This window comes from Aythya marila, assembly GCF_965140915.1.
Source record: "Aythya marila genome assembly, chromosome: 15".
Taxonomy (NCBI): domain Eukaryota; kingdom Metazoa; phylum Chordata; class Aves; order Anseriformes; family Anatidae; genus Aythya; species Aythya marila.
The window spans coordinates 13757892-13859667 of NC_139056.1; the positions used below are offsets into that span (position 1 = coordinate 13757892).

Here is a 101776-nt window from a genome sequence, read left to right on the forward strand (position 1 = left end):
CCTTATAAATACCAACAGCATGCTGACAAGGTGCGTGCTTTCATCTACAGCAGCAAACTCCAGTACAAGCAGGGCATTTTCATAGATGTGATCTTGGACCGAGAAACATAGAGAAAAATCAGCCGCTTGGTCCCTTTGAAATGCAAACTATTCCCATGTTGCAACATCATGCCCAAATTTGCTAGCGGATTTTGAGCACCTGCGTGCTCTCTTAGAAGCAGCAGTTGCTTTGCAGAGAGCTTCCTTCATGCTTTTGCCTGTGATGACACAACGGAGTCACAGTAAATTCTGGGGGTGACAGTTGTATTGTCATTAAATAACTGGGTAAAAACCCAACAGATTTCAGACAGATCTGCAGAAAGTCCCATCCCCTGCCCTGGGACGAGCTGCAGGCGAGGTTGCATCGCGGGGCGGTGATCGCAGCGAGTGGGTGTGCAAGCTCCATCCTGCACTGCCATCTATAGCGCGGCGCTGAGCACAGCAAATGGCACAAAGCATACCTGAATGCCCCCAGATCCTTTGTGCAATTAATTAAAGTGGGCATGTAGGAAGCAGGAGGGCACCTCTGCCTCTGTGGCCTGTGCCATGTTGGACAGGATGCGAGCAGCACGCTCGGGGTGTAAGTCCCATCTGCCCTCCTCTCTGCCTGCCCCTCGTCTTCTCTTTTTGTTTGCAAAACAATTTCATCCCCTCCAAATCAATATAGAAATGGCCAGCTTTCTCCAGAGGGCAGCTCCAGATACACCAAATCAGAGGCATGAAACCAAAACCCATTTTGACTCTGATGAGCAAAGGGAATTTCTTTTATTTTTGATTTTTAAACCAGATGTTGCTTTCATGCTCTGAAACCTCTGAAACAGCTGAATGGATTTTCTTCAAACTCCTCACACGCACAAAAATTCACCTTTGGGCTGCGAACAAGCTTAAGAAATCGCAGCGCGATGGAGATTTTTTTATTCCTCCCCTTGTCCTTTTTTGATTTGGAAAGTTAAAAGCATCTTAAAATAGAAGCTGAGAATTGGATTAAACGTCCCTTTGTTAACTCTAGCACTGCTTCCAAGTCTGCAATTATCCTTTCTTAAGGTCCCTGGTTCCCATCCCTCTTACACTTCCAGCTGCCACATTTTTTATTAAAATAACTACCATGGCTACAACGAGGACCAGCTCCTCCCTGATGCCAACCAAAGAGGGAGCTTTCTGAGATGGATGAGATAAAACCCAGGTCTGGCCTTATTTCATCTGTCTCCACAACTCACCCATGATGCTGGGGACAGAGAGCAGGGTGGCAGGAGCTGGGGAGCCCTAAACAGCTTCCAACAAAATGGTCTTGTGGGATGCCTGACCCCAACAACAGCCTCACCCTAGCACTCATTACTGGTCTTGAGAGATGTGTATGTGGCTGACTGCAGTCCCTTTTGGTACCATATAGGAATATCCAGGAGCCTTGGACTCTCAGAAAACATCTTCATTGACAGGAGATGGACCAAAACCATCAGGTCCTGCTCTCATCATTGATTTTCAGCAACCCTCATCTGTGCTGATGAAATGTCTTGCATGAGTAAGTACTCCCAGCCTGAATACAGAGCAGATGAAGCCTGGTGTTGGTATGGGAGTAAAGCAGGGGAGGCTCTGCAGGTGCCTGAATGATGGATTTCAGACACCCCAGGAACTTGGAGATTGAGGGAAAGCTGTTCACAGCATCCAAAATCGACTTGGTGAGAGCAGGCCGTGATGCTAACAGCCTGGACAGGCTCCACGCAGACCAATGTGATGGTCAGCTTGGGCACTGGCTGCTTTAGCAGAAAACAAAATGCTAAATGAAGCCCTGGGAAGCAAACCTCACAATGAGCCTGGGCTGTGGGTGAGCAACTCACAGGGAAGGAGACAGGAGGGGTAAAGCAGAGACAGGTTTTTATCATTTTAGCTAATGAAACTAGCCGTAAATGTCACCTGTTTACACCTCCCGTAATTCCTCTCCTTGTTCTTGCAAGCCCAATTCAATTTTCTTTTTATCCTTGCGTATGTATCGGTAAATAGCCAATTACTAGTGTTGGCCCCTGCCAATAAATCGCTTGCTTTTTATTTGTTCCCCTTCCTTCCAGAGCCCGTTGGCATTAAGCACTTGCTGCGGTGTGCAGAAGGGGTGGAGGGCACATAAAGCAAGTCATTACTGAGCGTGGCCTCTCTTCTTGCACAAGGAGCATTTGGAGGATGCAAACAGCTGGAATATGGGTAATTTCATGACTATAAAAACTTCATTTTACTTTTATTGCTATCAAAAAGCTCTGGATAGGTGCATCTCTCATCCGGCTGATTAACCTGAGGTTAGAGCAGATGTGCACCTCTGTGCACCGGCAGCGTCGTACCTCAGCCTCCCTCCGAAAGAAAACCAAAGGCAAAGCATTGCTGGCGTGAAGAGACAAAGAATAGCCTCCCTTTTTCATCTGGCACGCCGGCGCAGCCTCGCTACGCCCACTTCGGCTGCTTTCAGCTCCCACCGTGCTTCCCGGTTGCCTAGCAATCCTAACAATATTTTATGAGGCTTTATTCCAGGGGCACAGAGTATTAATGCCGAATTTTAGTGAGGCGTTCCAGGAGAAGCAAGGAGGAGGCCTGAGATAACATCACATCGATTTATTACAGGCAGGCTAGGGGGAGAAAAAGAAAATGCCAAGTGGCGATGATGGGGATTTAGCAGTGAGGGCTGAAGAGCTGCTGGGAGCAGCGTTTTGGGGGATGATGTCTTGTACCAGCACTGTCTGAGCAGGAAACCCCTGCTGAAATTATCCCGTCTGGCTATCCAGATTGCTTCTCTGCAAGTTTGGGGATGCTGAGCCAGGGTTTTCCAGCAGTAGCTCTGGGGAGGATGATGCCCGCGGGCAGGTGGAAGGAGGCTGGAGGGGATGAGACCCACCAGGTGCTGGTGAGGATCCACCAAACTTCCTTCCACCCTGGGCAAAATGAGAACGAAGGCACCAAAATGCATGAATCTGTTTCAAAGCGCATTCCCTTGGTTTCTCCCTTCCTATCCCCAATCAAACATATAACCTGGGGTTATATTTTATACCATTAATTAACCCCTTGGGGTTAGGTTCACATTTTCTGAAGGCTACAGAGTTCCTATTTTCTGTTTTAGTTTGGCTGGCACAAACTTCATCTAAGACCCAAACTTGCTATAATGGCTACTCTTAATGTTCGGTGTTGTTTTTATTTTAAGCCTGCCTTTAAAAAAGAAAAACAGGACTCTTAATTTTAGCAAAGATTACTCCATAATAGTAATCTCTTGCTAACATAAACTGAATTAGATTCAGCCATTAAACTGTTACATAATTATTATTTTGTTGATGAAGAATGACCTTCGGTTACGTTCTGCAACTGTTTCATTTCTGCAAAACATGTATTTATAAAAAAATCAATAGAAATATTTTCGTGCCTTCTTATGTCTTTCACCCTATTTTTGGAGGTTTTTTTCTTTTAAATTCCAGGGTACACGGTTTTTGTCTAGGCAAATAAACATGTCCCCTCCTGCTTGTAAAGCAAGCACATTAGCATGAGGGTGCTGGTAAGTGAAAATTACTCTAAACAAAAGTGAAACCTATTTCATTGATTTTTTTCAGTGGCCAGGCTGAAGGACAAGTAAATTGGATTTTTAAAATCCTTTCACTTTTAATACTGTATGGTATTATTAGTAATGTGAGTAAGTAAAACAGTTTATAGCAGATGTTTTTCTAAAGTTGACAGTGTGCCCTTAGAGTGACACGCAGTGATTGTAAATCTGGCGTTTTCCAGCACGTAGAGCAAATGCCTGTATCACACTAACATATCCAGCCAATGCAACCAGCTGCAAGGGGGAGAGCAGAGCGGGAAATAGGACGGAGTTTCACACTTCATCCAGGATTTTACTGGGAAGCAGGGTTAGTGCTGGAAATATAATTGAAGGTTAGGTTTGCTCAGTGCTTTGGAGGGCACTGCAAAGCAGCAGGATGTTTACAGGGGACTCTCCCCAGTGTCTGCTCCAGCAATCCCAAAGGATGCTTGGAGGCCACAGAAAATAAATATATTTTACAGGTGCCTTTGCTGGCCCCTGCTTAATAACCCAGAGAGCGCCAGACCTCTGAACAGGTCCCAATGACTTCAAATCTCCTCTGCAGGGTGCAGCACAGTGGCTGGAAACAAGGGCAGTTCCCATGCGGGCCCCTGCTCACCTCAGCAGCTCAGCAATAGGATGCTGTACTCTTCACTTCTGTCCTTGGTTTTCTGGCCATTATTGGAGAGGAAGCAAAGCCACATGAAGAACGGCCACCACGTTCTTCCTCTAGGTCCAACCCAGCTGTTTTGTTTGTGTTTTAAGGATGTTTGGAGCCAGCTGCCTGGGTGAGAATGGCTGAATCCACACCTTTTCCTTTTTTCTTGGCATGGTTTGCCCAGTGTTGATTTTATTATTTTTTTTTTATTTTTTCCTTTTGAAGGGCATCTTTTGGTGTGTCACTCTTCACCAGCAGCCTGATGGCTGATTAAATCAAATTAAAAAGGAGGAAGCTGATTAAAAAGAAGGTTATCCATTGCTGGAAGGGGGATCTGCTCAAGAAATGCTTGAATGCAACCGCTCCAAATGCCTGGGATAACACAGGGTGGAGGCTGCTGGGTTGTTCACAGCACAGAGGTCGTGAATGCCTTCCATGCCCATGCTGTGGGTCATGGATCTGATTCCAGATCACCCAGACCTTCCATGTGGGCTCTGTGCCTGTAAAAACGCAGGAAGGAAGCTGGGATCAGGTGTGGCCACTGTGGTTTGGGCAGCACGTGGCACCCGCTTTACAGAGCTGCAAATCACGAGGGACATTGGGACAGCAAACATGCAGGTCCTGGCCTTACTCTTTAAATGTTTTGTAATAATACAGGGTAAATTCTGTAGCTTTACTGGCTTCTCCAGCTTCTTGGGCAGGTTGTAAAGCAAGATACTTCAGATCAGCTGCTTCCAGCCCTCCAGACACTGCACAGAGCTTGTTTTCAGCAGCAGACAGGCAGTATATGCTACAGTTGATCATAAAAGTCCAAAAACATATTCCTTTCAGGCTGAAATGTTTCATGTTTGATATCAGATTTTATATTTATTGGTTCAGTTGTTTTTAGCTGTTGAGAAGTTTGTGTTTTATTTTTCTTTCTCTGTTCACATTGATGGAAAGCGAGAAAATGAGATCACTCAAAAACGGACCAAAGCAAATAATTCAGAGCTGGCTTGTGTTATATATTTCGCTGAGGCCTGAGTTTCAAGCCAAACTGAAAGAAAGTTAGCGGAGTGGGTTTAAAGCTCAAAACACACACGACAGTGCAAAGTTAATGAATTATTTTAACTGCAACCTGTGAAATGGGATTGCTTTTGTAAAATTATCTCGACAACAAATGGTCTCGTTCAAGGCTTTCCAAAATGGGTGATTGTACATCAGGCAGTCCCTGGCATGGATTCTAGAACAGCGACAGCATATCTGCATTGGGAACGAGCAGATCATATAATATTTTAGGCAACGGCAGAGTCTGGGCATCAGATGTTCCTGGGTCTTTATTGTGTTTCGAAGAACTTGCTGTGAAAATACATTTCTGATAAGTGTGATTTGAAAAAAAAAATCCCTTTCTGAAAACTAAATAAGCTGTGAGGGAAATATTTCCAGCATCGTGGAGCTTACAGTAAACAGGATGGCAGCTGATTCAGAAAAGAAACAAATTGATTGCAATAGAAAGAACAACCTCCCTGGGTGGTGCTGCTCCCAGGAGGGAGCTGTGGGATGCAGCATCTCATCGAGCCCCATCTTGCAAGTGCTGAGCCCTGCTCAGCCCCCAGCCCCTTGCAGGGGGCAGCCCTGGCTGTTGGGGTCTGTGCTGTTCAAGGGGCAGGTCCCACAGTCTGCCCACCTTTTTCTGTCTCTGATGTTTCTCCCTTCAGCCTAGCAGCCTGCTGGCATCAGGAGAAATGGTGTTTGGTACCCCTTGTGAGCTTTTGGGAGCGTGAGTGTTCCCAGCACATCGCTGAATCACCAGTGTTGTTTTCCTCAGCCTTCTGCTGATTAAAAGCTGTGCAGGAAAAGAAAGAGCCCCTGTATCAATGTATCACCTCCTCCACAGGCCGGCCCTTTCTTATCAGCCCATCTGGATCAAACCCCGGCTCAGAGCTGCTGTGAAGGATTTGTAAAGCTGTTCTGGTTGAGGAGGGGTATCTGTGGCTGTCCCTGAGGAGATCAGGGCTCTGCTGCGCTCCCCAGACCCTCAGCAGCAGGTTGCATCCTCGCTGCTGCAGGCTTCACAGGTCAGGCACCCACACTGTGGCTGAAGTTTCTGTAGATATATGAGGGTTGTCCCAGGTCAGGGCCGAAGGACATCACTGGGGAGGCACACGGATCAGGGTTAAAAGCACAGAGCACTCAACAGGATCGAGAAAACAGGTACAAATCCCATGGGAGGCTGGGGCAGGCACCGTGCCTGTGTGCGGGACAGATAGCCTCGTGTGTTTCAAAACAAACCTGGCAGCCCAAATTCGATTTGACTTCTTGCAACAGCTTGGTTAAGAAGAAAATCCTAACAAAGGAGCGTGAGAGCAAACCCCCTTTCGCTCCCATGTCACAGTGTTGTGATTTCAGAGACAGAAAAGGGAATTAAAACCCATCCAAGTGGAGAAAGAAGTGAGGCTGCTCCCGCACACAGGTGTGTAAGGGAAAGCAGCTCCCCACTTACAGGGCATGGTGCTCATCACTCGCATCTGCTTCCAATCAGCTTGGACAGAAGCCATAAAAGTGTTTAAAAGCTGCCTTTATGGCTGAGAGAAGGGAAAGAGGTTGTGGGGAGCCGTGCAGGAGCAGTCGAATTGGAGGGAATGCTGCCCTCTTCTTTATTTCATCTAGGTATGTGTGATGGACCCAAAGCGTCTGCTTGCTCGCTAACGATGCATGCTTTACATCCCCCTTAACCCGATCAGGCTGAGAAATGCTGGACTAGGCTTGCACAGAGACAGCAGAGCCTCTTTTACTTGGAGTAATTGCTTTCCTTCGCTCCTCTCCTCCTCCTTCCCTGGGTCAGGGCTGCGCGCATTAGGCTGGCTTTCATTGTTAGCATCAATGTGTTGTCTAGCTGCTGGGTAAATACATCAAGCGGCTCATGCCCAGCATGCAGTTCACTTCTTTCCTCTCTGCCGAGGCTGCTTTTCAATTACGCTTTGGTCTGGGGGTAGAACAGATTTCCTGCGGTGTTGAAGCTGGGCAGATTCTTTGCTGAATTGGGGCTTGATAAATATGTATTCTGTCTCGTGCATCAGGATGGAGAGAAACAGCCCCACGAACTGCTTGAGAAACGCAGCATTTAACTTACAGAAATTAAGTGTTTTTAAGCAGATGCCACCCAGCAGATAGACCTAGAAACATAGCCTTTTATCGCCATTTTTATGAGATTTGTTTGCCCATTGCAGTGATATCTGGGTGACCAGAACAACCCGTTGCATTCATTTGACCACAACTGATAGCACAAAACAGATTCCTGCTGTATGGTGCTACATGAAGACAGTCAGCAATGACACGCTGCCAAGCAAATGTTTGACAAAGGAAAGTCGGGTTCTGCGCCTTTCTCTGCATGATGCTGGGTCTGTCCTCGCTGCTTGCTGTTCCTGTCCCTTTCCCAGCTGCTTTGAGCATTTAATTTCCCCTCCCAGCTCAGGCTGGCCTATTGGCACAGGGGTGGTGGCACAGGGCAATGCCTCAAAAGGGCGCAGGGTGTCACTGCAAAGGGTTTTGCCTGCAGCAGGTTATTTCTGCCTGTGCACAGGCTGTGTAGGCAGGGTGTGGGCATCCCACATCTGGCCGGTCTGGAGCACAGAGAAATAGCTGGAGATGGCACTTTTTTGCACAGCTCCAGTTCCTAGGTATATTGAAGGGGTGGCACAGGTACCGTGGTGTCGTCCCCCCCACCCTGTCCCATCCCCAGGGGCTGCGGCTGTTCCCATTTTGTGGTATCCATCTGGTGGCTCCCAGCCACCTGAATGTTTTGGTATGCAACTTGTAGAGTCAGGAAGTTTGGCCACACCTGCAGACGCATCCGTCCAAAACCTGCCGAGGAAAATGAACCACTTTAAAGTCAATCCAGCCATATGGAATGAGATTAATTCAAACAATTTGGAGCGCATTTACATCAGGTGTTTACACTGGGATAGCCGGCTTGACTTTAAGCAGGATTAGGCGATTGGAGGAGTGCAGCGCGTTTCCTTCTCTGAAGGGCCCTCGGTTTGATGCTGTTGCGGGGTGGATTAGAGCCGAGCAGAGCGTCAGAGGCTGCCGAGCACAGCGTGCTGCTGCTCGCCACGCACCGAGCTCAGGGAACGGATGCCGCAGGCAAGCGGGCTGGTGAGACACAATGCGAAGCATAACCCGCCAGGCAGCCAAGAGGAACCCCGTTTCTTTCTGCCACCTGATCGCATTTTGTGTGAAGTTGGGATTTATCTCAGCGGCGCTTCCAGCGTAAGCAGCAAATTCCTCTCGGAAGAAATTTTCCGGCAGAAAGAAAAAGATTTGTCGGAAGAAACGCAGATGCACGCTGGCTGATTCATGCAGTGAGAGTGTCTCGGTGGTGGGGGGTGGCTGTGACATGTGTGAACGAGCCCTTCGGCATCCCCAGCTCCGCTCTCCTGGTGCACAGATGCTGTGTGCGAGTTATTCTCCGACTGGAGCTGCAGTAATCTGTAGCCTATACCCAGTGTGGGACAGGTAATGGGATGCAGCCCTTGCAGCGACACGTCTCTTGGCTGTACATCAGTTGTCCACGTGGGTCCCCAGGGCTGCTGGTACCTCCTGTGTGTGGAACGACTGCATCACAGCCCATTTTCCTATGCAGCTTTGGAAATATTTACTGACGCTGTCTGGGAACTGCCTCACCCTAGTTCTGATATTTTTGGGGCCCTGCTGAATGGATGGCACAGTGCTGGGTTCTGGAAGAGCCTTAGACACGAACTAAAATCCACACCCCTCCAGTGCTGCTTTCCCTTTCTTTGGGCAGCTCAACAGTTGCTCCAATATAGCGCCTGGTTTCACTTTGCCTGTCTGCACATGCACGCCTACCAGCTTGGGGCCATTTTAAAGCATGCTTAGCAGTACTCTCACCCCGGTGTGAACAGACAAAAGGCATGAGCCAGCTCTGATGTCAGGCAGCGTGTGACACTGGCTCTCACCTAACAGATGGCTACGTTACTTGGTGGCCACAAGCATTTGCTGATGCTGAGCAATCTGGGGCAGGACAGGAGCTTGCATGCCTGAGAGGAGCAGCTGCCTGCTGGAGCCCAGGTTACGCAGCGCATGCCACTGCTGTGAGCCATGGCCCCATTTATTTGTTCCTCGATGTCTGAGAGTGCTATTTTAGCAGTAATTTAATTCCAGGCCTCCAGGGAGGCCACTTCTGTCCACCTCCCTCCTTCCCAAGTCCCCTCCGGGGATGCCTTTACTTCATCTCCTGCCCTGGAGACCACAACCCTTTGCTGTGCCAGGCTCAGTCCCACTGAGAGTAAACACTGCTGCATAGGAAGTGATATTGGTGGTGTGTTTTTTTTTAAGTGGCACTGGTCTTTCTTCCTTTCCACTGGTATTGAACTGTAGTGGCAAAGAGCACTCTAACCGAAGACAATGTCTCGGGTGAGATGTCTAACTCAGGTCCCAACTGCTCAGCAGTCATTAAACATCTCAGGGAAGACGTTCCAGGAACAGGGATGTTAACCTTGTGGTCTTGGACCAATTCCAGCTCGTTTAATTACAGTCTTCATATCTGAAATTTGCTCTGCACTTTTGACCGGTTATGGGATTATTTTTTTCCCATCTCCTCTAAGCTGTTGAGCAGCCTTGCTAAGAGCTGTCACACTCCCCACGTGAGCCAAAGCAATAAGCAATTATGGCTGGTCCCTCTCTCAAGATTTTCAAATTTATTGTATTTTCTGGTTACTTAACAATTTGGGATTCTGCATAGTGTCAGTGGCTTGCCTATGCAGAAAAGTTTTACCTTTTCAATCTGGATATCCTAACCAGTAGAGTATACATGATCCACAGATGCGGTGGTGTTGCAAAGAACATGACCTTTATTAAGTAGGTAATATAAATAACTTCAGGAAAAATAAAAAATAAAAGGTAATTTTAATTAGTACAGTAATGTAAGCTAAACAACCCCCCCCCACACACACTTTCTTACACTGGAGAACTGTGCGTGTATAAAGCCTACTTTTTAAACTCCCACCTCGGTGTACCAGGGATGTTTTCCCCTTGGCAGACAGTTCAGGGGATTACGGTCGTGTTGGAATTAAATCCCCGTGTAGTTGTATAATGGTTAGGGGTGATGCCGGGTGGTCTCACCAGGTGTAAGCCAGCCTGAAGCATGGCAGCCCTGCTTCTCTGTGGGGCCCCAGGGCCACACCAGGCGGGGAAGGCCAGGGGGGACCTCTGTAGGAAATGGGGGGCTACAAAATGAACTTGGGCAGCCCCTTGGGGTGCTGCTTCAACGCGTGGAGCCCACTGTTGTGGGCTTTTCCCTCTCATCCTCTCCAGGGGGAAGAAATAGGGGGATGAGCCACCTGAGGGGGGGGTCTGAGCCCCTTTGGGGGTGTCTGGGCCACCTTGGAGAAGGACTGAGCCCCCTTGGGGGGTGTTTGAGCTACCTGAGGGGGTGTTTGAGTCTCTTTGAGTGTGTCTGGGCCACTTTGGAGGGGGATCTGAGCCCCCCTGTGGGGTGTGTGAGCCACCTGAGGGGGTGTCTGAGCCCCTTTGGGGGTGCCTGGGCCACCTTTGAAGAGCACTGAGCCCCCTTGGGGGGTGTCTGAGCCCCTTCGGCGATGTCTGGACCATCTTGGAAGGGGACTGAGCCGCCTGAGGAGGGACCTGAGCCCCCTTGAGGGGCGGCTGAGCCACTTTGGGGGTGCTCTGCGCCCTCGCACCCTGCACCCCCCAGCCCCTAAAAGCGGTCCGCGGGCCACCTGCCCCGCCTAACGGCGCTTCAAGGCCCTCTCCCCGGAGCAGCAGCACCCGAGGCCGGGCAGCGATCGCTCCGCAGCCCTGCAGGCGGCGCTGCGAGCCCCCACCACCTCCGGACCTCCACTTAAAGCCCTGCCTGGGCCGGGCCCTGCCCGGCGGAGCTGGCTGGGAGGCGGCAGGCAGGGGGAAGAAGAAGGCAGCGGGGCTCGGCTCCTGCTCCGCCCCGCTTCTCCTCCCCTCCCGACCGCCCCGCCGGCTCCGCCCCGGAGGCCGGCACGCTGGCTCGCTCGGTGCCTGGGAACATGGCCGAAGTCGGGGAGGACAGCAGCGGGGCGCGGGCTCTGCTGGCGCTGCGCTCGGCGCCCTGCAGCCCCGCCGCGGCGCCCCCTCCCGGGCCGCCGCCGCCCCCGGCCGGGCCGCCCGGTGCTGCTGCTGCCGCCTCCTCCGCTGCTGCTGCTGCTTCCTCCTCCTCCTCCTCCTCTTCTTCTTCCACCACCACCACCACCTCTTCCACCGCCGCCTCCAACTCCGGGCCGGTGCTGGCTCGGCTGCAGGGCCGCGAGTTCGAGTTCCTCATGCGGCAGCCGGCCGTCACCATCGGGCGCAACTCGTCGCAGGGCTCGGTGGACGTCAACATGGGGCACTCCAGCTTCATCTCGCGGCGGCACCTGCAGCTCAGCTTCCAGGAGCCGCACTTCTACCTGCGCTGCCTCGGCAAGAACGGCGTCTTCGTGGACGGAGCCTTCCAGCGCCGAGGCGGCCCGGCCCTGCTGCTCCCGCCGCAGTGAGTGGGGCTGGGCCGGGGGCGGCGCCCCCCTGCGGGAAGCCCGAGGGGGAGAAGGGGGGAAGGGGTCGGGTTTTTGGGGGGTGAACCCCCCGCTGGAGGGTCCTGAGGGGGTCCCGCTGGGGAAAAGAGGTCGGGGGGGTGGTGAAAAGGGTGGCCTGTGGTTGAGGTGGGGGTCTTGCTGCCCGCCGGGGGGCTGCTGTTGAAGGAGGTGGGGTTACAGAGTCACAGAATCACAGAATTTCTAGGTTGGAAGAGACCTCAAGATCATCGAGTCCAACCTCTGACCTAACCCTAACAGTCCCCACTAAACCATATCCCTAAGCTCTACATCTAAACGTCTTTTAAAGACCTCCAGGGATGGTGACTCCACCACTTCCCTGGGCAGCCCGTTCCAATGTCTAACAACCCTTTCAGTAAAGAAGTTCTTCCTAAGATCCAACCTAAAACTCCCCTGAAAGGGTTGGGGGCCGGCCACAGGTTGTGAGGGGGTGGTGAGGGACCCCTGGTGTCAAAAAGGCCTCAGTGGGTGAGGGGTGTGCTCAGGGTGCCCCATGGGGGGCACAGGGTGGTGGTGGGGGATGTCCACCCGGTGAAGAGCCAGCTAACAGGGCGTTAGTTCCTGCTCTGGCTCTGCAAGGGGTGTCCTCGCCTTCCTGGGCATCTGCAAGTGTAAAGGGGGACGTGCATCAGGCCTGGATCACTCAGAAGAACCACGTTTGGGGATGAAGCATGACCCCGTTGTTGTAGGGTGCCTCTCCGCCAGCTGTCCCCGTGGTGGTTCTGCCTGCCACCAGGCTCACGTTCAACCGGTGGCCCTTAGGGGTCTCCCAGAAGATAAATGAGAAAGGCTCTTACCAGTGGGACGAAACTTGCTACGCCCAGGGTTTGTCTTCCCTGGAAAAGTTCTGGTGGAAAAAGTTGGAAAACCACTTCGCCTGAGTGCTTATTTTAGGGTTGGCAAGTTGCGTGTTGTTCTTCGTGTCTCTACGGGGCAACAGAGAAACAGGGAGTGGTGGCCAGTCCCACGGGGATGGTGGCCAAGGGTGGTGCTGCCCACCGGGACCCCCGCAGAGCAGCTACCTCGGGTACATTCCTCTTACAGAGAAGGCTGCAGGAGTGGCTTTGGTGCTAGCAGCAGGGCGGCTGTTGTCTGTGTTATGCTTTAGATAAGCTTTCTTGTTTGGGGAAAGCACAGAAAGAAGGATGAGGTCGACGCCGATCTATTTCTTCCTCCGAAAACGCTGTTTACGGTTGCTGAGCACTGTCCAACTACTGCAGCACTTCACCCCGGAGGTGGCAGCGTGGCGGCGGTGGGTGATGTAATTCCTGCGTGCATCTCTTCAGGTCCCGCTGGGCAGGCTGTGTCTGCTGTGATCCCCGAGAGAACCCCCCCTCAAGGGCAGGGAGCGATATTTCTCTGCCTCTCGGTGCTTGTGTAAAACATCTGTTTTCAGCTGGCAGCGTTTGGCTTTGGTACCGCTCACCTCCAGCACAAGGGTCCCGGAGTTATCCCTCTCTCGCCAGCCTGTTGCTCAGGGGAGGGTTTTTTAATTACTCATTTCCTCTGCAGGCTGCTTCATTTTGTACTTAGTAATTTAGTTATAACTCCCTAGCTGCTCGCTCTCTGAGGCGTTTTGGTTTGTAACGTGTTTCATTTTCTAAAAGAGATGTCCTTTAGTGTCTGTTTAATTAATCTTGCTTTGTAAAACAAGACCACCCAAAGCCCAGGGCAGTTCTGGTGTTTTGCTCCCTCTGGTCCTGGGTTTGTTTGTGCAAGCTCTCTTCTCCCTGTCGCTCTGTTTCTTCGTTTGGTTAATCATAAGCATTGTGCTCGAAAACTCTCTCAGGCAGCAAATTGGTTGCTTATTCCCCCCACTTCCATTTGCTCACGACTTCTGGTGTGGGAATGGCAATTTTCCTTCTTCATCAGTTCAAAGGGAGGAGTTCAATGTGCAGTTAGGAACACTGTTCGGTAAGCCATCCTTTGCTTGGTCACTGTTTGAGCTACATAAATAAACGCCATGCTCCTCCCTTTCTGAGTTCTGGAGTAGGAAAATGTTTTGCATCAATCTAAAGGAATTTGCCCCCTTGCTTCTAGCAGGTAAACAACTCCTTTTCTTTTCCTGGCAGGGCAAGGGTTTTTGTAATCAAGACCAGGGGGAAAAAAAAAATCCTATCAAATCTTATAATACACAGCTTCTATTGAGGCTTAAACCTATTCTCCTGTTCACTGCTATCCCGGACAACTCCCTCCCAGTCCCACCCTTGCTCCCCCCATAAACACACCCCCACCACATAAGCAAAACAAAGCGCTGGTCGCTGCCATTTCTTCTCTGCGGAGAAGTCTGTATGCCTGTTGCTAGCCAACTAATATTGTCAAAGACAGGAGGAATAAAAATGAAGATAGGTCTGAGTACACAGACTTTACAACTCAAACTACACTTTTTTCTGAGTATCATTTTCTGGTAACATTACAGTCCTGTTTGGTACAGCCACATCATCTCCATCTGCCACTAAAATGTACAGTTTATATTAAATTTTATGAATTAGTGGCTGCTCCACACAGTGATTTAGATGGAAGCCCCTTGTGATATGGGGAATGCTTGCTGGTAAACTTCGAAGAACTGCTTGTGTGAATAGCTGTCCCCTTTCTTTTTTTCCCCTTCTAGTAAAGGATAGCAAAAAATATACAAAGTCCAATTTCTTCTCTAGGAGTACAGTCATTGCTTTGATATTACAAGCAAAGGAGATGATTGTGGGTCATGAGATCATGAATGGAAGCAGAGGATTCCATGGAAAAAATGTCTTTCAGATGTAATTCATACTATAAAAAATAAATCCTGGACTTGCACATTCTGTTTCTGAGGTTTCTTCCCGTTTCACTCGCTCTACATAAACATTTCTGTGTTGTCAGCCCTCTCCTGAGTCCAGAAGTAATTCCTAAAATTTACAGAAGATTTTGCAGGGAGGAGTAGGGAAGGGAAGAAAGAGGAAGAGTTCGGAGATGTTTCTTTCTGAAGACTCTCAGCACCTCCTAAAACAATAGACCCGTTCAAAATCGAGGGCCTTGGAAAAGTTTCGTATCACTTCCTCCATCCCCTCGGTGTGTACGTGTAATAATCCGCTGTGAGCAGGATTTCACTGCCGGGCAGGAGTGTCGTGTTGCACAGCTGTGTTGTTACGGACGATTATATTTCACAGATGTGATGACATAACTGTGAAGTGTAATTAAACAGTAACGACCAACAAGAAGGGCATTTCCTAGAGGTTAATGACAGATAGAAACAAAGTGGGTAGGAGAGCGGAGGGCCGGCAGTCCGGCCAAAGCCCCCTTAATCTGTTTAATTAACATGAGTGTCGCACTACAGCAGGCATTACAAATAAATCAAGATGAAATCATGGAAGTACTTACATTGAGCATAAGTGCTTTAAGGAAAATTAAGGATCGCTAGAAACTCCTTTTAGCTATGCTAGTAGAGGCTGGAAATCCGTAGAGAAATGTTGCTGAGTTTTATATTAAAAAAAAAAAAATCAAGGCTGTTGGTTAGGGTAAGCACTGGATTTTTAAACTGTTGATACAAGCAAAAACTTGAGATACAGCTGGAATCACTGGCTGGAGTAATTTTTCCTGCTGAGGACGATAATATTGTCAAAAAATAGGAGGGGAAAAAATAAAGATAGGTCTTGGTACACAGACTTTACGATTCAAACTATAATTTTTCTCTGAATATTATTTAATGGTAACACTACAGTCCTGTTTGGTACAGCTTCAAATTTACCGTGCAATCAGGTGTTTGCAGGATCAGGGCGACATTGGATTATTAAATTTTTCTTTGCAATCTTCAGAAATGACTCAATTTTTAAAAGAAGTGACAGTAACAAGTTAGAGACTTCCAATAACTAAAATAAGCGTTTTCCGCCCCTAGAAGCGAAGGAACTGAAACAGAAGTTGAAAGTTTAAGCTTGCTAACCTGAATTTTAAGCAGCTATGGGTCAGGTTTTCAAATGCTCCGAAGTACAAAAGTCCTATTGACTAAAAACTGCAAATGTTGATCGAGCGTAGCCCGATAATGGCACTTGAGCTTTCTGAACTGGGAGCTCAATAGATTGGAAAATGGTGCTTGTCTGCGAGCATTTCATGGGATATTTGCTTATTGCTTTTGTGCCCGTTCTGTAGCTTTGCAGTAGAGCTGTTAATGGAGCTGAAAGTTGGTGTTTTTCAGTGTAAGCTGATATTTTCAGCGTGAGACTTATAAGCATAAAAAAAGTTTTAAAACCTGAAGTTCGTACAGCATTTTGGAAGGGGTGAATGGAGTATTTTTTTTACTTTTTTTTTTTAGTTGGAGAGTAAATATGTGGATGTGTAAAATTAAACCGTGGAGTTAAAAATAAAATCTATTATGTGTACGAGCCCCATTATAAATTGAAAACTTGCTCTGCATGCGAAGAGCATGCTGCTTTATTTATAATGGCATCTTGCTAGGCACTTAATAAACTTGACAAAAATAAACAGCGCAATGCTCCGAGCAGCTATCGGGGTGCTGAGCCCACAAAATGCTGTGGGCAGCGGCGGTTGTCGCTGCATTTGGGGTCTGGGAACCCAAAACTGAGAGCTGGATCCAGCAGTCTTCCCATTCCCTAAGGGAGATGGGGCAGGCTGTTAGCCAGGAACCCGAGGCTCCGTTTCAAGTAAAAATTGACCTGCTCTCAAAAAATGGAGATGTGCACGGCGTGTCAGTGTTTTGATGACCTCACTAACCACTCGGCCTCCATTCTTGTGGTTAGGACGATGCCATCACGGTGGGTGCGAGTGTGGGTATCCTTACAGCTCGGAGGGAACTGCGAGCCCTGCGTACGCGTGCTAAGGAAGTGCTTTGACCACAGAACCACGACTGCAGAGCTGCTCGTTGCTGAAATGCTGCGTGTGTCTGTTGACTCTGTTAACTCCTCGTGCAGTTTTAGCCCTTAAAGATTGCGTAATCGGCATTTACAACAGTTTTTTTCCTTTGTTCGAAATGCATCGCTCGCTTTGCTACAGCTAGTGGATGGTGGTTTTGCTCTTGCTAGAAATTCTTTCAAGCTTTGCTGTCTTAGTTCTTTATCTGACGTTTCTCCTGCTCTGATTTCAAAGACCGAACAGGTTTTTTTTGTTGCGCAGCGAGGCTGTGATAAAGGGCTGCTTCATTTTAATTACGGAATTTATGTCGAGTAATAATTCCTAGCTACGCGCCTCAATTTGTCATGGGTTACATTAAATGTTTAAGGCGAGTTTCTCATTAAGTGAGACTGGTGCTCGATCTGTTGATTCAAAAATAGCTGTGCTGGAAGTCAGGCTGCGAATGTAAACTAATGCCATGCAAAACTCGGTGTCTGCTCTCTTAGGGATTCCTTTCAACCAAGCTGGGTTCAGTTTAGCTGATGTGTTGATGATGAAAAGATTAATGTAACCAGAACACGCCGCGCTTGTCCTGTGCATTCTTGTGCAGATCTCAGCTGTAAAGGCTGAGGCTGTAACGTGGGTTCAAGTTGTGCTGGTGTAACTTCTCTGTTCACAAACTCTCAACCCTGACATGAACGCTCAGCTGACTCGGGGATGCTTCCAGTTGCTGTCTGTGTACAGAAGTCTAGGGGATGAATGAGTGTGAGAGGTTTTGCTCTTACAAACACAGGAATAAAAATCATGAGACCTTCAGTAATTCGCATCTTAGTTATTTTGGTGCCAGTTGCGTGAGCATCCCCGCTGCAGGGTTCCTGTTTTGACTTCAGGCAACAGATCAGAAGAACCTTTTTTTTTTTTTTTTTTTTTTAATTTCAGAAAATGGGACTCAGCCTTCCACCGACGAACTGAAAGTGTAGATGAGGACCAGCCTGAAGTGGTTGTTTTCTTTGTAAGCAAGCTCCTAGTAACTGCGCTCCGATAGCCATTTGGCGTCCGAGCTGCTGTGTGCGATGCCAAATGCTCTTGCTCGGTGTTGCAGTTTCCTGGAGGAGTAGATGTGGCAACAGGATGTTGGTAAAGAACAGGAAACTACTTGAATTTACTACTCATGAGACACAAATAAACTCTTATTGCTGGCCCACGTGTAGTCCTTGGTGTCTGCCATCGACCCGGGGTTCTGCAGGCCCTGGAGGCTGGAGCTGGGCGAGCTGCGGTGTGCTTTGGGGGAGCAAGGACACAGGCTGCTTGGTGCCTGGTAAGGGATTTGGTGCCTGGTAAGGGATTTGGTGCCTGTCTGAGATCTGACAGTTACCTCCAGCTGCTTTTGCTCCAAGCATCAACCCCTGAAGGGTTTCCCAAGGCTGCAGAATTACAGCTGGGCTATCCTACTTCTGGATTCCTGCTTAAAGGGGGGAGCAGCACCAAACAAACAAGAAAGAAAGCTAAATATGCTTTCCAGAGTTTATTAAGTGGTTAAGGCCTTTGTCATCTGACAATTTTATATGTCTGGGACAGGTGATAAATGCTCTAAGAGCTGGTTCAGTGCTTTCTGGCTGGTTAGCTTGGGTAACTTTTCAATGTTGGTTTAAAACATTTGAAACAGAAGCGACTGGCAGGCCCCGATGTAGCAGACTGAAAAATACGGGGAGCTGCAGGTGTGGGGAATTACAGGTTTGTTTTGTGGCTGGGATCCGAAGGAATCGGTAAGGTGACGAGGTTCAAGCAGTTCTTTTGTCTCCTTGAATGCGTGGGCTATGACAGACACCTTAACGTACTTCCAGGTTATTTGGTTAATTGATTAATTGTGAGTACAAATGATTTTATGGTCTTGATGCATTTGTTCACCTCAGTGCCTAGTCCCATATTAGTCACTGAATAGCTTTTTTTTCGAGTATTTTCAAGTTTCCCCACTCCAGCTGACTGCAGGCTGCCTGCAATTAGGCAGAGCACTGATCTCCTGCTTAGGTAAATGCGTGAAGATTTCTTTGCAGCAGTATATTCTTTGTTTTCGTAATACAGATGCAGTTTTACTGTCTGTTCACTCTTGTCCATAAATGTTTTTTGCGAGTGATTTACGTCTTCGGTTCCTTCAGAACAGCTCAATAAAATGCATGCGTGCATTACTTTTGCATGGCACTTAATTTTTATGAAATACATATTTTATTGGACATTTAAGGGTCTTAATGGCCTAATTAATACTCTGTATCCACTTCTGGCTTGTGTGTTTTGCTCTTCATTAGGCTGCTGCGCCTTTTCTCTCATCCTGGTACATTTCTTATCATAAAAATTTCAAGCAGCCTTTGGAGAGCACTCTGTCAGAAGCCTGTTCTTTGAATATTCAGCAACTCTCGGGAAGATGTGATTGATAGTCCCTTCCCTCCCTTACCCACTCTATTTTTAGTGATTCGAAAAGGAGTTTAATTTCTCGGGCTGTCGTTTGCTGGGTGTGCATGCACGCTCCGATTTGTGTCGGTGTTTTTCTCCCGCCTTTCAGCGCAGCAGCTCGGCAATTTGCCTCTTGTTTGATGACACCTTGACAGTTACCGAGAAATAAGGCAGAAGTGAATTGGGAATTCCACCTTAGACCAGGGAGCAAAGCTGAACGGTCTTCGGTTCTGTTAATAGACGCTGCGTGATTAGTAGAGGAGGGTGAGTGGAAGGAAACTTCGAGCACGTTTTTATCACTTAGCCTGCGTTCAGGGCTGTCGAGCAGAAGTGCCTGCGACTCTCCACGTGCACCTACAGCGCACTTCATCCTCTGGGGTGGATCAGGGAGACACAAAACCCGTGGCATAAGCAGAGTGGAAGAAGCATCCCTCCCCTTCCCTGAAACGCAATGTTACAGCCATGCCCCTTTTTTTCTGCTTCGTGCCACTTTAAAGAGAGCCTTGGGAAGGCTTCCCACACAAACTGTTTTAATCTTCTGTCTCCCTTAAGGCCACGGACGGAAGCCACCAGCATTTTGGCTAAGCAAGACCGGACTCCCTGCAGAGCCAGTTTGTGCACTTGCTAAAGGATTTGTTCTTGAGCAACTGAAGGCCTTTCCTCTCTCCAGGGCACAAGAACTCTGGACTCTTGAAACACTCACAATCCTGATGCTGTGGGAGGAGAAAAGAACCGGACACAGAAAGCAAATTTTGTTTCCACCTGATGGGTAGGCCAGAAGTGGTTTTGCATTTCGTACTCAGTTTGAGTGCAGTCCAAACCAGCGAGGGCAGGCTCTCGGTGTCGGAGATGTGCCAACTGCTGTTTACTTATTGATCTTTTTTTTTTTTTTTTTTTTTTTAATTGTTTCACAACTTGCGTAAGGTGGCATATCTTGGCTTGGCTGCCAGCCCATCATGTGTAAAGGGGTGTTGACTGTCAACAAGCCTGGCAATTGGGTGGCTTTGCCTCCTTCTGTCTTGGCCGTTTGGCTGTACAATTATTATCTCAGTTCTTCCACCACGTCTCCCTTAGACACTGGCTAATGAGACAAGCCGTAATGAAACTGTTTTGTGCCCTGGTTAAGACCTGCGAAGGAAGACAAAGACTGACACATGCTTTGTGGCTGATGCCTTTATTTATGGAGTATTAAGGCGAGCACTGATGTTTTCTTCAGGCACAGGAGGTCTTAGGAGAATATTCCTGATGTGCACTGGTTCAGTAAACGCGTTGCTAGCACGGTTATTTTTTGTGTGTGTGTGTTTTGTGTAAACAAGGCGTAAGCAAACTGGCTGCTAGAAATCGGTGCAGTCACATAGTTCAGACTTACACGTGGTCTGTTTACAACCGAGTGGCCCAGATCAGCGCTCTGCTGCAAACTGAGCCTCAAATGAACTCGGGAGACAAATTTTTTTGATGAACGGCGATACTAAATCTGAGGTCTCTGGGTGACATGTGGGTGCATCCTCTTTTCCACATGATTCGGTTTCTTCTCGCTTTCATCTTGCTTTGTGCTTCACCAGAAAGCATTACAAGTGTGAGAATTGACAAAATTGTAGCAGAAAGGGGCTAGAGTCCTCTTCCTCAAAAAGCTGGTATTACAAACTGTGAAGTTTGTGTGAAGCTTCCAGGTAAGATACGTGCACCAAAGTAAAATGTTTCCCTAGCTCTGTATACTATAAGGAGGCAGGGGTGTAGTTGAATATGCTGGTAATAGGACAAGTGAACTCTTTAAAATGTCCTGCTTTAAGGTAATGAAACCATTGTGGAGGCAGCATACAAGTGTCCTGTCTTTTTGCACAAGTCTGTCACTTTAGTAGGTTAAATTCTTTTCAAGGAAGAAACTCCTCAGTACAGTCATACATGCTGTCAGGATTTAGGATACATGAACAGTCTTAGGATTATTTTTTGCTGTTTGCCATCTTAGCCGTGTCCTGCTACGTCGTCTTTCCCAAGCCAGTCTCCAGTATGCCTTTGCCTTAAAACAAACCACAGTAGGATGAATTTCTTTTCTGCTTCTTTAGTGGGAAGGCTTTGTCTCACCAAGCTGTGCCTGGGATCCTCTTCTAACCTTCATTTCCAATGTCAGTATTTCGGAGGCTGCAGGTGGGTGTCACTTTGTAGACATATGTGTGAGGGATGCTCTCTGATGCCCCAAATGCTTATTTGGCTCCGAGTCCAAAAGATGCCAGCTTTTAAAACATCTAAATTACCCTCGGAGCAGCCTTTAACACTAATCCTGGCTTCCTCTACTGGGCATTGAATGGGTTGTGAAATGTCTTCGGAGGGAGCGGAATGGACTTGAGTGAACATTTTGCAAAGTCTGAGTCCATATGGATCGTTTTTTATAATGTACATAAATAGTACATTAGCTCCTTCCAAATCACTTTCTAAATGAACTGAACCAGCCTCAAAGGAAAATACATCATAGTCATGCTCTGTGTGTTAGAGCCCTCTTTGAGAGTCTGACTGCATGCAAAGGTTAGCAACATCCCACACACAAGTTTTTTCTGGCATATGGATGTGGGAATTAAGATCTTTTCCTGAGCTTTACTGAGGTTACTTTGTTTTGCACAGCCTTCGCTAATGTGTTTATAGGTAGGTCTTAGCTTTGGAAATACGTCTCCTAGGTGGCTGCTGAGACCTTTCAAGGAGACCAGCTGGCTCCTTGAAAGCCAGCCCTAGGATGATGAATGGCCCATTAGAAGGAAGTTGATGGCATTGCAAATGAGATTTACATGAGAATCAAACTGCTCGAGTGCGTCCAGCAGAGATGCTGAAACAAGTGCCCCTCTCCGGGATGGTTATTGAGAGATTTTTATGAACTGATCTTTTCAAATGGGGAGTTTCTCCTCCTTCTCCGGGATATAAAAATACTCAAAAACCTGTAGTAATAAGGGAAGGGTCTTCCCAGGAAGCTGGAAAGGGGCATGAAAAGGGGGATAGGACACATGCTGCGTGCTGTGCGTGGCCAGATTTCTGTGGTGGAAGGGGCAGGAGCTGTGGCAAGCTGGAAATTCCCCAGCAGTTGAGCAAAGCTTGAAAAATCTTGGTGTTGAGTTCGGTATGGAAATGAATAACCAGCACGGCTTGTCGAGGCCAGCGCTGGCACTGCCACTCGTTCCATGCTGTCACTACGTATTTAATTCTCGGTGCACTGCTTAATTTCTTATTGAAAACAGAACTCTTTGTAGGAGCTGTTACGGGGAAGTTCCCCAGAGCGTGGGTGCAGGTGGGGCTTTTTTTGGCACTGAGGTAGGTGTTAATTGTGGTTTATGATTGAGGGAGAAACGTACTTAGCCGAACGGTTCTGCCAAGATGAGCAAAGAGGGAAAATAGTTAATATTGACCTTTTTAATTTTAACCGAGGTCGGTGTGAGCGGCAGAGGCTTGGAAAGCTGCTCAGAACGGCTCTCAAGTTTCGCAGAAGCAGGGAAGAAATGAGAGGTGCTGGTCGTGGCCAGGCTGTGCTGAGTCACCCCTTGTGGTCTGCGCTGCGGTGCAATTGAAGCCAGGCTCCTGCTCTTATCTCGAGGGCTGTCTTGGAGGGGGGAAAAACTCAGCCCGTGATGAATGAATGGGGAATGGGCAGTCCTTTCTGTGCAGAAACTCCCTGCAGGCAGGCGTGTGTGTGTGTGTTAGAGAACTGGTGCTCGCCGTTGCTGCAACACCTCCGAAAAGAAACCAGGTGCTCGGTGCTGCCCCAATTTTGTGCTCGGGGGTGCCAAAGCAGCTGGGTGCAATGTGTTAGAGCTCCTCAGCCTGAGAGCTGTGGTTTGCCCATACGTCCCCAGGACTGGGGTGGTACCAGGACCTGCAAATTCCTGCAGGAATGGCTCTGAGACCTCGGTGAACGCTGAGCCAAACATGCTCACGATCCAAGGCTTGTTATAGGGTCTGCCATTAAGTCTGAAGGCGCAGGGCTTGCCACTGACTCGTGGAGGATGAGGGTGGTGGTAGCAGAACATGGACAGAGCCATTTGTGCACTTGAATTTACTTTGTAGAGCAGCAAGTTAGCATGGGGAAGGGTGGAATAACCTCGTTTGCTGTCGTGGTGTGTATTGGTTTTTCTTTTTGTTGCATAAAGCCTTGGCTGCTCTCAGGCACACGGTTGAGAATATTTGTTTTCACAGTGTGGTGTGTTTTTTTTGTTTTTGTTTTTGTTTTTTTTTGCTTCTGTTATGTTTTTCTGCCAATTTGACCTGTTCTTTAATTTTATTTAGTGGTTATCTGATAGGGTTGGGATTTTATTTTTGATTTGGATTTTTTTCCCCATTTGAGGAATCACACCAGGCTCTAAAATGGATCAATTTTAAAAGTGAACACTAGGACAAGATATTTACTGCTGATGCTGTCAGAGAGAAACCCCTATAAAGTGAATTTCTGTGTCCTAAGGATGCCCCAAACTTCACTAAGTGCCATGCCAATGAAAAGACCTCCGAGGCTTTGCAGAAATCCTGTCTTAAGGCAGATGTCCGCTCTTCAGAGTCAAAGCAGGAGTGACAAGCGTGGTGTTGATTCTTCTGAACTGGACCCTGGCTTAGCAGGATAGGAGCCACCGCTTCCACATGGCCATCAGAAGAGGCCAATATTGACTCGAAGGTATTCAGAAATATTTGAACTAGAGCTGTGCAGCCCCTCAAAGTGGTGCAGTTAAAATCTCAGGAGAGGTTCTGCAAATCCCAAGCACTTCTTGTTCCCTAAAGCAAGGTGCAATTCCTGCCCCGTGCTGCTGTCGCCGGCGCTAGCACGTGCGGTGAGCAGGAGGAGAGGAGTTAATTTTAGCTTGATTGGCAACACAGAAGGGAACCGAGCTGACTGCGCTGGAGATGGCAGTGGGATGAGATCAACGAGGGGAGTTTATTTTCATGCATCTAAGTGGGTGTTCTAAGCAATTTCATTATTTTTCTTAAGGGAACCGAGGCCGTTAACGCATTTAATCCTTGAAATGCTCGTGTGGTAGCAGTCCTGCATGCCTAGCGTTGTTGCACAAGGCTGGCTGAGATAACACCAGGTGCGTGTCCCATTCCTCTGCAGGTCCCAGGCTCTGCGCCCTGCTGCCTGGCTCCTCCGCAGCGTCTCGGGACTGGGCTCCCCGCTTTGCTCCTACTCCCCTTTGTTTATGTTCTGGAGCCCGTTCCGAGCTGTTTATGATTAAACATTGCTCAAACAGCCAGGTTAAGATTTATTGACATAAAGGAGGCTGGGAGGAGGGAGCGGCTGGCTGGACATCTGCGTCTATTTCCAGCCGCGGGCGATGTTATTGGAATCGCACACGTGTCTGAGGCCGCGGCGTATCAGACAGGCTTCTGTTCAAAGGCACGGTGGCGAGGGACTGATCCCTGCCGGCACAGCACGGCGTGCTGAGAGCTCAGCTAGGGCCGTGTGCTCCTTCCTCTTGAGCTCGGGGCGCGGAAATCACCCCGCTGCTCTCGAGCAGGGGGCCACGAGCTTTCTCGAGGTGATGAGAGAGATCCGGCTTTCAAACATGCCAATGGGGTGAAGGCCAGGCTGGGCACAAACCCTTTAAGAGGCAGTGCTGCTGTACAGGTGGCAAGGAGGTTGAAAAAGGAAGGCTGGTAGGCGAGCACTCTTTTTAGGAAAATAAATGAAAATAGAGAAACATCAGAGCTAGAAAGGGGTAGGTTCGTAAGAAGCCATCCATCTTTTCTGAGCTAAAGCAGCGTTTCCTAGCCTCTTTGTTACGTGCAAACAGTGGGGTTAAATGGCTGTTTAGCTTTTGAGGAACGCTGTATGTAGCATGTTGGAGTTTTGTTCTTTTTTTATTAAAAAAAAAAAAATGATTGATAACTTTCAGGCTTTAAACTTAAAAAAATAAAATTAAAAAAAAAAAGGTAATACAGTAAGAAATTTAATAGACTGCTCAGCCCAACGTGGAAAGGGACTTTTGCAGTTATGAGACTGGATGATGAAAGAGAGAGGTGCCCCTCCAATATTGCACATAATTTACATTTTCTCTGAAGATCAGATATTTAGTGTTTGGTAAAGAAATTGCTGAGATACGATCTAGACCTCTACAGGCTAAAATACCTGATTACGGCTGCAGTGGGCACACGGGGGCCCGTGCGTGTTGCACGGAGCTTCTTACCTATGGTTATTTTTATGTATACAACCACACACACAACAAAACAACATAATGGGTGTGCTGTGTGTTGCAGATCGTATCAGCCATCTGCAGCGTTGATAGCGAAACTTTCTGGGGCCGGCAGCCAGCCTTGTTTAAACAGAGGCATCGCCTGCACCTCGTGCCAGCCCACTTCTTCGGTGGCGAGCTTTCACACCAGGTTCTGAGGTTTCATCAGGCTGCTCTTTCTGACACTTAAACCAGCTCCTTATTGCCAGCCTTCAAAATAAACAGCAGCTTTACGGTTAATTTTAGACCTGAAAGGCAGTCACCTAGATGCTGTCCGCAGGTAACTGTTTGCACACCAACACAGAGGTTGTTTTCTCCCCTGCCTTTGTACCGAGAGGCCCGGTAAAGGAGAGAGGCTCGAATTGACACGCGGGGCGGTGGTGGGTTGAGCCGTGGCTTCCCATCTGACACACACAGGAAAAAAGTGCACTGTATCTTAGCAGTTTGCTCAGAAACACCGAGTTGTTTACAGTAAGGAGAACCGAGGGGAACAGAGCAGCCTCTGTAGCTGCTAGAAGCGGGGCCGGAGCTCACCTTCAGAGACCTTACAAATAATACAAATAAAACCCTCCAATCCCCGTGGCTGTTGATGCTGCAGATTAATTGAGATGGATGTAAAATCACAGCTGAGTTAGACCTTTAAATGCTGCAGGCTGGCCATGCTCCGTGCCATCCTCCCCGTGTGGCACCGAGCTGCAGCTTGCTGGTTTCTAAAGGAATGGGAGTGCTTGGGAGGGGAAGAGGAATTCGTCTTCTGATAGCGAGTCCTGTGCCCGGCGCTCCTCGTTTGGAGTGAATGGCATATTTTGAAGCTGACTCCAATGTTTTGAAATGCGAAACTGACTGAGGTACAATTATAGCATCACCTCTTTGTTTCTCCATTCCTCGCGGACAGGCATCAAGTAACTTCCATCTTTTATTGACGTACCTATTTAACAAGGTTGGCTTGGTAGTGGGCTCTAGCAGAGTCACTGACCCAAGCACCAAAAATAATCTGCCTTAATGGTATTTGTTAAAAAAGCCTGCTAAGGATATTCTTTTGACTACAGCAGGGCTTGATTTCTGACATCATCCTGCATGTTTATAATCAGTCTGGAGATATTTGTCAGACCCAAGTTTGGATTAATTTTAACATAAGTGTTTGTAGATTTTTTAAAATTATTTTATTTTTTTATGTATAGATGAATTCAGATCCAGTCAGGTGTGGGTTGACCCAGTCAGATGCTCCACTGAGTTCAGAAACAAGTGGTAATTATGTTTTTTCAAGGATATCTTTCAGCTTTTTTTTTGCAGGCATAAAGAAACACAACGAGCTGACTTAGAGTGGCTTCTGGAGAAGTTTCAGGAAGGTTATTTTTCAGAAACTGCAGATTCTTGTCCCTTTGCACTCTAGTAGCTTTCTGGAGCAGCTCCTGGTAGATTTTTTTTTTTCAGTATTGGACCGAGCAGCTCTGCTGTAAGACCTGTCCAGCAGTGCTGGGGATATAGGATCTGGACAGGACCCATCCATAACGTGGGCAGGGTGGTGACTCCAGGGGGAACCTCCTACCGCTCCTGCTGGCTCTCCACCACCTCCTTGAAACACCCTTTTCAGCAATTTTGATGATATTCTTCCTTGCTCTTCTACGAGATTCTGTTTTCATACTCACAGAATTTATTCCCTGACCTTGCTGTGGTATTTCATTACACAGAAAAAAAAAAAAAGCAACTGCAATATCTTGTGTTTTGTGTTTTGTTTTGTTTTGTTTTGTTTTTTTCCCTTTCCTGTACTGTGCTTTATTCTTGAAAGGGGAGGATGTTGAAGTAAAGCTGTGCCTGACATCTCAAATAATTTTCAAAGAATAAAATCAGAACATCATTAAAGAGCTGTGAGGGATGTACAAATAAAAATACAGCCCTTGGTTCTTCGCTATTAATTCTCCAGTGTGGAAGAACCTAGCACGTTCTCGCTTGAAAAATTAACTGCCATTGTTCCTGGCGGTGTTGTTGCTCGTTTTATCAGTTTGCTCTCTGACAGCAATTAAAAGGTTTGCTAGAGAGCCTATCAGAAATTGTAGGGAAGCTGTGTAGAATAAAACGATTGTTTTTTAAGTCGCCCAGCATGGTGTTTCAGTGCAAACCCTCCTGAAGGTTTTGCTTTCAACATCTAGTCGTCAGAGCCTCAAAAAGAAAAAAAAAAAAAAAAAAGCAGCCTATTTTCTGTGTGCTCTTAAGGAAGATATATGTGAACCAGAACAGCATTTTGATGTTCATGGGGTTGGGTTTCTGGTATCTCTTTTCCTTTTTAGCCTTCCTGATCTGCCTGGGGGTGTTTACCCTTTCCCCCTCCGCCACCTGCCTGGCTCCGTTTCCCTGGGATGGGCAGCAGCCACCTGGGATGTCTGCAGCGGCCGGAGAGGGCTGAAAATTGAAAAAAAAAATTCTGTTCGTGTCCTTCTGCGTGCGTGGTGCTGGCCAGGAGGGGAATCCCAGAGTTTGCCCAAACTTTCCTGCGAACGTGACTTTCTTCAGAGGGGCTCGCTGAAGGTTTCAAAATGAGCCTGCGTGGGGAAGCGTTTCTTGGTGCGTTTGCGAGCCTTGATGAAACGACATAAAGGGAAGCCCAGTGCAACTGAGCTCAATAGAAACAGTCATTATAGCTAATTTACTTGGTGCTTTTAAGAGGCATAGCTATTCATAAGTTGTGGTTTTGCCTGATGCTGCTGGTAGTATTTGTTTTAAATAGATACACTTGCCCGCACACGCTCTTTGCCCATTTGAAATCTTGTCTGGCTGTGTTGGAAACCTCATTTTAGACATGGCAATATGCAGTGTTAGGCAAATCCCGGTGTAACCTGTGGTGCCTTCTCATTAAGGAAAAAATCCCTTAACCCGTGTACGGTGCCAAGCAAGCGGTAGCGTGAAGTCCAAGGAAAAGGTCACGTCTGTGACCAAGTGGCAGTTTTATTTTATTCTGTTTTTTCTGACGTGCTGTCCTTGTTCAGCCATTTAATGTGCTTGCTTCCCTCAAGGACAACAGGTGAATAAATTCTGGAAGCGTGAAGATGCTGAAAAGCACGTGTTGTGCATTGTGTGAAGCCCCTTCGAGGTGACAAAACCCACTCCGGGAGCCCTGACCTTGCTGCCTTGCGAGGATTGCTGTGGGTACGGGACATGGGAAGGCTTGTTGGGATGCAGAAAACACTTCCCGGCTCTGTTCATGCCGCTGGTGTCTTGCCCCAGCTGGTTGACTTTGGGTTTGGAATAATTAAGCTGAACTTAAAATAAAATCGACTTTTCAGTTTCAGGAACTTTTGAAAATTTCCAGCCTGAAAGCATCGGCGTGGTAGCTGATGGGACGTACCTGATAGAGAGCGGAGCTTCTCTCAAAATGAATGAGCTGCATTTCGTCCTCTGAGAGGAGAAGGCGCTGTTTGGATCATGTGATGCTCAAATCTGAGTCTGTGGTTACGTACTCTGTTTTTTAATTATCTGCCAGAAATCTGCAGCACTGCTGCTGGTACCTCCTTCCTCCCCTTGAGTCTCGTCCCCTCCGCCTCCTTCGTGTCGGAGGGCAAGGCCAGGGGGCTGCTCTGCCTGGCAGTTCCCTCCAACAAAAAAGAGAATGAATATCACCTCCACAGGTATTTGGAAGGACAGAAAATCCTTCCAGTAATGCAGAGCTATAGGCTAGTTGCTGCTAGTGCCACTGGACTGGGCGTGAGGAATGCTCACTGCTTCCCGGTGAGTTTCCCTTTACTAAACACCGTTTGGTGCTAGTTCTGGGGCAGACAGGACAGCCAGGAGGCAGCTAATGCAGGGACCAGGACAGTGAGGTTGAGTTATACATCTGCTGTCACAGGGCAATGGAAGTGGTTGCTGGCATTGTTCTGGAAAAAAGTTCCCAACAGAAGAGAACTGACATTTGTGAAGTAGAATTAAGATCGCTGTCTCTTGAATTCAACTCCTTATTTCAAGCCTGGACTCACTCATCCCAGTTCCATCCCAGCTGGCATTACCTCCTCTGTGTATCTGCAGTGTTGAGCAGGACAGCATGGACAACATACAGTGACTGCGTTACAAAGCATCCAAGGCAAGCGATTTGTAAACTTGTGGTGACTTTAAAGTTAGAAACCAGTCCTCCTGGATCTAAACTCCTATCGTGCCCTACACAATAACCATAACCAAACTTTTCAATGGGTTGCTCAGTCTTTGTGGTGGTTACAGAGATCGCTGCACTCCTTTATCTGCAGTTAAGCTCCATGCTTTCTGATCCCAGTTTTCCTTCAGTTACGTTAGAAACACGGTGACTTCTGTAGCTTTTCTTCTAACTAAACAGCAGTGGATGACAGTAGAGGTGTGTTTACAGGGAGCTCCACAGTTTATTTCCTTATCCTGCTGCTGTCTGACAACATGCTCGTTTTGCCTTGTCTTGGCTTGAGTTGGTCCATCTTGGGAAGAACAAATGTACTGAAGCATCCCCGTGGCCTTTGTCAAGGAGCAGTGGGTTCGGGGCTTCACCATTTACCTACAGGCCCCTCGGTTCTCTCTTTGTAGAAGCAGCAGGTTATTTTACTGACAATCACGTTACAGATACTTCTCTGGACTCTGTGGGTTAGCCTTCAGTAGGATTTCTGTGTTAAATCTGGTCAGACCAGTGGTGCAATTGAAAGGGAAATAGCAAACGCTGAAAACCTCATTGCTTTAAGACTGTGGTAACCTCCAAAATGGACGAGGCGGTCTTAAAAACCTGGTAGTTATGCTGCCCGTGTCCCCTAGCCTAAAGAGATGTGAAGAAAACAAACAGAACGACTTCTAAATTGCCATGGTGATAGGTGCATGCCTATCTTGTAATGTGGATTTAGACTTAGGAGAATAAAACCTATTTGTCTTCACTCCTCCAGAACTCCTCCTGTAGTCTTGGTGCAATTAACTTTTTCATTTGGGATCCAGATAGCACCAGCCAAGTAGACAATAAAGCAGGTTTCTTACTGGCGTTGGCTACAAAATGTTATTTAAAAAAAATAAATAAATCCCTGCGGTGGGGAGGGGAACAGGAAATGTTGGCTGATGATATTATTAGTTTGTTGTAAAGGAGGGGTGAGTAGTACATAATCTCCTGTGACAGCTAAGACAGCTGTACAGAGCTTGTTGTATGGTTTCATGACATCCCTTCAAAATAATATTCACTATAATTCACTCGCGATTGAAAGGTGGTTTTGTTACTCATGCTTTTGCTTACCTCGCTGCTTCAGACAGCTGCAGTTCCAGCAAAATAATCATCGTGAGCACAATGCTGCTGATGATTATTGCCATCAGGGAGCAAGGGGCTACCTTCCTTTTGGAGAAGATGGAGAAAATTGATTTGGCTGTTTCCCTTACTGAAGGGGGTTGGGTGGGGGAGGAACCCTTCTAAGCATTTTGCAGTTGAATTTTTTGTGTTTTACGGTTTTTTGTTGTTTTGAAACGTGTTGTCTGTCTGTGGTCAGGCTCCCCACGGTCAGAGCAAAGCATCACAGAGCAACAGATCTTGTCGTGCAGTGGTCGCAGCAATGATTTGCACCTTATTTTGGAAGAAATGGGAATCTGAGGTAGCTGCTCCTGTGTCAGGTAGTTTTGCTTATCTGTCCACGGGCAGGCCTTCAGGGCTTAGATCCGTGTTTAGGTAAGTGAAGCAAACTCTCATCTCCTCCTAACCAAATGTAGTTTGATCTTGGGTAAACTTTCCCAGTGAGTCTTTCATGTTGGCCAAGGCACCTCCTCTCAGGCTGCTTCAAAGTATGGCAGGAACAGGGAGTGGATTTATGACTTAATGGGAACGTGATTTTCATAGATGCTAGCGCGTTGTTCTTCCCTTAGCTGATTACGGAATACCAGGAAAATTAGCTGCAGGAGGTAATTGGGGCACTTCTTTCTCTGTGAAGGCAGCTGCATGCACTACCTGCACGCTGAAATTTTGGTGTTTACCCTACACCTTGCATTAAAGGGTGAGAAGGATCCATCTTGCCCTCTGGTGAAATCAGGTACCTTGAAATAACTGGAAATGGTAATGGCTTAACAAAGGTGAACGAAGGCAAATTCTCAGTCGAGCTGAGAAACCCAGCGTGGTTTTGGAGCTTTGTGCATAGGAATAATACGGTGTTCTTCTGGGTGAATGGCACGGGACTGGTGAGGAGTTGGAGGGGACAGAATAAAGGCTGGTGTGTGCGGTTTGGTTGGGGATTTTAATACCTCTTACAAAGGCTTTTGTGGGGCTCCTCAGTCAAATTTTAGCGGGTGATGGCTCTGTTTCGCCATGGCACTTGGTGCTGTGGTGAGAGCTCTGCCTGTCAGCGTTGGCTGGGTCTGAGCAGGGCACTGACTGGGGAGGTGACTGCCACCTCGTAGGGTGTGCTGTGGCTGCTGTCCCCTGGCGTGGTGTGCCAGAGGGAAGGGTGTCAGGGTCAGGGGGTGCTACCGGTAGCCGTGAGCTTAAAAAGAAAAGGTGGCAGTTGCAGCAGAGGGACACCATCATGCCTAACTAATTTTTCTGAATGGAGCCACAGCCCCGTGTTTCAGTTCTGATTCAGATGGCGAAAAGCGTTACTCTCAATGAAGCATCTCACGAAACGTTTCTTGCTCAGCCTGCGCCCTGGCACTGCTCCTAGCACGGGTGCTCGGGGCGTGTTCGCAGGAGCAGCGGCTTCCAGAAACTGCAGCACGATGGAGGAGGCAGAGGTAGTGCTGGCTCAGTGATGGCAACGCGAGTGACAGCTCTTCTGGTTACTCCCCTTTGCATTTACCAGAATGATGTTTAATATATATAATAAATACATGCGTATGTACATAAGCTTCTTTATTTTACTTGGCTTCTTCACGATCTTTGTCTTCTCTGTTTTTACACCGTGCTTTTCTGCGGTGTAAATGCACAGCCCTGAATCCAGCTCCATTTCCTGTCTCCTTTCTAAGTCTCTCTGAGCAGCCTTTTCTTGCCCTTGTGAAACAGATTTTAGCAGAAGCCATTTGGTGTGGAGCAGCACACAGGGTGCTCTAACAAAGAAATCAGTGAATAGCCTCCATTTCTACCAAGTCTGGCACTACCTTTTGGCAAATGCACCTCAATCTCCTTTGCATCTGTGAGTAAAAGGCACTTGGAGGAGGGGGGGAGAACATTTCTGGTTTTTATGGTGTCACGCAGGGTATGGAGTTGTCATGTTGCCTTTTTTTTTTCCCCTAACCATTTTCCCCGAAGCATGCATTAGGGGTGAATGTTTATGTAAAGTCTAGTGTTCCCTAGCGTTTTATTTTCAGGCCTTACGTAGATGAAATGCTTGTGGTCACTGTCGCTGGTTCACCACATGAAGGAAGCCTAATAGCACGGGTGCTGTGTTGTCAGCGTGAGGAGCTTGTCCAGGAAACTTTTGAAATTCTGTCGTACTTAAAGCAAACAAGCATTTCTAGCAACATTTTGTTGTTGTTGTTTATTACGTCGCTGTAGCAATGTGTGGCATGTGCACTCCTCCTCCTGCCCTTGGTCTCCAATGTATATATAGCGTGCGTTCAGGGAGCTCAGGCATGCAGCAGGGAGCCAGCAATCCGTTTGCTTTGACTTTCTCCTGCCTGCAATCTCACAAGGCAAGAATTGTTTCCATGCAATTTCTGGAGCCTGCTGCATGCATGTGTTGTTGGTTTTAAGACAGATATTCTCCCCGCCTCGCAAGGATCCTGGAGAAATGAGAATCCTTTTCCCAGAAGGACTTCAGATGTACTCACACACAGTTACATCATGTTTTATACAATAGGTGAGGTTTATATGGCCTGGGACTGCAGGTTGGACCTGTCTGGAGCAGGTTATCGAGGACAGCTCTGCACTTCTGCAATCGAGGCAGGCTGCCTCCTGCCTGCAGGTGACCGAGAGCTTTTTGTGGACCGTTAATTCATTGCTCTGTAATCAGCTGGGAATTTCTGAGGTGCTTAAAAGAGTTGCATCTTAGACACCTTTGGAAATAGCTGTTGTCTTCGTTATGCTTTATATGCTGAGTCTAACTTCCAGATTGATCTTTTTCTCATGATGGAAACATTAAGCCGTGGTGGTAATTGCTGTGCATCTTTGATAGGAACCATGCAACATGGATCAAATAGTCTAATTCAGCTTAAATAACGTCAATTATATACAGTAATCTTAGTGAATGCGTGCTCAGTTCTGCTTGGGCTGCCTGTCTTGTCCAGCTTATCTTCTGGGGAAGTACAATTCTCATAGGCTTAAATCCTGCACTAATGTGCCTCGGTTTCTAAATAGCACTACCTGATACAATTTGCATTTATCCTTCTTGCTAGGAAAGAGGTTAATTAAGGGAACAATTAGAAAAGCTCATTAAAACTGCATCCAGCTTTAGTGTAATGAAAAGCGAGCTGGCTGTGACATGGTTCATGGTGAGGCTGTCCCGAGTTCCCGGTGACACAGCTCCCCGGTGTCAGTGCATGTCGGCTGACCTGGGGCAGTGTCTCTGGGCTGCACCGAGGCTGTCCCTGCTGGTATTTCTGCGGTTGTTGGAACAGGGACTGCAACAATAACGCTAATCCCAGGCACCTTCCCCCTGAGGGAGGGGAGGAGTTGTGCAGGAATCTGTGCTCTGCGTTTCGCATTGCGCTTCCATTTCTTGCGTCCCCAGTTTTTACAGCACTGAAAGCATGCAGGCACTTTGGACTAGCTGCCCCCACTCTGCCAGGCAGCAGGAACTAGCACAGCCCAAGCTTCAGAAGCCTTCTGAAACCATGCCCACCCTCCCAGATTTCCACCCTCTGCTTTTTGTGGGACTGGTTCTTACAAAAGGGCCACGTACGTGCTGGCTAGCGAGATGTTAAAGCTAGCTGCACGGCCTGGGTTCTGCTCCAGTGGGCTGGGAGGGCTGTCTTTCTAAAAATGAAATCCCAGCAGCCAACAAATTGTTTGCCTGTGGAGCCAGCCCAGCCCAGCCCAGCCTCCCCGTTTCTCTCCCTTGTTCCAGTGCGGGTAAATCACGTGGCTGAACCCGATAGCTCCGGGGAGGGCTCCCAAGGAGACGCTGTGCGAGACAGGCCTCTTAGGCACACGGCTGCTGGGTCGCCTTAAACTTCACAGTTAGCTTGATTTAGGATTTAGGAAAACCAAAAGTTGGCTTTGTGAAGATTGTCCTTGCTCCTGGACTGCTGGCACCAGCCTGGGTGCAGTTAGCACCTTCTTATCTAACGTTACAGCATCAGGAAATAAAATGGAGTTGAGGAGCTGGATGCATGACCTGGAGGCAGCGACAGGAGGAGATGCTGGTCTCACATTATTGGGTTCCTCTGAAAAGCAAAATGTGGTGGTGGTGGGACAGGGCTCCTTGCTGCTGTGCACCACGGTGCGGGGCTGGCCTCGGCCGTGCTGCAGAGCTGCTGCAGGGCAGCCAGACCTGTTGGGATCACACTGAGCACTGTTAAACGAGGGCTGGACTGTCCTGGGCTCGGTTAGAAGGGCTAGGTATGCATGGCCAGGCTGCATGGGCAGCAGTGGTGGTCTTATTTAATGCAGTAACAAGCACAGGACCTCTGAAGGGAATGAAAAGCTGGACTATCTCCTACTGTACGTAGCAGCACCACGGCGATTCCGTGCTGCCGGATGCTGAGCCAGCTCACTCGAGATGAGATGGGAAATGAGAAGGAGCTTCCCATGCCAGAATGATAATTTTGCTCTTTTCACAGCAGGTTTCTGAACGTTACCTTACAGCAGAACTAGATTGTGAGACACCAAGAGCAGGAAAGTATGTTTTTAGAGCAGCAACAAAACGTTTCCCTGTATTTCTCTCACTAGCAGAGGTGAGATGAGGCAGTCACAAACGCTGATTTACTTGCCTACCACCTGGCTCTGTTACCTACAGGATTCAATAATACCCTGGTTAAAGGGATTATGTTCAGCCGTGCTCGTGGTGCTAGAACAACGCTGCCCACGTCCCCTCATTTCCTTCTGTAGGCGAGGTGCTGGAAGCCAGCACAATCGCTGTGCTCTGCTGGCCTTTCCCACGGTGAAACCTGGTTTTTATTTCCTGCTTCTTTAACCTTAGTATCAGTGAAATGATCCCTGGAAAGCTTGTATTGATTGCACATTATTGTCTAATTAAAGCGCAATAAGTAGAACTGCAGAACACTCGCTTTTACAGCCCCGTGCCTATTGTAGACGCTATAAATTAGAAAGCTTTCTGTTCAAATACAGAAAATGTCAGTGCTTATTTCCTTTTGAATTTCACAGCATCTCTTGAAGGCTACACATGTAGATGTGTGATCATTTGCTTTTTCTAAGTAACAATTGGAAAGAAATGTTTTTATAAAAGAAATGAAACCCTGTAGACTTGTAGCGGCCCTGTTCTGACCCTCTTAGCTATAAGCCACGCCGTCCAAAGGAGTCACTTGTAAATAAAGGTATTTTTTTTAATAGGAAACCTGCTAGATTATCTTTTAGTGTCATGTGCAGAGATATAAATGGGTATTAGTTTTACAGTGTGTAGAGGCCGGTCTCTAAATGGTGCTCTCTGGTCTTCCTGGGGGCTGTTTGGGCTGTCTGGTCTTTATGGCTTTTTTTGTTGAGTGTTACTCGTGGCCTGATACTTTCTAGTAACTCGTACCTTCCTGAGTTATGTGCAAGGAGCCAATAAAAGATAAATTCTAGACCTTGATAAAGCAGGAACCCAACGGTTTGTCTTTGTAGTTCTATGTCACGCTTAGTCATTGATGGAATACATGGCCTTGGGGAAATCATTTAGCCTACCCAAGCCTTCAGCTTGCATTTGAAATCCCTGTGATGTATATGCAGTGATTTGTGAATGATGAACAATTCCTGCCTAGGAGTCTGGGCAGAAAGATGCTGTAGTGGGTGGTGGATTTTTATGCTGTTAATTTATTAATGATTCAATAGTTACATATAAAAACATTCAAACTGTTTAGCATCATGTGTGACAGTGACTTTCCCTTTCTTTCCCGTACAGGTGTACTTTTCGATTCCCTAGCACGGTTATAAAGATCCAGTTCACATCTTTATACCATAAAGAGGAAGTAAAAGAAGAAGCCTCATCGCCTCCCCTTCGGCCACTTTACCCTCAAATATCGCCTCTGAAGATCCACATCCCGGAGCCGGATCTCCGGAGCGTGGTCAGTCCCCTCCCGTCCCCCACAGGCACTATCAGGTAAGATGTTACCCATCCCCTGCCACCCTCCTGAGGTTCTTCTCATCTTTCTGTGTGTGTTCTGGAAACTCCATCTCTGTTCTGACGCCGGCCTTTATCAGCCTTGTGCTCTTTATCTGCTATACTTGATGCATGAAATGCCCCATTAAAAATAACCTGTGAAATATCTGATGTTCAGAATGATGGAGCACAGTCTAAAATTTTGTTGCCTAAATGCAGGGCTCAGGGTTTTTGTTTAAGAGCTCTAAAGGGCGGGGGCTGGCCTCAGCATGGAGCTGTTTATCTTTGGCAGAGGAATTAGAGAGATCTGTCAAGACCCACCTATATACGCGGAGAAAAGAAAGCAGGCAAATATTGTTAGGACGGCCTATTTTATTTTTATCTCAATAACATTCTGTTGTTGCTGGGTGGTGCCGGTGCTATCTGGAGCTAGGGATGAGGGTGGCCACTGGCATGTGGTTTCCTGGGAATAGAAGGAAACGGGGAGGATGCTGACCATGCACAGAGGGGCTGTAGCGATTTGAATGGGCGTCTGTGCGAGTATCCTGTTTTGTAAGCTATCCGATTCAAGAATGTGCAGTAGACACAACCTGAACATCAAGTTACTGTCTCGACTGTTTTCTCTCCTTTCTCAGCAAAGACCTGATGTTACAGCTTTGCACTGATCTCTTTTAACATTGAAGCTGTTACTTAAAGTATAATAAAGTAGTAGTAATTAGTTAATAAAGTAATAAGCAGTAGCTGATGGTATAGGATGATGTATTACAGCTTTAAAAAGTGTAGACCCCAGAATAATGAGAGTGTACCCGGTAACAGTAATAGCTGCTGGTTTGTTTTCTTGTCCATAGATTTGTAAAATGTTGTAATAAACAAACACATTCTGTCAGTTAGTGCTAATTCGGTGAGTAGTATTCAAATCGACATGGCTGAGAATGACTTCAGGGTCACAATGGAGCCCGTTTGGTTTTGCATAGGGCTGGAGGCCCTTGCTTGTTTGGGTTTTTCCCCCCTCTTGCAGAGCTGCACAGATGTGCAGTGCAGATATTCTAGAAAGAGGGGGCTGGAGGGAGCTGTGGTTTCAGCCCTCTGTTCAGGCACTGCTTTTAGTTTATATTTAACCTTCTCTTTTTAGATGAAGCTTGTTGCTGGGAGGGGAGGGGGATGGTTTCTTTGCCAACATATGGTATTTAGTTTCCATTCAGTCATCCTGTGCAGAGCAGCGCAGTGTGGTTTGTGTTACTAACGGAGGCTGTATCTTTTGGCTCTGGCATATGCCTGCAACTGATATTTGACTCCCCGAGAATGTTTCTTTTGCATAAGGAGAAAGTGGAAATAGTGGTGTTGAATTGTGCTCAGCCCCTAACGGGGTGTTTACTAAAGATGATTAATGAGTGCATCCGTTTGTCTCGAGCAGAAGCGAACCCAGCAGAGTCTTCAGAAAACCTCAAAAGACATCTGAGGTTTCACTTGCCAAATCCCTTTCGTTTCTGAGTTCCTCTTCCAGAGGAGGGGCTGACACGTTTGTAAACATCCCTGCTCAGCCCCTTCGACCTCCCTCTCTGCCTCCGTGGGGTCTTGCAGCTCTTGCCTCTTGCGGGGCCGTGATCTGGGACACGATTTGGGTGTTTTGCTCTGAGAAGGGGAACGTTGCCCTTCGGGAGCGTGTCAGTGTGCACTCTTGCTGTCTTTTTTGGTGTCTTTCTATCAGCACTCGAGGCTGACACGGTGTCCTCAGCCCCTTCCCCAGAGCAGGGCTGCAGGGGGCTCAGGCTGGGACCCTCACCCCGTTCCCCAGCTGCCTCGGGAGGCGTTTTCACAGGCTCTGCTCTCCTCCTCCTCCCTCTCCCCCTTTCCAGTATTTACTTTCCTAATTTGGTTCGTTTGCCTCGCTCCTCCCTGATTGGCCCATGGAAAATTAGTGCACTTTGGAAATCCTTGGCCGGGTGAAATTTCCTTTTTGGAAAGCGGCTCCCGGCCTCCTCTTCCTGCCTCCACCCCACAGCAGGCCGCAGGCCGGGGCCTTACCTGTGTTCCTGCACCCAAACACCCCTTGGTCCCACAACCATTCCTGCCCCCAGCCCTGCTCTGCCTCCCCGTTCCCATTGCAGCTCGCTTCCCTGCAGGTTCCCCCCCCCCGCAAGCTGCTGGGTTTCTTTCCAGCCTATTTATTTTCCCTCCGCGAAGTGCACCGCCTAGAGAAGGAATGAGCTTTAGTTAAACAAAAGCAAACCTGCCACCCTCAGCAGCTTTGCAAAGCAAGATTCCTGCTTGCTCCCAGGGAGAAGCGTTTCTACTGTTTTCTTAGCTAGGTGTTTTATCTCCAGGAGGGGCTGTTTTGCAGATGTTTTCAGTGCTGTTGTACGGCTTTAAGGGAAAATGTTGGCTGGCAGCATGCTTTGTGAGGCTTACACACAGGCAATAACTTATTTCTTCCTGCTTTGAGTTCAAAAATCCTTCAAAAAAAATATCAGGCTTCCACAGTCTGAAACAAAAAGGCTGCTGTGGTTGCAGGAAACTAGTAGAAGCAGCCTGTCCATATTGTACGTCATAAGAAAGGGCAGTATATCGCCTGGATTCAAGCAGAAATCTCTTTTCAGTAGACTCAGGGCACTGCAAAGCTGTCTGAAAGCCATGTGCAGTTTGGCTAAATTCAGCTCTGCCCATTGGGAGACATCTGATGCTCACAATCAATTTCAGAAGTTAGGGGACTGGCTTTCAGTATGTGGCTTTAGGGTTCTCCACTTGCATCTGGAGCATCCTCTTTTGGTGAGGATGAGTTCTTCACCTGTGTTGCCAACCCCGTTAACTTTGCCTGGTTTTGCTGTAAATCCATAATACCTACGTGGATGTACCTCCATGTGTGTTGTAATCCAGTCTTCAGAGCAGCTTGTGCTTGGATTACAAACAGATCCACAGAGGCAAGGTATGATGCTGGAGCGAAAAGATGCTGAGTTGGAGTTCAGATTTATAGTGTTTAGTTACGTTTTTTTTTTTATATATAATCTTCCAGTTGGTGTTAGTGACCCCGTAGTGGTAGCTTAACTCTGAAGTAGAGCTTACACTCTGAAGTTGCCTCCAAAGCAGCAGCATCTCTCTAAAGTACTGCCCTTCAGGGTTATTGCTTTGTTTCTTTGGGGTATTTCTAAAAACTAATTTCTCTGCATGTTCTTCCCTATTCTAAATAGTAGTAACGTTCTCACTCGTAAAATAAATGCTACAGTAAAGCAATTCAGAGTGCTGCACTGTGGAGTCAGTATCAGTGTTCACATTTTCCAGCAGTTACTTCTGACTTATCTGTGTACCGGAATGACTGTGGGTTTGAACACTGTCTTGTACTTTTTCACTGAAAGGGGATGGATATGTAGCTCACGTATGCAGACTTTATCAGTAAATAAAAATAACAAGTCTTTGACATACAGGAGGAAGAGCCCTTAGAGCTCTGTGAGAACCTCTTGGGAAGCACCTGGTGAGGTGCTAATAGTTAAAGTGGTCCATGTGTGTGTGGGGGCCTAAACTTACATTTTAGAGAATTTTTAGCACTTAATGTGCCTGTCCACGTTCAGTCATTGCTAGAATAGTCAATACCTAGTTTGCAGTGAAATTAATTAGATGAATAAATGAAAGATCAGCTGACATCCTTCTTCACTCTTGTTTTATAGTTTTGATTAGCAAAACAGAAGACGTGAGCTGAACTCTTATAGTTCCAGAAGCTATAAATTTTTCAACCTTATTTGCTTCCCTGCCCCCCTACACACACACTCCCTTTATTTTCACGAGGCCAAATGAGCTCAGTAACATGCTGCATGCCCTGATTGTGGGTTATTCAGAGGCCTGCATTTCAGGAACTGCAGTTATGTTGGTTAAGTCACCAATGTGTTTTGTGGCCTTTTACAGGTCATTTAAATTCATTGGTTGTTTTTTATGCATGTAGAGCGTAATAACTACTTTCCAAGACTGTGTAGTAGATAAATTATGGATTGGGCTTTTATTCTGTAAAGCATCATGGAAGTGTAAGTTGGCAGGGGGTGGTGTGTATGTATGTATTCTTACGAGCCATGTTATATTAGATGTGTAAGTGCTGGATGTGCTTTGCTTCAGACTTGGCTTGCTAACGAGGGCGTGCTTTTTTCTAGGCTCTAGGACAGCCTTACAACACCATTTCAGAATTCTTGGGTCTTAAAATGAACTTGCATGTTTCTTGAAAGGTATGCAATGGGAGTTTGAGTGAACCCTGACTTCAGTGGTTGCATGCACTCAGTGGGACAGGATGCATAAATATTGCATGTTCCAATTCATTCAGGCTTTCCTTCTTCCTATAACACTGTTAGCCACTTAACTGAAAAGCCAGTGAAGAGCTCGAAGGCAGGATTTTTGCAGGCTCTTTTGCATTGTCTCGTTTATCCATTACTTCCTGCATTCGGGCAGAATATACAGCCCTGGTAACTCCCACAATCGGACAGAATGGTGATTGTTCTTAATCGCCCTTGTCTCCAAACCACAAGCCAAGTAGTGCGATGCACATACATCCCATCAGAACTGCAGCGATCTATACCGGGCTCGGGAGTTCCTACGCATGTTTATGTCAGATAATGGGCCATGTGCTAGTGGAGAAGCGCCAAGCCATGTGCTGGAGGAAGGGTTGCAGAAGTCACCAGCTACACGAGCACTTCCTCTTCCCTTCACTTCCCCTGATCAGCGCTGGTGTAAAACGCTCGCTGAATCCACAGCCAGAGTGAGCTCACTTCCTTTCTAAGAGGGGAACTGCTGGAGTGGAGACAAGTAAAAACAATTTGAACTTTTGTGGATAGCTAACTTTCTCTCGCTGTGGCTTGTTCAACAGCTCTGCGTTTTTTTTTCAGCATTAAGCAGGCAGAGTAGCTCTCATGTTTCCCTTTTCACATCAAAATCCAGCGTGGTTTGGCAATCTCGCCACTTGTGATTGTTTCTGAAACCTGTCTGAAACGTGCAACGTGCAAGGGCTTGCCTTTCTTTCTTTGAGTTATGTTTTTGGGGCTAGGCTAAGGAAGGAGACAGTGGCAGAGGATTCGCACCCATTACTTCTGATTGGTGTATCGTGGAAATGCTTGTTTCGCAAGCTGAAGTGCTGTACTTTGACCTGGTTCTTGCTTGTTGCACATGGAGAGGAAAAAAAAGTCCCTATATCTTTCAGTATACCATGTGAAGGCACTTGGAGTACAGGAGTAGTCTGAGATTTGTGGTATTTCTCTAATACAGTCCTTGTGTGCAGGGAAGCATACCTCCAGTTAGAAAAGATCCTGTTAAGAAATGAGGATTCTCCCTTTGTACTGAATTGGGGCTTTAAAAAAAAAAAAAAAAAAGCCTGCTCAGACAGGAATCTTTGTATTGGCAGTGTTGCCAAGGTGGTTTCTTATCACTGCTGTGTCTTTGTACCTGCCTCAGAAATGTGCATTTAGGCATTTTTCAAAGGCACTGCTCATGTGAATACCGTATCCCAAACCACAAGAGTTTTTTTTTTATATTCTTTTCAGCAATGCAGGTTCCAAGTCAGGTGAACAATTTTATGTGGAATCCCAGGTAATCTTTCCTCTTTGCCATTAGGGAGGGAAAGTGCTTTATCCATACACCTGGCTTAAATTAAGCTTCCATGGCTTGAGCCCTACAGATATCTTTCTTGCAGAAAAGAATGGAATTAAGTAACAGCAGTTTTCCTGCATTCCCCTACTGCCTGTCCTTCTGGGGAAATTGGCACTGGAATTTGGGAGTGTTCCTGTTCCCAGCTTGCTCACAGACTTGTAATATGACCGTAAATAAATCATTTAAGCACTTGTTGCTCCCCCGCCCCAAGTCTGTAAAATGTGGTTAGATGGAGAGAGTCTGGAGATCTTTACATACGAACCACTACGTGTGTTCAGGCAGCGGATCCATCTAGCCCGGTATTCTGCCTCAGACAGGTGTCTTTGGGGTAATTTAAGAACATAGAAAATACCCAGTAATGCTTACTGGTGTTCAGTCTGCCTCCACCATTGTCATGGTTCAAGGACTGCCTTGGAGCAGTGACTTTTTAACTTTCTGTCTCATAAAACCCCTGACGATTCCCTGTCTTCCTCCTTTTCCCACAAACTCTTATAATGGCCTTTTGTGTTCACATAAACTTAACATCAGCCCTGTCTTATAGCATGTTGTTCAACGGTTTGACTACAAACATAGAAGGACTTCCTCTTGGTTTGGACCCGCTGTTAGTTTCATTTCATGTTCACCAGCACTTCACTTAGAAGAAGACAGGAGTTGTGCGCCTTCTGTTGGCTCTGTTTTTATAGGCTGTCACCTCGCACCTCAGCTTTCTGTCTTCAACTATTTGTCTTCTGTATGGAATCCATTCCGTACCTCTGATCAGCCCAGTTATCCCAGTCAGTACCTTCTCTGAGCCTAGCTGTGGTGATTGTGATGTGATATTTATGTTTATTTTTTAATGAAGTAAGACAGAACAGCATCCAGCATCCTGGGAGTGGATGCAGCATGCACACAGTGGTGCATCCTATTTTTGCACTCTGATTCTGCAGTTAAAACAAAGTGACTTGAAGCATTCCAGCAGAAATGCAGTAAATTGCACATCTTCTCCAATAGTTGGTATTTAAAGATTTTCTAGTTGTTAAAAAGTGCTGTGAACTTAAGAGGCTGGATTCTTGTTGGCAGTAGTCAAAAGTAAATCATGCTATGAGATCTGTTATGTTCTTAATAGCCAGAAGTAAGCCCTGTGATTATGATATTCTGCCTGTTACACAGGTGAGTGTATTGCAGACACTGCTTTCAGCCCTCAGCTTGTTGGCCCTACAACAAGGGTTAAGTATTAAATGGAAAACATGCAGCAAAGGGCTGTTGTGATTCAGCACGTGGTCACGGTCTGGTTCTGAAGCTGAGTCTCGGCGTGATGTTTGAGGAACTGTGTCTCAGTGGCTGCCTGCAGTAAGTGCTTCAAGTCGAGATGCTGAATCCTCTTGGTGGATATTGAAGATCTCTGGGGCTTGGGGCATTAACCATGGTGTCGTGGGGTTAAGGCTGTGGCCAACTGCAGCTGGTTTGCTTACATGCTGGGTGTCTTTCAGTGGCATAAAATGCATGCTTCCTCTCCACAGCCTGCCCTCTTCCGAACAGACAAGTTTAATGCAAATTAGCTTAGATTGCTTGTAAGCTAACGAGTGTTCTCATGGACAGTTAGCATAGATCACAGCAGTACGCTTGGGTGGCTGAGGGCTGGGTGAAATTGCATATCTGGCCGTAGCTTTGCTCAGTAAATGTTTGTAGTCTTAAAATGGGTCACATTATCCCTTCAAGCACTGAGGGGATGTCAATATCCAGCAAGTTGTAGTCACTATCCCCATATTTAATTGTGTTATTATAGCACAGGCAGGTGTTTGGAGGAAAAAGTCTTTGTTTCTTAGTATTTCTTAATAAGGGGGGGAGTGCATGCAGCGTCCCTGGCCAGCCCCTGCTCTGGGTGGCGAGGAGAATTCCAGGAACTCCAGGAAACTGATGTCACTGCATTGTGTTTGCTTGTTTTCTTTAAACCCCACTAGTGTTTAATTTTAACTTAACCCTCAGGAGGGTATTTTTAGTAAAACCGTTTCTTCACTCCTTCTGTCCTGTGTTTGGGGGGGAACAGATTGTGTCACCTTGTTTTTTCCCCATGTCAGCTCTCTCTCCCTTCCTCTTAAGAGCTCTCCGATGATTGACGGAGAGCTTGAGCACTCAGCAGCGTGTTACCCTGGCTCTTTGCATGGAGTGGCTATAAGATTGTGTTGTATGTTCTCTACCAGGGTCTCTTGATCTGATGATTGATCCAGGCTGAAAGGAGGCAGGTCCACCTGGATGGACGCGCACCATCCTGGTGAAAGCCCAGTACTTCTCCCAAATCTTCAGATACTGCTGTGGCTGTCCCAAGGGGCAGCTCCTTCCTTCAGGGACTATCAGGCTCTTCAGCAGCTATCTGCTGGGAGAGACGGGCTTTTCAAAGAGTTAACAGCTCTTTAGGTTGGAGGGGATTTGTCAGCACTCTTAACAGAATCACAGCCCTGCAAGGGGAGGGGGTTTGTTTGTTTGTTTGATTGATTGATTATTTATTTAAAGCAAGAAGTTATACTTAAAGCTCATGATCAGCTCCAACAGTTCAAATCTGAACAGTAAAAATGGGGCTACTTCATTTTCCTCCTCAAAGAATGAATCAATTCCTGTGTCTGAACTGCATGGGACGATTTTTGAAGCCATAAAGAGCAGAGGTGAGGAGGATAGAAATATAGCTCTGAAGTGTGTTTTTACTGGAAAACTGCTGTTTTCAATATCCGTGAACTTAGTTTTGGGTGCTGTTTATAGGGATTGTTTTTCATGTATTTCTGCAAATGAAGAATCAGCAAACTGTTTCATGCTCTTCCATTCCTAGTCTGTGCGTTACAATAGTTGCTCACGTGCCAAATTCTAAGATAAAAAGAATTGCCACGTTTTTGATTTGTCATTGTTTCATGTATGAAAATTACTTTAATTTGTAATTATCTACACGTTATAAGAAGTGTGTATAGGGAAAAGCTGTTGAAAAATGACAGCAGAATAATTAAATTCACACCAGCTCTGCGTGTGAGTACTAAGACATCAAGAGCGTCTTCTGTGGTGTGGTGTTACCGCTTCCAAAGTGGGCTCAAAGCATGGAATAGCAAACTTGGATTAATTTTTCAGCACAAACAGGTCTCAGCTTTTTGAAAGACTAGGTAAGAAACACTTTTATCTCTTGCAAAGACAGATTTATGTATGGGCTCATTGAGGCTATTTGCCTTACACCTCCTGAAAGCTTCACCTCCTGCCATGCTTCTGAACAGCATCACCCACTAACACAAAGGACCATCAGCGGGTGCTGGAAATGTTACCAAGCCCTGTGCAGTGGTTTGTATGGCTCACCCCATATGCCAGACGGATGAGCTGGGGTTTCCTATTGCAGGGGTTTGTTGTGGCTGGATTATTTTTGTTGCCTTTTTTTTTTTCTCACCCAGCCTCTACCTTTAATCCTGTAATTCCCTTTTAAAAGAAAACAGCCTTGGGTGGTGCTGAGCTCAGCACCACAGCCATTTGCAGAGGTGTCACAGAGGCAGGAGAAGCTGCGCTTCTCAGTTGACGGGGTGGACTGCTAGGAAACGGTCATTCTTTACCCTGTCACATTGCTCGTGCACAGGAGGTGTTACCCACTGAGCAAACAAGGGTTGTCTCACCGTTTCCTCTCCTCTGTGTGTATGGGGAAGGCTGTTTGGCCAGCCACCTTAGTGAGGAAGGGACCGTGTTTTGTGTTTCCCGTGCAGCACTTTGCACAGTGTGGGTATCACTGCCTTTATTTGCATCAGGGTTAGCACTGCTGTTGGGCATTTTACTGCTAAGAGGATTTTTTATACCGGTTTTCCTGACTGCTGGTTCCAGCTGTGGGCTTCATTTTGCATCTTGTCATACAATTTGAACCGCTTGTTTTGCTGCGTTAATCTTCTGTGTATTGTTTTGCTTTCTTGCTCATTGTTTCTCAGCTCTTAGGCGGAAGACGTATGTAATCCTGGGATTTGGCTCTATGTCGTGCCACTCTGGCTTTGCACCCCTCCCTGCAGAATGGAGGAGAGATGGAAGAGGGGAACTTCAGGTCTTAAATTTCCCAGCCTCATCCCTCTCCTCCTGTCCTTTGTACCCTGCCAATCAAGGATGTGTGATCCCTAGACAAGTCTTTCTGATTAGTTCTCATCTTGTAGCACTCACTTCTGTGTGCCTGAGTGGTGCTGCAAATTACAACGACCTTTTATTTGTTTGTAGGTTTTCGTCAGCTTTAGCGTGCCTTTCCTGCTCTGTAGTTGTTCCTGTAATGCCATCTCGTGGTCGTCCCAGGACTCAGATGTCTCTTCCCCACGCTAACCAAAGCTGATGAGACGAGCTGCCTTCTGTAGCAGTGACTGCAGCTCCCTTCTTAGCTGCATTTTGTGTGCTTGGTGAAACAAGGCAATACCTGTCTCTAGCTATGTAGTTAGTTATTCATCCCAATTTCAGTGTATATTTGTCTAAGTCCCTTGCATAGAGAAGCTGTTCAGTGCTTTGAGACTGTTTTCTTGTGATCGTGGGAAGGGGGCGGTGGTGTCAGGATTTGTAGGAATTCCACGTTATTCTCTGATTGTTTCTGATTATTTGTATTTATTTCCCATCTTTCTGTGCTTTGGATAAGCCACGAAGGCAAAAATAAATTCAGGGCATGTATGCTTCTCAGCAACTTGGGAGCTTTCCTGTACCTTAGGAAATAAGAACCATGTGTCTTGTTACTAAATAAGGTAAATTTTTTTTTCCTTTTTGTCTTTCCAGTGTTCCCAACTCTTGCCCAGCCAGTCCACGTGGTGCTGGATCCTCAGGATATCGTTTTGTTCACAACATTACCTCGGATCTGCAGCTGGCAGCGGAGTATGCTGCAAAAGCAGCATCAGAACAGCAGGCAGATGCATCTGGCGGGGACAGCCCAAAGGTTCAGAGAAACATTACTTACCCAACAGGGCTCATTGGGAGGCTTATTAAGACCTGGCAGTTTATTACCAGTGCTGAATGCAGTTAAATGAGTCTAAGAATACCCTGGCCATAAGGGCGCTGTGTGCAATATCCTCCAGGGTTTTAAGACCATGCCTTCAAACCAGCTTCTTGTTTGTGGTAGATGATGAATCTGCTTTGCTTAGCTGCCCAAAATATATTCAAGTCATTCACTAACAGGGTTAAGCAAGAATAATTTGTCTTGCTTGTTTGATAAATCAAGAACCCATAAAGAAACGGAGCATTATAATTCAGTCTTGTTTTCTCCTTTTAATTAATGGTATTTTGCAAAACGCAGTTGAGGAAAAGGGAAACAGGAAGAAACTAGATCCTTGTCATGAGAAATCTGTAGTCAGACTTTAAAACAAACACCTGCCAAGCAAGCGTTAAATGAGGAGAGTCACAATGGAATTTAGATTAAAAAATAACTGAGTTACTATGATAAAACTTAATTTTGGTGAGCTGATCTTCAGATCAAAGTTAAAGGTCTAGGTTCAAAACCACCTGATTTGAGATTGGGTGGAGAAGCACAACACTAGATGACTTCTTTTTGTAGGTTGAATTCTCCCTTGAGACAAGAAGGGCTGTTCTTGACGGAGTAGTGTGAAGGGCTGGGAATATGAGATCTGTAAAACAAATTGAAGTTCCTAGAATGAAACGAGTCTTGCTGGAGACTGAAGGGACAGGATCAAGTTTCATGTTGGGCTTGTGGCTGGAAGAGAGCTGGTAGCATCTTGCATGAAACTTTCTGACAAAGTTTTAGTTGTAATTGGGCAGAATTCAAGGCTTTAGTTTCATGAACCCTGAAAGCACTGAATGTGCACCATGCCCTGTAACTCTTTGCTTCCAATTGCTTGTCCTTGTTCTGTCCCTTGTACTGATAGAAGCACATGTGGCAAATTCACTGGAGAATGGAAGCAGATTAAAGTTACCATTTTTGTCTGTGTTTGATAGTGGGGATGTTGGAAGGGAGAAGATAATTTAATCTGTTTTAAGTTCTGTTTGTGCACACGTTTGCCCTAAACTGGGAGGTGACAGTGTAAAGAGTGTAAAGCAGGAGTGAAAGGGATGAGGAGGGCTTTTTTAATTGGGGTTGCTGGTGAACTTTAGCATAGGAAATAACTAAACTTTTTTTTTTCCTTAGGACGAGTCCAAGCCACCCTACTCTTATGCTCAGCTAATTGTGCAGGCTATCTCTTCAGCACAGGACAGGCAATTAACACTAAGTGGGATCTATGCCCACATTACCAAGCATTACCCATATTACAGAACTGCTGACAAAGGCTGGCAGGTAAGTTTTTGATATGACAAGCTTTTAAACTACTTTGTCAGGTCTTATCTACTTTATAATACATTTATTAAAGATTTGGAGCACTGAGAATAGAGCTGCTTTGACTATTCCCAGAATTAATTTGTTTAACATAAGCTAACTAGTTTGTTTGTGGGTGATTAGTTTTTTGAAATATTTTATAGGGCAATGTAGTGTTACCATTGGGCTGTTTTCTGAAACTCTTCTAGTTCCATAGTCAGCTGTCTTTCATATTTGTTTATTTTTTTTATTCTTCCACGTCCTTCCTATGGGTAACTCCCCTGCCCAGATACTTGCCTGAATTTTGCATAATCCTGCACATTGTCTTTCTTGGGAGTAGTCTGTCCAAGCAGATATCCAACCTAAAACTGAGATCATATTTTGAAATCCTAATATTGCCTTAAATCATCACAGGTGTATTCTTTTCCCCATTTCTCTACTGCGTTGCCTAAGTCAGTTTCTGAGTTTTGAATCTCAGAATGGGAACTTGAGGAAACTTGAATCTGTGCCCTCCATGTGGTATTAAAGGAAATCTGACCAGCTTCACTGGAGGGTTTGGATGTAGCTAACACATGCTAAATCAGACTAGAGTGATCACTTGAGGGCTGTTTTCAAAGTCTCAGAAATTTCAGCTCCACCTGCTTTCAGACTTTCTTGGCATCACACCTCTGAAATGGGTGTTGTCATTTGAATATAATACACCAATGCAGCTGAAGAGCCCCTTGCAACTGCTGATTTCATTGTGTTCAACTGGCAGGAGCAGTATGGCTTGGTGCACTTTGAGTACAATTGGAATAAATACATTCTGCCTCCCTGGCTTTTCCCTGCAGTTCTAATTAACTGTGGAATTCATTTCCTGCCGTAACCTGCTCAGCAGAGTTGTGCTTTGTGAACCAGTTGCTGCATCCTGCTTCAAAGATAGCTGCGTTTCAGTGGAGGGTGAAGTTGCCTCTTTTTATTTTCCCCAACACAGTGTATAGGCTTTACTTCTGAAGAGCTTGTTTAAGGCTGCTACAAAAGCTCTTCTTTTGTTTTGAAAGTGGAAGAGGAATGAGTTGGTGCATACCTGGGCTTGCTGAGCCTTTCCCCTGGCCCTACAGACAGTGCTACGCCCAGTCAGAGGTGGGCTTTCTCAATGGAGAGGCTGATTAGTCGTGTCAACACCTGGAGAGCCTTACGGTGCTAGACTAGTGCCACATAAATAATGGATTCTTCTCGGAGCTAGATGTTTGAGGGCATGTTGGCTGGCTTGCTTTATGATTACCACGAGATGCAGTGTCCTTTAGGGCATGTTTGGGCACCCCAGTGATCGTTTGCAGGTAAGCAGTTAGCACAGGCTCAGACAGCTTTTTCCGCTTGCCTAGAACAAAGCCTGTCTTGAGAGAGTTCTGATGTGGTTTGCACTGCTTTCCCCCTGCCTCAGAAAAAAGCTCTGCTTTCATTTTTTTTCCATAGAAAAGCTACCATATTCCAAGACTCCAGATGTATTTAAGTGATTGTACAGTACCAAGTAAACACATCTTTCTGCGTGGTTAGTAGAAGCTCTGTCTCACTAATTTCCCCAGATTTTCTCTCATGTTTCTCCCGTGACTGTGGAGCTCTGTGAGTTGAGTGACTTGTTTCTGTCTTCAACACTGATTCTGGCAGTATGGATTTTATTTTTCCAAGCTGTGCAGCAAAACCCGTCCGTCTTTGTTACATGTTTCCTCATGGCAAAATAATCATCTCGTTCCTCTGCTTCCTGCAGAATTCCATTCGGCACAACCTCTCCTTGAACCGTTACTTTATTAAAGTCCCACGCTCCCAGGAGGAGCCTGGAAAGGGCTCCTTTTGGCGAATTGACCCTGCCTCTGAAGCCAAGCTAGTAGAGCAAGCATTTAGAAAACGAAGGCAAAGAGGAGTGTCCTGCTTCCGAACACCTTTTGGGCCTCTCTCCTCCAGGTAACTTCACCTTCCTCTAATCTCTGTGCCAAACTCCTTGCAAAAAAAACAAACAAAAACTTCATCTGAAGTACAGTGAGCATGCTTCTGTTTATAGTTTTTGAGTGGTTATATAGGTTAGGTAGTCCCAAGGCATAATCTGAAAATTGTTCCGACTTCTTAAGTGTTTACAAAAAAAAGAAAAGCCAGAACCAAACTAAAAATGCATCAAATACCATATCTGTTTTGGCATCATTTCAAAGAAATTCAAAACGTTTATCAGTGAAGTAAATGTTTTCAGATGCCAGCCTTTCATTTCAGGAAAGCTGTGTTTATATGTGGATTAGATCACAGTGGGAATACTTTTTGTGTTATTTAAAGCACTCTCCTATAGGGAACATCACATTGATCGTCAGCGTGAGCAGCGAAACACTGGGGGGGGAGGATGTTCTGTGTAACTGCTGCAGTCAGCAGCACAACTGCAAAGAGGAGCTGCACGCAGTGACAGCCTTCTCTGAGCCCTGTAGCTGTGGAACCAGGACTTGCCATGTACACCCCTAGCTGGAGCAGGTTCATGTAGCATTCCTCCCACACCTCGCTTCCTTTCTGTCTTTTAAAATGGGGGAAAAGCAGAAGGAGAGATTTTTTGGCTGATCAGCTTTTTTGTTTGTCACTAAAGAACTGCTGGATTCCGTACAGATTTAGTGGCCACGTGGGACAAGAGATGGGAACCAAGTGGTTGGGTGAGGGAGGCAACAGGGGTAGGAACTGCTTTGCAAGCATATGTGAGGCCAGACCTTTCATCTACACTGTGTCTTTCTTCCTCAAACACTGACAAACATCCTTAGAGAATGCCCTGAAATTATTTAAAAATAAAAATAAAATCTAAACATAAGGCACTTTCAATTTCTCCATGTGAGTCTTCAAATGAAACGCTAACTGTGCTCTGAAGGGTCCAGTTTCCTTCAGCAGGGATTAATGTGACTGCATGTGGTGCTAGAGGGTTTTTGGGATCACTGTGTACTCTTCTCAGCAAGACTACAGTGGGTAATGTGGAAGAATGGCTCTCCTTCTCCCTAGAGGATCCTCTGCTGAAGATAATGCTCGGTCTCTGCTGCTGTCTTGTGTTTGAAACACATCTACACCTGCCAATTCTATGTTCTGGTGTTTCAGGAGCGCTCCTGCCTCCCCTACTCACCCTGGCCTGCTGTCCCCTCACTCTAGTGGCCTACAGACTCCAGAGTGCCTGTCACGGGAGGGCTCGCCCATTCCACATGATCACGACTTTGGGTCAAAGTTAGCCTCAGTTCCAGAGTATCGGTATTCACAGAGTGCACCTGGTGAGTAGCTCTCCTTTCACAGCAAGTGACTGTTCCGTTGCACTGAGTGCAGTGCTGGGGACGCTGCAGGGATGCTCCTACCAGTCTGCTACAGGAGGATCTAAGGCTCTTTTTTGGCTTTTTGTTACAGACTGATGATGCATGTGCAACTTCAGATCATTTTTCTAACTAGTCTATGTATTAAAGGGCAGGAGGTAAAGGAATGTGTGGACACACACGAGCTAGCCTTAAACTAGGTGTCTCTAAGGAACTGGCAGCAGAGTAGCCTTGGTAGTGTGTAGCTCACTCATTAATTTGCCAGGCTTTTTGATAAGATCATCTTGTCTATGCAGAGCTCCGTGGTTCTGTGGCCTTGGTAATTGGTTAAGCCTTGGTAAGTACCTGCTTGTCAGCTGTACTGTAACTGGCCTGATGTATAGGGTGTTCCTGTGGAAGTGGGAAGGCAAAGCTCCTAGTGTAGAACCTCATGTTTTGGGGCATATCATGGTGTTTGTTCACAAAAATGTGCTCAGATGGCAAGTACTTTTTTATATTAGTACACAGAAGATTGAAGGTGACATTTTTGAAGCCTTACTTTATTTTTTAACCTACCCCCACACCTTGCTGATGTTGAAGGATTGAGTACTGAAGATTTAGAAGTGTATAAGCAAAATGAGTGGAGGCCTTTTTTGCCTCTCCTATTAACGTGTGCTTCTCTTTTCTGTTTAGGATCTCCAGTCAGTGCCCAGCCAGTGATCATGGCTGTTCCTCCCCGGCCATCTACTCTGGTGGCAAAACCAGTTGCGTACATGCCCGCATCAATAGTGACTTCTCAGCAGCCTTCATGTCACGCAATTCACGTAGTTCAGCAAGCTCCCACTGTTACAATGGTCCGAGTGGTGACCTCCTCTGCAAACTCTGCAAATGGATACATCCTCACAAATCAGGGCACAGCAGGAGGAGCTCATGAAGCTGCAGGAGCGGTGTTGGACTTAGCCGGTGACCACCGAGGTAGCTTTTCACCTCCCTTGCTACTTCGTTGATAAGTCTTGAGCTCGCTTGGAGTGGGGGGGAGTCAGACAGCTGTTTCACTCTGTGGGTGCTTAGCCCTTTATAAAAGATCTTCTCTTGATAAAACTTAACAAATAAGAGTTCATCCAGTTGTGTTGCACCAGCAGCAAGACTGGCTACTCTGACTGATGATATGTGAGCAGTGGTGTAAAGGTTCTCAGGTTGATTTACAAGGTCTAAGGGAAAGAAGAAATGACAAAAACCTTCCTCTACAGCAGTGGCAGGACCATTGGCATTTTTAGTTCTTCACTGGTTATCCTGCTTGAATTTCATTCACATTCTCTAGAAATTCCTGTCTGGATCCCATTCACGTTGTTGAAGCACTAACAGTTGCAGCTGCCTGTCACCTGCTCCTTTCTCTCACTCACCAGTTCTTGCTGTCTGTCATTTGTTCTTTCCCTACTTGTCCATTTTATTTCCACTTTTAGTTCCCTGTTTTTTCTTCCTACTCTCTGAGCTTTCCTTGCTTCTTTCCCTCTTGCTTTCAATCATCCTGCCTGCAAGTCTCAGTTCAATGCTCATGTTCCATCCAACTCCACTCCCATTGTCTTCTGATGTTAGCATGGAAGAAGTCTTCCCTCCCTACAGGGTTAATGAATTTGTGCTTCCTGCCTACCTTGTCTGCTTTAAGACCGCAGAGCCCCTGGAAAATGAGAGTGGCTCTCTGCTCACGCATGTCCAGCAGGAGGCTGTCCTGCAGCCATTCCATACCTGCTGAATTGAACCTTTTTACTTGTCCTGGGAAGTGAGATAGGCAGCCAAATGCTCCAAGTTATTTCTCTGCAGGATTTCAGCCCTATTTATTTATTCATTATTTTTTAGTTAGTTTGTCCTTTATTATTTATTCCCTTCTGGTTTCTTCCCATACTCCATAGCTGGCGAAAGCTTGTGACTGTGCGGAGACCTCGTAAATCAACCTACGCACAGGCCTGACAGCAAGCTGTTGCAGACAATGCCTGGGGCATTGTTTGGGATCTTAAATGGCTTCTGCTGCTGTGTGGTGTCAGAGTCAGGCCAATTGGCTTGCAATTGTGAATATCTCATAGCTTACTTTTGTAGTGGCTGCTGTCCATATCACAGCTGTAATGTACAAATAAGGGAGTCGGTGTCCGTTTAGGACAAAGGGTCAAATTTATGGTCTTTATTTTCAGCTGGGTGGCTTATGCTCTAAAAAAAAAGTTCTTAATATGCATAGAGTATATATACAGAATTTAGTGTTTTCAAAAATACATCCCTAGACTTTTGATGTGCTTCAGAATAAGCATTTCAGAGGGACTAATATTCTCTATTCTTATGTCCCCGGTTGCAGTGTTCTTCCTCTAATGAGCAGGGTGAGTGAATTGTTACCTTCTCAGAGCTGACTATGCTGTATGAATCAGCCCACAGAAAACTGTGTGTTTAGAGCCTGATCCTGCCTAAAGTGTTCTGCGCAGTTTTCACAGGGCTCTAGGAACCCTCTGAGCTCCTTGGAGCCCAAATATGTTACTTTTGTGACTAAGCTGCCTTAGCCTGAGAAGCAGTGCTTTCCACTCCCACTCTGTAAACCTTGTAAGACACATCAAAGACAAGTGACTTTGTGGTACTGAGGTACTCACACATCTGTAAGCCTGGGGTAGGTATTAGTACTAAAACGTTAATGAGAAGAAAGCCTGCTCCTAAACCAGCAGGGTGGTAATGGTGGTTGTCTGTTCTTCTCTCCAAGCAGGCATGGATGAAAAGCCAACAATCGCGTTTGCCACAATACCCACAGCCAGCCGTGTTATTCAGACAGTTGCCAGTCAAATGGCACAGGGTGTTCCGGGACAGACAGTCACAATCCTTCAGCAGGCAGCTCCAGTGGCCATCGGGCAGCACCAACTCCCCGTGCGGGCAGTCACCCAGAACGGGAAACATGCTGTCCCCACCAACAGCATCACGGGCAGTGCTTACGGTAGGCTCTGTTTTGATTGCTCTCTGAGCTTTCCAGTTCAGTTGTAAATTTGTGTCTTTATCTTCTTAGCTATGCAAGTTATTCTGCGTGTTCAATTCCACAGGTTATATAAATTGTGCAACTTCTGTGGCTGTAAACATCAGTGGTAGATACTCTTCTGCCCACTGGTTTGCTCAGTTCTCCTTGATGGGAAAGTTCTGCTATCTACCATTGTTGCTGAAAAGTCTCGTCTCTCTCCTTGTCCTTGGCTCTGCATGTATTACTGCTTATACCTTTGGGAGTTACTTGTTGAAAGCATTCTTGATTCTTGCATTGAGTCTGCTTTATCATTTGTTTTCCTCTGACAAAGAGCATTTGCTTTCAGCATGCTAAATAATAAAATTTCAGTGGTGCTCTTTAGATCTTGTGAAATATGACTCCATAGAGTATTAAGAAAATAACATACTTTCCCATCTTAAGGTCTTAGAGCCTGAGAAATAAGATCTATTTCATCAGGTGAATGAATGTAGGATTGTTTATATACAGGATGTGTTGTAGTCATTTGTCAACCCTGATTTTTAAAATCTCATACTAGCTATGTCTTGGCAGCCTCTTCTTGTGCTTGCTCAGCACCTCAGGTTTGTGCAGTTAAGGATGATGACTTAGGGTGGTAATATCCCAGCTTCTTACTGCCCTCCTCAAGAGATGCTAAGTACCTCTACTGTCCCAGGCTGGTGCTTACAGGGAGTTTGAAATGAAGGACATTGAGGTTTTGATGGCATTCTTAAAGCAAAGTAGGAGCCTTTCTACCGAATTTTCTGATATTTGTATTTGCATTATCACCTGGCTTGCACTTTGAATTGCAAGAATCTTATTGAAGCGATGAAAAAATGTCAGTGATAAGTTTTTTTTATGCATCAAAGATATTTAATAAATCAAATAGGTGCAGTTGCTATTACCCTACAGTAGTGTTTGTCTAATGTAATGTTTTTTTTGTTTTTTTTTTTCATGAAGATACTCTGATCTTACCAATTTTTGTAGCTCTCTCTTAACATTGAAAGTATTCCAGGTGCATCCAAGATGGGTGGTTTTCTTTCTTTTTCTTTTTTTTTTTTTTTTTTTTTTGTGTGTGTGATAAGTAGTGAATTTTCTAGTTGACAAAATGGAGCCTGACTCTCTTGACTCTTCTGTATGAAGTTAACTTCTATTCAACTGCAAGGTTTAGGTTCTTTATCAGTAATTAAATAGTAATTGATGTCTGCCCTCATCCTTACTCTGTTTCTTTCCTTCATCCCCTTGATACTGCATAGCCTCCTTCCCATGCCTTGGTAGAAGTTGCTGGGCTTTGAGGGCCTTTGTTCTGTTTCCACTGTTTGTTTATCTTAGGACTTCTTTTTTGATGCAGTTAGCAGCGAGCACACATTAATGTTTTGTCATTCCATCCTCTGCAAATCAGTCTGGAGGGCAGAGGATGTACTGTCTCCTGAGTCCCCTTTGGCTGCTTCTCCTATTGATGCAGAGTCCAAAAACTGCATGTGTTTTGTTTTTCAAGCGGTGGTGTGTGCCAAAGCCAGTGTGTAAGCACATTCTTTGTCTGGAACAAGGAATTGTAGACATTTTTACTCAGGGTTGCTACTTAAACCTTCTTTATTTTCTCACAACGTCTATTAATGGGAGGGTGAGAGATTTTTGTCAGTACTAAAATACAAGACTGGGAGCCAGAAATTCTTAAATTTGGATTCCAGTTCTGATGGAAACCCATTTGATTGTCTGGGGTAAGCTGTTAAACCTTTCTGCCCCTTTTACAAGTGAGATGTCAATACAGTCAATATTTGCATTGTAATCTAGTGTCCCAACAGGCTGGCTGTTCCTACTGTGCAAGCTTTGCCCCAGGTTGTGTTTTTCTTTTTTGGCAGTCTCAGAGGGGCTGAAGAGGGCCCTCTAAAACAAAGGTGCAGCACAGAGATGCAGCTTGCAAAAAGCTAATTGTAGGTGGTGTGAGGGCTACCTCTCCAAGAGGCGTGCTGTAGTTTTAGCAGAGGATTGGTTCTCCTCATCTGGAGAAGAATGCTTAGCTGGCAATGCCTTGTTTCGCAGTGGATAGAAAGGATGAAGTTCTCCTTTGAAAGAGAACAGTTTCCCAGTTTGGTAAATTTGGACAGAGCTAAGATTGCTGTGGGCTTTACAAAATGGATTTGGACACTACAGTTGAGTCCGTGCCCAGGTGTTGCATTTGATTGTGGTGTTTTCTTGTTTCCTGGAATGGCAAACACATGTGTTACTTGTCACATTAATTCTCTTTTCTTTCTTTTGTCCTTCTTGCCAGCTCTTACAAATCCATTGCAGCTTCTTGCAGCCCAGGCCAGCTCGTCCACTCCTGTTGTAGTCAGCCGGGTATGTGAGACAGGGACCGAAGAACCAGCAGCAGCTTCCCGAAGTCAAGACAGCAGTGAACCCGAAGTCAAAAGACCCCGGATAGAAGAGTCCAGTGGAGCAGTCCCAGCCCAAACTGGAGTCATCACATCCACAGTGCCACAAGGACAGGCAACCAGTGAATGAAGAACCGGTGGGAGGAGCTGGAGTGGTGCGGGGTGGGCATGGGATGGCAGCAGCCCCTAAAGCAGCTTTCAGAGAAAACAAACCACAACTGTAACAGCTCTAAACATAGCAAATAAAGAGCTCTTTTTAAAGTCAGATTTTTATAAATGGGAGGCCAACAGTTGTTAGAATCACAAGGTGCCAAAAAGAAAAGAATGGAAAACCCCTCCCAAGAACCCATACCTGGAACTCTGTTCTGTCTTTACATATGGGATACTTTTCCTTTTTTCTTCTTTTTTTTTTTTTAAAGATTCAAAAAAATACAGACAACTGATTGTATGACTGCTGGGATTTTTTTAAACTGTCTTTTCCCCTTTTGGCTCCAAGGGGATGGTATTTGCAGTTCAGCATCTAGAGGAATGTAACACAAATACAGTCTGCTCCCTGGAAAGAAAACTCCTCATTTTCTATGCCTTAATACTGCGCTTCTCAGAGCTTTGAAACATAGGACCATTTTTAAAAGGCCAGCTAAGGCAATCAAATACTGAAAGATGGGTGCAGTATCTCACAATAACAGCATTAAAGAAACATGGTACCAAGCTTAAAGAAAAAGGCAAATGATCTTTTTTTTTTCCTAAAACAGAAAAATTCTGAGTATGAATGAATGTTTATTTATGTGGGGATTCAGGAGGAAGAGTTAAAGGGCTCAACCACCTGGATTTCCAGATGCAATTTCTCTCCATTCCCTCTGAGGGAGAATAAGATGACAGAGGAACTGTGTTAATTTGGTTCCTGTAAAGATATTAAAGGGTTTTGTACCTTCAGTGATTTCTTACAATGATTCATCACTTGTTCTGGACAACAGCCGAAGTATCTCGATGTCTGAGGATTGCGTGGGGAAGGGTGTCTCCAAAAGGTTGCGTGTGTATTTTTATTTTTTCTGTAATCACATACTGAGCTGGAGCAGCAGGGTTTGTTCCAAATAGCACTGCAGATCAGAGGCATTCCCACTGTCTCAGTAAACCTGAGAAAATGTCAGTTGGTTAACTGCATTAACGTGGTCTGCTTTCACCCTCTGTTGGTAGTGTGGTCCTCAACGAGATGGATGATGTCCAGGAGGCCAGAGGTGGGTTAGAAATCTGTCCCTGACCCTCTCCCGTGGCTGGAAGAGGCTAACAGCAAGGCTCCTGTGTTATTCTTCCGAGAGGGAGGTTAAGGGCTATCATGAGAGGCAGCAGAGTTCATACGGTATTTAATACCAATTCTGTGAGTGTGTGGAGACCAAGGCAAAAAGACCTTTTATTTTCCATGTGGCAAAAGTCATTGGAGGTCTTAAACAGGTTTTCCAAAAGGAATTCAGAGGTTTCCTTTCATTCCTCAGCTCTCTCTCCTGTCTCTCCTACCCTGAGGACTGTTTGGGTTGGCCAGTGGAAGGAGGCTTTTACTTAAAGTGTGTTCCAGGCTCTTCATGTCATACAAGTACATCTCATGGGTAAAGCAGACTCGGGTCACTTTCACCGCAGGGAGGAGTTGAGTGCGTGTAATACTTCGGGACTGGCAAATAAATCAACTTCTGCATAGCTGCAGCTAACCCCTGTGGGTTTACACCTGCGTGTGACTCCTTTGGCTGGCTTGTCTTTGGCAACACAGCAGAGATCTTAGAAAATGTTCCAGCTTTGTTAATGGCAAAAGTGACAACAGGGCTGGGATGTGTCTTCAGTAGGTTATCCCTCTACCTGTGCTGATACGTGGTCGGGTTACTGTCTTGTAGAATCGGACAATGCTGTCACAGAGCAGAGAGACTGCATAAACATTTGGCAAGATTTCCCCAATGTGCAGTAAATTATACTTCCAGTTTGTCCTTAGGGATTAAGGGGTAAAGCACAACACGTTAATGTCTTCTAAAATTTGGGGAGGGGGAGAAAGTCCACAAGGTAACAGCTGGCATCACTTCAGGGTTTCCTTTCTGTTTGCCAAATCCTACTCAATAGTTAAGTCCTAGCACTGGAATAAAACCCAAGTGTGTTTTATTCTCAAGCCAATTGTTTTGTGAGAAATATTTCCGAAAGAAGGAAAGAATTTCTTGGTCTTGTGATTCGCGGTTACAGTCTATGGTTATAGGCACACAAAGCATTCAGGACAGTTCATTCATCTACAGCTAGGCCTTCATAATTTAGGCGTGTGCCTTTAGTGACACGTTATTAGATTGGATTTTAGTACCTTGAAATCATTTCTGTGAAGGAGGATTGTTACAGACCACAAAGTAATTGAAGCAGGCCGGTTTCCAGCTGTCACGTTTCCCGCTAGGAAAGCGAGGTGCAGCACAGTGGAAAAAGCACATGGATGTGTCCTGTGCTTTCTGAAGCTTTCTCAAAGCCAGAATTCAATAAAACAGACTTCAAGGAAGAACAAACAAGTGAGAGTGCAGCATAGCTTATCTGTGATTAATCGTTACTTTTGGATGAATGCTGTTTTAGATCCAGGCACGCCTCTGAAACCGCCCCGAGGCGAGGGAGCTTTCCTGCAGCAGTCTTTGGTTTTCCAGGACGTTAGGTGAGTCAGCACAGGATGAGCAACCAGCAGAATGCTGTTCAGGGTGTGAAGCTGCCAAAGTTTGGGGGGATATCTTTACTGCTTCTCTTCTTTTGGAAAGTCTAAGTAATTAGGACCTAAACTAGTCTAGCACCAGAGGAATACATCAGCTGAACCATGGTGTTTCCATAAACCAGCTGCTGCTTTATAGATACCTCTCAAGTCCATCCTCAGGTTGACTGTATAGATTTGCCTCCTCAGTATTTCAGAACAGAATAATGCTTCCTCAGTCTTCCTTCTGTGGCTTAGTGCCTGGTGGCTAAAATGTAGGTTTGTGATAAGCAAATAGCTCTGATCTGCTCGCCTATTCTTCTTGAGGTGCCTGGAACCCATCAGTTCATCCTATCGGGATTTTTCTCTTTATCAGTCTGGTGCATTCCACTGCTACTGTAGAAAGCAGTCATGCCACTTGATTATTTTTTCTTCTTTTTTTTTTTTTTTTGTAGGCTTGCCTATACGTTGTCTTATATCACTGCCTGATACTAGATAAAATATCAGTTCTTACAAAAATCCTACTGAGAGCTGTGGGAAAAATGTTTGTTCTCATCTGCAGCACAGGAGGGATGGCACATCGTATTTCAGGCTTGCAGATGAATTGTTTCAACACACTGCTCAGTCTGGATAGCAGCGTGCTTAGAAAAACAGACCAGACAAGAAGAGCCTCAGAAAGTGGCAAATCATAAAAATGAGTTTGAATCTTTGGGCTTGTTCTTGAATCACAGAATAGTTTGGGATCTCTGGAGATCATTTTGAGTAGATAACTTTTTGGCCTCTTTTAAAATGCCTTTGCAGTCCTTTAAAATACAGGGTAACATATGTACACACCAATTACACGTTTGCTGATATTTTTAAAAACTTTTTTGAGCTCATAGTTGAAAATAAAAATGTTAGCTGGAACAGGCGGACATCGAAATGCACTGTATCAGCAAATCTTAGCAGTTTGTGGATGGAAGTATGAGGTGACAGAAGTTCCCAGAAGTTTGTTGCCGTTCCAGGAGCAGCTGTCATTTAAATAATCCTCCCTCGCCCTGAGGATTGCATTCGGTATCATGACCAAAAGACTAGATAAGCCCTACTTAACGGGGTGGGGGCATGGGGGTGGAATTGCTCTCAGTGTCTAGGATTCAAGCAGGAGGTTTTGGGCTACTCCCCTCCCTTCTCCAAGCCATCTCTCTTCAGCTGGCTATCATTCCTGCTTCACTTTTACTTGACTTGGTTCTTCTCTGATTAAATCCAGCACAATTTGAAGGTTATCTTGAAAAACAAGTGACTTTTTCTGCGCTACTGTGTTTGCATGCAGCTCCATCCCAGTGTGCTGTCGCCTGATTTCCCTCCTCATCAGCGCTCAGTTCACAGAACTGTGATGCTGCAGGGATGGGTTCTCCTTGCAAGAAAGACAGTGTTGTCTCCCCAGGGAAACCATTAGAAACTTCTTAAGAAAAGTTGAATTGAAAAATTTTCATCTTCTGTTTCTAATTGATTATTGGTACCATCAAATGCTGTGCTGAGGTGAAAATCCTAAACAGAGTCTCTGGTTTGAAATTTCTGTTTCCATTTTGCTTCTTTTTAATGGCACTGCTCTTCCTCATATATCCTGATTCCCCAGGCTTTCAACTCTGAGCACTGCAGAGGAATGAAAATTAATGTGATGGTAGAGTTCGGCTTTCAGCTACAGAGAAAATGCTGCCTTAATGGTTATATGCAGTAGTGGGGTCGTATTAAATCAATTCTCTAACTTTTTTGTCTAAGGAGTTGCATCTCGTGTCCTCAATTAATTGACTGAGGGAGGTTTGATGGGGAGAGGAGTAGGAGGTTTTAGTGCATCTTCTGCTATCTGTATAACAAAGGTCAAGGCATGTGGAATATTTAACCTGCCATAACTTGGACATGGGAAGACCTTAAAATTGGGTTCACAAAATGTGAATTCTCTGTTCACCGTGCCTTTTTTTTTTTTTTCCAAGGCAATGACAGAGAGTTTTACTTTGATTGTGATCAGTTTATAGCAAGTTTTGTTGCCTCAGTTAGCAGAAGCTGAATGCAGTTGTTCTTGGTTTTATTCGACTGAATTCCTTAGTCATTGTTTTGTCTTGCCTTTGTCTCTTGTGATACAGGAAGTTTTCTACAGTGATAACACAGTGCTGGACCCAGAAATGAGTTTTTATAGTGATAACACAGCACAGTGCTGAACACAGAAATTAAGTTCTTGATTAGCTCATATATTCTTTTCTACTCCTCCTTCTTCCCATATCCCTCCTTCCCCCTTACAATTAATGCTGTCGCCTGTAGCATACACAGTCATTTTTATCCACTAGCAGGAGCAGCACCTTGCATTAAATTCTGCCCAAGGACTTGTGGATGAAAATACCTTTGGGGATACATAGGGCTTGAATTGAATAAGGTCACCCTAACTTAATTTTCATGATGTATTTTAGAAATATTACTGTTGGAGACAGCCAAGGAGAGGAGTGTTGGGCACTCTCCACTGCTCAGGAGAGTGTTTTTGGAACTATGTTAAAGCTTTGTAAGAGAGGAGAAATAGTTAAATAACACCTGATGCCTTCACAGTGTTTCTGCAGTCAATGCCATGGTCTGGCTCCAGGTTTTTTGAGGGGAGTAAACTTGGTTTTGCACATGTCTCAGACATCTGTCTTGTGTACTTAGAACTGTCATTCAGAGTTTACTTCCACATTTTTCCTTTTTTTTTTTTTTTTAATAGGGAAATACCTGCAGTAAAATAAAACTGGAAGCACTGAAGGCTAGGGAACTGTGTGTAAGCAAGTGAGGGTGGCTGACCTGAGCTTTCGTGCAGTGATGTATGAAGGATGCTCGTTGCATCCCTGCATGTCCACTGCCTCTGTATCACTGCACACCTCTGAGAAGAGCCTGGCTCTGCCTTCTCAGCATCTTCCAAATAGGCAATTGACATCAGTAAGGTTCCCTTCTCTCTTGCTTTCTCCTCCAAAGGCTGAACCAACCTGGTCGGTTCATAATAATATAATTCTATTCATAATAAGATAATTCTATTCCAACGTGGATCTTACCTTGAGCTTCTACACTGATGCACAATTTCACAGGTTTGCTAATCCTGCTGCTAGTAAGTTGTACTTGGGCATTAAGAAGTAATTTCTAAAGGAACACGACTTGGTTTCATGACTTTGTCCTTGCCTCACACTGAGCTTTTGAGGTTGCAAATGCCATCCTGCAGCAAATGATCTGTCTTCCCTTGTCAGCCACTCTCTTGGGCAAGCTCCTGCTTCTGCTCCCTATCCCAGTTTTCCCTCTGTACTTGTAGCTGTTTCTATCAACTCTGGAGTCCTTTAAAGTTAATGCAATTGCTTGAAGGTCTGCATCTGGCGAGAATCTGCATGTTGGGTTGCAGTTACACAACAGATTGTTCAGTCGTGTAACTTCTTGTTTCCTTCTGGGTAAAAATTATGCCAAAGCTGCTATTACTGTAGCATACACTACTGCCATAAAGCGTAGCTTACCATGGAGCCAGCTGTGCTGCGGAAAACAGTCGTACTACAATGTCATTGGGGTTTGTGGAACTGATGAGGCTGGGAAGTGATGCTTTCTTGCAGTTTGGTCGGGACCTGATCAAAATGTAGCTGTGGCTTTGTGCTGGAGCATCCCCTCGCTGTGGCTGCCTAGCAGCTGCTGGGCTGTGATTAGTTAGCTCAGCAAACTCTCTCTCTGCCGGGTGGGTTATTTGCAGGACAGTGCATGTGTTTGGGCACACACGTGGGTATATGCACATATAGTAATATGATGTGGTGGAAAATAGCCAGCTGTGATGGTGGGCTTTCTCTGGTAGCTTGTTTTCCATGGGGAAGTAATAAAGCAGTGAGCATTTCGCTTTGGACTGAGCAAGACATTTGGAAAAAATACTAGGTTTTCTTGGAGCACTATTGGTTAGATTCCAAATTTTTAATCAACTTGATATTTAACCTTTTGATACCTTTTAAATTCACAAACACTGAATTAAATCCTTCAGAATGTATGGCTGGTCCTCTCCTTACGTGTCACTTTAAGCTGCAGTGGGCTGTTGTGCCACATCTACCCCTTCACTCTCGAGGTAGAAAAACCATTGGCAATTAATTAATGGGTGGCAGCTAAGGTAGAAACCCTTTAAATATTTTTTTCAGAGAATATTAAATTAGATCTGTGTAAACATAAAATTTATATTTATTAATGTGTGTGTGTGAGTGTGTAAATATAGATATATAAATGGTCCATGACTATTTCTTTCTCTTAAATGGTACTTTACACAGACTTTTTATACAATATGTTAGTAAATTCCCGCACCAGACACTGATTCTAAAAGAATGATGTTCCTATTTTTGTAACAGATGTGGGCAGCCTGTAGAAGCAGCTTTACTTCAGCGGTTGCTTTCATTCCTCTCACAGAGCAGAAGAGATGATGTGGTACTTGCATCTTCCTCGTGCAGGAGCCCTGCTTCTGGCTTTGTCGTGCTTTCAGCAACCCCAGTCTGTGCTGCTTTTCTGGCAAGAAAATCCCCAAAATGGCACTAATGAAAGCTGGAAGCCTTTCTAGTCTCATATTATCTCTAGATGCGGTATCAGGGAGCTCTTTACAGATTCTGCTCTGTAAGTAATGGGACCTTATTGCAACAGAGGAAATTGATGGAGGGTCCGTGGGGATGCTGTGAGGTTGAGGAATTCCTCCCTGTCTGTCCGTCTGTCAGGTGGATAAGCTAGCACTGGTGCACTGAGAAAGAGTTTCTTTTCCTCCATGGTGAGATTATTCTCCTTTTGCAATACTTTTCTCTCTTTATGTGGTGCATGAGGTGTGTGTATACCCTTAAAAGCAAATATGTAAGGTTTTTCTAATGTTCACATTCACAGAGAGTGAATTTTACCTTACCGGTCAAATTTCAGTCCTGGTTTAACTCCCTGCATTTTGACCTACTTGGGCCTTTTGAGAACTATTCTTAAAACAGATCATCCTTGGTTTCCTAACCCTTAGGGCTCTTACAGAAGTAGCAGTTCCTTTGTAAGGACCTGAGCGAATGCTTTGCCTCGGTTTCTCCTTACTTTCTGGTGGTTGGGCTGAGATATTTAAGGGAGAACAGGATATTAAGGTGATAGGAAGAGTAACCAGAATAAGGGCATAGAAAGGAAACAGCTTTCCTCCTCAGCAGCAAAACAAACGCCCTTGCAAGAAACAGATTTCCCCTAGTATTGGATTCTTTGTCTGCCACTGGATTAAGGAATGCACCCAGTACCCCAGACCTTGGCACCCTTGCCATGATCAAGACCCTTATTCTCACTTCTACCCCACTCGGTTTCATTTAAAGCAGTCCAAAAGAGAGCCTTCCCTAAAGCTAAGGGCAATGTTGAGGAGAAACGTCTGTTAGCTAAAGAAAAATGAGATTTAAATGGAGCAGAAAAAGTGACATTTCCTTCTGTTTCACTGCCTTGCTGCTAAAAGTCTGGTGCAGAAGATCCTGATGTTCTGCTGATCTATGTGCTGCTCCTCGGATGTGGACAGGCTGCTAAGTAGGCAGGTTGGTTCTGTAGCAAATGGCTTGCTGTAAGCCTAAACTCAGTTTATTCCTCCCCTCCCTGGTGGTCTTAAAGTGAGGGGAACGGGAGTATTGTTTGTAAGATCTTTTTAATGGAGAAAAAAAAAAAAAGTTAAAAAAAAAAAAAAAATTCAAATGTATTAATATGGAATGGTTTTAAAATACAAAAATCTTACAAGACAGTAGGTTGTCTTGGTTTCTGGACGTGCTGTTTGTACCGCGATGAGGCTGGCTGTGTCCAGCCTGCCAACCTCTGCGTAGCTGAGAAATGTGCTCAAGAGTCTGCAGCTATCCAAAGAACTGTTACCCAAAGGACTATCAAAAGGTGTTTTAAGATGAATCAAAAGATACACGAGCAACGGATGGTAAAGCTGGAAGTCCTGGTCAGATTCTGCAATGTTTGCTTTAAAGAAGAAAAAAAAAAAAAAGGCAAAACAATCAAGAATTGGAGTCTTCACCTGTTTTGTGCGAATGCATTCCCACCAAGTCCTCCAGGGAAGGCTGCAGTGAGACAAGGACCTGGAATACCTCAGTGGTTTGACGGACTTGTTGACTGGTTTTGCTACGGAGATGGAGAGGCAAACCTTACCCCCTCTCCTAGATTTGGCACTTAATTTAAGGAATCGTGTGATGGGGCGGGCTAAAGCCATGCTTGCATTTCAGTTCATGGTTTTGCCTGTACAAGACACCTCCAACAGTTGTTTTTTTTTTACAGCCGATATCAAAAGTATTTTTTGTGACTTGTTTTCATTATCAGTGCTTTTTGCAAAGCAGGTGTGTATCCCAAAGGGGAAAGCTCCAGCTGGGGCAGTGGATGTGAAGTTCGTCTTTACCAGCCACATTGCAGCACCGCTCCTGGGAGATGCTGAACCGCATGGGCAGACCCTGGCTCTTGTGAGGGGGTCAGCTGCATCCCAGTGGTGCTGAGACAGCGAATACAAGCATCCAAGGAGCAGGACCTGCATTTTCGCATCAAATGGGATACAGTGGTTATGTTTTTGTTTTTGTTTTTTTTAATATGGAGCCATACTTTTTTTTAAAGTAATTTGAGATCTGAATGTGATTTCTAATGTATCAAGAACGTTAATATTTTAAAGCTATAACAAAGTTTTAAATTTCTACTATTTTTTTTTTTCATTTATTTTAACTGTTCTGTTCTGTTACCTTAATTTTGATGTATGTGGTTGGGGAGTGTTGCTTCTCCTCTTAGCATTTGTTTCTATAACCAGAAATAAAATTATATATGAAAGAGAAGAGACCCTGAAATAGCTTGCTGCTTTTGAGTGACAGACTTGCATGCTTCCAGTCTAGTACTGAAGGGGGTAAGATTCCTGCAGCAGTCGGTGGTCAAGCCTGCCACCTTCTCAAAATGAAACTCATGCAGTTGATCCTTCTGGACACAGCACTGTCTTAACAAGTTGTGGTTGGCTTCAAATGAGATGCAAACCTTCGTAATAATGTGAAGGCAATGATTTTGGCAGCTCACTATTCCACTCTGAGCAAGCAGGTATTTTTCCTATAGCAGATTTTATTAGGAGAGAGTATTCTTGCATGTTTTCCCCTCCATTACCTTCATTGAATCATGTAGGAGGGAAGTATGTGTTTGGACAAGTAGCTGGATTTCAGAGTTTACAGATATCTGTACAAGTGTTTGAGATACATAATCCTCCCTTTGGGGATTATAAACCATTCCTCAAACTCTAGGTTTCATTTCATCAGGAACCAAAACATAGTGGTATTTTGAAAGGTAAACTACTTTGGTATATTTGCCTAGAATTGATTATAATTGTTTTGTTCATGTATATAAAGACAAAATATTTCTGTACCCACTCTACCAAGGTTAAATAGTTACCTTTGTCCTCCCTTGTCTTTGTGAAGGAGGTAAAATTTAAGTTCTTGGTTTATTTGACTAATGAAACACATTCTGAGTTCCAACATTGAATAGGATTTTTTTTAAGACCACAGTTGACATAAAGTAGCTGTGTATGACTTAACGTTTCCAAATGCTTAAAACAGAAATGTTTGCTGTGTAGCAAAGATATTCACCCAGAGCCTTTTTTTTTTTTTTTTTTGGCATCCTAAAATTGTCCTTTCATCTCTGGCTCCCTGTGCACATCAGGCATGTTTCCTAATGCAGCCAGAGGAGAAGGCGTTTGGGAAAATCTGAATCTTCTGCTTGCTCCCCTCTGTGCGTCAGCCTGCTGCCTCTAATAGCTTTGACTGCTAACAGCTGGGATGATGGATGCTGCTGCTGCTGCTTCTGAGGGCGAATGGGAGCTGATGCTTTGGTGGCTAATTGCCAAGGCACACTGTTAATGAACTTTTATGCTGGGGGAACCGTAGGGCAGACAAGTACCAAAGGGCAACGCGCCAAGCTGCCTGGCGCAGCGTCCTCTCCTCCCCACAGGCTGATGCAGAGCGCTGCAGTAAGAGCTTCAGGCTTATTAGCAGTCAGGAGGAAAGACGCGTCTAATGGGGAAATGTTAATGCCTTTTAACCTTTTGGAAGCTGTGGAGACCACCTGCTGAGCAGCTATTTATATCATCTCTTGCCCTTTTTGGAGAGCATCATTTTTGAACGGGTCACAGAAAAGGCTGATGGCATCTTCTGCTGTCACGCTTTTTGCCATGTCTCTGCCGTGCTTTCTTGTAGGTTTGAATCCTGAGAGCTCTTTTCCTTAATGCTGTGCAGGATGGCATCGGAGCCAAGCTTTGCTTTGAGCTCCTGAACGAGGTGTCTGATGTTTGTGCTGGCTGAAGGCCCTTCTTCTGTAGGGCTCCTGGCCACAGTGAGGGCTGTGCTCCTCGCCACATGAAGACCCAGAGCTGCCCTTCTCCCACCTGGGGAGTAATACCAACATAATCTCCAAACAAATTTACACAGTGCGTTTTTCCATCACCCCTTTTGGGGTCGTTCAGCGTTATTTCTCCCAATGCCCCCCCCCCCCTCCACCTCCCCGGAACCTTCGCTCGGGGGCGGAACCTTTGTAGCAGCACCGCGTCCCCCCGGAGCCATCCGCGGCGGACCTCCCGCCTCTGGGGGGCCGCTTTGGGCGCGGACCGGGGCGGCCGCCATGTTCTCGGCCGCGGCAGAGAGCTTCCTGAGGCAGGCCCGGTACCGGCGGCACGGTTTGGGGGAGGGGGGCACGAATCGGGCCGGTCCCCGGCTTTTGTGAGGCTTTGTGAGGGCCGGAGCTCGGCTCTAACCCCCCTGTCGGCTCTCTCCCTCCGCAGGGAGGCCCAGCCGGAGGAGCTGCAGAGGTTCGCCGCCCGCGTCGCCGCCCAGCTGCAGGGCCCCGAGCCGGGCCCCGAGGCCGCCGCCTGCCTGCAGAGGCTGCACCTCGTCGTCGCCGCCAGCAAGTACCCCCGCAGGTCGGTGCGGGCCTCAGCGGCTCTCTGGAGGCCAAACGTTACGGTTTGGGACAAAACAAGGGGCTGGTGCTTCAAAAAACACCCTCTCTGGTTTTAAAACACTGGGTTTGGTGTAAAAATAAAGCTTCCTTGGCTGCTTTTTCCCATTACAAACTAGAAAGCAACCACCTTTTGCAGTGTGTGAAGCGAGCGTTTGTGTCCCTGCGCTCCTTCAGGCGTGAAGGGACAAAATTCCGAAGTGAAGGTAATAATTAACACATTAACCAGGGTTTCAGTCACAGGAGATCGTCCCAAGGCCATGAATATTCAGGAAATAAACGTATCGATCTGTTGTTGCCTTGCATTGATGCGTTACTGTGATGTTGCAGCCTAGATGGCGAGATTGTGGGCCTGCTGCAGAAGGTGCTGTGCTCCCCCAAGTGTCCTGAGCAGATTCAGTTGTTATGTGCGGCCATCCTGAGAGAGATGTTGCCGTGCAATGACCTGAGCCTCTCTTGTGAAAACATTCAAGACCCGAAGCTCCTGAGTCTGGTGTCCTCCGTCCTTTTGGCTCAGGTAAATGACATGCAAGCCAGAAGTGTTCCCTCATCGATACGGATTTGTTTTCTGATTCTTCCTTGTTTGTTGAGCTCAAGGAGAATGAAAAGTAGTTCAAAGTACCCAGGAGAAGCCAGAATTATTTCTGTGCTCATTTAAGGAACTTAATTGTTCCGCTTTGTGTAGGGAAAAAAAAAAGGGCACTTTTATTTTCCTCCTAGTATTTGATAACAAAGGCTGCTTAAAATTACACAGTCTCTAGGGGCAAGAGATGTGTCAGCAACACAAATAAGCAGCGCTGTCATTTGCAATAGGTAGCAGCAATATATCTGTGGGGTGAGGAGAGGTTGTCTCGTCCTTTTTCCTTCACTGCACAGATCCACAAACCTTGAAATTCCTTGTCTGTACGTTTCTTTCATCAATTTATCCCCACCTATTTGCTGGAGAAGCACATAAAGTAGCCCCAGTCATAGATGAGGTTCTGACATGAAGTTTCTCACTGGAAGCTTGCCTGTAATTTCCTAATTGCTTCTAGCAATCAGGTACAGATCTGGCTATTAGATGGGGAGTGTCGGAGTTTGGTGTTTGTTCACTGCCTGCAGCAACCAGCTGTCCAAGACCCTGAGCAGCAGAGAAGGTTTACTTTTTGTTGGCGTGATGACATTTGCAGGGAAAGAAAATCTCTGGGAAGGCTGAGCCCACCTGTCATCGCTAACAAAGTCGTCTTGGACAGAAGGGTTTGATGGCGCCTCAGAACCACAGCTATAACAGCTTTATTTTCCTCGTTGTGAGGATACAGCCTGAGCAGAGAGTCCTCTGATGTGTTGCAGCAGTCCATTTTCTGTTCATAAATTCCTGACTTAACAATTGAGCTAGCAAACAGACCACCTGGGGAGTAGTTAATGCTTTCTGCTCTCAAAACGATGGCTCAGAGCAGCGTTTAATGTGAGGACATCCACTGCAGTTTTTAATTTCCACTTGAGGTAATGATTGTCCACAGGCATGTTGCTCCATCCAAGTACTCTCCCGCCCTGTGATCTGTGGATTCACATTGCAGAAGAACTCTGTAATGGGTGGTAAAATAGCCTGTGAGTTCTTTTTATCTTTGACACCGGTATTGATACTTGATCAAAGAGTTTTGTTTTATGTAGTGTTGGTCTCTAGCACCGATAGATCACCTGCCTACCTTTACCTCTGCTTTTCTTTGAAGGGAAACAAGGCTGAAGTGGCTGCTGTGGGGCAGCGTGTCGTAAAAGTCCTTGAAGGAAGGCTGCCCGAGGGTCAGAGTTCTCGGTACCTTCTTCCCATCTTGTCCAACGTCATCAGTCTTTCACCAGAAGCTCTAACTGAAGGTAAATATATAGGAGACCCGGGACTGCTGTCTGGCAGTGATCTGTGGAGTGATCAGAAGGGTCTCTGAGGGCTTTGGATGTGAGCAGGACTTGGAAACGGCTGTTAAAAGTGACATCTCTGCCACAGGGGAAGTGAACTTCTCGGGGGAGGTACATTCCACCCCTTAAAAACTGGGCTGGGCCTTCAGCTGCTTGGATTCCTTCCAGGGGCCAGAGTCTCTGCTCTGTGCAGATTTGTGTCAAATGAAGCTGTACCCTAGGCAAGGTTTTCAGATACCGCAGGTGTGTGAAACTGTGGCTGTCCCGAAGAGCTGGCTGAGCAGGCAGGATTACCTGCCTTAGCTTCGGTGTGTCCCGTGTGAGGAATTTCTGCCTTTGTCTGCAGAGGTGAAGCCAGCCGCTGTCTGGATGGGTCTGACAGCGTTTATGCACCTTTGTCCTAATAACAGCTGTGAGTGGAGACAAAGGAAAAACCATCTCCGGAGTGATTTGGTACCAAAAGTCCTTGGTTCCAGCACTTCCTCCCTGACTTTTTCTCTGAGGAAACAGACAAAACAATAACATGGCTAGCAGGGAGAGGACACCAGGACTCTAAAGTGGTGTGAGGAGGGTAGGGCATCCACCTTGGGGTGGATTTCTTTGCTGACAGCTGGATCAGAGACGGGTCTAAGCTGGAGAAAAACCACAGCAATTGAAGGGCAGCGGCGGGGGTGTTGCAGAGGCTGCTTCTCTGCTTGGTCTTAGCAATGACCTTGTGACTTTCTTCGTACAGAGCAGACCAATGTAGTCAGCAAAAAGATGGCCGACTGGCTGAGGTATGCAAGCATTCAGCAAGGAGTCGCTCAGCCTTCTGGAGGCTTCTTCTCCAATCCCAGAACCAGGCAGGTCAGTGTTGAATTGCTGCTGTTACCTCATACAGGCATTTTCTAGTCAGCAGCTTGCTGTTACGAGTCCCCCAAATCAACTTCTTTTGATAAAGAAGGGCTCAGAGGAGTGTTCTTTGCCTTCTCCTGTGGTCTCTCCCTGTGGGTCTAACCTGCTGCACCTTTTCTCCCAGCCTGGCCCTGTCACAGAGGTGGATGGTGCCATTGCCACAGACTTCTTCACGGTGCTGTCGCTGGCTCAGCACTACACGGAGGACCAGTGGCTCAACATGCAGACCTTCTCCATGCTGCGGAAGTGGCTGCTGTGCTACGGGGGCAAGGGGTTGAACGCACCCAGTTCAGGTACGAGCTGAAGGGCTGCAGACCAATGTGGGAAGGAATATCACAAAACCCCCTGACTGATCCTTAGTGACCCTTTTGTAAGGGGTTGCTAACTCAGTGGGTTCGCCAGATTGAGGCAAAATGCCATGGGTCCCTGAGAAAAAAGGCCCAGGGGGTGGAAGACAACATCTCCTTATTGTTCCTGTGAGAAAACCTTCTACCCCAGCCTCCTTTACCTCTCAGTGCACCTGGGGACAGACAGCTCCCTCTCTGTTGCTCAGTAGCTAGCGAGCTACAGTGCCCGTGATGGGACCTGATATGTGGTAACGTTTATTCTGTAGGTGGCAGAACAGAAATGGATAAATCTGTTATGTCCATGGTCTCAGCTTCATCCACATCCAGTCACCTGCTTCCCCCGAAGGAGCGGCTGCGGGAGAAAGCCTTCGAGTACTGCCAGCGGCTTATTGAGCAGAGCAACAGGCGTGAGTTTTGCCTTGGAGCCTTTTTGGTAGTGTTGTTGAAAATGCTTCTGCTTTGCTGCTTCTGTGGGCTGGGATCTCACTCCCTGGAGCCCACAGGCAGGCTGGAGACAAGGGACTGGCTGCAGCTGCTGGTGCAAGCCAGTGACCATCCCCGGGCTGGGATTTTGGGAGGGATTTGGAGGCAATGCCCTCATTTTGCCTCCGACCCTTGATCTGCAGGGGGGCTGTAGAGCCTGGTTCTTATTAGCCCGGGATTGGGATCAGTACGTATTCCCACCTATCTTGAAATTTGGATTAGTGCTCAAACTGACAGCCTCATATTGCTGCTTGGACCCAGAGTTTAACTTTGACTTCTGTCTCTGGCAGAGGCCCTGAAGAAAGCTGATGGAGACCTGCAGAAAGCTGTAAGTACACAGAGGTGGGGGCTGGAACTCTGGGAAGCTGTGCCATGGCTTCCCCCACTCTGACCTGGCTCTCTGCTCTCCTGCAGTGTCTCATTGAGGCGGTGACCATCATGGACATCATTTGCAAACAGGACTCCTCCTACGTGTACCGCGCGGCTGCCTTCCTCAAGGTCCTGCACAGCAGGATTAGCGGCGATGCCACTTATGCCAGGGCTCTGCTGCCCATTGCCCAGTTCTTCCTGAATCACGGTGAGCCATCAGCTCTTCCCCTCTCTTCCAAGATCTAGCATTCTAACAGCACAGCCTTTTGTCCTGGCAGTTTGCTGGCTGCCAGAGGTCATAATTGAGCCTTGGCTATACTGTAGGATGGTGATCCCATGCCTGGAGACCCAGGAGCTGGGCTGTCCTCTGTGTGTGTGTGGCTCTTTTTCTTTATTTTGTTGTTTTTGTTGCTTTTTAAGAAAAACATGCTCCAGACTTAGCTTTTCCATATCCCCTAGAGCCCCTGTTGGCAGGGCTGCTGGGTGAGCTGTGCTCAGGAATGTGCTGTATCCTCCCAGGTGAGATGGCAGCTGTGGACTCGGATGCAATCTACAAACACTTATTCACTGATATCCCGGCTCAGCTCTTCCACAACGCATCCCTGGCCTTTGAATTTGTCCTGTTCTGCAAAGAAAACAGCCGGCTCTTCACTGAGACCTCCAGCATATTCAGGCAGAGCTTCCCAAACCTCTTTAAGGTACAGTTTGCAGGAACAGCGCAGGAGACAGCCTGCTGCACTTCCCTTCTGTGCCTCTAGAACCTTCTGTTTGCCCTTCAGCAAACCCCAGAGCCTGCTGTGTGCCTCTGTGAGAGGTGAGAAGCAAGCGTGAGTCTGAGGTGGAAAGAGGGTTCTGATTGTGATTAGCACTGCCAGGAGAGGAGAGTCTGGTTTAGTATTACAAGCAGTGAGCACAGTTGGGACACAGCAGTTTGTTTTTGGTAAACTTCAAAAAGTTGCAGCTTGGCAGCCTCTGAATCAGCTGCTAGATGCATGTGGTGAGCCACCAGTAACATCCCCAGCTCTTCACTGAATCCCTAGTTTTCTCCGTTTTTGCTCTTCAGAAGTGGCTTTCCCTTTCCCATCCCTTTTAATCACAGTTTGAGAATTGTCTGGGCTGCATGGTGAAGCACAGGGGACAGTACAGAACATTTTTGCTTTTTTTATTGCAGTTCCTGGCGTGGAACAGCCCACCTCTTATCTCTGAGTTTGTGGACCTTCTCCCATTTCTGCTGGATGCAGGTACAGCCATTGAGATCTTCCATTTGCTGCTTGACCTGCCCTGTCTGACAGCAGCTCTGGATGTCCAGATGAGGTAACACTACCTTCTCTTCCTCTCTTCTTCTCTTCCACTTGCTAATCAGACTCTTAACATTGACCACACTCTTCTCTGAGCCTCAGCTGCCCTCTGGCTGCTGCTGTCAGAGAGTGAGACGAATTTATTGTAGTCAGGTTAACACAAAGCTGCACAGGCATCAGCCCAGTTTTCCCAGTAATGTGGTGTGCATGGGAAGAGAGGTTAACCAGCTCTTACTCTTTAATACTGGACTGCCTCTGAGGCTTAGGGAGTTGTAATTCCCCTCTCTATATCCAGCTCCAAACTGTTGCCTTGTGCTGCTTGGAGTGTCTGCATGCGCCACTGCCTTGACACAGAGGTGTGGACTAGCTACTTTTCCCTTCTTGCCCTTACCCCTTTTTAGTGGCTCTGTTCTCCTGGAGGCAGACAGAAGTTCATTCTAAAGTCATTACGGAGTGGAGGAGTCTGTATCTCTGCTCTTCATTTTCTTCCCTGTCATTAGCAGCTCCTTCTGGAGTGCTTAGAAAAGGGAGTCATCCAAAAAGCAAGGAGTTGGTGGGCTTTGGTGCCTGCGGGTGCAGGGTGTCATTTTCCTGTTTCCCAGAAGTGATACAGAAGCAGTTCTGGAACTGTTGCCTGAGTCCAGGGCTCTGAGGTCAGTGTGGGGACTTTTTCTCATCACTTCAGACACTCTGGTTCTCTGGCTTCCAGGGTGCCTGGATTAGACCAACCTGCTGTCCCTGTTGCAGTGTTAAGGGTATTATTCCACAGTTCATGATCCAGCTGCAGCCTGGATCATTCTCACAATTCATCACGTTCTGTGTTTCCCTCCTGCTAGGTCGACCTCTGCCTCCGAGAGGGCTTCCAGCGACCCCACTGTGAAGCCAGCCACCTGCCTGGAGGCCTTTCGCCATCCCCTCTACAAGAGTGCCTTCCAGTACCTCCTCCGCATCGAGTCTGCTCCTGAAGACTCTCCAGAGAGGTAGGAGGCTGATCCAGGGGACTGCCACGAGGGTTTGGGTCAGCTTTCCAGGTCTAGGAGGCAGCTCTGGGACTGCTGGGAAAGGCTTTGTGGGGGTGTAGGGAAGAGAGACCTGAAGAATAGTTGGGAACAGGCCTTTTTTGTTGCCCACAGGCTGATTCCACTTCGGCAGCTGCTGGGATCTCTGGCCAGCAGCCCAAGGGTTGTGCAGTGTGCAGATACCGTTCCTGTCTTATTGGAGCTCTTTTTCAGTGTGGTGGCAGAGGTAGGCCCTTCTGGGGAAATCCCAAGTGTGCTGTGGGGATTTCTTGTTACATGAAGAACAGTCACAGACACAAAAGCATTAAGACACTGCAACTTCGAGAGATGTATGAGGGGATGATGGGATGGTCTAATTCTGGCCTAGACCCACACTGAGCTGCTCACTCCATCCAGAAAGCAGAAAAGCTCCACGGTGCAGTGTTCACACTGTTCTCAGGCAGCTGTAAAGGAGGTGCACGTGCAGAGTGAGTGCCTGGCTGCCTTTGTGCACTGCTCCCTTCGTGCTAAATCAGGCTATTTCTATGCTAACTTAGTCTTCTCTGGCTGGTTAGTTTGTTTTTCGGCTGCTGGGAGTCACTGGTGTTGCTGAAGCATGGGCTGTTCTCAGTTTGCAGATGGTCCGCTGATAAACCAGCTGGTGGTGCTGCTGCTGCAGAGGAGCGACCAGCTCTACGACATCCCAGCGTTTAAAGATGACGTGCACAGGTGAGACGAAAAGGGAGGCATGGCCAGGCTCTCAGCCCTCCCTCTGGCTGTGGCCTGGGTTCCAAGGACAGCCCAGGAGCTGTTTCAGTTGCTGCTGAGGCTCATCTGGGGAGGGTGCAAAGTGGGACCCCCTCAGCCCTGCTGGATCCCATGGTCTGAGCTCTCTCTGTCTCTTCTCTTCCAGGGTGCTGAGCTCGCAGCTGGTGATGCTGTGCAAGCTGCACCCTGCACTCATTGTGGAACTGTCCAAGGAGCTTCTGGAGTTCTCAGGGACTGTCAGCAACATCCAGAACAAGGAGGCTGTCTTCACCCACGTGGTAAGTGGGGCCTGCCTGCATCTGCCCCAGGGCGCTCCAGCTGCAGTGCAGTCTCTTGGCTGCCTTCCCTTTCCTCCTCTACTCTGTCCTAGCATTAGATACTTTGATTTGCCATTCCCTAAAAATGATAAGATCCCATTTCCTGTGCTTTTCCCTGAGCACATTCACCTTTGTTTCAGGTCTGGGCTATCGGAGAGTACATGTCTGTGTCCTACGACAAGCGCTGCACTGTGGAGCAGATCAACAGGTTCTTTGAGACTCTTGAGGCCGTGCTGTTTGAGGTCACCCAGGTCCGACCACTGGCCAGCATCCCCAGCTATGCTCCCCGTGCCATCACTGTCCTTATGACTGCCTTGACCAAGCTGGCAGCTCGCAGCCAGGACTTGATCCCCAGGTGAGGACAGAGGGCAAAGGGCTGAAACACACAGATCTGATGAGTCCGAGCGCAGATGTTTGCCAGTGTTGTACGATGGAACCTGAAACTAAAAGAGGACTGAGAAAAAAAGTTGTGGAAGTGCAAAGTTTGGGGAAGTGGGATTCATCTGGTGACTTAACGCTCTGTGCACCAGCAGGAGGGGTGGTTGGCTTCTGGTGTTTGCCTTCAACAAGCTTTTGGGGTACGCAGGGTGTGAAGATCCTGCCAGCTGAGTTCGTGTCCTTCTCTTCTGCAGAGTGTCCTTGTTCCTGGCCAAGATGAGAACGTTTCTGCAGAGCCCTGCTGTCACCTCTGTGTACTGTGAGGAGGACCGTGAGGAGATCCTTACCCGGGCAACTGAGCTGATGAACCTGCTGAAAATGCCAAGCGTGGCTCAGTTCGTCTTCACGCCATCTGTGGATGCGTCCCGCAGCCGGTTTCAGAAGGAGGTGAATGACACCCTCCCTTCTGCCCTGAGAATAGTGACCCGGCTCCTCGAGCCAGCTCCTGGCTTTGCATCAGGCTGAGGGTTTGGGGTTGCTGGGAAGCTCCAACCTCATCTGTGACTGATCTGACACAGCCAACACTCAAGGCTCAGGCCCTGCTCTGAGCTGGGAATGAGGAACAATGATTGTGTGTGAAACAGGAACCAGGAATAAGTAGAGCTGAGGCCGCTTTTTTGGTCTGAGCCTGTTTGTACATCTCTCTTCTAGCACTTCTTGTTTTTCTACCTCCTGTGTTTGTCCTACCTCTCCTTGGCCAGTATGGATTGAAAATACCAGTGGATTTGTGTGAATGGGGCGAGTGAGAGTGCCTGCCTTAATTCCCTGCTAGCACATTTCCTGTGTGAGGTGGGGGAAGCAGAAGTGACTCCATTAAATCTGTTGTGAGCTCTCATTTGGCTTCTGTCTTACTGTCACAGCGAACGTGTAGAAATCCGAGGGACCAGACAAGGAGCTCAGAGAGATTTACTGATCCAGTTTATTGTTGACACCAAGAGCATTTCATAGTGTACATCAGCCCCATGTCGCACAGGTGCCATGCTGCGTTCTGTATCTGCACAAGGAGTTTATACACGGTAGAGCTGTACAGTATTAACAAACGGGGAAGTAGATGGGTCCCATTGCTCCTCCCAGGAGAAGCAAGCTCTCATGCACAACAGTAAATAGCAGGGTTTATTTACAGGCTGTGTCAGTACCTGACTGCGCTGTGAGCAACATCCAGCTCTGGGGCTGTTTCCAGCCTCCAGGTGTGCCTGGGGAGTCACGCTCCATGGGGAGCTGAGGATTTTGCTCTGGTACTACCAGAACTGGTCAGGGTGCAGCCCTGATGCTGTCTAGTGCAAACCAGGTGTTCCCTGCGCCCTGGCTCAAGGGCAGAGGTTGGTAAGGAGTGCATGCAGTTTCCCCAGGGCTCTAGGCAACCCATTTCCTGCTCCACGGGCCTCAGGAGGGCTCCTACCGAGCTCTGCAGAGGGTATCCAGGCCAGCCTACTCGATTCAAAGATGAGTCAATCACCAGAAGCCCTGAGCCTTTGCAGCTGAGTCAGTGGCCAAGTGGTGCGGTGTTTTCGGTGCCTGCTGGAGCCAGGCTGGGTGGCACAAGCACAGCCTAGCAGGGCAGCAAGGCACGAGTGTCTCCGTGAAGGTGCTTCATCCATCTCGCCCTACAAGAGGCAGGCCAGGCTCCATTCGGATCCGGTATGTGGAGTATTTTTCACTGCATGGATTATTTTGACATCTCTCTCCTTCGAAGTGCAAGGCTAAGCACTGAAACCAAACTCTAGCAGTGAAATATCTGAGGTTTAATTAAGGCCAGCCACTCTAAGCATCCCCTTTTTAGCATCACAATCCTCAGAGAGCCATTGTGAGATGCCACCTTAATATCTGATTTGCTGCCAGAGCCTGGACCACGCAGGTTTAAGTGCAGGGTGTGATGCAGGGCTTTATGGCAGGCTGTTTTAATAGGGTTCAGCTAAACTAGGTCTCGCCATCCATCTATATGTGGAAATCAGGTCGGGTTTATCCCGTTAATGTCGCTAAAAGCACGCACAGGACAGCAGGAAGGAGGCTGCGTGTGCAGGGGACCGGGCAGCCGCACGGTGGAGCTGCCAGCTCGGCTCTGCTGAGGTTGTGTTTGCAGAACTGCTGCTGGGACTTGGAGGGGAGCCTGACCTCCCAAAGGGATCCTGACCTCCTAAAGGGCTCGTAACCTCCCAAAGGGAGCCTGGGCTGGCTGCAGCACGCACTGCTGAGATGCTCTGGGCTGGGTAGGAGACAGGGTGGCAGAGCCGGGCAGTAAACCTGCTGTGCGGGGCAGGATGAGAGCACCCCTCTTCTCCCCGGCACTCGGGGAACTGCTGGTGGTGTCAGCCCTTTGCTGAAGCTGCTTCCCATCCCTCTGCCTGGGTGGGGGCAGTGTGATTGTAGCCCAGCAGCAGAAAGGCACCTGGCTTCGGGCACGGCCCCGGGGACTCCTAGCAAGGCATCCTGCTTGGGATCCCGCTCCTGCTGCTGCGTTTTCCACCCCGGAGCTGGGTGCCTGCGCTGGCTCTGCCCATTTTCCAGCCTGACCTGCTGCTGTCGCAGTGAACCCCAGGCCTGGCTACGTAATCTTGAAATCCCAAAGCTGTTTCAAGCCTGCCCTGCCAACGTGAAAGAGTAACAGGAGAACTGAAACGCATTCCTGAACGCTTGTGCCAGAGCGAGGAGAACCATGCAGGGCTGTCAGCCTGGAGGAACAGAGGAGCCCGCTTACAGCCTCCGTGGGGCAAGCACCCCTTCCTGCTCTCCGCCGGGGGGTGGAGGAGCAGGAAAGCTCCTGAGAAGGATGACACAGGCTGGAAGGTGAGGCTTGGGCGATGGATCAGGAATGCTGCTCCCAGCTGGTGCAGTGGGGAGAAGCGTGCACCACCCTCGTGTGTCCTTCTGTCTGCTGCAGCACAGGGCAAGGCGCTGAAAAGCAAATCGAGGGCAGTTGCAGAGTCCTAGTCCCTCCTACACTCTGGGCTCCACGAGGTTAGCCTTAACTGGAGCTGCACCCACGAGCTGCTGCAGAGAGCCCCTTGTACCACCAGAACTAAGAGGAAGAGGAGCTGGAGATGATTTTCTTTGCTATTTCCATGTCTGACTTGGCAACCAGAAACCGCAGCTTCTTCCCTCCGGAGCGGATGAGGTCCACTGCACTGCAGAGAGCAGCAAGGGGGAGAGGTGAACGTTGGGGGCCCAGCCACAGGCTGACAGCCCAAAAAAAATGAGCCCAGAGCAGCTCTGCCCCTAACACTAACAGCAAGGTGGGTGTGAGCTGCCCTACCCTGCAGCCTGGAAAAAGACGCCCAGGGTGGGCTGCACCTGGAGCAGCTCAGCATTGCTGAGACCACCTCTGGGGTCAGCTTTACTGCCAGAACATCCTCCAGGTATTTTCTCCCCACTGCCTCTCCCAAACTTCCCCTTATTGCCCCACGTCCTGTGCAGGTAGCCTCACCTCTGGTAGTCGGCCCCGATGAGGCTGGTGCCGTTGACAGCCAGGATGCGGTCCCCAATGGACAGCCTGCCATCAGCGGCCGCGGGGCTGTCCTCGATCAGGGTGCGGATGTAGATGCCGGGAGAGGTGAGAGGGGTGTGCTGTCAGGGGAAAAGTAGTGAGCAGCCGGGCAGGCCATCTTTTCTGGCTCAATTAGTGTGAAGCATCGTTAACCCGGAGCTGGGCTGGGAACCGTTTGCTCCCGGCTGTCCTGGGGCTCGGTGACGCCTTGTTTCCTACTGACTAACACACACACGGTGGTGAAAGGCCACCTTAGTAAGATGCTCCGCTGGGCTAAGCCAGATTGTGTGCCAGAGCGGGGAGAGCAGCGAGCACCGTGTCTGACAGCGCTGCTTGGCACCCTGCGAGCCCCTGGACCCCGCCAGCACGGGCAGGGCAGGTCCCCCCCGTGCTCACTCCACCACGCACTGCAGGGCGTAGGAAAGACCTCGCCTGAGTCATTTTCCTTCCACAGCAGCACTGAGCTGTTCGCTCTCGCCAGCCGCAGAGCAGCTGTGATGGGCCTGGCACTCAGCAACGCAGCAGCAGGGATCTACCAGAGATCGCTCCGTGCCTCGTTTTCCCCAATAAAAGCTCCTTGGCTCCGTGCAAAGCCATCACCTTCCTCGAGGTGTGAACCGTTCCCTCCCAGGGCAGCCCCTTGCAGAGCCGTGGCACCGTCCCGGGGCCGGCAGACACTCACCAAGCCGTCGATCAGCCCCATCCCCAGCCCCAGGGGCCCTCTCTCCAGCTCCACCACGAAGACGTAGCAGAAGTCATCGGTGGCAGAGCTGCGGCTGGAGGATTCCGGCGTGGGGTAATCGTAAGGGGTCGGCGAGCAGCCTGCCAGCGGGGACACCGGGTTATTATGGCTCTGCCATCCCCCAAACTCAGCCTTACAATTCCTCCTGCACCCCTTCCAAGGGCAGCACCGGTCCTGGGTACCTTCGGGGGTGCTGCTTTTGGTGCCGTTCATCCCATTCCTCCGCGGGTCCTGCAGAGCCTTGCCGGTGCCCTGCGGGGACTCCGGGCTGGCGGAGTCGAAGTTCAGGGGGGTGGTGGGGGGCGTCAGCAGGCAGGAGGGGGCCGGGGGGGCCGTGCCCCTGCCCAGCTGCAGCTGCTGGAGCTTCTCCTGGAGCTGTGGCTCTCCAGCAGGGTGCTGCCGGGGGCAGCCGTTGGCAGCCAGGGTGGGCAGGGGGCTCCCGTCCACCTCCGGCTCCGTGCAGCCCCCCGGGGAGCAGCAGCCCCCTGGGGTGACCGTGCAGCCCCCCGGGGCTGCCACCAGGCTCACGTTCTCTTCCAGGACTTCTGGCGTCGTGTGTGGCTCTTTCTTAAAAAGGAGAAAAAGATACCCAAAAAACGCTCTGTGGGATCAAGGGCAGGTGGGTGTTGTGCCCCCTGCCATCCCCTGGGGTTTGGGCGCATCGTGGCTGTCGGCCCCCTTCGAAACCTGAGCGATTTGGCTGCTGCTGGTGCCTGCCCTGGCTTCTCACAGCTCTCACCCTGCAGCTTTGTGGCCACAACTTACCCTTAGTGGTGTTTTTTTTTGGGAAAGGCTGCCCGGCTGTGTGGGGATGGACAGGGTCAGGTCTGGGGAGAAGGGGAGAGCTGCCTGCAAACACCCCCGTCCTCCACTGTCCCTGCTAATGAGACCGCTGGAAGGAGCCTGTCCTGTGCTGTCCTGTCCCCTTCCCACACCCCACGGGGGGGGGATTAGCAGCATTAATCCTCCCAGCAGCTCCACACCTCCTCCCACCTCCAGGGCTGCAGGCGAGGGCTGAGAGCTCAGGTCCGGGCTCGGAGGGGGCTCAGCACCCTCCCACCACCACCACCCCAAAAACAGCCCCTCCGTGGGGCGCGGGGACCAAGGCTACCTTAGGGGGTGCTGAGCCTGGCCCTTCCCCGCCGTGGGGGCTCTTGCTCTGCAGGCTCCAGAGGAAGTGGCGGATGTAGAGGAGGTGCCGGTAGATGTTGTCGTCCAACGTCTCCACCTCCAGGTCCACCTTGAAGCCCCCGCTGGGCAGGATGATGGGCGGGTGGTTGTCGAAGGACTCCAAAATCCCCTCTGAGGCAGCAGGAGGGAGGTGAGCATCACCAGGCTGCTCCTGGCCCCGTTGGGTCTCCCCAGCCAGGATCGGGGCCTCGAGGCAGCAGCAGCATCCCTCCTTTGGGATCACAGAAGCGGCCCCACACCCCTCTAAGTGCACTCAGCATCCTTTGTGATACCCCAGCATCACAGCACTGAGGTTATTCCTGATCAATACCACTACCTGCAGGAGCCCCGGGGAGGGGAAGGGCACCTCCTGCTCAATTTCTGCGTAAAAACCCCGCAGGGATCCTGTGGGCACCAGGTCCCTGGTGACCACAGCAGCACCGAGCACGCAACCAGGGGCTCACCGTGCTGGAAGGCGGCCGTGCTCTCCTCCTCTCCGGGCTGCCACGCTGCCACAAAGCCCACGTCCATCACCGCCTGGCACTGGCTCAGCACCCGGTGGAGCTGTGCGGGACTCAGTGCCGGGAATTCGGCTCGCAGGGCCGGCCAGCTCATCTGGGTGAGGAGACAGCAGGGAGGGGGCAAGTGGCATCGCATCGCCCCCTGCCCAAAGCATCGCGGCCACAGGTCCCCCCCCAACTCACCTGCAGCAGCTGGGAGCCGGGCATGGCTAGCAGGTTGGCCACGCTGGCCAGCTTGGCGAAGAACTGCTGGGCCAGCTGCTCGAAGCCGGCGCCGCGCAGCCACTCGAGGAGCAGCCGCACGCTGGCTCGCAGCTTCACCCCCTGCGACCAGTGGAAGCAGCCGAGAGAGGAGCCTGCGAGGCAGAGCAGTGCCCTGTCAGCGTGGTTTTGGGGGAACAAAACCCTCCCTCCTTTAGCCTGAGCCCCCAGCCCCTCACCAAGGGGCAGAGATGCTCCAGCATGGCAGGGCAAACCCAGATTAACGCCCCCAATTAATGCCCCCAGGTTGATGTCCCCTGTGTCCCATGGCTGTGACTCACGGTGGCACTAATAGGGTTGGGGCACAGAGCCAGCTCTGCCATGCGGCAGCGCTGCCGCGATAATTAGGACTAACGAGCACCGCCTTGCTCCTCAATTACAAAGCAGGCTGCGGTGGCTCTTTAGTAAGCAGCCCTCCGTGGAGCAAAGTGCTTTCAGCCACCTCTGTTTGGACTCAAAATGGGTGGGAATGGGGCTAAGCCCCTCCTGGGAACAGGGAGCTGGAGGGGGCAGCTGCAAGGGGGACAGGGAGCTCTGCTTGGGGACAGCTCAGCGTGAGCCTGGTAGGGGATGGGCACCACAAAAGCCAAACCCATGTGAGGAGTGACCCAAGAGGGATGCTGAGGATGGAAAGCCTGAGGAAGCAAAGACGGGTGCTGGATTTGTGCTTGGCGTCCCCATAACCACACTGGAGGCTGCCCACCTCGGGCCCCCTCTCTCCTGGACCTCCTCCAGGAGGAACTGGGACAGACTGGGGCAAGGAATGGGGGGAGGAGGAGGAGGATGAGGACTGACCCTTGTCCAGGAGCTGGTTGAAGAGCAGCGTGTTGGAGAAGAAGAAGAGGTAGGCGAACATCTGGGAGGTGATCTCGGGGTGCACTTCGTACTGGCGCAGCAGGTCCAGCACGGCCTGGTAGGTCAGCACCACCCTGCGCAGCTCCTCGGGCAGCGGCGGGGACGCCCGCCAGCCCTCCCGGCCCTCGCTTGGGTTTGGGAAGGGGTTGCACTCCAGCAGGGCCGGCAGCGACACGTACAGACACTGCCCGGGAGGCAGAAGGAGCTGAGAGCTGACAGCAGCACCACGCTCCTTTCTTGGTTTGTTTGCTTTTTGCAGGAGCAGCATCCAACACCCCCCGCTCTGCACCGCGGCCGAGAGCGAGGCGAGGACGGAGCAGCCCAGGAGCATCCCCTGGGTCCTTGCAGGCCGTGTCCCGCACACAACCCCTCTTTCTCCTGCCTCACACTGCCCGCTCTGTTCCCTGCTCCCCCGCGGTGCCGCCCGGTCCAACGGTGACAGCCCAGGGGCCCCTTTCCCTCCTGCCCTGAATCGCACCATTATGCCGGGGCTGGCCGCCGCGCCGGGCAGCAGCCGGAGCCAAGCGAGCTCTCCCCAAACACCTCCTCCCCAGCAGGGAAGCACGCCGAGGTAATTCCACACTTTTCCTGGGCTGCAACCCAAAATCGGGGCGCTGCAGCCCAAAGGAAAGCTCCTCGGTGCTACACGAGCCTAAAGGATCCCGCGAGCGCTGCTGGGGATGCTCGCGGTGCCCGCGGGGAGCTGCTGCCCTCCCGGGGGGTGCCTACCTTGGAGATGTAGTAGACGCACTGCTGGAAGGTGTACATGATCACCTCCTCCAGCACCGTCATCGCCTCCTCGCTGGCGGTGATGGTGGAGGAGAACAGGGACTCCTTGGAGCCTGGGGGACGGAGGGGAAAATTGGGAGCAAAGGGGGAAAAATTGGGAGCAAAGGCGAAGAATTGGGAGCAGAGCTATCTAAGGGCTGTGTGATGCTACGGGGATGGTCCCCAGCACAAGATCACCACCACCGGCTCCAAGCGGGTGCAGAAACCCCCAGCTCCCCTTGTAGGGCTCTGCTGTATCCCCACCCTGGGGCTGCCTGATGCTTGCACACCTGAAGTTGTTCTGGCAGCTATTTAGGGGTGGAAATTGAGACGCTGCCCTCTTCCTGGCTCGCTTTGGGGCTGTTTCTTTCCATCAGCCCTTCCCTGCTCAGCAGAGCTTGGAGAAGCAAGCGGCTGTGCAGGGCAGCCCCGTTCACAGCTCCCCAAATTCCCCAGCATGGGGGTTATTTGTGCTCCTGAGCATGGCCAGGGCACGGTGCAAAGATGCGGATCACCCTCCTGTGCTGTGGGTGAGGGCTGCAGGAGGCTGAAGGAGCCTCGGGGAGCACCAAGAGCTGCTCACAGCCGGGGGTCAGAGGGATAAAATCACTCCCAGGCGGCGGGAGCGGCCTTGTGGGGGCGAGCAGCAGCCCCGAGCCCCCCACCTTTGACGTCCAGCTCCTCCTCCATGCTCTGGATGTAGGTGGGCGACTTCTGCTGCACGAAGTAGAGCACCTCGATGGCGTTGGACATCCAGAAGAGGATGTGCTGCAGGTCCGGCAGCAGGTCTGCGATGCCGAAGCGGGACAGGGCGGCAGGATCCTGGCTGGGGAGACACAGCGGGAGCTACGGCTGCTGCCCCCCAGCTCATGGCCGGGGGCTTTTGGGGTGAAAACAGCCAAAAAAGCAGCCCTCAGGATGAGTTTGGAGAGCTTTTGCTCGCTGAGCCCAGCACCCTGCTTAGGAAAACCCTTTGCACACGTCAATTCGGTGGCTCTGTGGGATGGCAAAGGGGGAACCTGGCGTTTTTTTGGGGCACCCCCCAGCATGGGCCCAGCTCAGCTGCAGGAAGCGCCCGTGGCGGAGGAAGGTTTTCCTTCCCCGAGAAATATGCACCGTGCCTGCCAGCTCCGGACGGTTAAACCCGGCCTGCCCATGCCGGGCCGGTCAAAAATAAAGCAAATCAAATAAAAAACATCTGGGAAGTTTCTCAACGGCTGAACCACTTTTTCCTGCTATAGTAAAGGCCATCCCAGCTGCGTCCCCAGGGAATTTGGGTCCCGTTTGGGTGAGGTCCTGAGCAGGAGAAGTCCCAAAACTGCAGCGGGTCCCGTCCCCACCGAGCTTTCCCAGCCCCACGTTCCCAAGCAGGGGCTTTGCAGACACCTTGGCAAAAAGGGCCAGAGAGCCAAATCTGTGGGATTTAGCAAGAAAAACGCGGTGTGCAGCACTGCTGGCAGGCTGGGCGGGCACCGGGGTGGTTACACCCGGCTGCGGAGGGAGAAATGGGCTGAATTCCCCCTGTTTTGGGGCAGGGCCTGGAGGGGAGGTGAGTGGCACTTACTGCTGGGACTGCTTCTCAGCCAGCTCCCGTGTCCGCTCCTGGGCAGGGAGAGAAGGAGAAAGGACGAGTGATGACCTGGGCATGGGGTCCACGGGGGGAGCATCGCCCTGACAGCATCAGGGGCATCGGCCACACGTGGGGACCAGGCTGGGGAAGCCCGGAGGGGGTCCCCACTGCCCCCACCCTTTTGCCCCCCCGGGGACTGACCCACACCGTCCTCTGGATCATTTTGGCCGCTTTGAGCAGCAGCTGCCCGAAGTCTCCGGGCTCGAAGCTGGTGGCCGAGTGCTGGATGCAGAGGCAGAGCAGGAAGGCGGGGGTCAGCTTGTGGTCGTCCCCCCCCGGCTCGATCAGGGTCACGATGCGCCGCAGCAGCACGTCCTCAGCCGCCGGCTCGAACTCCAACATCAGCTTTCTGCGGGGAGCCCTGGGGCCGCCGGTGGGCGAAGGCCCCCGTTTTTTGGAAGGAGCCCCCGAAAAACCCCGTTCCTTCAGCAGGCTGCCGCACGCCCCGCAGACGGGGGGGCCCTCGGGGTGCAGCGCCCGCAGGCGCAGCAGGGTCTGCGCCGGCAGAGGCTGAGCCTTCATGGGGTCCTTGTAGAGGAGCAAATAGTAGAGGCCGAGGGACAGCAGGTCCCCGTGCCGCAGCACGGCCGTCCGGGCCACCTGGCAGAAATTGATGGAGACGCCGGCGCCAGCGCTGGGTTCCAGCACCAGCTGCTCCTCGGAGAGGTGCCGGGATGCTCGGAGCTTCCTGATGGTGCAGTGCAGGGGCAGGATGTCCGGGGCAGACAGGCTGATGCTGGGTTTGCTCGCCTGCGTCCTCTGGCCCACCGTGTGCTGCTCGCGGTTCAGCAGGTACACCAGGCTGTCCTGCCGAGCGGGGACACGCGGCGTGAGCAGGGGGGGGCTGTGCGGGATGTGCTGCGACCCCCCCGCTGCCTGCACCTTGCGCCAGCAGAACCACAGCCCTCTCTTTATTTTCCTTGCCCCGTGAGAAGCGTGGGTGGTGCAGGCAGGATGTGTGCATCGTGCCCCCCGTAACTCCTGCACCCCGACGTGCGTTTCTTTGACAATTTATTTGTTTCAAAGACGAACAAGTGCTCAGCACCGAGCCCAACGAGCGGGGCTGCTTTGGGCACGCTGCTACGTGGGTGCAGGAGCTTTGTGCACGCGATAAATGGGGCAGCTCTGGGGTTGCTCAGGGCAGGAGGAGCCCTCCATCCACATCCCAGCTGCGTGCCCAGGTGAGGACGGGGACCCTGGGCCCCTCCCAGTCCCTGTCCCTGCCCACAGCAGCGCACAGAACCGCCCCATGCCTCAGTTTCCCCAGGTGTTTAATGGGCTTGCAGCAGACTGACGAGAGCTGCAGCGCCAAAACAGAGCTGGAAATCTCAGACTAGCCAGATATTCAGCCTGGACAAAGTAGCCATCAACCAAAAGAGTTGTCCCAGTCCTTTCCAGTTCTCCCAGTGCCTCCCGGGCTGGGGCGCAGAGGCACCCAGACGTGCTGTCTCATCACTGCCTCTCATTATGTTTGCCAGTAACGAGGCAGCCAGACGGGGCCGGGGCAGCTCCCAGCCCTCCTCCTGCAGAACTGGGTCTGCCTCGCACCGGGGCAGGGATGCAGCTCCAGGGCTTTCCCCAAGGCTCCACAGCCAGATCCCCAAAAAAAAACTCAACCCAGCTGCGTGCTTTGAGGTATTGCACACCCTGAACTCACACAGCTGATTCCCTTACCACTGCCCTTTCCACCCACCCCACAACACCCCCCCAGCAGCTCCGGCCATGCAAGCAGCTCCCCATCCCCGCGGATTTAGGAGCGTGGAGGGGTGCCATAAAAGCACAGAAGGGAAGGAAAAAAATGCCAGGGAGGTGAGCGGGAAGGCTTGCGCGGTGCTTACATGCTGCTGGCTGTAGCCCTGCAGGAGCAGGAGGTGCGGGGACTGGTAGAGGGAGTACCGCATGCTGCTCCCGCTCCGCTCCTCCGCCGCGGGGCCCCGAGGGCTGGCCGGAGCCCGCAGGCTGTCGGGCAAGGTGGAGCAGTGCCTGCGGAGCTGCTCCTCGTCCCGCGACGCCGAGCGGCCCAGGCTGCTCTCGCTGAGGCTGCGTCGCAGGGCCGGGGGGGTGCTGAGCCGCTTAGCCCCCGCCAGCACCCGCATGGCCCCCCGGGCCCGGTGCCGCTGCAGTTTCCGCGCTTGGGCGTTGATGCCTGCGGGAGGAGAAGCCCTGATGATGTCCCAAATGCCCTAAAATTGTCCCAGGAGCCCTGATGCTGTCCCAGCAGCATCCCGGGTGCCAGAGGGATGCGGTGGAACCGCTGGGGGCCCTGGGGAGCGCAGCTGGAGAGCGACCCCCCCCCAGGGTTGACGTCCCACTGCCCACCCCGTGTCCAACCCCAACTGTAGGGCACCAAAATGGGGAGTTTTGTGCCCCCCCTTTCCCTCCCCATCACCAAAAAAGAGGGATCCCAGCCCCACGACCCCAAACCCCCACGGAGCAGGGGGTGGACGGGGAGGGGCTCAGCATCCCCCGTGTTGCCGGGGCTCAGAGGGGGGGGAGAGGAAAGCTGTGCTAAAAGGGAAGCTTTACAATCTCAATCTTAAATAAAATAAAATAAAATATAAAATAAAATAAAATAAAATAAAATAAAATAAAATAAAATAAAATAAAATAAAATAAAATAAAATAAAATAAAATAGGGAAAAAAATAGAGCCTGGATGCTGCCTTCTGGCTTGTGGGCAGCAGAGGGTGGGGGCTTCAGGGAGCCCCCCCAGGCAGGCAGGGAGCTGCAGCAGAGCCTGCCCGCTCGCCTGCCGCAGGAGCGAGCTGTAATTAACTTCTCCCGAGCGAGCATCAATCCGGGCAGCGCTGTCTGCAGGACGAATTAATAAGTCAGGCCTGGCCCAGCCACCGAAGCAGCGGCGTCCCCAGCGCGGGGGCTCCCTCGGGACCCCCCCTTTCCCATCCCCAGGCTGCCCGCTGGGCTCCGGCAGCAATAAGAAGAAGTTGTGGGGTCGGCAGCCGGCTCGTACCTCTGGTGGGCAGCCTCCCGGGAGCAGGGCGCTGGCATTCGGGGCTGGCCGAGGAGGACGAGGAGGATGAAGAGGGGAAAGCCTGAAGGCTCTGCTGTGCTGCGGCAGCGTCGGTGCAGCGCCGAGCCAGAGCCCTGCCCGCAGCTCCGCTGCTCCGGCCAGGCACCGAGAGAAGGTTTTTGGGGACGGACGGTGGGATTTGGGGATGGCTGAGCGGAGAGCCGGGCTCCTGGGGCTGCTTAAAGGGATGCTGACAAGGTTCAGCCCCCCCCCAAAAAAAAAAACCATCATCTGCCTTATTTGGTAAGGAACGGGCCGCCGGTACCGAAATACATTTTGTTGTTTGTTTGTTTTAAGTCGAGCGCTCCTTTGCTGGGAAAATGATGGGGATGGGGAAGGGGGGGTGGGAGAGGGAGAAAATAGCCCCTGCTGCTTACATGCCTTGGGATTCGGGCAGGGTCTCATCCTGTGTTATGGGTCCCATCCTATATTATGGGTCCCATCACCCCCTACATGTCCCATCCCATGTTACGGGGCCGCAGCAGCGCCTCTGCCCCACCTGCACCCCCCAGATGTGAAATTTGGGGGTGCAACAAGCATGCCCGGGTACCAGCGGACCCAAGGCACCGGGGACACTTGTGGCCATCCCCAGGGGTCTGCAGGTGGCCACAGCTCATCCCACAGCCTGTGCCCAAGCCCAAGAGGGGCCAGATCCTGCTGGTGGCACCAACTCCAGCTCCTGGCACCGGGAGGGGCACGGGGAGCTGCAGGGCTTGGGGTCCCCCCACCCACAGGGACACGCCATCGCTGCCCCCTTATCTGGGGGGAAGGAAGCTTCTGTATTTACTTTGTGTAGGAAAACCACGGAGGAAAAAGCTGCTTTTGCACTGCCAGCAGAGCCCCCGGCACCCCGCTAACCCCGGAGCTGCACTGGAAAGATAAACACGGCCCTTTTCCTGAGCGTAACAAACTCCGTCTACACACCAGGTTATTTTGTTTTATTTTCGGTCCTCTAGTGCTGTTTTCTCCTTGCCAGCATTTGCGGGTGATTCCACCCAAAAAGTCAGGCAAGCGTCGCCAAGCTGCTGCCTCCAAATCCCCTCCTGCATCCTGGGGGAAATCCTGCGGGTTTTGGTGCTCGAGAGCCTGGCTGGGAACTGCCTCTTTTTCAGCCTGGGAAAGAGGGTCCCTGTTCCTGGCTACGTAAATCAGTCAAGAAATAAATAACTCTGTGGGACCCAGGCATGATTTGCTCCTGGGGAAGCCCCCATGAGCTCGGGGCAAAACGGGGCAGTTTTGGTGAAGCTGAGCACTGCACCCCCAGTTTTTGGGTGCTCCCCCAAACACCCCACGTACTCCCCATTTGCTGCCTCATTGCTCCCCAAAAGTTGAGGGGTTGGAGGTCTCAGGAGGGAGGCCATCAGCCTCGTTTAGCACAGTTGCTCCACCTGCACTGCTAATTAGCGGTGTGAGGAGCAAGCACCTTCCTCCCCACTGGGCAGCAGCTAATAAACCAATTAGGATAATGGCTAAATGAGCAGATAAAACTCTTAAGCCAGGTGCTGACAGGTCACAGATGGGTGCAGGGCCTTTCCCTAAGCCTTGGGCTTAGCAGCAGGGCAGGCTGCAATGCGCCATCCCTGCATGGGGAAGGTCCCCATGGGTACTTCCCTTGGGGTCTTGCTTTGCAGCACCCCCATGCTTTTCTCCTAGGTCACCCCAAGCCCAAATTCTCTTTATTTTTGCACAGAAGCTGCATTTTTCCACCCCAGTGCCCTGCTGCCCTAGGCTGGCAGCTGGTGCTCAGCTTGTGGCAAGGGGACCTTGAGGCTGGTGGTGGGGGTGACCCTGGTGGGTGGCACTCAGCCCCCATCACGCTAAGGCTTTTATTTCTTTTTGAGGCACTGCTGGAAGCAGATGGCTTGTTCCCATGTACCCCCAGCAGCCCGTGGATGGGGTGGAGAAGTGTCCCTGTGCAATGTCCCTTGGGAACAATGCCACTGGTGTGGGATGGGGGTGGTGGCAGAGTTTGGGATGGGAGTGGTGCCACTGAAAGAAAGAAGCGGCTGCAGCAGTGGGATTTTAACAGGTAAGTCCATAGAGGCAATTGCCTACATAACTCTGGGTGTTGGGTGGTTGGTTTTTTTGTTTGATTTATTTTTTTTTTTAATTTTTTTTTCAACTGCAGAAAATGTCTCAGGGTTTGAAACCCACCACCCTGCCAAGACAGAAGATGTATTTCTGACGTACAGCAATCCATCTTCTAACCTTGTATTCCCAGACCCACGTCACACGCTGAGGCCAGGCACTGTTCCTCCCTGGAGAGCCCAGGCAGCACAGAGCCTCTCCCGTGGCTGTGCAAGGGCCACAACCTCCCCGCGGTGCCCAGCTCGAGGTGTGAGCGCTGCTGCCCCCATGTCCCAGCCGGGGACCTGGGTACCAAGGGTTGGTGACACCTCGGGCTCTCACAGGGACCCTCTGAAGAGCTGCAGCACAGCTCTGCCCCCACATGCAGCTATTGCGCTTAGATCTTGCCCTCTTTTTCTATTTAAAAAACCTTTTTTTTTTTTTTTTTTTTTTTTTTTGGCACTGCTCTTCTGAAGCACTTAACATCTCCAATCCCAGCTGGAGAAGAGAAGGGCATCCACCTCTGCAGCTTTATCCTTGACCCCAAGGTGAGTGGCAGCTGCCCCTTTCTCTCTCTGTGCATCATGCAAGCCAGGAGCAGTTCTCCAGCATCCCTTCCCTGCCCCGGGGGGGCACAGGGAGTGATGGAGGGATGAGGAGGGGGCTCTGACCAGCAGGCACATGCATTACAGCATGGTCTGGGGGCTGTTATTCCTTCCTCCCCATCATATATACCTTCCCCTGGGGTATGGGGGAACCTGGACTGAAAAGTAAAGTGAGTTCCAGCCACGGGGCCCCAGCAGGGTCTGCCTTCAGCATGCCCAGGCTCGTGGTTTGGCTGTTCTGTTTACTTTTAAAAGGGGGAGATAAAATGTATTGGGACTTGCTAGAGGACTGCCAAAAATTTGAAAGATGATCCTTAAAGCTGCCCCTATCCATGCAGGGGAATGTGGTTCCTGCTGCATGGAGGAGCTGGGTCTCTTTAGCTCCTGCCCAGTCCTACAGGCCTGAGGGACTGCTCGTGCCCACCCTCGTGGCATCCTGCCTGGCACAGCCATCCAGCCAGCATCTCCTGAGCCTCACCAGAGCCCTTCGTCACCGGGTCAGGCCCATGGAGGACCCTGTGCAATTAAAAACCTGATGTAAACCTTCCCGTCCTCATCCTCGTGGGCTTGTAGCTGAGGGTGGGAGGAGGAAATCTTGGTTCCTCTGTGCTCAGGCCACGGACAAACCTGTCGGTTCCTTGTGATAACCTCATGGTGAGGGGTGGCAGGGGGAGATGAGGCACCTCTGGGGGGGCTCTGCTGCCCTATATCACTCTCTCCTCATTATCTTCTCATTTAGCTTAATTGCTCCTATGCTGGGGTGAATATTTCAGGTCACAGGTCCCAAATTTCCCCACAGGGTGCCAAGTACCAACGCTGCCAAGAGCACCACAGCCAAAACACATCTCCTGTCCCACCTGGTGCCAGCACCACCCCAAATCCCCCGTGAAGCCCCCGGTGCGCCCGCTGACCTGCCGTGGTGGTGTCCACATCCCTGGCTGCCATCTCCTCCACCTCCGCCCTCCTGCGCAGCTCCAGCCGCCGCGAGAAGCCCTCCCTGGGCTTCCAGAGGTCCTGGATGAGCAGCGGCTTCTCGTGGTCCCCCAGCACCCTGAGCCCCTCGGTGTGCCACCGCTTCTCAGGGCCCTCAAACCGGCCGATAACATCACACAGCGCGTAGTGCCCGGCGCCCAGCTGGCTCAGCCCGTAGCGCTCCAGGGCTTCCTTCACCAGCTCCCGGGCGCCCGAGCTGCCCGTGGCCAGCACGCTCTTGTAGTTGGTCCCCGCGCAGATGTTGCCCCCGAAAATCTTCAGGATGCCCGGGGCCGAGAGCTGGGTGGAGAGCTCAGCCGGGTCGTCCCCGCTGGCTGTGGGGGATGCCGAGGTGGGGCTGCGGTCCTTGTAGCTCAGCGTGCGCTGCAGGACCTGGGACAGGAGGCGGCTCTGGCGCTTCAGGCGGCTCTTGGACGGCGGAGCCATGGTGGAGGAGGATCCGTAGAACATGGTGCGGGAGGTGGTCATGGGGCGCAGCTGGGGAAAAAGGGGGAAAAGAAATCAGGGGTCTGGAAAAAGGGAGAAATGAGGGATTTGGGTAGCGAGCAGCCACCTCCAAGTGGGCAAAGCCCAGCAAGGAGGGAAGGAGATCTCCCTTATGCAGCCCTGAACATCAGTGACCGAGCTCAGCCAGGCTCCTCAGCATCCCCACGGTTACCGCAGGATGTCTTTGTCCCTGAAAAGTTAATTTCCATCATGCATATTAAGAGGTCCCTCTTGCTGAGCCAGGACGTGCTTATCTGCAGCGGGACTCAGCAGAGCCCAGCGGTTAGGAGCTCCTGGTTAGGAGCCAACGTTTCGGGAGTCACTTTCTCTAACGAGTTTATGGAGCAATCCCATCTCTTTTTTTAGAGGTGAAACAGAAAGCTCAAGTGCAAATTGAATTAGTCTGAGGTCACTGCTAAACACTTTCGCTCGCCGAGAGGCACAGGGTGAAAATGGGCTTTAATTAGCCTTCCTAAAAACATCCTTACTCCAGCAAATCTTCTGGCTGCTACTGGTGTGCAGAGGACGTTAAAGCACACGGCGACATCGCCAACCGCGGTGCCTGAAATGTGAATTTGTCGTCTGCTTCCACTGGAGGGGAAAGAGGAAAAAAAGCCCATGCACACCATAAAACCCCTCCACCTGAAAACAACAGCCGGTTCCCTGGAGCAAGCCCGCGGTGGAGCAGCCAGCTGGATTTTTTCTTGCTTGATGTCCCCGCCAACATCTGGGGCCAGCTCTGAAATCGCATCCTGGATGCAAAACCACCCGGTGCTTGCACGGCGCTGATAATGCAGCCGGCTGCATCCCAAACCGCTGCTGGGAGCGTTCCAGGATGAATTTATGCCTCTCTGCCTCGAACAGGACAGGGATTTCCCTCACCTCCAACCTCATAATGCACTGCCCTGCTGGGAGGTGTCAGTGCCTGAGATGTGCACAGCTCCCGGGTATGGGCAGGGATTTGATTCAGATCTCCAAAACGTGCCACTGAGGCTGTGTTCAGCATGATTCGGCCACAGAGGTGTGGGATGCATCTCTGCATCTGCAGCACTGTCTTGCCCGAGCAGGATCCTGGCTGTGCAGCAGCCCCAGCGCTATCAGGCAGAGTGGTGCTGGCCCTGGACAGCCTCCAAACCACCATCTAATTCGGGAAGAGAAAGCATCCCTGCTGCTAATGGAAGAGGTCACCTTCTCACCCAGAAGCAGCCTTGCTGCTGTGCACAGATGATTTCTGCAAGGTGTAAAGCTTCCTGTTCCAGGGCCGGGGGCGCTTTGAATGCCACAGATGGGGAAACTGAGGCACGGGCAAGCGCCACAACCCCAGGATGAGCCTGGGAGCCAGCTGCTCGCTGTCACCCCTCTCCCACCCAGGGATGTCCCGGTGCCATGAGGACTGTGAAAATACTCAGGTTTGTGCTTTTTACAGCCCCGTGGCTCTGAAGGAGAGGTGCTGGAGCTCCAGAGAGGGGGAGGAGATGGTGGCCATGTCCCTGGTACTCTGCTGCTGCCTGGGTTGTGGAAGCTGGGGTGAGAGCCTTACCTAGCAGGTGGGGCTGGGACATGGTTTGTGCTTGCACCCTGCCCTCAGGGCTGAGTATTGGCCCCAAAAGCCTCACTGGGACTTGCTGTCCCGAGGGTCCTGCTTCATCCACACCTCCTTCCTGGCCCTCTCACCCCGCACGAAGTCCCCCTTACCTTGCCATCCTTCTCACACCCCGCCTGTCCTTCCATCTGTCCCCCTCTTCAGAGTTGGCCTTCCCCTGGCACGCATCGTCCTGCGGGTGCCCTGTGAGAGAAAGAGGAGGTCCCACAAGGAAGAGGGGAAAGGAAAAGAGAAAAAAGAGATTATCAGAAAGAGATGGGACCAGCACCAAGCCCACGACCCTCAGCTCCCCCTCCCATGCCCAGATGGAGGCACCAGGCTGGGGACCCTGCATTCAGAGGAGGACATCGCATCCTGCACTGGCTCCTGCCTCCAGCTGCTGGGATGGATGCTCACCAGGATTTATTTTTTCCTGGGTATCTTGCTGAGCACCAAGCACCGTCCCCTCACCCTCCTTGTCACGAATCTGCAGGAACGGGACCAGGGGTAACAAAAACTGGAAGGCAGAAGCAGCACCTGCCAGGTGCCTGTGCCGATCTCACGAGCATTTCTTGGAAAGAGGCAGCAGGGCACAAGACAGGCTCTTCTCTCCATGATTAAAGACCGAAGCACCACCTAATTAACTCACCTAACGAAGGCTTGGGAGAGGGCTCAGCCCAGCCCCTGCGGCCAGCCCCACGTGGGGGCTATGGAAGGAACTTTCTGCCAGGCAGAGAGGTGCTGAGCCCCCCACCGCCGCCTCTCACGGCTGCTTCTGTGATTAATCGCTCCTGCTGCTTAAATATTTATGCCTGCCGTCCAGTTCGGCTGCCAGGCATTGATTCTCCTCGTGCTTTGCACTGCTCAATTAACGAGCTTTCGGCTATCGTGTGTTCTCTCCTCAGTGAGAGCATTTAGAGGCTTTGATCAAGCCCCCTGCCCCCTTGATTTTATTGATAAGTGGATTTAATGGGTGCTGGTCTCGTCTCCTGCTGCAAGGTGCTTTGTGCAGCCCCTCCATCCCTTGCGAGGGGTCTGGCATCTCCCCACTGCAAAGTAGGAGATGGTTTTGGCTGCCGCAAGCCCAAATGCAGTCCTGGTAGTGCCAGAACAGAATATACCCGCATTGTAAATGGCTGTTTTCAGTGTTTGTTGTTTGTTTGTTTATTTTAAGACTAAAAATTTCTATTAATCTGTTTTTTTCATTTTTTTTTTCCAGCACAGAAATCCAGACAGACACGTTCCCCCCCAGCAGCTCCTGCTGGATGGGGAGAGATGGGGGAGCCCCCGCTCAGCCTCTCCCAGCATCGAAACGGTGAGTGCTCAATTCATCGCCCAGATTAGGGACAGGAAAACGTGTAAAACTCCAGTTATTGGTTTTGGGCACAAAGAAATATTTCCATTTTCCGCCCGCCTTTAATTAGGATGCTTTTCGCTTGCCCAGCTCGCAGCCCGTATTTGTCCACACCATTAACACTGCGCTGCTCTGTGCGAGCCGCAGGCTTCTCCAGAAATCTCCTGGATCTCCTTCCCGATTAGTGATAAAGGCACTGAAACACCGAGGGCGTGCTACCAGCCAGCAGTGCCCAGCAGTGATAATCTCCTCTGATAACTGCCTTTGAAATGGATCGGGTTTATTCAATAGGGGCTTTCTTGATGCTGTGTAATGCCAGCTCTAAATACTGGACTGATTTATTTTTTTTTTTAATACTGCAGAGTGCAGATTTCTATGAGAATATCACATCACATAACTCAAACGCTGCACAAAAGTGTGCTACATCCAGAGAGTCACCTCTCTTGTCAGAGAACGAAATCGTTTCTACTCGCCAGGAGTTATTTTCCACGTGGCCACGTTGGGTGGCAGGAATTTCTTCCTGGTGCTCAAGCCTTTAATCAATCAAAGCCCAAGCTAGGTTTCTCCTCCTCCTCCTCCTCCCCGGGGGGATGATATCAAGCCAATCAACCTGTAGCTACCAGGTCATCTTACTGCCTCCTGGGAAGAGCAGCAGCATCATTAAAGCACTTTTTAATCTGCTGGAATTTCCCCAGGGCTCGTCCCAAGGCAAAGGCAGCTCCACACGGCTGCAGATGGGCAGCGAGATTTCAGTTGTGACCATCCCAGAAAAGCTATTTGCTCAGATCACTATTTGAAAATTTCCCTTTTTTTTTTTTCTTTTTTTTTTTTTTTTTTAACGGAAACCTCTCGGATTCGCAGCTTTGGTATAATGGAAACAACCGCAGCTCGGATGCTGCCAGCGGAGGGAGAGGCCGCCCCGGCACTGCAATGTGGAACAAATTATAACTCGGAGAGCAAAGGAAATGAGAACACCCTGGCCTCAGCCGCGTTGGCGTGCGCTGCTGGGCTGCAAACCCTGCCCTCTGCAGATCCCTACAGCCCAGTCCCTCTGCAGCCCTCCCCAAAGCCCCCCCGTGCGCCCGCTCCCCAAAAAAGCTGGACCACGTCTCTGCTCCGCTGCCCGGCCCTTTGTCGTGTGAGCTTTATCTGGCAGACATGGGGACAGGCCGGGGGCTGATCATGTCAGTGCCAGCCTCGCCGCCGTCTTTAGCCGGATCAGAGTGGGTAAACTCCTTATTGTGTTATTATTAGCAGCAGCAGCACCACGGTTGTGCCCTGGACCCCCGGCCCAGAGGCTGCTCCAACAGGATATCGAGGCAGACCTGGCCCTGCAAAGATTAACTAACAGTTTTTTTTCCCAAAAGCAGCAATGGCTTCACAAATAGATTATAACGATTTGAGACCTAGCTCTGCTAGGACAACAGGAGGCCTTTTAGCAGGGCTTATTTTTTCCTTGCCTTTTATTTTTTTTTTGGAATCATTATTTCGCAGGTCTTTTTGAGCTGCCAGCGTGCACCAGCCCTCCAGTCGGGCGCAAGTACAGATGCCAGCCCTCTGCCCGTGCAGCTCTATTCACACGCGTGCACAAGAAACATTTTACAAAATACATTTGCTTTCTGCTGCCTCCTGAGCAGCTGAACCTCGGTAGGCTGCCTAATTACGAGATCTTAGCAATAATTTATTTTTTTTTTTTCCCCAGTGATAATTAACTGATCCTGGAGAGTGCCGAAAATAAGCACTTCCCAAGCAAGTAGCAAACTCCCCGGAGTTTTCCCTGCTAAAGTTACAGCTGAGCAAGAAACTGCTCCAGCCTCGTGGGGATGTGGCTGACCCCAAAACCTCTCTGCCAAGGATGCCAGAGCAGCGAGAGCAGCCAAAGGCGGGTGGGATGGCACCCATAGGTGCGTGCGGGGGGGAAACAGAGGTGGGACACCAAGCAGCGAGCCCCTGGGGTGCATGCAATGGGGGAAGGACCCCAAAGGGCAAGGAAAGGAGAGACAGATCCCATGGGGATGCAGTCGGGAAGGGTTCCTGAGGGGCAGGTGAGGGGATGAGGGTGCCAAGGGGGGGGTGTTAGGGTAAGAGCCAGGGCACAGTCTCCTGGCAGTGCCCTCCCTGAGGCTGGAGAGGTGCTGGAGAGGTGTGCAGGGCAGCGCTGGTCTCCAGTGGCAACCAGACAAGCCTCAACTCTCAGCGCTTTCCTCCTGCCTCCACTTCCACAGGCAACAAACCCAAACAGCCCCCTCCGAGCAGGCAGGGAGGGGTTGGGGAGGTTTAGGGGGGTCCCACCAGGCGCATCCCGCGGGGCCAAGCGAGGGGATCTGTGCCTCTGCGCAGTGTGCGTGCCAGGAGGTGCTACCCCAAAAATAAAGATTACTAAGTAAAAGGAGGGGGGAGGAACAAAAATGGGGGGAAAAAAAAATTAAAATGGGATAAACAAATTAAAAAGGGAAATTAAAAAAAAAAAAAAAGAGAGAGAGAGAGAGAGAAAGAGAAAGAAAAAGGGGGGAAATAAATGAAAAATGGGGAAATGAAAAAATAAAAAATAGAATAAAAAATGAAAAAAGGGGGGAAATAAATAATGGAAAAAGGAAAACAAATAAAAAATGGAAATAAAAAATTAAAAAGGGAAGAAATAAAAATGAAAAAAGAGGGAAAAAATGAAAAAGGGGGAAATAAAATTGGAAAAGGGGGGATTTTTTTAATTTTTTTTTTTTTAAGGGGGAAATAAGAACCCAAACCCGAGGGGCACGGCCTCGCCACCCCCCCCCCTACCCCCGTGTACCCCCCCTCTCCCCCGGCAGGTACTCACCCGGAGCTCGGCGCGGCCCCGGCGGCTGCAGCGCCCGGAGCCGCCGGGGCTGTGCGGGGCCGTGCGGGGCCGTGCGGCCGCTGGGGCGGAGCGGAGGGTGCGGAGCGGAGCGGGGGGTGCGGAGCGGAGCGGCCCCGCGGCGCCACCCCGCGGCCTCCGCGCAGCGCCCAGCGCCCCGCAGCATCCCCCGGTGCGGAGGGGAGGTGGCGGGGTGTTGGGGGGCACGAAGGGGTTCGATAGGGGGGATGCTCGTTAGGGGAGGGGGCTTCGAGGAAAGGGAAGGGAAGAAAAGTGAAAAGAAATTATTTGAAAAGGAATTTGGAGAAGAGAAGAGAAGAGAAGAGAAGAGAAGAGAAGAGAAGAGAAGAGAAGAGAAGAGAAGAGAAGAGAAGAGAAGAGAAGAGAAGAGAAGAGAAGAGAGAAAATTGAAAAGAGAAGAAAATTGAAAAGAAAAGAGAAAAGAAAAGAAAACTGGAAAGAAAAAAGAAAATAAAATTGGAAAGAAAATAAAATGGGAAAGAAAATTGAAAAGAGAAAAGAGAAGTAAATTGGAAAGAAAAAATTGGAAAGAAAAGAAAATTATATAAAACAAAACAAAGTAAAATAAAATAAAAAATAACATAAAACAAAACAAAAAAATAAAACAAAGTAAAGTACAATAAAACAAAGTAAAATAAAATAAATAAAACAAAATAAAACAAAACAAAATAATATAAAACAGCCAAAAAGCGAAGCTCCCAGCTCAAAACCGACTCACTGAGCCCCGGGGAAGGGCGGGCAGCAGTTGGCAGGCAGGATTTGGAGCTGCACCTCCCTGCCCATGCACTGGGGCTCCGAAATGGCCTCGCCATCGGTGTGTGGGGTTGGCAGCGTGATCAAAATCCCAGCAAGCCAGAAAGACAGGCCCATGGGCACCGGTGTCTGTGGGGCACTGGCTTTGTGGGGTGGCTTTGGCAGAACAGGTTGGGGCTGGGAGCGGGGAGGGACGGTGCTGAGTGATTTACTTAAAAAAAAATAAATTAAATTTATTTATATATAAAAAAAAAAAAAAATCCCAAGCTGATCGTGTGAGGGTCATGCTTTGGGTGGGAATTCCCATCAGAGAGGAGCTGGGAGGGGTTCAGCCACCCCCTGCCCTGCGAGGTGGAGGTCCTGGGCTAGGTGTAGGGAGAAGCTTGGTGGCTGCCCCCTCCCTGGGTGTCAGCGCAAGCTGCCAACCCGCACGGTTTCCCTGGGGAGTTAAATCCCCCGAGGTGCGAGCGAGAGGGCAGTCTGGGGACGTGCAGGGCTGGGGGGAGGCTGCTGGGCTCCCTGGATGAGGCTAGATTCCCCCTGCAGGTAAAAGAAGAGCAGGGGAGGCAGGGATGGGGTTCCCCTTTGCGACCCCCAGCAATCAGGGGGCTCCCCCTTCCTGCTCTGCCACCACCACATGAAATTCCCCCTCCTGGGACCCCGGGGCGAATCAGACAGAAAATGGGTTTATTTCCTTGCACTTTGGGGAAACTCGTTCTGACTCAGCAGGCAGGCAATAGTGAGGTATCTCGGGTTTTTATTTCAGTCCTACTCCACGGGAAACGACGTTCACTAGCGTTAGCTTCCTTCGGTTTGTTTTTAATTCGCTCCAGTACCGTGTTAAATAGAAAATAGCGACTGAACGAGAACGGACGGTGAAAAAAGTACAAGATGCTAAAAAGGTCGCTCCTCCTCCACAGATGTCCCGAATGTTACGAGTTGTTGAAAATTAGTATAAAATAGGAGACGGTGCTCACAAAACCCCACTCATCCTCCCCGTGCCTACTGAGCCTGCACAGGAGCCCCCCCCAAGGTCAGTCGCTGTCTTTGCCCCCATTTTACAGATGGGGAAACTGAGGCATGGAGAAGGGTAGTGGCTTGCCAGAGGGCAAAAATGGCAGCTTGCGCTCTGAGACCACATTTCCCTCTATTCTGACCCCAAATCACCCCACAAACTGCCCTTTGCTCAATGCACAGCACCCCGGGGGATGCAGCAGCACAGACCCCACCAGGTCCATCACCTCCTGCCCCAAAGACCACCAGTCACCCCGAGAGCCATCCCATCCCAAAGGCTGCTTTGGGGCACCACAGAGAGCCCCAAGCCAGGGACATGGGGCACAGCCCCTTATAGGAACGCTCTCCCTACGGGTTTTCTTGCCTACCTGGTGGCCACAGCCACCAGGCCAGGAGGGGAAGCGTACCGAGATGCCTTCTCTTTGGTAATTTGGGCACGCAGAGCCAGTCCTGGGGCTGGGTCCAGGAGCTCAGCTCGGCATGAGGCTGCAGGAAGGACGGGAGATGCAGAAGGGCATCTGCAAAGCTCCTCTGCTGGCAGCACCGCATGAGGCTGCTGCAGCTGCCATCAATCATGGGGTGAGCAGAGCCAGTGGGACATCGATGTTTTGGAAGCTCCCAAGGAAGGTGCAGGTGGGGCTGAGGGCAGCACCGAGGTTGTGGGGCTGCACAGGACCCTGGCACACAGTAGACCCCGATATATTCTTCTGGTGTAAGTAAAACAAGGCTGAGCCTGGGCAATTTGGACTCCAGGGTCCATGCTCAGCCCAGTCTGCAGTCTTCCTCCCAAAGAGAAGCGGTGACAAATTGCCCGAGGTGCTTGAAGAATTGCTGGAGGCTTGGCAGTATGCAGCACTTCATTTTCCATCGAGTCTAGCTTGGCTTTTCACATCACTGGGTGGTGGATTTCAGCCCTCAGTGGCCGATGGAGGAAAAGGAGGTGATGTCCCCCTCCAGGTGATGTTCCCCTTCAGGTGATGATCCTCTCCAGGGGATGTTCCCATCCAGGAGGACCTGGCTGTCAGGTCGGTGTGTGCACAGCCCATCCCACATGCCGGGCAGCACCAGGCACTGCCCTCCCCAAGGCCAGGGGGAGAACAAGGAGTCCTGCTTCCTCGCTGTCCTGGCTTGGACAGCATCGTGGAGCCACGTTTGGGTGTTTAAAAACTGATTATCACTAGGATCT

General features: G+C 49.2%; 3 protein-coding genes across 5 annotated transcripts; 2 read left to right on the plus strand and 1 right to left on the minus strand.

The window, feature by feature from the left end:
• The first annotated feature begins 10949 nt into the window (after window positions 1–10949).
• On the plus strand, window positions 10950–65651 carry FOXK1 (forkhead box K1). Of its 2 annotated transcripts, none has more exons than XM_082772179.1 (9): window positions 10950–11766; window positions 36246–36443; window positions 46794–46950; window positions 48154–48300; window positions 50066–50259; window positions 51412–51578; window positions 52287–52568; window positions 54331–54558; window positions 56864–65651. In XM_082772179.1, the coding sequence occupies exons 1-9, from the start codon at window positions 11285–11287 to the stop codon at window positions 57094–57096; spliced, it is 2088 nt and encodes a 695-aa protein (XP_082628305.1). In that variant the 5' UTR covers window positions 10950–11284; the 3' UTR covers window positions 57097–65651. The 2 variants fall into 2 exon arrangements, with proteins under 2 accessions (XP_082628305.1, XP_082628306.1); XM_082772180.1 differs by having other exon boundaries at window positions 10955–11766; window positions 54334–54558.
• A 2612-nt stretch (window positions 65652–68263) lies between these two features.
• On the plus strand, window positions 68264–77253 carry AP5Z1 (adaptor related protein complex 5 subunit zeta 1). 2 transcript variants are annotated; one of them, XM_082772547.1, is made up of 17 exons: window positions 68264–68327; window positions 68447–68584; window positions 68953–69139; window positions 70332–70473; window positions 71246–71358; window positions 71531–71699; window positions 72020–72160; window positions 72527–72564; window positions 72651–72813; window positions 73125–73303; window positions 73777–73919; window positions 74740–74883; window positions 75037–75148; window positions 75533–75630; window positions 75815–75947; window positions 76127–76341; window positions 76619–77253. In XM_082772547.1, the coding sequence occupies exons 1-17, from the start codon at window positions 68287–68289 to the stop codon at window positions 76887–76889; spliced, it is 2427 nt and encodes an 808-aa protein (XP_082628673.1). In that variant the 5' UTR covers window positions 68264–68286; the 3' UTR covers window positions 76890–77253. The 2 variants fall into 2 exon arrangements, with proteins under 2 accessions (XP_082628673.1, XP_082628674.1); XM_082772548.1 differs by having other exon boundaries at window positions 68281–68318.
• Window positions 77254–77337: 84 nt separating this feature from the next.
• On the minus strand, window positions 77338–94821 carry RADIL (Rap associating with DIL domain). The gene is made up of 15 exons (XM_082772767.1): window positions 94729–94821; window positions 92466–93024; window positions 87691–87998; window positions 85994–86659; window positions 85787–85824; window positions 84888–85048; window positions 84184–84296; window positions 83395–83638; window positions 82522–82694; window positions 82282–82432; window positions 81759–81949; window positions 80830–81214; window positions 80588–80727; window positions 79846–79985; window positions 77338–79546 (listed from the first exon to the last, which is right to left on the minus strand). Exons 1-15 carry the CDS (start codon window positions 94762–94764, stop codon window positions 79441–79443), a joined length of 3411 nt encoding a protein of 1136 aa, XP_082628893.1. The 5' UTR covers window positions 94765–94821; the 3' UTR covers window positions 77338–79440.
• Window positions 94822–101776: the final 6955 nt, after the last annotated feature.

Excerpts from the sequence above, each read along its gene's own strand:
- FOXK1 (XM_082772179.1), top strand. The coding sequence starts at position 11,285 with ATGGCCGAAGTCGGGGAGGACAGCAGCGGGGCGCGGGCTCTGCTGGCG. Across the intron at positions 50,260-51,411 it reads TTTGGGCCTCTCTCCTCCAG|GAGCGCTCCTGCCTCCCCTA; the intron begins GTAACTTCACCT and ends CTGGTGTTTCAG. Across the intron at positions 52,569-54,330 it reads CTTAGCCGGTGACCACCGAG|CAGGCATGGATGAAAAGCCA; the intron begins GTAGCTTTTCAC and ends CTTCTCTCCAAG.
- AP5Z1 (XM_082772547.1), top strand. The coding sequence starts at position 68,287 with ATGTTCTCGGCCGCGGCAGAGAGCTTCCTGAGGCAGGCCCG. Across the intron at positions 74,884-75,036 it reads CCTGAAGACTCTCCAGAGAG|GCTGATTCCACTTCGGCAGC; the intron begins GTAGGAGGCTGA and ends TGTTGCCCACAG. Across the intron at positions 75,631-75,814 it reads TTTAAAGATGACGTGCACAG|GGTGCTGAGCTCGCAGCTGG; the intron begins GTGAGACGAAAA and ends CTTCTCTTCCAG.
- RADIL (XM_082772767.1), bottom strand. The coding sequence starts at position 94,764 with ATGGAAGGACAGGCGGGGTGTGAGAAGGATGGCAAG. Across the intron at positions 82,695-83,394 it reads CAACCAGCTCCTGGACAAGG|GCTCCTCTCTCGGCTGCTTC; the intron begins GTCAGTCCTCAT and ends TCTGCCTCGCAG. Across the intron at positions 80,728-80,829 it reads CAAAAGCAGCACCCCCGAAG|GCTGCTCGCCGACCCCTTAC; the intron begins GTACCCAGGACC and ends CCCCGCTGGCAG.